Raw genomic sequence first — 144,179 nt, 5'->3', positions numbered from 1 at the left:
TCTCTTCACAAACTCTGTTAGCCTTTGCCCTGCTTTGTTTTGTACTGCAATGTCAAACTTGACTGTTCTTTCAGGTACCATTTGACTTCCTACTTTTGCATTCCAATCCCCTATAATTAAAAGGACATCTTCTTTTGGTGTTAGTTCTAGAAGGTTCTATAGGTCTCCATAGAACTGGTCAACCTCAGCCTCTTCAGTATCCTTGTTTGTGGCATAAGCTTGGATTACCGTGATTTTGAATGGTTCACCTTGGAAATGAACCAAGACCATTCTGTTGCTTTTAAGATTGCACCCAAGTATTGTATTTTGGACTCTTTTGTTGACTATGAAGGCTACTCTATTTCTTCTAAGGAGTTCTTGCCCATAGTAGTAGATATAATGGTTATCTGGATTAAATTCACCCATTCCCACCCATTTTAGTTCATTGTTCCTAAAATGTCCATGTTCATTCAATCTTGCAAGTTGCTGCTTGGCTATGTCCAGTTTACCTTGATTCATGGACCCAACATTCCATGTTCCTATGCAATACTGTTATTTACAGCATCAGAATTTACTTTCACCACCAGACACATCCATGGCTGAGTATTTTTTTCTGCTTTAGCCCAGCCTCTTCATTCCTTTTGGATCAATTAGCAATTGCCCTCTCCTCTTCCCCAGTAGCATATTGGACACCTTCTGACCTGGGGGGCTTATCTTCTGGTGTCACATGGTTTTGCCTTTTCATACTGTTCAAGGGGTTCTCATGAGAAGAATATTGGAGTGTGTTGCTATTTCCTTCTCCAGTGGATCCCTCTTCAGTGGATCACAGTCTTGTTGTGGCAAAGGGGCTTGCATAACTCAATGAAGCTATGAGCCACCCAAGTTGGACAGGTCACATTGAAGAGTTCTGACAAAATGTGGTCCACTGGATGAGGCTCTTTATTATAGATGGTCTTTTATTAATTCTGTGATGCAGAGAGTATCTTTTCAATGATGTGTATAAAATAGTGTAAAAATCACACTGTTGCTCTTGGATATTAATGCCTGAGGAAAGACACAATACTCTAGGGAAGGCTTGCACACCCTCCTGTATCCATTTTCTGCTAGTCATCCTCTTCCCTCCCTCTCTTTCTTCCCTTCCTCCTTTCCTAGCCTCTTTTCCTTCCTCCCTTCCATCCTTTCTTCCTTTCCAAATGATAACCCTAATGAACTGTTACATAAATCCATATGCTCTCCTAAAATCACTTGATTTAGAATTCTTCTAACAAATTAAATGAAAATCCTCTTAATATTTCTAGTTTAATTTGGCTTATGTGCAATTAGAATGAAAGCACCTATTAGCTGTCAATTAATAAAGAGTTATAATTTTTCTCATCTACTTTCTTGCACTTTTCCTACCCCAAAAAGAAAAAATAGAAAATGACAGGGGAAGATTTAATTTCATCTCAGCCTACTCAGTTCTCCATGTGGCTTTCTTTCCCCATAATTACCTTCATTTTATTTTTTCTAATTACCATTATAGACGTTAAGCTGACATCATAGTTAAATTTTCACATCTTTAACAAAATGCACTTTTCTTGAAAACTCTTTGGTATGGCAAAAATCTTCAAATTTAAGTCTATTGGTAGCAAGAAACTTCTATAAACCTTAAGCAACATTTATTTTTTTTAAATATCTTTTTTATCTTACTCATTAATAAACCCTATATTTTTGTTAAGCAAATATAAAATGCTAATATAAAAATATTGTTGAACAGTTTCTAAAACAAGGCAAATTTTATAATGCACAGTTACTTCTATCTTTGACAAATGGAAATTTCACAAGAAAAATTATTGCTGTATATGTTCCCTTTCTCAATCCATTTCCATGGGGATTCACTACTTGTGGGAGCAGAGTTAAAAGTCAGAATACACATGGAATATTCTTGAGAACTAAAAGTCCTTAGTGACCCCAAGCAAGATGGTTCTAGAATTGATAACAGTCAAGCTGATAAAGTTTTGTGTGTGTGTACACATAAAAGACTTTAGAGTTATGTACATATATGCACAGAATATTTACTCGAATGTGTCATGTGGTGTTCAATCCTAAATGTGTTTTACAGCATCTTCTTCCATCAATATCCATTTAAACGTTCCTGATCTGGACTGTAAATCTGCTTTCTCTATATCCACAGACCATCTCACATTCTAATGCACACTCAACATTTAAATAAAAGCCAAAAGCAGAATATACTAAACTGTGAAAGACTTGAATGAGGCGAATAGGGCCGACACCCCTGCTGACTGGGGGTCAACCACGCTTGTCTTCAGCAGTCTTCCCTGCTGCAGGGCTTACCTTCTTCCCTTCCCTCTTCCCACCTTTTTTTCTGAATCTCTGTACCTTTGTGCTGCCTTCTGGCTTCCTGGGTCAGAAAAGTCTCAGAAACATAGACCAGTGTTCACTGAAGGAGACTATAAAGGATCCTGAGATGTGCCTGCCCCACGTTCTCATTTTCCAGTAAAACCAAAAAGGATAAAAAATAAAGAACAACAAACTTGTCCCTTACAATATATTTCAATGTATTTGTTTGTTTACTTAAAAGTTATTCAGTTTACAAGTGAAGAATTTGGGCATAGATGCATGATTTCGGTTTGTGAGGTTGTATCCTGTATAAATTTTCAAAAACACCAAGAATGTCATTTTACTTATTTTTATAGTGTATGTTAGGTTAAATGACTCAAATTCCAAGATAGGAATAGATGATATATCAATTTTCCCTAGCAGCAGATGTATGAGTGATTCATATTTTAATGACAAGGTATACAAGTCTTAAATTTTAATTATTGAATTAAAAGCCAAAAATAGGCAGTGCTTACCCTCAATTGTTATATAAACAGCTATCTACACTAGATTAAACTGACAATGAAGAAGCTAAGCTCACTGCAACTTACACACACATACATGCACACAAGACTAAAATTAAAATGACCCAAACCAACCAAAGATCAATGTGATTCATGAAACAATGTGCTTCCAGAAAACCATTAATTGCAATTATCCATGAGTGTCTATAATCGGAGAAGGCAATGGCACCCCACTCCAGTACTCTTGCCTGGAAAATCCCATGGACGGAGGAGCCTGGTAGGCTGTAGTCCATGGGGTCGCTAAGAGTCAGACACGACTAAGTGACTTCACTTTCACTTTTCACTTTCCACTTTAAAGCATTGGAGAAGGAAATGGCAACCCACTCCAGTGTTCTTGCCTGGAGAATCCCAGGGACGGGGGAGCCTGGTGGGCTGCCGTCTATGGGGTCTCACAGACTTGGACACAACTGAAGTGACTTAGCAGCAGCATGAGTATCTATAATAGGAACTTTGCAAGATAAATGGTAACCTTATCTTGAAGACCAGTCATTATCCTCCTGAGTTGAACATGTCTCCCTTAATTGTCCTTAAGAATAAGTATGTTACTCTTAGTAGTACAAACAAGTGAAATTCTACGGAATTTCTCTTTATTGACCTTTATAAATCAAAAAAATGACTTATAATCATAAAGTTAAGGATAACATTTTGAGAATCAAAGTTCTGAAGTCTTCACATTGATGCCTTATACTTCTCTTTTGACTCCCTTTTTGAATCAAACTTACTGTCCTATGAATGATTTATTTAAGATCCTACTTTTTTGGCATAAAAAATCCTTCTGAGAATACTTAATCATTACTGGTTTGTTACATTACCCTTCCAAGTAGTAAGTACATAAGGGACAAATAACACTTCTGAGGACATTATTTCTTAGAGGCCACTTCAGTGCTATAATCAAAGTGATAAACTGAATGGTAGGATTTTAAGAATAAGGGTAGAATGGTAGAAAGATATTTTTATTGAAGAAACTTTTTACTTGCATTACCATATGTGGACTGCAAGTAACTCTGTATTTGTTTCTTGGTTTGGTAACAACATCAATATAATACATAATAGACATCCAAAAATTTTGTAAAAGGAACCTAACACAGAAACACTTTTATGGAGTAGGGAGCTCAGTGGTAAAGAATCCACCTACAATTCATAAGACACAAGAGACACGGGTTCAATTCCTGGGGCAGGAAGATCCCTTGGAGAAGGCAATGGCACCCCACTCCAGTACTCTTGCCTGGAAAATCCCATGGACAGAGGAGCCTGGTAGACTGCAGTCCATGGGGTCGCTAAGTCGAAGACTGAGCGACTTCACTTTCACTTTTCACTTTCGTGCATTGGAGAAGGAAATGGCAACCCACTCCAGCGTTCTTGCCTGGAGAATCCCAGGGAAGGTGGAGCCTGATGGGCTGTCGTCTTTGGGGTCGCACAGAGTGGGACACGACTGAAGCGACTTAGCAGCAGCAGCAACTAAACAACAATAATAATGGGTAATTATTTTTAATAAATTTTATACATTTATTTCCATCTACATATATCCTATTCAGTGAAATATCTGTTCATTGATTTTACCCGTGTTCTAAATGGATTGTGCTTTTTCTACTGAGTTTGTTGAGCTTTTCATATACTTAACATTCTAGTCCTTGGTCAGGTATGTGGTTTGCAATTTTTTCTTCACATGCTTATTAGTTTGTTTCATTCTCTTAACAGTATTGTTTACAGAGCAAATTTTCTTTATTTTTGATAAATTCCAGTGTATCAAACTTTCCTTTTATGGTTCACGCTTGGAAATCAAGTGTAAAACCTCAGTGTTAAGCTCCCAAAGATTTTCACTTAATTCTTCTAAAAGTGTTCTATCTTAGATTTAAGTCTATGGTTCATTTTGGTTTAATTTTTGGTACAATGTATGAGTTTTAGTTTGAGGTTCATTTCTTTGCCTATGATGTTGAATTATTTCTTCATTGAATTGTTACACAGTTTTTCCAAGAAACAGTATAGCATATTTTTGTGGGCATACTTCTGGTTTCTCTACCATTTCTACAGATATATGTGTCTATCCTTCCCTCAGTGTCACATAGTCTTGATTTCTGAAGCTATATATTGTTCTAATATTAGATACAGTGATTTCTCTCACTTTATTTTTCTTTTCCAAGGTTGCTTTAGTTATTCCAGTCTTTGTGCCATTCCATGTAAATTTTAGAATAAGCCTCTCTGTGTCTGCAAAAAGGTGTGTTGTGATATTTAGGAGAATTGTATCAAAACTGTAAGCCAATTTGGAAATAATTTGACATCTTATTATGCTGAATTTTGTAATCCATGAATATGATATGCCTCTCCATTTATTCAGGTCTTCTTGGGATTTCTTTCATTGCATTTTGACCAACAGATGAAATAGCAGCACTTCTTGTACTTTTTTTTTTTAACTTATACCTAATATTTTATTGTTCTTGGGGCAACTGTAAATGATACTAAGCCTTTAATTTTGTTTTTACGTACTCATTGTAGGACATAAAAATATGTGTTGCTCTCAAATCTTATAACTTGCTGAACTCCCTTTTTACTTCTAGGAGTATATTTGTAGTCTCCTTGGGATTTCTAGGTAGACAACCATAGCACTGGAAAATAGAGACAATCTTATTTCTTCTGCCTTTAATTTGTATGCCTTTTTATTTCATTTTCTTGCCTTTTCATAGTGGTTTGAAATTTCAGTACTATGTTGAGTGAGGGGTGAAAAGTAACATTCTTGCCTTGTTCACAATCTTAGGGGAGAACATTCAGTTTTTCTATAAATGTATTTTTAAACATTTACAGGGTATGAACATAAGAGATTCTGAACTAAGTGTCTAAAAGCAAAGTGTTTTAGTCATTCAGATGTGTCCGACTCTTTGCAACCCCACGGACTGTAGCCTGCCGGCTCCTCTGTGAGATTTTCCAGGCAAGAACACTGGAGTGGGTTGCCAGTCCCTTCTCCAGGGGCTTTTCCCAAACCAGGGATCAAACCCAGGTCTCCTGCATTGCAGGTAGATTTTTTACCATCTGAACCACCCTTAAAACAGGTGAGTGAAATGAAGCCATGGCGAAAGCTGGAACACAAACTTTCAAACCCTGAGCTCTAACCAGAAGTTAGAACAGATATCAAAGAAGACAGTATCAGTGTGAATTATAAAAATTAATTTTATCACTATGGATAGAATCAAAATGTATCAATGATATTCTGAGTTTAAATCTAAGATCAGCAGTTAAATTATGATGCTCAGACATGTTATAGTTAAATGGTAGCTGTTAAATAGGAAACAGTTACACATATATGTTTATAATTCTAGAATGACAAGTAAATTATATGCGGTTTTTCACAGAGGATCAAAATATTTGTTCTGTATCTCTTAATTGAAATTCTATAAGAAATTCTGCCCAATAGTAAGGAGAATGTTTGTAAAAAGGAGTATTGAGCAGGCTTTAGTAGATACACATCCTACCAAATATACTAACAAAAGTAATAAATATTCTCAGAGACGCTATAGTTAGAAACACATTTGATATATTTGACATGTACAACTGCATAGCTCTAAAGCTTGGATCTTGATGGAGACTGGTGAAATGATTTACACTGACTCATTTGAAAACCTATGTAATTTTCAAAAATATGAGTTCTTTTTTAAAATTGTATTTTTAGTGTAACTAAAATTTTCAGATGCGTAAAATAAAAAATTATGCATAGTGGAAATGAGACAGTCACGGTCTCCTGGTTTTCCATTTGAATTAGGCAAATATGGATTGGGTAGGTAGCACGTCTCCTGAAAATAGGGTTACATTTTGTAAGAGTGATTAAGTGGTCCAGTGCTCAAAGAGTGAGATAACGTTTTGAAATCAGCCAGGAGCTCAAAGAACTAAAAAATGTTGATGAGTGCTCTTAGAAGGCTCTCAGGAGCAAGTTAGTTTCAATTTTCTGATTACTGCAATAGAGAAGGAGAGACTGCTACTGCCATCTGTTGGTCAAATAAAATCTGCTCAGCTGATTTCCTTGCTGCTAAGCAAAATCTTCCCCTAAAAGGGGAAGGATTTGTGCTAACCCTGACTGCATTAATTCTGATAAACCTGGTGTTCTATTAGAAAACCAAACAAAAGGACATTGTTCAAATAAACCTCTTTCTGCCCTGTGCATTGCCCTGTCCCTCCCTGGTGTTTCTTGTTTAAGAAAGGGAAAATGTGTCCCAACAAAAGAGATCTGCAAAAACAGCTTAGCTCAGAACTAAAGGAAGAATGATTCACTGATTTCAGGTTGAGGGGAAGGGGTGCTGGGGTTAAGGAAGGAGGGAAAACAGAAAGAGACGAGTGGTGGAAAAGAAGGGACAACAAAGAGGGAAGCTGTGAGCTAGCAGGCATTCCTGGGATGGGGCACAAGAAGTTTGAAACACCTTTTTATCATTCTGAAGACAGCATCATCTTCAGGAAATGACCTTTAGCTAGGATGCTAAAATTCTTTTCCCTTGTTATTCAAGGTGTGAACACCAAACCAACTGCGTCAGCATCACCTGCTTACTCCTTGAAAATGCAGTTCCTCACGTTCAATCCAAGAATCAGAACATAATTCAGAAATTTATTTTTCTTAATCAAATGTGCTTTTTAAAAAGATTCTTAGAGTATATTCTTATATACTCTTATGTATATCAAAGTTTAAAAAAAGGATATTCTATACAGTTGGCAAACAGTAAATGGGAGAGCTGAAAATTCCTAATTTGTATTCAAGTGATCCACTAGAAGGAGAGGCAGGAGAGCAGATATTAATGATGCTACACACATAACAAAGGTAACCACGAAGGTTACACGAAATAGTCTGGTTTATAGTTCTCCCAGGTTAGTTATTCCTGGACCCTCATACACTCTTGCAATTGTCACGGGATGGAAAACAAACCATATGGTCAAACTCCAGATTGTGAACTATGATCATTCATGAACAATCAGAATTAGCCCTCATTCTTAGTGAGTTTGGGAAATTCAAAAAGAGTGGACTCCATCCAGTTTACTCAGGGTGCTTCAGTCAAGTAGGTGGCTACAAGACACTTAAGTCAGAAAGATAAACAGGGATATATTTGGATGACTTGACCCAACCATATACAAATACAATCTCTAAGAATAACGGGATCCTACAGCTAGATCCTCAAGGCAGGGATTCTCTCTGCTGACATCAGTTTAGAAATAAGCATTATTTATTACACTATATAAATGATACTAATAATGTTGCTGATGATATCTTCCAATTAAAGGTTGCACTCACTGCTGTGTAAGCCTACTCCTGCTGAGAAATGGCCCACAGGTTAAGTCAAGTACAAATACTACAGTGTGCCAACCAAGAAGAATGAAAGCACAACTTCAAAATAATTATGGCAAAAAGCCATTTCCTATTGTCACTCAGTGTTTTAAAGGTTTTTATAATACAATAAAAACATACCCTAGTGATTTGTTGTTTCACAATATATATCCTCTTTCACAACTGAAAAACTTATTAGATATACAGTCTATCATCTTAATTGGTAAGAAAGCATGACTGAGTCCTGAGCAGAATGAATTCCCTCAGGTGTACTTAGAAGATCTGTTCAGCTTAGAGGCATTTTCGTGCTGGGAAGATGCAGGGATCTCTCAGTTTCAATCCACTGATCTCTGAAAGTCTAGAAATGCTTTTCTATCTTCATGTACAGTATTTCTCCCCATGCTATTTGAATATATAGTGAAGGAATACAGTTACCAAGTAACTTTTTAAGTGTATGCATCAGTGGGATGATATTTTCAAAACGTAAAAGCAGAGAAATATTAGCCCAATTATAAGTGAAGAAAAAATAGAAGGAGGAAAAAGAGAAAAGCAATTCAAAGTTATCTTTTACATCTGGATAAAAGGTTATATCTCTAACATTTTGCTTGTGGAATTTTGGTTTTGAAACAGCAAGTCAGGATCTTAGATTTTGTGGCGCTAAATTTTGGGGAGTGAAGCATATTGAAAATCCAAACCTCTTTAGGCTATAGAGATAACTTACAATGCTTCATCTTTTCTTCTCAATGGTGCAAATTTTGCTTTACTATGCAATGGAATATTCTCACACATGGCTTATATAACGATGATCTCAATCTCTGCCTTTTCTCTCTTTTTTTTTCTCTCCATGAAAAATGGGTAGAGAATATTAGACCAGTAGAAAAGTCAAGGAGGAAAAAAGTACATAATTTGTCTAGAATACACTGTGTAACGAAAACTGGATTACTAATATTTCTTGAGAAATAAAAATAGAAAAGGTAATAAAGTTTAGTCTAACCTTTTTTCCCTCCTTGTGCTTAGTCCTGTTTCACTTGCTCATAGGGTGCAGCATGGCACTTTAGACCAGAGTTCCCTCTGTTAAACAGCTGTGCTGACACCTCAGCTCAGACCTTGTACAGAAGCGCTGCAAGCAACACTCAATTCAAGATGGTGGCGGCGGGCCATGTGCAGAGACTAGTCTTTCGGCCCAGTGGTTTGGAGCGAGAACAGCACAGTCCCAGGAGAACTCCAGGCCCTCCCCGCTGATGAGATCCCTCTAAAGCAGCCTGGTCCAAGCCGGCAGGAGATATGTCCTGCAGATGCTCTAGAGCAGGAGATCATAATTGTCCATTCTCTAATTAGAGAATAAAGCTTTCCTTTGCTAAAAAAAAAAAAAAAAACTGGGTTACTAAAATGTACTCCTATCCTTGAACTTCATAGTTGATTTCCTACACTTTCTACTTGCATCATATAACTGTCTTTCCTTTTCTGGATTGTATGATAAAATTATTTGCTGGGTTTATTTGTCCATATTCTCCTTGAATCTTTACAACCAGCTCTGTATTCCAGGTGTTATTAATATATCTAGTTTGTTTTCCTTGCTGTGAAAACTTAAATTAGGAATGAGTTATTTTTCCAACAAGTCAATCCTAAAGGAAATCAGTACTGAATATTCATTGGAAGGACTGCTGTTGAAGCTGAAACTCCAATATTTTGGTCACCTGATGCGAAGAACTGACTCATTTGAAAAGACTCTGATGCAGGGAAAGATTGAAGGCAGGAGGAGAAGGGGATGACTAAGGATGAGGTGGTTGGATGGCATCACTAACTCAATGGACATGAGCTTGGGTAAACTCCAGGACTTGGTGATGGACAGGGAATCCTGGAGTGCTGCGGTTCGTGGGGTCGCAAAGAGTCGGACACGACTGAGGGACTGGACTGAACTGCACTGAATATGTAGTAGTACAGACAGAAAAATGAGACTTGGGATGTACAGTCTAGTGGGAAGAAAAGAGAGAAGCAAACATATGACTGAAATACCTAGTAATAAGTTCTCTAGTAGTGAAATGCACAGGATACTATGGGAGCACATAGCAGATGCAGAGTACCTTTGAGCAGCATGGAGGCATGGAGGGAACTGAGGAAAAATATCCTAGCAGAGCAGCTGAGGTATGGCCTGATATGTGCTCATTAGCTATTCTTTGAATTAATGAATGAGTTAGTAGACAAAAGGTAACCTGGATGCTGCACTACTATTTTATTTCAAATGCCTTATTTCCTAAAGTTTTGGACCATAAAGAAATTTGGAGATCAGGAAGAAAGACTGCCTTTTCAATATTCAGTTCAGTTCAGATCAGTCACTCAATTGTATACAACTCTTTGTGACCCCATGGACTGCAGCACACAAGGCCACCCTGTCCATCACCAACTCCCGGAGCTCACTCAAATTCATGTCCATTGAATCAGTGATGCCATCCAACCATCTCATCCTCTGTCATCCCCTTCTCCTCCTGCCCCCAGTCCTTCCCAGCATCAGGGTCTTTTCCAATGAGTCAGTTCTTTGCATCATGTGGCCAAAGTATTGGAGTTTCAGCTTCAGCATCAGTCCTTCCAATGAACACCCAGGACTGATCTCCTTTAGGATGCACCGGTTGGATCTCCTTGCAGTCGAAGGGACTCTCAAGAGTCTTCTCGAAAACCACAGTTAAATGCCGGGGTCCAGCCCCGGTGGATCCAGGGAATTCGAAGCGGGGACGGCGTCGGCGAGGATCAGGAAACAATTGCTTAATTAAATGTTAATTAAGGATATAAAGAGTAATAGAATGAGGATAGCTCAGTGAGGAAATTCAGTGGAGAAAAGAAGCTGAAATAAGGATAGCTCAGTGAGGAAATTCAGTGGAGAAAAGAGGCTGAATAATTCAGCCAGAAGGTAAGAGAAAGAACAACATGGTGAGACCAAGTTTCGGTGAACAAGGCCCGCACTTTTTTCCAAAGTAGTTTTTATACCTTAAGTTATGCATAGAGCATAATGGGGGAAGGGGTAGAGTCATGCAGTAAGCCAGGCTTTCTTCCTGCAAACTTATCATATGCAAAAGTTTAGGTGATTTGCATCATCTTCTGGCCCGGAGGCCTTTTTCTCTAAAGGTGATTATTCTAAAGTCAGGCGCCAGCATCCAAAAAGCATTAGATAAAGTTGCATTCCTACAGAGCAAAGGTGTGGTGGGCTATAACAAGAAAAAGAATTAACTCAAGGGTCCCAGGTTACAAACATTAAAGCTACTACTTACACCAATTATATTAATCAATACACTGCCAGGGACACAGCAGATAAGGGATATGGAAACTTAGCAGCAAACATTGGCCCAACAAGTGAAAATCCCTTCACCAATACAATTTCTAATCAATCTTTTAACTGCTCAAAGGAATCTGTATTTAGACAGTTTAGAACATCTCATGCCTCTCAGTTTGGAGGCTCTGAGCAATCACATGTGGCCAGAAAAACCTATTCAGGCAGGCTAGAGGACTTCCAAGGGAGTTTGTAGGTTGAAACACTGTCACACCCAGGAATTATTAACTGGAGCTGTAAGATAACTCTTTTTTCAGAGAGGTAGTGGGGGACAGCCCCCCCCCCCCCCCCCGTAAAGTCAGAGGTGTAGGTGAAAGCACAAAGCAGAAAGTAGGCAGACTCTGGTTTTGGGGGTAGATTGCTCGAGAATTTCCAGGGAGACTCCTGAGGCTTGATCCCGCCTTTGCGTATGCCAAGCCTCCTTCCTCATGACCTTTGCCAGGGGCGGAGCTCGCTCCCCGCAGTTAAAAACCATCAGTTCTTCAGCGCTCAGCTTTCTTTATAGTCCAACTCTCACATCCATACATGACTACTGGAAAAACCATAGCCTTGACTAGATGGACCTTTGTTGGCAAAGTAATGTCTCTGCTTTTTAATATGCTGTCTAGGTTGGTCATAGCTTTTCTTCCAAGGAGTAAGTGTCTTTTAATTTCATGGCAGCAATCACCATCTGCAGTGATTTTGGAGCCCCAGAGAATAAAATCAGCTACTGTTTCCCCATCTGTTTGCCATGAAGTGATGGGACCAGATGCCACACTTCTTCCTTGGAAGAAAAACCAAGACCAACCTAGACAGCATATTAAAAAGCAGAGACATTATTTTGCCAACAAAAGTCTATCTAGTCAAGGCTATGGTTTTTCCAGTAGTCGTGTATGGATTTGATATTTGGACTATAAAGAAAGCTGAGCAGAAGAATTGATGCTTTTGAACTGTGGTGTTGGAGAAGACTCTTGAGAGTCCCTTGGACTGCAAAGAGATCCAACTGGTTCATCCTAAAGGAGATCAGTCCTGGGTGTTCATTGGAAGGACTGATGTTGAAGCTGAAACTCCAATATTTTGGCCACTTGATGCGAAGCACTGACTCATTTGAAAAGACCCTGATGTTGGGAAAGATTGAAGGAGGGAGGAAAAGGGGGCGATAGAGGATGAGATGGTTGGATGGCATCACCAACTCAATGGACGTGAGTTTGAATAGACTCCGGGAGTTGGTGATGGACGGGGAGGCCTGGTGTGCTTCAGTCCATGTGGTTGCAAAGAGTTGGACACGACTGAGCGACTGAACTGAACTATTTTACCAAGATCTTTCATGTTCATGTTCATGCTCAGTCATCTCTGACTCTTTGCAATCCCAAGGATGTAGCCCGTCAGGCTCCTCTGCACAGGGAATTTCCCAGACAAGAGAATTTCCAGTACTGGAGTGGGTTGCCATTTCCTTCTCCAGGGGATCTTCCCCACCCAGGGATTGAACTCTCTTCTCCTGCTTTGGTAGGCAGCTTCTTTACCAATGAGCTATCAGGGAAGCTCTTTCCAAGGTCATATATGAACAATTAATTATGGCATAAGTCTCTGATTAAAAGGCCATAATAAGACCTACCAATTTTTTAAGCCCACCATGTGTCAAGCACTATATAAATGATCTCAACAAAGCTGAAAATTAATATTGTTTTACAAATGAAAAAAGAAGCAGAGAAAAGAAGTGATATGCTGAAGATTATTACAACATAGAGTTCAGAACTGAACTCATCTCTGTGGTACAAAACCTGTACATTTTTTACTATACCAATTTTGTTACATGAAAGTATACATTTGTTACATGCTACATGAAAATATCAACATTAGCTATGCTTTTTCTAGCCTTATATAAGGTGTGAAAACCTGGTATCTCTTTAAGTTAGAAAAAATCTAAGTATGAGGACTAGTTTAGGCAGATAATAACCATGGAGAGCCTATACAAGGCCCAACTACTTATAAATTTGTGGGGAAAAGGTAATTTTGCCTTACAGAAATCATATATAATTTTAATTTCTCCCTGATAAACAGGAGTTTATGCACTTTCTTATAGTAAAACAAACTCACAAATATGAATTGATAAGAAATCTTACTTATTGACTGGCTTACGTGGTAGCTCAGAGGGAAATCTTATTATTTGATGCCTAAGACTCATTCCTCAATTTATTCCATTTTATCTTTAGTTTTCCTTTTGGAAAACAAAAATCTTCATTGTAATTTAAACAATAGCAAAACTTTGAAATTCATCTCTATATGGAAAAATTTTTTCCTTATTGTTTTTTCCTTATTTACACATTTTTTTGCTGAAAACTGTAAGCCTAGTGATAAGTTTATAGAATAAAAGTAAAGGGGAAGATTCAAGTAATTATCTCAGTACATCAATTTCCTCTACATAGAAGTGAGGGGCAGAGGAGAGAAGTTGGTTTTTTATAATGAGTTAACACAACTGACTTCATGTATCAATTAAAAGCACTGTATAATGGCTTGTCTTTCCTCTCTTTGCCTGTAGCTAAATGAGAAAAGGGAGAAAATAAGTTAATTTTACTAGTAAATACTCATGCTTTGCTAATTTTGAATTGGGCAAAATTCAACTGTTTGAGCACATGGTAGAAATGTTTATTTTAGTCCTGAGACCCTGAGATATTTTTCTAGCACATGGTAGGCAGAGACCTCTATTTATGCATTTAGATCATGTTTTTATTTATGCCTTAGTATTTTTAAAAATACCAGCTCAAACTGTAAGCCAATTCATAATGCCTTCTGCATAACTGTGTGGGAGTTAAACCACAAATATTATCTATATTTGTGTTGGGCCGCCCCACCCGCTGGCTGTCTTCATAGCCCCGGTTTACTAGGACTGACACTTTTGGGTAGCAGTGGCGCCACATCCATTTGGCACAGCTGTCTACATGGGACCTTCCATCTGTTGTCTTTCTTTGGCATGAAATTAGTGAATAAAGTCATGTAAAAATGTGTGGCTAGTCACTGGGGATGCTGCATTACGATAACGGAGACTGCTCATCTGGTAGTGTGACCCATGGTTTCTGAATTATCTCCTCACCATGCAGGTTTTTGGCTGGTCTGATAAACATGTGCCAAATTCCCCATACTCAAGAGCAGCACGCAGAGGAGCAGAGTACATGGGGCGGTGTATCTTAGTGGAGAGGTGTCACCTCCATCTTCCAGCTGGTTGGCAAATTCTCACTGAGCTATTTAAATAGCCCTTTAGTTTGGGTTTTATGGGACCTACTTTCTTGGAGTTAAAGAACTGTACTCCATGGTTGTATGCACACTACTGTTCAGTCCCAGAGATACTGATCACCCAGTTTCGTTGCAGAACACTCTCATAGAAGTCTACAGATTTGTGACCTGGAGAAAGAGATATTTCCAGAGGGGTTACCAGTCAATCATAAATACTTACAATACATACTTACAATATGTCTAGAATCTTTAAAAGGAGACAGAGGGAGTGAGAGAGAGAGAAAGAAATTATTGGTGACAATAAAAAATGAAACTGGCTAAAAGTTTTAAAGAACTTTGAGAATGTAAAGTTACTTAGGTTTTATAATCAGGCAAGTTCGAATGCAGCAGGCAGATTGCTAATAGGTGTGGAAAATTAACTAGGATTCATATAGATGGTAAAGTTAAAGGATCATTGAATCATCCAGAAATATTCAACGGGTATCTGTAATATGGATAGTATGGAAGATTGTACACGAGATGGGGAAACAAAGTGACATAAGACACTCTCTTTACTCAGGATCTTACAATCTACCATCAGAAGTACATACTACTAGAAAAACAAATAGTAATTCACACCAAAAAATTATAATACTAAGTAAGAGATTCTGACAGTAAATGCAATATAAGGTCAGAAACATGGGGTTAGGTAGCCAGCAAAAAAATGACTGCATGAGGTGAAATTTAAAATAGTCTTTAATAAGTAATCTAGTCTCAGTTATGTGGAATGCACACCTCAAACATTGTTTTCTATCCAACATGTATATTAATTAAACACAAATAACATTTGTGTCAGGAATAGTGGGGAAAAGTGAGAATTAAAGTAAAAAAGTTGTGAATCATAGAGTCATAAATTTGGAAGGAATGAGAATACGACCCAGCTTAAATGTAGCATTCACAACCATAACTTTCACAACAAGGATGTCTCTACAAAAGCACTTTACAGTGACAAGGGGTACACTCTTAGGTACATTATGCCTGGATTGTGTAAAACTATTCATGCCAAGCTTGAAAGTTATGAATTACTCTTTAGGAGACAAATAATCACTGAAAATCACTGAAAATATTTGAGCAAGGGAGGTATGTATTAAAATATATTTGCAGATGATATGTATTAAAATCCATCAATCAAAATACCACTTTTCTGATCCAATTAGAAGATCTAAGCAGGTGATATGAATTATGTGACGTGTAGTAAGCAGCAGAAATGGTGAAGTGATGGGTCCACTGTTAAAAGAAGTTGAAGAAAATGCTAGTTTTGTGGGGAACTAACACTGATTTCAGGTTTGGCATGCTCATTTTGAGTTAACAGTGGAGCAGAACAGAAATTTAGCATGAAGGCAAATAGACAAGATTGATACTTTGCAGGGTGTCCTACGGGTCAAGAGAGAACACTGGGCTTGATCACTAAGCATAGGGTGAGGTTTCCATCCTATATCACAATGGAAGTTCAGGCTGTAAGTGTAAACAGAAGTCATAATTATCATGAAATTGAAAATATTCTACATTTTTCTGTTTATAAAACTGACAGGTTCAGATTTTAATCAGTTTTTCTTCCCACATATTCAAAAATATTTCAGGTCTGTTTTCTGTCCCTCAACCAGTGTAGCAAAAATGCAACCCTAAGATGGAACAGAGTCCTTCTGCTGGTCTACTATTTACTGACAAGCTTCATATACTCACAGCATCGCTGTTGCTTTGTTAAGTGGAGAGCAGTAATAGAAGTATTTACATATATATGTTTCTTTCTTGCAAAATGAAGTGACATTAAATTCTACTTTCCCTCCTACCTCCTGCATTCCAAACACCAAAACAAAAAGGCAAAAACCAAAAACCAACAAAAAAACCACATGAATTGTAGGGTTTCCTTCGATATCTAATTTCTGCATCCAGATAAATGCCAAAAAACTTGATATGATAGCTGACTAAAGATAAACATAAAGCAAATAAGTGGAGAGATCAATAAACAATATGGTCAAGTCCATTCCACGAAATACTTTTACTGCACCATATTGAGTTAATACAAATGCCTTTGGTACAAAAGCAAAATTATTTCTGAAACAATAGAAAATCTGTTCTTAAGTATAAAAAAAGCACTGCACATGAGTTCAGTGAAGAAAAGAACCAGATGTTACACATACTTTAAAAAAACACAATCCCTATGCAGTTACCCATGAAATATTCAACACATACATAAGTTTAGGGTTTACTGCCTTGATTTCTTTCTTCCCTCTCACCTTCATGCTAATCTTCCACATGTCAGCATTTCTTTGAAAATAGGGTGTGTTACTCAAGTAAGAATAGAGAGCCAATTGAGGATTTGATTTCAGTTAACATTTTTGTAGAGTGCCCAGGGATGCCGTTATCCATAAAAGGAAGAGGGTGCAGTCACTACATGTCAAGAATGCAGGCGTGTAGGCATCATGGTAGCATTTGCTTTCTGTAGAACCAGAGTAGATAGACCTCTGGAAATAAACTTAATAACTAAGCATTGCCAGTGCAAGAAAAGGGGTTATTTAAATAGTCCAGATTCCTATACTGCAGATGAAAAAGTAGACATAAGATTATCGACTCAATTCCCACCACTGAAAGTGACATGAAAGCGAAAGTGAAGTCGCTCAGTCGTGCCCGACTCTTTGCGACCCCATGGATTGTAGCCCACCAGGTTCCTCTGTCCGTGGGATTCTCCAGCAAGAATACTGGAGTGGGTTGCCATTTCCTTCTCCAGGGGATCTTCCTGACCCAGGGATTGAACTCAGGTCTCCCACATTGCAGGTAGAGGCTTTAACCTCTGAGCCACCAGGGAAGCCCTGGTGACATGTGTTGTCTCAGTTACAAAATCAAACCCTTGAGTTTGAGTCTGACATTCCAATTGAAATCAAGGCTATATATGAAAGTTGTTTTTTTTTTTTTTTAAAGATAGCACTGAATAACAAGTAGGCACTACACCAGCCATATGTTTATCCATCTTTTTGTTGTCTTTTCAGCTGACATAAAAGCCCTAGGAATTTCCTACATTTAGGGTAGGAAAACCTACATTTTTGTTAGCTCTGATTTTAAATTTGTTCTTAGGCTTTTGACATTGATTTTATTTTTTATTGTGTTTCCGCTATTACATCTGGTATATTCTGAAGCCCAGAGCCATTCTGCAGAGTACATAGTCATAGAATTACAAAATATAATGATTTTCATGCAACGCCTAGGTTTGAGGTTTGAAGCTTTAGAAATGAGATATACGAGTAAGATAGACGAGCATGAAGATGGATAATCTAGTTAGATGACATTTGGATGTCCATTTAGGCAGGAAGACACTGACCTTGAGCAAGTCAGTCCTTAAAATGGAAACCCAAGTTGTCAACTGAGTTCTGAGGCAATTTCAGCTCCCACATATGGAGCAGATCAGAACAAAACAAGAGTCAGCACCTCAGGGCATTAAGGAATTAGCAGTGAGGGCATCAATTAAGATAGAAACCAAATCAGAAGCTGAAGCCAGAGACAAGTACAGTTAGGACCTTGAGTATAGATATTCTGGTGACTGAAACATCTTCAGAGCAGGAACTTGAAAACCATGTGAGGTCTAAGTTGTCAGCCCTGTGAATCATGGACTCAGGTCAGGTTTGTCACAAATATAACTAGTGGCACAGGGAAGAGCCTGGGAGGATATCATAATCTTAGTCTGGTACAAAGAAAACAGAAAATACCACCACCACTGATCAAATTCCATCTGTACATCTGGCACCGTGTCAGATGATTTGCATACATTTTTTTTTTTCTAATCCTCACAATCACTCTTTAAGGTAGTATTGTTAATTCCATCCATATTAATAAAGGTCTTAAAGACAGAAAAAGGGCTGAAAAACTCTAAAGTCCAGGTAGGTCTAGGAGTTAAAGCAGGCCTGATAGTATGGATAGGGATTTCAAGGAGAGGAAGAAAGCACAGGGAGATAATGGACAGATGGTCTTTTAGCTGATATCTGGGAACATCATCTGTAGTTACCTGCCATATGTAATAGTCATGAGGATTTGAATATCTATTCAAAATTATAAGGTGAAAGCCTATTATGTACCAGAAAATATCTAGGCATTGGGAATAGTCACGAGTTAGATAGTATACATTCTCACTGAGTCCATATGCTAGCAGTTGATGCTTAAATGGATGTTGTAAATCAATCATGGAAATCCCATGTCCAATATCCAAGCTAGACTTGTGGGACATGAGAAGTCAGCTGAGGACATTTGGAGATTTTCTTTCCAAAAAATGTACAACCCTTGCCTTTTGTCATGCAAACACAAATGAATTATCTCAGTGTGAAGCTGACACTGAGAACTGCAGGCAATGGCACCTCACTCCAGCACTCTTGCCTGGAAAATCCCATGGATGGAGGAGCCTGGTGGGTCACAGTCCATGGGGTCACTAAGAGTCGGACACGACTGAGTAGCTTCACTTTCACTTTTCACTTTCATGCATTGGAGAAGGAAATGGCAACCCACTCCAGTGTTCTTGCCTGGAGGATTCCAGGGACGGGGGAGCCTGGTGGGCTGCCGTCTATGGGGTCGCACAAAGTCAGACACGACTGAAGCAACTTAGCAGCAGCAGCAGAGGAAACACACTGAAAGACATTGCTGAATATCCGATCATACTGTTCTGTGGTCTGCTCTGTGTGTGGACTTGGTGTTAGTCCCTCAGTTGTGTCCAACTCTTTGTGACTCTATGGACTGTAGCCTGTCAGGCTCCTCTGTCCATGGAATTCTCTAGGCAAGAATACTGGAGTGAGCAAGCCATTCCCTTCTCCATATGTATGGACTTTGGTTACATGAAATAATTTCCTAATTCGGTGTGTAAGCTGCTGTAAACTGACATGTTCTGTAATTTGTGGCTAAAACTTGCCAACTTGATACACAGATCAAGAGCTGAATCAAGATAACTGTTCCACAGGCTAATTTTAGCAAATAAATTAAGCCTCTGAATGGACAAAACCAAAAAGTATTATATAGCTTGGGGTGAGGGAGGTAAAGAGAGAGACAAAACCCAAGTTGTAATAGGTAGAGGAGTAATGTTGAGAGGATAGATAGAAAATGACTAGCATAGAAAGAAAATGACTAACGAAAAAGCAAAGCATGAAATGTGGGCATCTTTCTCTAAAAACAAACCGAAAATATAAGGAAAAGAACCATAATCAAGTACTGAAAAGACAAATCACCAGTTGCCTTCCAGAAAGATTTTCTGGCATAAAATATGCTTTTCCCACTATTCCAAGAGGACATTTAGTACTCATCATTCCTATCTGTCTCATTGAATTTTAAAGATACAGGTTGTGCAGTATCCTGCCAGAGTCAAAATAACACTGACCTTGATCATTTTCATCACAGTGAACTCACTGTCTTCTGTGGACAGCCCTTTCAATGGTCTGATATTTCTACACCCGTCCTAGTTTCACTCTCTGGAGGTATTATCACAAAGGTAGAGTCAGTGTAGAGCAGGAGAAAACAAATTTGGTTTAGAAGAATCTTAGATTTAACCTGATATATTTAAAATGGATATTTTAGTGCAAGAAGCTATTACTATTGTTTAGTTCTGTTGATTGGCAATTTTTTAAAAATATTCAACTGAATTCTCAAGCTTAAGGGGAAATGGCTTTCTTTAAATAGTAAAAACAAATATTACAAGGAATATGTGCATTTAAAATGTTTAAATATCCTTTATATGGATTAAACTTGAAAAAAAGAGACCTTCAAAATGTTGGTAAACGCTAGCATCAGCTATGGTAGCAATTAAATATTACTTATATTTTGCAAACTTTAAATACTGTTATTTTACAAAGAGCACAGTTTTGCATAGAAATAATATAAAATTAAAACAATAGCTCATTGTTAAACTTCCATTCTAAGGATACCACACATAATTGAGTTACATTAACTCTCAGGAAATAGGACCCAGTGGTGACATCCTGATTACCATTCTCAATTAACACTGCTACATTTTGTAATGCCTATGTTTAATGTCAAAGCATTAAGAGGCTTCCAGGATAAGAAATCTATTAGTGTTTCAAAAATATGTTCCAAACCAGAGAGACTAGAAACAGAATGAAACCATATGTCATTTGCACTAAGGTGATAATTTCAGCAATATGAATTAATCAAGTTTCTCAAGGGAAGACTATAATTTAAAAAGTAGTAAAGAAATTCAGTGTTGAATACTAGGCTGAATCAGCTTGTTTAAGATGCAAAACAACAAATCTGAGAAGATTTGAGAAGTATTACACATGGGAGAGAGAACATTTCCATATTTCTAACTGCCACACATGTCTATTCAAATCAAACAATGACCTTTCCCGGCATTCTTGTTTATTAATCATGACCCTCACAGGGCCAGGCAAAAAGTGTGCTCTCAATAAATGGTTTTTGAACAGAACAGCTTAAAGAAAAAAAAAGTGGGGGGGGACCTTCAAAATTTAGGCTTATAATGGAAAGAAGACTGAAGCAATGGGTTTTAGTCCTAACTTTGCAGTTATATATTTTTAGAACCATGAGCAAATTACTTAATATACAATTATTTCATCTCTAAATTTACTTACAAGATTACTAGGTCTCTAAAAATTCCTCCCAACTTTTAATTCTGTCGCTAAGGCTGTGGCTTAGCTTTGAAAAATCAGGCCAATATAATATCCCAGAAATTGAGACAAAGGAAAAGAAATATGGAAAATGGCCAAAAATTAGTAACGGTAGATGATTTGAAAGATTGTGTTTGTTTTTAAGATTGGAACCATCTGAATAAAATTAGATGAATATAATCCCTTAGGGTCTGAATATATTTAAATAGAAACAACTAATCTAAAACACAAAGAATACAACCTTGAAGAAAAGATAAAGCAAAATTTCTAAAAGAAGATATAAATATTTAGAAGATGTTCATTCATACACTCAATCAATAAATGTAATACATGTGTTCACCATGCCAGGTTCCCTGGTAAGGACAGAAGGTATAGGGACAAAGGAGAATAGCTTTGTTCTTTAGCAAGTATGGCACCCCACTCCGGTACTCTTGCCTGGAAAATCCCATGGATGGAGGAGGCTGGTGGGCTGCAGTCCATGGGGTCGCTAGGAGTCAGACATGACTGAGCGACTTCACTTTCATGCACTGGAGAAGGAAATGGCAACCCACTCCAGTGTTCTTGCCTGGAGAATCCTAGGGACGGGGTAGCCTGGTGGGCTGCCGTCTATGTCGTCACACAGAGTCGGACACGACTGAAGCGATTTAGCAGCAGCAGCAGCAGCAGTCTGGCAATGAGTTCACAATATGATCTAGAAATGTAATTCTCAGGGTTAAAAAAAAGTCATAAAAAAGTAATTCAGATAATAATACTATAGACCTCAGAATGAAATTCATGTATTTTTAAACATATTAATAAAAAATTATTATTTTCATCTTGGATTTATTGGGAAACAGATTAATTGACTTAAACAGTAATTTTAAATGATGGCAAATTAAATAAGAAAATAGGCTGAAATAGAATGTTCTTTTGCATTTGAGCTAGGCAAATGCATAAGCATTCTAAAACATCTTTAATCAGGATGCTTTATCAATGTATACTAAGGCTCATTATTTTCCTTCTCAAGCAAGGAATTTATGAAGATTGGGATTATTGCGTAAAGAAAGTAAACTTAAAAAAAAAAAAAAAACACAAAGCTAAATTGCTTTGCCAAATATTTCTTTTAATTTTAAGCATATTGGTTAAAAGTTCCAATTCATTCTTAATAGCAAAGAGCATTTTAATTATTTTACATCTTTGCTGTACTTCTAAAAATGTATTATTTGTATTCAGATTTCATGTTTCTTTTATTACTGATGAGGTTCAACATATTTCCATGTTTACTAATTCATTTTCTGCTATGCAAAGTGCTTGTCATGGCTTTTCATCACTTATTAGGGGCTTGTTAGTCTATATTCTTTTAAGTTTTATGTGCTTTTAAAATCAAATACATTATATCTTCATCATATTTCCTATGTTATTCCTCTATTTAGAAGTTACCTCTTTGATGTTGGCTTGTCTATAATTTGATTTTTATATATTTAAAGTTTAATTTATTGGGTTGGCCAAAAGTCTGTTCTGGCTTCTAAAACTATATTTTACATTAAAACATAGTTCTAAAAGCATGTATTACATCTTGTTACTTAACACCATTTATAAGATGTTACATTTTTAATTATAAAGTCAATGATTTTAAAAACAATACAATTTATTTGCTGGAAGACCAGAAACTATAAAACTCCTAGAGGAGACATAGGCAAAACACTCTCCGACATGCATCACAGCAGGATCCTCTATGACCCACCTCCCAGAATATTGGAAATAAAAGCAAAAATAAACAAATGGTACCTAATTAAAATTAAAAGCTTCTGCACAACAAAGGAAACTATAAGCAAGGTGAAAAGACAGCCTTCAGAATGGGAGAAAATAATAGCAAATGAATATACAAGCAACTCCTACAGCTCAATTCGAGAAAAATAAATGACCCAATCAAAAAATGGGCCAAAGAACTAAATAGACATTTCTCCAAAGAAGACATACAGATGGCTAACAAACACATGAAAAGATGCTCAACATCACTCATTATCAGAGAAATGCAAATCAAAACCACTATGAGGTACCATTTCACACCAGTCAGCATGGCTGCCATCCAAAAGTCTACAAGCAATAAATGCTGGAGAGGGTGTGGAGAAAAGGGAACCCTCTTACACTGTTGGTGGGAATGCAAACTAGTACAGCCACTATGGAGAACAGTGTGGAGATTCCTTAAAAAACTGGAAATAGAACTGCCTTATGATCCAGCAATCCCACTGCTGGGCATAAACACTGAGGAAACTAGAATTGAAAGAGACACGTGTACCCCAATGTTCATCGCAGCACTGTTTATAATAGCCAGGACATGGAAGCAACCTAGATGTCCATCAGCAGATGAATGGATAAGAAAGCAGTGGTACATATACACAATGGAGTATTACTCAGCCATTAAAAAATACATTTGAATCAGTTCTAATGAGGTGGATGAAACTGGAGCCTATTATACAGAGTGAAGTAAGCCAGAAAGAAAACCACCAATACAGTATACTAACGCATATATATGGAATTTAGAAAGATGGTAACAATTACCCTGTATACGAGACAGCAAAAGAGACACTGATGTAAAGAACAGTCTTTTGGACTCTGTGAGAGAGGGAGAGAGTGGGATGATTTGGGGGAATGGCATTGAAACATGTATAATATCATATATGAAATGAGTTGCCAGTCCAGGTTCGATGCACGATATTGGATGCTTGGGGCTGGTGCACTGGGACGACCCAGAGGGAGGGTATGGGGAGGGAGGAGAGAGGAGGGTTCAGGAAGGGGAACACGTGTATACCTGTGGTGAATTCATTTTAATATATGGCAAAATCAATACAATATTGTAAAGTTAAAAAATAAAATTAAATTAAAAAAATAAAAATAATACAATTTAATGATATCAAGTTCTGGCCTTGCAATATAAGCAATACATAAGTTATTTACCAATAAAATGTGTAGTTCAAATATTAGAGTCAAAAAATAGCTGAAACAGGATGCACAAACAAAAGAATTGGGGCTATCAATAGAGTTTTTAGTAAGATATAAAAGAATACAGGGGCTTCCTTGGTGGCTCAGTGGTAAAAATCCACCTTCCAATGAGGAGACACATGTTCAATCCCTTATTTGGAAAGATTCCTTAAAGGAGGAAATGGCAAGCCACTCCAGTATTCTAGCTTGGAGAATCCCACAGACAGGACCCTGGCAGGCTACAGTCCATGGGGTTACAAAAGAGTCGGACACAACTTAGAAACTAAATAACAACATCAACAGCAACAAGGATACAAGTTATAATAACAGTAAAGGCCTATTGAGTTCCTTCCTGTGCCGGGCACTGTGCTAAGTAATTTACAAAAAATATTTAATTCTCACAACAACCTTTAGAGAAGAGAATTTGACCCTTCTCTGGAAAAAAGATTGAGAATTTGGGAATTAAGTTTTTTCCAAGGGTTACAAAATCCTTCCTCATCCCTGCTCCATACTTAAAGGGAACTCCCAGGTTAAACCATTCACCTCCACTCTTGATGTACTTGAGAGGAACCTTCCACCAAGAGAGAAATTCAGAAGAGAAATGCAGCTCAGAGAAGGGAAATGTTCATGAAGGAAAGATAGTTTATGATAACCTTCAAGTGCCAGATGCTTCGGTTCTGAGGACAAGAAAGCTTAAAGGTGCTAGAAGGAGATTGCTAAGTTAACAGTCACAGTGCAAAGTTAGGATAGTGGTGTTCTGGGAGCATAAAGAAAGAACACCCAAAGTCCTGTTAGGAGATGACAGAGAGAAGAGAGAAGGGCGTAAGAGACAAGGGAATGAATCTTGAAAACTGAGCTGTTGATAAGTTCGTGAAGTTCATGGGTGGTGACACATATTCCAGGAGGCAGTACAAAGGCATTGACCTTTGAAAGGATATGTGCGGTAATTGAAAAAGCAAATGATTTGGTAGACTGCAGATAGGATAAGTCATGGGGCTGGAAAAGTAATCAGGGATCAGATTAGAAGAGTCATCTTACATGAACAAAATAATTTTTGAAAACTTTTAGGCAAGGGAATGACATGAATAGGCAGGACTTTTAGGAAGGGCTCCTGGGAACTCTGTGGAGGATGAGTATGGGAAAGGATGAGAATGTGGCAGGGATCACAGTCAGAAGCAACACATCAAAAGCTGAGGATTTAGATTTCTGCTCAACAGGAGAAAAGAAGGTGGAGAGAGGACAAAACTGGGAGATACTTAAAGATATTTAGAAGGTTCTGACAGGACTTGGTGGCATGCTGGATGTGGATACCTAGAATGAAGGAGGGATTAAAGATAACAGCTTTGTCATGGGAATTGGGAGTCTTAAAGAGTGTTTTTCTTTCAAAAGGGTTTGAGGCCACTGCATAATCTCAGCATAAAAATGAGAAAACTGCACAGTCTTCAGAATAAATAACATATTCATGGAATTTTCATTCTTATGCCTGTTTGTTCAGGTTATAAAAATAAAACAAGCTTTGAAGAAAATATTTTAAAAATATAATTGCCTTGATATGTGAGAGTATTTCCTTTCAGACTACTTTCTTAAGCATATGGAGAAGGGCAGTGAGTGAGTGTGCATATTTATGACTGTATGTGGTGGAGATCCAGGTTTTATACCATGCATAGCCAAAAAGAACCATCTCTAATGTGTTTTCCATAGGGGTACCTTTGGAATATTTTGTTTCCAGATGTGACCAAGTCTAACAAACATTTGTTGAGTGAATGAATACTTTTTAGTTTAATTTTTAATATGTTACATAGATATTTACAATAACTAACATTTATTTGCTGAGCACAGCACATCAGAACGAGACACAGTTTCCCCTCAGTCTCTCCCATCAGGAAGCTTCCATAAGCCTCTTATCCTTATCCATCAGTGGGCACACAGAATGAAAATCACAATCAAAGAAAACTAACCAATCTGATCACATGGACCACAGCCTTGTCTAACTCAAGGAAACTATGAGCCATGCTGTGTAGGGCCACCCAAGATGGACGGGTCATGGGGGAGAGTTCTGACAAAACATGGTCCACTAGAAAACGGAATGGCAAACCACATCAGTATTCTTGCCTTGAGAACCCCATGAACAGGATGAAAAGGCAAAAAGATAGGACACTGAAAGGTGAACTCCCCAGGTGGGTAGGTGCCCCATATGCTATTAGAGAAAAGCGGAGAAATAACTCCAGAAAGAATGAAGAGATGGAGCCAAAACAAAAACAGCACCCAGTTATGGATGTGACTGGTGATAGAAGTAAAGTCCGATGCTGTAATGAGCAATATTGACCTGGAATGTTAGGTCCATGAATCAAGGCAAATTGGAAGTGATCAAACAGGAGATGGCAACAGTGAACATTGGCATTTTAGGAATCAGTGAACTAAAATGAATCGGAATGGGTGAATTTAATTCTGATAGCCATTATATCTACTACTGTGGCCAAGAATCCCTTAGAAGAAATGGAGTAGCCATCATAGTAAACAAAAGAATCTGAAATGCAGTACTTGGACGCATTCTCAAAAACAACAGAATGATCTCTGTTCGTTTCCAAGGCAAACCATTCAATATCACAGTAATCCAAGTCTATGCCCCAACCAGTAACGCTGAAGAAGCTGAAGTTGAACGGTTCTATGAAGACCTACAAGACCTTCTAGAACTAAAACCCCCAAAATATGTCCTTTTCATTTTAGGAGACTGGAATGCACAAGTAGGAAGTCAGAAATACCTGGAGTAACAGGTAAATTTGGCATTGGATTACAGAATGACGCAGGGAAAAGGCTAATAGAGTTTTGCCAAGAAAATGCACTGGTATAGAAAACCTTACCCAACAATGGAAGAGAAGACTCTGCACATGGCCATCACCAGATGGTCAACTCTGAAATCAGACTGAGTATATTCTTTGCAGCCAGATGGAAAAGCTCTCTACAGTCAGCAAAAACAAGACCGGGAGCTGACTGTGGCTCAGATCATGAACTCCTTATTGCCAAATTCAGACTGAAATTAAAGAAAGTAGTGGAAACGACTAGATCACTCAGATATGACCTAAATCAAATCCCTTATGATTATACAGTGGAACTGACAAATAGATCCAAAGGATTAGATCTGATAGACAGAGTGCCTGAAGAACTATGGATGGAGGTTCGTGACATTGTACAGGAGGCAGGGATCAAGACCATGCCCAAGAAAAAGAAATGAAAAAAGGCAAAATGGTTGTCTGAGGAGGCCTTACTAATAGCTGAGAAAAGAAGAGAAGTGAAAGGTAAAGGAGAAAAGGAAAGATATACCCATTTGAATGCAGAGTTCCAAAGAACAGCAAGGAGAGATAAGAAAGCCTTCCTCAGTGGTCACTGCAAAGAAACAGAGGAAAACAATAGAATGGGAAAGACTAGAGAGCTCTTCAAGAAAATCAGAGATATCAAGGGAACACTTCATGCAAAGATGGGCTCAATAAAGGACAGAAATGGTATGGACCTAACAGAAGCAGAAGATATTAAAAAGAGGTGGCAAGAATACACAGAAGAACTGTACAAAAAAGATCTCCACAATTCAGATAATCACAATGGCATGATCACTCACATAGAGCCAGACATCTTGGAATGCAAAGTCAAGTGGACCTTAGGAAGCATCATTATGACCAGAGCTAGCGGAGGTAATGGAATTCCAATTGAGCTATTTCAAATCCTGAAAGATGATGCTGTGAAAGTGCTGCACTCAATATGCCAGCAAATTTGGAAAACTCAGCAGTGGCCACAGGACTGGAAAAGGTCAGTTTTCATTCCAATCCCAAAGAAAGGCAATGCCAAAGAATGCTCAAACTACCGCACAATTGCACTCATTTCACATGCTAGCAAAGTAATGCTCAAAATTCTCCCAGACAGCTTTCAAAAGTACGTGAACCATGAACTTCTGGATGTTCAGGCTGGATTTAGAAAAAGCAGAGGAACCAGAGATCAAATTACCAACATCTGTTGGATCATTGAAAAAGCAGGAGGGTTCCAGAAAAACATCTACTTCTGCTTCATTGACTACACTAAAGCCATTAGTGTGGATCACAACTGTGTGGATCACAACAAACTGTGGAAAATTCTTAAAGAGATGGGAATTCCAGACCACTTGACCTGCCTCTTGAGAAATCTGTATGCAGGTCAAGGAGCAAAAATTAGAACTGGACATGGAACAACAGACTGGTTCCAAATCGGGAAAGGAGTACTTCAAAGCTGAATATTGTCACCCTGCTTAATTAAGTTATATGCAGAGTATATCATAAGAAATTCTGGGCTGGATGAAGCACAAGCTGGGATCAAGATTGCCATGAAAGATATCCATAACCTCAAATATGCAGATGACACCCCACTTACAACAGAAAGCGAAGAACCTAGAAAGCCTCTTGATGAAAGTGAAAGAGGAGAGTGAAAAAGTTGGCTTAAAACTCAACATTCAGTAAACTAAGATCATGGCATCTAGTCCCATCACTTCATGGCAAATAGATGGGAAAACAATGGAAACAGTGACAGACTTTATTTTGGGGGGCTCCAAAATCACTGCAGATGGTGACTGCAGCCATGAAATTAAAAGACGCTTGCTCTTTGGAAGAAAAGCTATGACCAACCTAGATAGCATATTAAAAAGCAGAGACATTACTTTGGCCACAAACGTCCATCTAGTAAAAGCTATGGTTTTCCCAATAATCATGTATGGAAATGAGAGTTGGAATATAAAGAAAGCTAAGTGCTGAAGAATTGATGCTTTTGAACTGGTGTTGCAGAAGACTTTTGAGATCCCTTGGGGTGCAAGGAGATCTAACCAGTCCATCCTAAAGGAAATCAGTCCTCAATATTCATTGGAAGGACTTATGCTGAAGCTGAAACTCCAATACTTTGGCCACCTGATGCGAAGAGCTGATGCATTTGAAAAGACCCTGATGCTGGGAACGATTGAAGGCGGGAGGAGAAGGGGATGACAGAGGATGAGATGGTTGGATGGCATCACCAACTCAATGGACATGAGTTTGAGTAAGCTCCAGGGAAGCCTGGTGTGCTGCAGTCATGAGGTCGCAAAAGTCGGACACAGCTGAGTGACTGAACTGAACTGAACTGAATTGATCCAAGCTTCGTGCTAAATGCTACATGTAACATCTTGTTTAATACAACAACCCTGTTTGATGGAGACCAGTATAGTGCTCCAATGGTTAATATAGTGTCTGTGTTTTAAACAGATTAAGTTTTTTGTAAAATACCACATAATAGCCAAGAGTTTAACCTATGGCAGTACTTGTTTCCAAGCATTCTGTCCCCTTGTTAGGCAGATAAACCACAGTCACTTTATTAAGGTTTATTATTTTAACACTACTCTTGTTTATAAATCATTTCTTAAATTCTCGAATGTTTGATTCCCTGGATTTAGTATCGTTTATTAAATATTTCTGATTTAAAGTCCAATATTTACTACTTTAATAGCATGAAGTTTATCATTGTAATTAATATCTAGTCTGCTTTTTGATGATCCCTTGAGATTTTATTGCTATCACTGTAAGTACTACACCAAGGAAACTATTATTTTTAAGTAGTCCACACTCAGAAAGATTGTTGATATGCTTGTTACAACAATATAAGCAGCCTTCAATCTATTTAGTTGCCAGATCCTTTTATTGAAGACCCCAGAAAGCTTTTGTTTATATGAGTCAGAGCTATTTGCTGTATTAGAAATTAAAACTAGAAAAAGATGTAAACCACTAAGCACAGTTTTCACTAGTTATCAGAGTGATGACTCATCACTCACTAAGTAACCTGCTGAAAACTCTCCAGTACTCTGTGAGAGAATGAGAGTGAAAGAGCAAGTGATATCATGCTGTTAAGAAGATGCTTTGACCATGTGGTTTCTGTGACAAGTTCTGGAGGAGTCCCAGGGATCTATGGATCACTCTTTGAGAACCATGGCACTATATCATACTTAATATTTTAATTTACCATTTAAAAAACAATCTTTTCATTTTGATGGACAAAGAACAATATATCATCCTTGTTTTAACTTGCATTTCTTTGGATCATTATTATTTGTGTCTCTCTTTTTATGATTATCCTTCCTCTTCTAGATTTTTCCTTGTTTTTCACTTCTTACTTTCATTCTGAACCAGAATTGTCCAATTCAAAGTCTTTTCCCATCTTCCCTTAAAATGTAGACAATAACACAGCTTAGTTTTTCATTTTCGTTCTAGCATGCTGAAGAAAATTTATGTTATTTGTGGTTGACTTCTCTAGCAGACTTTAAGCTCATAAACCCTCAGAATATATCCTCCTCACTATGTACATGCCACAGCTGATCTGTGTGGGCCCTACAGAACCTTCCAGAGAAAAAGACCTCTGTGTTGAAACACTGATTATCTGTTTAACTTCTCTCTGAATGTTTGTCATAAATAATCTCCCTTGAAGTTGCCTAAAGGTAACCTTGTCACTCTTTCTTCCTCATCCTGTTTTTATAGGTACAAGTCAGGAGAAAAGTCATCTTCTTAAACATCTTCTCAGTCGTGTCTGACTCTTTGGACCAGGTGGACTGTGGCCCGGCAGTCTTCTCTGTCCATGGAATTCTCCAGGCAAGAATGCTGGAGTGGGTTGCCATTCCCTTCTCCAGCGGATCTTCCTGACCCAGGGATTGAACCCTATCTTCTGCATTGCAGGCAGAGTCTTTACTATCTGAGCCACCAGGGAAACCCAGAGAAAAGTAATAGGAAAAGAAACAGAAAAGAACGCATACCTTCACCGACTGCTACTGTGCCACCAGATTTATTTCTTACTGCTTCACCCATATGGGTCTTCAAATATTTGTTGCCAGAATACTGATATTCTATATCACCAAAACTTTTGCTATTTAATTTCATTCTCTTGACTTTAAAAAATAATTCATTTCTAGATGATGCCTACACTTACATTTCTAACCATCTATCCACATTTTTCACCTTAACATATAAAATTTGGATTCATTTGAATAGAATATTGCAAGAATAATATTGTTTCAGCTAAAATTGTATTGTCTTGTCTGAATATTAATCATATGTCCTTCTATTGAACATAACACTCCACGTTTAAAAAAGCTAATTTGATTTTTCCACAATATGGTTGAGTTTATCTCAAAAAATCCCTTGCAGCATTTAGGTTTACAGAAATTATGTTCTGTCAAAATAGTTTATAATGGCAGCATTAAATATTGCCCTAAGGAAAAATATAGCTAAAAGTTTACTGAGAAATAATATCTTGGTGCCATGCCACATTAGAATAATTTTTTTTTCTTTCCTGGAGATAATATTTTATGGTCATATTTTGAAAGAGAATCTATATTTGCCCACAAAGTAGAATATTTAAATGGGAAAGTTAAGGATTCATGATGCATTGCTAAATTATGAATTCAACTGCCACCTCCATACATTTCTACTTATAAAAGCCCCCTTTCCACTTTGTACTAAATGAAGTGGTTAATAGTTTGGGCAGAGTACTTAGCTTCTGAAAATAGCCTGCAGATAAAGGATGACATTGGTGATAAATATAATATACAACTGGCAATTTACATACAGTGCTTGTGCCTACAGTAGTACATGATAATTAGCAAGCACCCCTGGCGACTCTCTGTATCCTCCTCTCCATCTGTTGCTTCACTTTGAGTTTTAGGCAACTAGAATATTGAATATTTGGAATGTTTTTTTGTGCTACAAAATTTAGTTTTATATATGTAATATATATGCATATATATTATATAATGCAGTAAGTAATATTATTGACTCCAGTACTCAAGAACTTTTCTATACCTGGCATTTGTTAGGCTATATGTCAGATATTTGACAAACATTTCCAGACTTCATCTATATATCTAGCATCCCTCTAGATCTTTAAGGATGGCAAAATCAGCTCTGAGTATTGTGAAAGCAAGATCATACAAAAGCTTACATAGAATAGCTGAAAATAGCCCGTACCAGGGAAATTATCTCAATGGTTTTAGAAATATTGTCTTTTTCCTGGGATATGAGACCAAATATTTCATGACATCAATGTGATAAATTAAGAAAGCAAAATTATGTTATAGAATAGTCCTTAAAATATGGATGATAAGAATAAATATCCTGAGTTAAAATCCATATTCTGCTATTGACTAACCAGGTAACCTGGTCAAGTTTCTTTACCTCTCTGTCTTAATTTTTCTCTTTGGCTTAATGTTTACATTTGTAGAATGAACATAATATTTCTAGGGTTGCTATGAGAATTAAAAAGGAACTAATATTCATAAGCACTTATAACAGTGTCTGCCATAGAATAAATTATATTAGTGGTGGTTAAATGAATAAAAAGAAATAAACACACTATGCTTATTTTAGACATGAAACTGTGAAAGATGCCCAGATTTGCTTGTGCTAATCAATCATGAAATTCTTATTGTCTCATACTATTCTTTTAAAAATCATTTTATTGAGTGTTAATAATATGATAGAATGAATTCAATTGACTTCTATCTTATCATGAATAAAATATAATGTTTTCGTTCAAAGATAGGATGTCTATTTTTATACTGACCATTGCTTTTTGGGAGTGTTCCAAATGAGACATGTAACTTAGTATAATAACTAACTGTACTGAGTAGTCAATATACCCCAAATTTTTTATAAATCTACAGAAAGACTTGAATTACATGTGAATATTTTTAATTGAACAAGAGACCATAACTAAAACCCTGCAGATATAGATTAGATAATTAGGCACAGTTTGCTCTTTGCTGGTCCCAATAAAAATTAGGTGGATCTAGCTTAGACGGTAGGAGAAGGCAATGGCACCCCACTCCAGTACTCTTGCTTGGAAAATCCCATGGATGGAGGAGCCTGGTAGGCTGCAGTCCATGGGGTGGCTAAGAGTTGGACACGACTGAGCGACTTCATTTTCACTTTTCACTTTCATGCATTGGAGAAGGAAATGGCAACCCACTCCAGTGTTCTTGCCTGGAGAATCCCAGGGACGGGGGAGCCTGGTGGGCTGCCGTCTATGGGGTCGCACAGAGTCGGACACGACTGAAGTGACTTAGCATAGCATAGCTCAGACGGTAAAGCGTCTGCCTACAATGTGGGAGACCCAGGTTCCATCCCTGGGTCTGGAAAAGACCTGGAAAAGAAAATGGCACCCCTCTCCAGTACTCTTGCCTGGAAAATCCCATGGACTGAGGAGCCTTGTAGGCTACAGTCCATGGAGTCGCAAAGAGTCAGACAGGACTGAGCGACTTCACTTCACTTCTTCAAACCATTAATGATAGACTGTGTAATATGAGAGTAAATGGTGGTGCTATTTCTCTTCATTTGCTGATATAGTCCTTTTTAAAATGTATTTAACATTTTTTCTTACATCTTGGTCTGAATATCTTTAATTTTAGAATGAATGATTTTACCACATAGTTATAATTAGCAATACAATAGTAATTTTAAATGGACAAAAAAAATTGTTCAACTCCCTTTATATTTTATATAAGTTCTAAAACACAAGACAAACAATGAAGGAAACTATCCTTTGCTTCCTGTTGTTAAAATATCAATGACATTACTATTCTTTAGCAATGAAATAATCTGATATCTTAAAGTTAGAATATAACTCCCATATTAATCTGGTTGTATCTGTATAATGTCATGTCATCTAATTGCTGAGTCATGTCTGACTCTGTGACCCCATGGTCCACCAGGCTCCTCTGTCCATGGGATTCTCCAGGCAAGAGACTGGGGTGGGTTGCCAGTTCCTTCTCTAGGGAATCTTTCCGACCCAGAAATCAAACCTGGGTCTCCCACATTCCAGGCAGATTCTTTACCATCTGAGCCCTGTCAGTATAATTTATAATAAATATAAATAAAGCACAAATAAAAAGCTATGGTTCTGGACAAAGTCTAGATGTTGTGTTGGCTCATATGGCTGTCATTTAGATACCTGCAGTCAGACTTTAGTAAATTTATCAAAAACTGGGCTATTTGGGCAAGTTAAGCTTCTGGATAATTTATCAAGATTAGCTCCTATACCAATTAGCTTTTGCTTTGTAACAAACCACCCCTAAAATATAATGGTTTAAAGCAGCAATCATTTACCATCATTGTTCACAAGTGAACAGTTTGGTTGGGTGGTTCTGCTGATCTGGGTCAGACTTGGTTCATCTTAATCACTAGGTAGTGGCCATCTGGACTAACCTAGCTGGATGTTAGTCAGATGAAATCCGTGGGCAACAAAGATAACTAGAATAGTCTGTTCATGTAGAAGTTTAGCTGAGCCTTGTTCACATGGCAGTCAAGAGTGAGAAAGGGAAAAACCACCCAAGGCCTCTTGATGCTTGGATTCAAGACCTGTACATCACTCTGTTAAATTCTGTTGACCAAAGCAAGTTACAAAGCCAGCCCAAATTCAAGGAATGGAGGAACAAACTCCAATTCTTAACGGAAGTAACTGCAAAGAATTATGGTCATTCCTACAATCTACCACAGACACTCTGGGTAATTTACAATAAATCTTTAACTGAGCTGAGGCCTGACCTGAGTACAAAGTATACATCATGAGCCTTATAATTAACAAACTGACTGTTTCCTGTTTCCCCCCTCCCTTTTTTTCTTTCTTTTTTTTTTTTTTTTGCCTCTGAGGACTTCTCTTTATAATATTGACAAGAAGATGGGAATCAGGAAAAAACAGCTGGTCCATTTGGCCTCAGAAAGCCCTGAAATATTTTAGCCATGGTTCAAGTAAACTATTTGGTGGTTGATTCACAAGAAAATATTTCCAGGCTAAAGCCTCTGATTTCATGTCAATAAGTCAAATTCCTATCCTTTAAATTACTTTGAATTAGCTGAATGAGAGTAGCTGTTGCAATGGTGAACAAACTTGTATTCATTAAAAAATACTCTATAGAACCCCAGTTGAATTGGCCTCCCAAATTTTCACGTAATCGTGCAATATAAAGTGAATATTTCAGCTATGTGCTTATGATCTTGCAAACTAAAAGTATATCTGTAACAATCTGAAGTTTTGAAATGTACAAACTGCTTATTATGTGTTTTCCTTTTCCAAGAATAGCATTCCTACCTGTGGTTTACAATGGAGGCCACCTGATTCCTGTGTTTTTTTGTGAAAGAGTCTTCTAAACTGAATCCTTATAAAGGTGGCAGAAAGGATTAAGAAGAATGTATATGAAATATATAATGTTAGCATAGATTACAAGCATACATGTGTATAAACCCATACCTGTCTTTGTTACATAACTGGCAATTTCTTTGATGCCATCTTTCAACCCATGTTTTTCCCTCATCCTATAACTCCTATCTCAATTAATGGCACCACTTTCTGTCTTGTTACTGAAGCCAGAAACCCTGAAATCTTCCACTTTCTCATTCTCTGTCCATAATAAATAACCAAGTCATACAGATTCTAATTCCATGATATCTCTGCCATCTGACTCCACCACCTCACCATTCTTCACAGCAATTGCGTAACTTCAAGCCTGACTGAGTCTTAAGTTCCTGCAAATGTGTCGAGACACATTCCCTTCAAATCACTCTCCTTTCCTCGAACCCATTGCCCGTTCTGCTGCTGGAGTGAACTCCCTAAACAAAGTTCTATTTATGTCATTTACCTACCTAAAAGTATACAGTGGCAACTCACGGCCTTAAGGCTAAAAGCTAAACCTATGCATGCATGGGAAAAGATTTTAAATCACAACTCTTTCTGCATTAAGTTCTCATGACAAGGTCTAGAACAAAGCAACGGTTGATACGTGTTGCCACATTCTGAAAACGAGGTGGTGCACTTTCTAGGTGGAGTGACTGAAAAAGTTGAAAAATCTGATTTGCTACCCTCCACCTTTCACCTACTTTCAGGCTGAGGTTGTAGAGAACTTTTATAGTGCTTTAACAGACATCTCCCTTCACATTCACACACACACACACACACACACACACACACACACACATATAATCCGGCACTCCTAAGCACTGGCAGAGGGGAAAGTGGTTCTTCACTCTTGATCTCAGGTGAATGGCAGGGTCTTTAAGGGAAATATTTAGCCCTAGAAATTTGTTAGATACAGAAACCAATACAAGAACTACATCTGAAAATTCCACAGAGGATGGACTGCATGGCACAGTAAAGAAGCTACAATGTGAGCAAACCACTGAAGGCAAAAGAAATGTACTTGTTCCTTGACTTTTGGGCAAGGGGTGCTCTGTGTTCAAGCTGAACCCTTTTTTTTTTAATTTAATTTAATTTAATTTTTTAACTTTACAATATTGTATTCGTTTTGCCATATATCAACATGAATCTGCCACATGTTACATATATGACTGCCTGGTGGGTCAATGGGACTCCAAAAAACAGATGACACTCTGCATGCCCAGGGGCCTGACAGTGGGATCATAAGCAAATGGACTGTTGGCAGCCAGCATTCCCCGCTTTAAAGGTACTGCAATCAGGAGCCCCCAGCAAGGCAGGTACCTGGGGAACCCAGGAAAGTGTCCACCACTGAGTATCAGTACGAGCAAACATCCCCAGGGCACCCTCACTAGATGACACCTGTGCCTTTCAGTACACTCTTTTCTATTTTTTACATCTCCCAGTGCTAATCATTAACCCTGAAGGGGGCCAGAGTAGCCCAGGGGTGAATTGGGAGAACAAGATGATCCTTGCCCTGGAAAAACTCTCCTAACCCCTGGCAAAGGAACTGGAATTGATACTGTGAAAAGTGAGGATGGGAGAGACAGAGAGGCAGATGTGGGGATTAGGTAAAGATAGTACAACTTTTCCTTATGCAAATTTTCTTTCCCAGAAATTGACTATAAATTTTTCTACATGATATATTTATATACACTATGACATACTATTCAGAGATACATAAAAATTCAATGATATACCATTGCAGTATTTAGTTTCTTCTTTATAGAACTAATCTCTTCTTTAAAAAAATTTTTTTTATTTTTAATTGAAGGAGAATTGCATGACAATATTTTTTGGCCATACATCAACATGAATCAGCCATAGGTATATACATATGTCCCCTCCTTCTTGAACCTCCCTCCCACCTCCCACTGCATCCCGCCCCTCCAGTTTGTCACAGAGCCCAAGTTTGAGTTCCCTGAGTCATACAGCAACTTCCCACTGGCTCTCTATTTTGTATATGGTAGTGTACATGTTTCCATGCTACTCTCTCCATTCATCCCACTCTCTCCTCCCCCACCCCCATCCCCTGTGTCCTTAAAGAACTAATCTCTTCTTAGCCACCGATACATTATGTACTTGAACAGATAATATAAAATGCCCTAATGTTTCTCTCAGAAAGGGAAATAAAACATCCAAAGCTCAAAAGTTTTCTCAATGGTAACAAATAAATGCTCATAAAACGTAATGAACTCTCTGGTTAAAGGAATTTAAGAACATGGGGAAATATTCTCTGGTAACCCCTCTGGCAACATTTTAATTATAATGCAGTCTCCCTCCCCAGGCAATGAGTCCAATCTATTATAATATGAGCAACAATCTATTTACTACAACACATTAAGAAATCCAAATATCTGGAACAGGTCATATCTCATTTGCTATTGCTGATTAAAACAAATAATGGAGTAAGATGGCTTTCCATCTCTCTCTCTCTTATTTTAATCACCACTGTGCTTGTGTCTAAGATTATTTTGGAAATAAAACTAATACTTCAGTATTTGAATAAATATAATTTTCTAAATTGTTTTTTTTAGTATTTAGTATTTTTTTAGTGCTAATTTAGCAACTCTTACCTATCTGTACTTTATGTATTTTGTTGAATATTTCAAGGAGATCATTTCCACACAGGTCATTAGAGTGTGTCAAAATATCACTACTTGAGTCATGTGAAAAGTGAAATCCCCTCCATTCGTGATCTTAGATCATTTTGTAATCATTTACATGAATTGTCTCTGGTTCCTCTTTTTTCTGTGTGAATTACAGAAATGGTACTGGAGCATGCCACTAGATTCTCAGCTAAATGATGAACACTGAGGAGAGACAAACCATCCTAGACCTGTCACTCCAGGCTCCGTGTTAAAGGACAGACTGCCTTTCTCCATCTCACTCGCATCACAATTATCAGCTCTTTTTTTGTGAATTTAAAGATTTCTCAGACTCCTGTTGGTACATCATTAGTTCCACTTTTCATATAGAACAAAATCTTGAAAAGACAGATTATCTATGCGTAGAGGAAATGATTTTCCCTGAAGGGCATTTTCTTTCTCTTTATCCAGTGTATTTTTAAATGTCTCAAGCGATGAGGCTGGCTGTTCAACCAAGTTCAAGAACACACTTATATTCAGCCCATTATCTATCATCATGAATTCAAACCTGCTGTTCCTCTCTGCTGATAATCTGTCATCTAACAAGAGCAAGGATGGCTTTAAACCACAGGAGCAGAGAGCAGTCATTGATGTGCCTTCCAAGGAGATTTATTCATTGAATGCCACACACACAAAACAGATTCAATTCGATATTTCCTTGTTCATGTTTTACACAATTCTCCATGCTCTCTACCCCTTTTGGAAACTTACAGAGCTACTACAGAGAATTAAACAAATATTTAAAAAGTAGAAGAAGGATGAATGGATGAATAAAATTGTATACTTAGTCTCTGAAAATTAATCTTCAGGATAATATTTTAATTTAATGTTTATTTTATATTGGAGTATAGTTGATATATCATGCTATGTTAGTTTCAGGTGTACAGGAAAGTGATTCAGCTTTATACATATGTATGTATGTATATAATATATATATATCTCCATTCATTTTCAGATTCTTTTCCCATATAGGTTATTATAGAATAATGAGTACAATTCCCTGTGCTACAGTAAGTCCTTGTTGGTTATCTATTTTATATATAGTAGTGTGTATATGTTACTCCCAAACTCCAAATGTTATTATTTTTAATGGGACATAAATCATTATTTTCTGCACAGAAATAAAAACCAGAAGGGATGTCCTGCTGAAGGACTCTCTCTCCTGAATGTCCTTATTCTTCCTTCATTATGCTATCTATGTTCCCAGGATAGCAACATTAATTTGACATGGCTGAATTATGCTACCTACTGTTTCCTGTATAGCACTTTGAGTGCCTGGAGGCTGGGTTTTCCCGCTTTGGGGATAGGGGGCAGAAAGACATTTCTAACTCTACTCTAGTATGAGAAGCAATTAAGCTACAAGTTGTTTAGCTGTAAGCAGTTAACCTCACAAACCTAATAAATTATTTGATTATATGGAATGCTTAGAATTTGACCCCTTTTTGTAAATAGGCAAAGCTTATTTACCTTGCAATAGGTAAATTGCAAAGCTTGTATTATTTTCCTTGTTTTGGTCATTTAATTATTTGAACATTGCCTCTATTATTCCATGCTTTGGGATATACAAATGGCAAATAGGATAGCTGCAAGTGCCCTCTCGTTGCCAAATCATTCGGTTTGTATTGTCTTTGCTGCTACTATTATCACTGGTTTAGTTGAAGATTGCACCACTTTATTTCTGAATAAAAGAGAAAGCAGCCTTTGTTATTTTGGTCCCCTCTACTCAATTGAAAAACAAACAAACAGGCATAAAACCCTTCATGAACACTAATGAACCCAAAATAGTCTGCAGTTAATTTCAAATTCACTGCTAGTTTCAAAAATTAGCTAACACTGCAAATTGCACTGACCATGATCAGGCCCTTAATAACAAGGCCTATTGTGTGAAATGTGCAAGTCAGCAGAAACACAAATGAAAACCTTTCGGCTTCAAACACATGAAAACAAACAGAACAAGATGAAATCTGAATTTTCAAAAAAGCTTTAAGCCACTACATCTCACACCAGATAAATTAATAAATCACTTCAAAGAACACATTCTTTTTTGTGTACTGATTCTTGTGAGGTCAACCCATAAGAGGTATGAGAGCAAAATTCCTCCTTTTTTCCTAAAACCTCAATAATAATATACCAAGAAGTCTTAGGTCATCTACAGGGCTAATGATAGGTAAGTGACTTTTATTGTTATTATGAGAAGTAATTTGAAACTATGCAAAATTAAAGACATTCAAACTGTTATTTAATCTAAAACAAAGAAAGATAAAATCTTGAATTATTATTGTACAGCTGAACAATTTTCTAATCCTGTTTTCAATCTAATTATTTCTGCAGTTTCTTTACTGTTAAAGAAGAACTCAGACAACTAAATCACAAATTTATGTTCATTTTCACTCTCTCTATATTTTATTTTCTGGTTTCCCTGGTGGCTCAGTGGTAAACAATCCACTTGCTAAAGCAGGAGACAGGGTTTGATTTCTGGGTGGGGAAGATCCCTGGGAGAGGGAAATGGCAACCCACTCCAGTATTTTTGTCTGGGAAATCCCAAGGACAGAGGTGCCTGGCGAGCTACAGTCCATCGGGTAGCAAAGAGTCAGACACGACTCAGTGACTAAACAACACAATATATTATATTCACTGTTTCTGTAATTTAAGGTAATATAGACTTGTAGTAATCATTTCATATTATTTGTATTTGCTGTTCTTATTTACCTCCTTTTAAAGCAATACAACTTTGAGGTATAATTTTTGAAACAGTCCAAATGTTTCAAATAGCCTACTGAATCACAATATACCCTCTAGCATCATACCCCATGTTTAAATTCCAGTCTCATCATTTGTCAAATGGAGAAATCACTAAATCTATAGAATACTTGAATTTTCCAGTCATATAATAGGGATAAACGCCAAAAATTGCAGGGGCAATTTATAGGATTGACTCAAAGAATATAGGAAAGATATTTTTCTTCTTCCATAACTGTTCTGTTGATGACCAGTTTCCATTGAATTCACCCCCTTGGCCTCTCTAGGCCTCCTCCAAAGATCTGTAACTCATGGCCAATCCTTTTGTTCTTCATGCCTCATCATTTGTTGCTTCCTGTCTTCTCACTCATGCTGCTAAGCCGCTTCAGTCATGTCCGACTCTGTGCGACCCCATAGACGGCAGCCTACCAGGTCCCTCCATCCACGGGATTTTCCAGGCAACAGTACTGGAGTGGGTTGCCATCCTTCACTGAAACTCTGTCTCTTGAATGCCCTCTCAATGCAAAACCTACGCAACACTTCCTCCTATTCTTTGAAAAGTCTCATTCCGAATTCTTAATGACTTTCCCAACAAAAGAAAAGCAGATGCACCCCCAAAACTCCAGATTCCCTATATGTGACACCACACAGAGAAAACCTCATGTAAAGATTCCTTTTTTTCTCTTCATTAATTTTTTTCCTATAGCACATTGTTCTGCATATGAATGTTATGTATACAGTCAATTATCCAAGCTAATGGAGGCGAGCTGTGGGAGAGATAATTAAGAAGAGCAGATAATCTACCCTGCTATTAGTGCAGGTGTCAGCAAAGAGTCTGGCCTGAGACAGCATTGTAAGGGGTGTGTGGTGGGGTGAAAGGAGGCTTGTAGTCCCAGGATAGTTACACAGTGGTAGAGAAAAGAAACTAAGGAGGAGTGGGGGAACCAAGCCTGGCGAGGGAGAGACATTAGGACAGGTGATCACTCGTTAATATGAATGTTGTGGATAATCCAGAATTTAACGTTATGTTTAAATGCCTACCTGGAAAATGCTAGTAATTGGTCTAAAGTCCCACGTTCAATTTGTATCATAAGCAGTTAGTTTTCCCTACTCCATAGTTTATATTTTAAAGCGACAGGCCCTACCATCTGTCCCAGAAGCCAATATTACAATTGTGCCCTTGTGACCAGTAAAGGAACTGGCATAACCCAACATCAACACTGGGAAATCATTTAATACACATATTCTATTGAATCTGGGTTGTTGCCATTAACATACAAGTCAGAGCTGTGAAAATCACTCAGTCGTGTCCTATTCTTTGCAACCCCATAGACTATATAGTCCATGGAATTCTCCAGGCCAGAATACTGGAGTGGGTAGCCTTTCCCTCCTCCGGGGGATCTTCCCAACCCAGGGATCAAACTCAGGTCTCCCACATTACAGGCAGATTCTTTACCAGCTGAGCCACAAGGGAAGCCCCAAGTCAGAAAGTATACCCTAAAATTATGACCAAGTCATTTTTAATTAGTTCTTTCAATCAAGTGATCTGTTTCAAAGTGCAAGAATATATGAGCATCTCTTCACTAATTCAATAACTATCACATAAAGGCCTATTATATGGTTTCCTGACCTAATAATGTTCATGTAGTGGTAAGATTATATGTGTTCCAAGAGGCAATGTACTGTCTCCATACTGTGAAGACAAAGTAAGCATTTCAATACTCCAATATGGAATAGAGTCAAAATCATCAACCAATGAAAACTAAAGAAATATTTAAATATACACGGGCGAGTAGCAAGAGTTGTTCAAAGCGCTTTATTTAGTGCCTTTGAAAAAACTGATAATAATGGAAATTCCTTGGCAATCTAAGAGCTTCTGTCATTTTTTACCATCCAGGGCTTCAAAGAAGGCAAAGAGTAGCAGATGCAAACCTTTCGATTTACAACCATCTTCCTCCAGCTTTAATGCTCTGGTGTCCTTTGGGCAGAAACACTCCAGGGTCTCAACTAGTGTGTTTTTCAATTACTGATACTATCCTGCCCTGATAGATAGGATGTGATAAAACAACAAGTAAGAAATCATTTTTCATAATTCTTTAGAGTCCAATCTAGCCTCAAACCTGCATTTCTTGCAGTCCTTCATGCTGTGGAAGCTAAGTTTTAGCGGATTCCACAGCCTCACGGTGGAATCACTTCACATATTTTTCAGTAGATTGGCCTCTGGAGTATGTCTTTCTTACTCAAAGTCTACTAAAATAGAGGATGGCCTATAAGCATTCTCACTGAGGAGACATAAATTTCAAACAAAATATTGAAGGAATCTTGATTTTTAATAGTTCAAATAATATACTTTCATGGAATAAGCATCTCATTTTCTTTCCCAAATTGGTTGAAGGAAACTGAAATATTTAGATGAGGTGTTAAGCAGATAAAATCTCAGTTCATTTGTAAATGAGGAATTAGGAAAACTATGAAATTTCTTTGCTAAAAAAGAAGTTGAATGTCCAAGGAAATTAAACCTGCAACTTGCCATAAAATGATCTCCTCTTTCAAAGAAAAGGATCAATAATATATTAAAGCACTAAAAATTGATATAAAGAGTCCATTTTAATAGGCTTCACTTTTGAAGCTAATAGGTATTAACTTTCATTTTTATAAAATATTTCCATGTTAATGACTCCAAGATATATTGTTGCAAGGATTTTCCTGAGGCACATGAAGCTAAGGTTGAAAGCAGTTAAGGCTGCTTGAATTCCCTTACAAGCCTATTATAAGCCAATATTCAATCAAAATGATTATTGCTAGCCATTAAAAAAATCTACTAAGTATCAAGGGTAATAACTCTTGCATGTTATTACTGGGAATTCCTACACAGCAAAAGGCTTTTGTATTAATGTTTGCTAAGACTGCTTAATTTATTTGACGTCCTTGAGAAAAAGAAAAAAATCTGCTGTTCAACCAGAAAAGAGAAAGAGAGAGAGTAGTCTTGTCCCCATTATCTCTGAACAAGAAGTGTCAGGAAGCTTCAGGCTAGAATTAGCATGAGATAGGCTATTACAGTTGTAAGAGCATTTAGCAGGCGTCCCTACTGACTTCAGGGTGATAATACACACAGCCCCATGTAATCTATCTCTTCTGCAGCTCTTTCTTTGCCTCTCTCCTCCTCTCATTCTTTACTAGTACACATGCTTTATTGTAATGCATAATAAGTGATAAACAGCATTTTTCTACCAAACTGACACCACTGGCAAGAGTTTTACCCTCAGCAAAGTCATATAAGAGTCACTGCTTATATGTAACCATTTTTTAAAAGCCAGATATAACATTCAAGTAAAGGAATATTTCATGACTCATGCTCTAAAGAGTAGACTATATCTGGCATCCTTTTCACTGGAAAAGTGATTTTCACATATTATTAATTTTCATAGAAAGACAATGAAAATATCATCAAATTGGAAGTTCAAGAAAAGAATTATTTAGAATGTGGTATCATAGTTAATGAAATAAAATTCAGTAATGTTAAGAGGAGAAAAATATTTCTTGATGATTCAGAATATCTTTAATTACTACTGTAAGTAATAATATCTACCAGGAATTGAGCATGCTCCAAAGGACATTTAAACCAGAGCAGCCCCATCTTTGAAACTTGTAAAGTAGAATGTATGAGAAATGATATTTGAGTATTTTTAGCTCCCAAATTTATCCAGTTATTTCTAGTTTAATTTACCTTCAGATCAGATCAGTCGCTCAGTCGTGTCCAACTCTTTGTGACCCCATGAATCGCAGCACGCCAGGCCTCCCTGTCCATCACCAACTCCCGGAGTTCACTCAGACTCATGTCCATCGAGCCAGTGATGCCATCCAGCCATCTCATTCTCTGTCATCCCCTTCTCCTCCTGCCCCCAATCCCTCCCAGCTCAGAGCCTTTTCCAATGAGTCAACTCTTCGCATGAGGTGGCCAAAGTATTGGAGTTTCAGCTTTAGCATCATTCCTTCCAAAGAAATCCCAGGGCTGATCTCCTTTAGAATGGACTGGTTAGATCTCCTTGCAGTCCAAGGGACTCTCAAGAGTCTTCTCCAACACCACACTTCAAAAGCATCAATTCTTCGGCGCTCAGCCTTCTGCACAGTCCAACTCTCACATCCATACATGATCACAGGAAAAACCATAGCCTTGACTAGACGAACCTTTGTTGGCAAAGTAATGTCTCTGCTTTTGAATATGCTATCTAGGTTGGTCATAACTTTAAGTTTCCCTAAATTGGTGTTATTCCATCCCTTGAAGTTAAAAATGAAAAGCAAAAGAAAAATGACACATGTAATTCAAATCTTAGGCATCCCCAAAATCCAACAAATACCAAGCTAATATAAAATCAAATTATTTCCATGAAAAGTTCTTTTAAGCCAGGTGTTTTCAACCTCAGCACTAATGACATGTAGAGATGCATAATTCTTTATTGTGGGTTACCATTTCTAGTATTACGGCACTGGATTTAGCAGTATCTCTGGCTTCTAACCATTATATTTCATTAGCAATCTCCACACTACACCATGAGTTATGACAACCAGAAATGTCTCCTGAGGGGTAAAATCATACTCATTGAGAACTATTTCTCTAAGTGGAAGACCTAATCTAAATTTAATAATGTTTACTTGCATCATTAACTTTGGAAAAAGGAACTATCACCGAACTCTCAGTTGCAAAATTTGAAAACGATACACACACTAGCTGTGGCAAGACAGAGCTGGGCTTCATGTACATTTCCTGCACACATTCTGGGAAGCTGAAACATCATTATGCATATACCGGCTTAAGGTCCAAATACCATGAACATCTGTAAATACCGGTGTCTTAGTTTTCTCTGGCTGCTATAACAAAATACCACAGACTGAGTGGCTTAAACAACAGAAATGTATTTCTCATAGTTCTGGAGGTTGGAAATCTGAGAGTAGGGTGCCAACATGATTAGGTTTTTGTTAAATATCTTCTCTCGACTTGCAGATGGATGCCTTTTCACTGTGTGCTCACATGACCTCTTCTTTGTGTGTACCACGCAAGAGAGAGAGGGAGCAAGCTCTCTGGTGTGTCTTGTGTGTGTGTGCTCAGTTGCTTAGTTGTGTCTGACTCTTTGCAACCCCATAGGCTGTAGCCTGCTAGGCTGCTCCATCCATGGGATTTTCCAGGCAAGAATACTGGAGTGGGTTGTCATTTCCTCCTCTGGGGGATCTTCCCAACCAGGGATTGAAACTGTGTCTTGCATCTCCTGAATTGGCAGGTGGATTCTTTAGCACTCAGTTCAGTTCAGTCGCTCAATCATGTCCAACTCTTTGTCACTCCATGGACTGCAGCACACGAGGCTTCCCTGTCCATCACCAACTCCTACAGCTTGCTCAAACTCACATCCATAGAATTGGTGATGCCATCCAGCCATCTCATCCTCTGTCATCCCCTTCTCCTTCTGCCTTCAATCTTTCCCAGCATCTGTCTTTTCTAAGGAGTCAGTTCTTCACATAAGGTAACCAAAGGGCTGGAGCTTCAGCTTCAGCATTAGTCCTTCCAATGAATATTCAGGACTGATTTTCCTTTAGGATTGACTGGTTTGATCTCCTTGCAGTCCAAGGGACTCTCAAGAGTCTTCCCCACCACCACAGTTCAAAAGCATCAATTCTTTGTCGCCCAGTTTTCTTTATGGTCCTACTCTCACATCCATACATGACCTCTGGAAAAACCATAGCTTTGACTAGATGGACCTTTGTTAGCACTTTGTCTTTACCACTAGTGTTACCTAATGTCCCTTATAAGGCCTCTAATCCCATCATCCAAGACCCAATCCTCAAGTTCTCATCTAAATCTAGTTACCTCACAAAGGCCTCAGTTCCTAATGCCATCACATTGGAGGGATCTGTTGCTGGAAGATAAATGATTATCAGCTATGTTTTAGTATATCATACATACAAGGTGTTTAAATTAGATAAGCCTAATTAATACTACTTGACACTTTCATTGAAATAGTTAAATTAGTTAAGTTTGAATTATTCTTGATCTTGAACTTGTCATCCTATATATATATATATATATATGTACATATATATATATGAATAAAATACAAACTGATATATATACAGATATATATAAAATAAAGAGAAAAATAAAGAAGGCACAGATTTATTCACATATGACCAAAACAACAATGTAAAATAGTTTCTTACTATTTACAGAAGTTTGAGTGTGGGTACTGTTGGACAAGGAAGTTTAGTGACTGAGGAATCATGAGTGTAGCTCTGTGAGTCCCTCTGAATGAAAGGTAACTGAGAATGATTCTGGGGAAAAAATTCATAATAAAAGTTGGGTACTCTTTATTATTCATCAAGTTGTATGCTGAGGGTTTGTACAACTTTCCTTATGCAATTACTATAACTCAAATGTGTAAAGACTTGTCTTGAATTACATAGAATCTGAGTCAGACATTTATTGCTTTCATGGATTCAAAGGTAAATAAGACAGCCTCTATACCCAATTGAGTCAAAGTCTAAAGAAAGATTCAGACGTATAAACAGATTGCACAATACAATATGATAAATGATAAATGACATACATGAGCAGAATTGTTTGAGACATGGAGGTAATTAACTCTGCCTGGGGAAATCAGAAAAGATCTTGTGATAAGCAGTGTTTGAACTGGTCAGGACACATGGTAAGAGCCCATCTTGCTTACATTCAAAATAAGTTAGTTTTGAAGAAAATGTGTAAATAGAGGTTACCTGATTTGGATTTCAGTTTTCGGGTAGTTTCTATACTTTTGATTAAGATAAAAAAAAAGAAAAAAACATGAATCAGATGCAACTAAGTAAGAAATCTCTTGCTTTATTATCCAGAACTTAATCTAAATAGTAAAATGTTAAACATAGTCGGCATGGATATTTGCTTATACTCTATCTTTGGGTGCTTTTGTCATTGAAACAAACTTTAAAAAAACATTGAGTGAGAAAACAATAGAAGAGATAAAATAATAAACTATCACATAAATGCTGATGGAGTACATTATACAAATTTATACTATGCAAATATTTAAGCTTGGTCTTAGTAACAAAGAGATAAAAAACCATGACCAAATTTCTTCAAAAATGATTGACAATTTTCAAGGGCTGATCATAAACACAAAAATTTACTGCTAAAGAAGAGGAATGGTTATTGTTCTCATGAATCCAAGCTTTAACCTTGAAGAAAATACAGGCTTCTAGAAGTAGATTAACAGCAATACCCATATTAACCAGCACTTGGGGTTCAAAAGGTACTACAGTTAGCCCTGTGTACTAGTAGTAGGCCTGTTTAAGATAGCAGTGAGAAAAAGGATTGCTTTTCATGAACTCAGAAGTTAGGTACAGGAATCAGTGTGTTTTTGTAAGAGCTGTATTCTTGAGAATTATTTTTCTTTTTCAAAGCTGCTAGTGAAAGATATGCTAGAAGAATTACTTAACTAGGGGTAAAATTCACATTTTTAAAATATTTACCTTACCAGATATGATTTTAATTTGGGCATTTCTCATTCCTCCTTCTTTAGCAGAAGTATTTCATGATGAGACACTAAAACTAGTTAACTGTCAGGGGTGATTCTTAAAGTTTACATTCTGAAATTCTTTTCACAATCACTTATTATTTCATAGTTCTGTTTGTCTACACTACATTTCTGCTCTGACACCAAACAACAGTTCTATAATTAACCCCCACCTGGTTATCAGCTCTGTGCCACTTTTCTGAATTCTCTTCCTTTCTCATCTTTCTAGTATTGTACCCTTAGTGTGTGTGTTAGTTGCTCAGTCATGTCCTTCTCTTTGTGATCCCATGGACTATAGCCTGCCAGGCTCCTCTGTCCATAGAATTCTCCAGGTAAGAATACTGGAGTGGGTTCCTATTTCCTTCTCCAGAGGATCTTCCCAACCGAGGGACTGAACACTGGACTAGTGCACTGCAGGAAGATTCTTTACCATCTGAGCCACCTGGGAAGCCCATATGACCTCACTATCCATGGATCAATGCAAGAATTGCCTTCAATTCTCTTTTATTATCAATGCCTTACACACTGGTCATGATGAATAACATGAAAATATTTACTGGAGTCCATTCAAGTTCTAGTTGCTCATTTGAACTATGCTACCAAAGTGCATGCTGCTGCTGCTAAGTCGCTTCAGTCGCGTCTGACTCTGTGCGATCCCATAGACAGCAGCCCACCAAGCTCCCCCATCCCTGGGATTTTCCAGGCAAGAACACTGGAGTGGGTTGCCATTTCCTTCTCCAATGCATGAAAGTGAAAAGTGAAAGTGAAGTCGCTCAGTCGTGTCCGACTCTGTGTGACCCCATGGACTGCAGCCTACCAGACTCCTCCATCCATGGGATTTTCCAAGCAAGAGTACTGGAGTGGGGTGCCACTGCCTTCTCTGACCAAAGTGCTTACTATTATAATTCTCTTCCAGTTCCTTGAGACATTTTTTTGTGCTTACTATTATATGCCTTTCAAAACCCCAAACATATTCTACACTGTTAAAAAAAAAACTGAGTATCACTCAAAAACTCCATAAGTTTACTACTATGCTCAGTTATCTGTATGTAATGCCATACATTCTTTTTTTCCTTTTCTTCTGTGAATCCAGATTTTTCCTATTCTCAGAGAGTAAACTTTTGACCCATGAACTGCAAATTTTATTCTTCCTACTCTGGGCTCTCATTCCACAAAATATCTTCTTTATCTTTACAGTATCAAAACTCTGTTTTTCTAAACTAATTATTATAAAACAATTTGAGTTTTGTTCAATTTGCTCAATCTAAAAACTCTGCCTCTCATACCAATCCCCTCAAAATAAAAAAATAAATAAATAAAACAAGTTTCCTCAATATGACTATCTCCTTCAGTTACTGACTCATCTTCTTCCTTCCTTTTGTGGTCAAACATCTTGAAAAAATACTTTGTTCTTAATTCTGTAAATATCCTTGTCAATGGACTATAGAGTAGTATAAACCTGGCTTTAGCCTTTATAATAGGCTGTATATCCTCAGGCAAGTTATATAAATTTTCTAAGTCTATAAAATTTTAATACCTATGGCGAAAATTTTGTAGGACAATTATATGTCATCATGGTCCATAACACTTGCGCAGTCCCCAGCACTGTGTAAGTGGTCCATGAATAGCAACTATCATCATTCTTATTCTTTCATATTCTTACTATTCCTACTATTGTTTCAATTCACTATATTTCTTTCAACTCACTATATTCTCACTTATGCCCATGACTTCATCCCCAATTATCTTATACAACTGCTCTTCCTATACTCACCAATGACTCCTAATTGTCAAATCCAGTGAACTATCTAAAAAGTTTTATTCTATTTGAGTACTAATATTTCACACAGTTAGGTGCTCTCGTCACTTGAAATACTTTGCTTTCTTGATGCTTACGCTGTCTGCGTCTCTTAATCCTTTCTTTCGCTATTCCTTCACGGTCTCCTTTATTGATTGACTCTTTGTTCTTTAGGTAAAAGTGTTAAGTCTCTCAGTCATGTCTGACTCTTTGTGACCCTGTGGACTGTAGCCCGCCAGGCTCTTCTGTCCATGGGATTTTCCAGGCAAGAATACTGGAGTGGAGTGCCATTTCCTCCTCCAAGGGATCTTTCTGACCCAGGGATCGAACCTGCTGTCTCTTGTGTCTCCTGCATTGGCAGGCAGATTCTTCACTACTAGCACCACCTGCCTTAAATAATCCCCCTCCTACAAACTTTATTTTAGTAGTCTCTATCTTCTAGTCTCCAGTTCTAATTTTGGTCCTATCATACCTCAATAAAAATACTCAATTCATTGTTTGTTAATGACTTTGAACTCCAGTTTACCTACCACAAAATGACCTTCTCAAATTTAATGTTAGCAGTCCAACGTGAATGCACTTATACTATGGAACTGTACACTTAAAATGACTAAAACAGTCAATTTTTTGTCATGTACAATTTATAAAAAAAAATTTAAAAATCAAATGCTGGAGAAGTCTTCAGTGATTCCAATTACTACAATCTTCTCATTGCAAACTAAATACTTCAAAATCTGTTTCCAGTTTATTCCTCTAAGTTCCTCCAATATTGCTGTTTCTGTCACTCTGATCTTGGCATATATTGTTCCCTCTACTCAAAATGTGTTCCCTTTTTGTCTAATAAGCACTTATTCATGATTTAACCCCTAATATTTCTTCTGTTTTCTCAGAATCTCCCAGGCAGAGCCAGTGACTTTATAGTTACTCCAATAATAATGTTTTTGTACATACACACATATATAATACAGTGCTTAGGCTTTTCTGGTAGCTTGGCTCATAAAGAATTCAACTGCAATGCAGGAGATGCTGATTTGATTCCTGGATTGGAAAGATCCCCTGGAGAAGGGATAGGCTACCCATTCCAGTATTCTTGGGCTTCGATGGTGGCTCAGACGATAAAGAATCTATCTGCAATGCTGGAAACCTTGATTCGATCCCTGGGTGGGGAAGATCCCCTGGAGGAGGGCATTGCAACCCACTCCAGTATTCTTGCCTGGAGAATCCCATGGACAGAGGATCCTGGTTGGCTACAGTCCATGGGGTTGCAAAGAGTTGGACATGACTGAGTGAATAAGCACAGCACAATACAATGCTTATCACCTTATAGCTATTTACTTCTCCTTTTCTCCTCAGCTAGAATGTAATGACATTAATCTCAAGACTATACCTCATAAGACTTTCTATCCCTAGTTTTTAGTAGAATTCCTAGAACAAAACTGCTACTTATTATGGATTGTACAAATAGATGGATGCATGAGAGTAGATAGAAAAAATGGTGACAAATAACATTGTGAAAATCCCTATTATAGTACTTTATTTAATCTAATATGACATCAGTTCTCAGAAGTACCATCTCTTATGTGCAATTGAGAAGGAAAAAATCTGCCAATAAAATGATATACTTTCCTGAAATATATATTTTTTATTTTATACTATTGGAAGAGCCTTTAGACTTATCTAGATGTAAAAAAAATTAAATATAATTTATGAATATATTTAAAGAAAATATAAGACTATATCACTTTGGGGATGATACATAATTTTCTAAGTCTCAAATTCAATTGATATGTAATTTCTGAAATATATTTACTTTCAGAGACTACTTTTTTGAATTTTTTTTTATTCCTTCATCAATGAGCATGCTTTCATATTAATTGTCATCTTTTGTCCTACTAAATGTGTTTCTGATGCATGGTTATTTTTTACATAGTCACTGTTTCCTTCAAGACTTTCATTTAGATTCCCAATTGGCAGTTTTTATATCTGACACTAGATTAATCTTAGCAGGTGTTAACAAATAGCTGTCTTTCAGCAACAAGGGCTCACACCCTCCTTTAAATGGTCCTTAAATGATTGGTTGATTGAAAATCATGAGGTTGCAGTTATCCACTCACAATGGCAGCAATTAACAACTAAGTCATTATAGTTTTGGGTAAGTTTATGTTCAAAATGGTTCAGTGCATGCCCACTAAATAAATCAAGAAGTAAACATTGCAATTCACTAGGGTAGGCTCCTACTTGTTTCTTCCAGAAAACATATATCCAGTCTATAGTTCAGACAATTTTCAACCGACTGTGCGTGTACATGAACCTATGTATGTGCATAGAAATATGGAGTAACATTTCTGAGGAGATAATTTTCAGAAATATTTTGAGGTTAAAATGCAACATGGAGGAAACATTTGAACATTGGCAATTATGCACAATTTCTTGGTGATACAGTGTCTTTCTTCATCCATGTCCATAATCTTCATCTTCTCAGTGCTTTGGTATTGATGGTCTAACTTGGAGGCATGTCAGAGAGTTGCAGGATTCATCAGCTTATCCTATTTGACAAAATTGGAATTTATTCAGTTTTCTTCAACTGAATCACATGTTGCTGGAAGTGAAAGAGGTAATATTAAATTTGCTGAAGTTTCTGGAAAATGGATGTCAAGCATTTTAAAAATAATCTGTGTTACAACGAAGTTGGTCATACCATCTTCTCAATAATTTGAAACCTCATCCATCTAGGCTGAGATACATGGATATTTCTCTTTCCTTTAGTTACAGAGCCTGGTGAGTGATTGCCAATCTTTTTACAGACATCTCATTAATAAATATATGCATGTCTTATGTTCTTGGATCTCACTAATGCTTTTGGTTGTTTTTTTGGTAAGAAATTATAGAATTGTGTTCATTTCTCCTCTGATTAACATTTGCTTCATTAATATCAAATTAATGTCCCACTGCTCCGTTCCCATGTCTTTCTAAGTACAAAATAACTTACTGTTTCAATGCTGAATCACAGAGTAATCATTCTGACGACATTTTCAACAATGCACAGAACTCAATTTAAGTTACTGTATGAAGTGCCATGATGGAGTCCCTATATGTGCTGGAAAGAGCAGTTACATTAAGAGTTATTCAGCACTGATTTTAAGTTGCCATCAATTGTTAAAATATTGGACAAGTATTATCCCATAGGAACAACAGGATATTATTGACTTCTATGGAATTCAGCAAGTGACAGTTTCAGAAATTCTTGATTATTTTGTTGTTGTTCTTGACTTTTATCCAGTCACAATCCAACCCATTTACTTATTTCTTAATAGAGGGCTTTACCTCCTACATCACTTAGAGAATTCAGATATTGTAAGCTATTTATGTGGTAACATGTTTACTCTTCCATAAAGCTCATCCAATCTCTTTCTCTCCTCTCTTTCTTTATTTGCTTAAATCTCAGAGGCAAAGAGATTAATTTTCCTTTCTGAAGCCTAACTTTCCCATGCTCTTTGCCTGGCACACCTATGATATAGATAAATATGGCATTGATGGTGATGTAGGTAGTCTTCACCTCAGTTTGAAAATCAATGGTACCACCAGTTTCAGTCTTTGCCTTCACTAGGAGCTTTCACGATATTACAAAAGCACTCATGGGGGAATAGAAGTTTCTTGTTCCTTTTGTGCCCTTTCTTCCTTTAAGGTTGTCAAGATTAGTAGAGAAATGTTTACCTTTTGCATGTTATACTCAAAGGAATCCAGATGCTCTAAACTATTCCAAACTCAGGACAGGATGAAATCCAAAACCAATATTAGTTGCCCTGACAGCAAGGTACACTGTTGACCTTGGTCCTTTGGGAGTAAGGAAAATCAGAAGGATGAAAAAGATAAAAATTATGAATAATTTTTTTAAAAAGGTAAAAATACTCATGGGCACCCATTCAAGGTTGACAATGTGTAGATTACTGAGAGTCCTGTACAAAACTTGAAGGCATTTCTCACATTTCCCCTAAGTATGCTTGGTCCACAAACTGAAAGAGTTTTCCCAGACCCATACACTCAGCCCACAAGATGTTATGAGGTTATATCTCAATTATCTTGAAAAAAAAAATCTACTTTTTAATTCTAAAAATTTTGAAGTATATTCTTTAGTCGATGACCCCACTTTCTTTCTCACCATCATTTGCTCTGTATCTTAAAGCATTTTGATCTTCTGCTCCTACGCCAATGAAACTGCACTTCCTTTTTCTCTCACTCATACTTTTCATCCACTATTCATGATTTTCACGATTTTGACTACCCACCCTTGAAATTCTCTTTCCTTCTGATTTTCCTAACACTAAACCAGAGATCCTCAACTTATTTATTTGTGTTGTTTATTTAAAGAAGCTGAATGAGATTGCTTTCTTTAAAAAAAAAAAAAAAAAGCTGGAATGTTGAGAACAAAGTCTTCACAGAAAGTCATATAAAGAAAGGAAGTGGAGACACACAACTTCACAACTTTTAACCCCACATTTCAAAACTCTGGTTTTCGATAATGGTGGGTAAAGGAGTTAAAGCAAAAAGGTGTTTATGCAGCAGCAGAAACAGGAAATGTTCTTTTAAGCATGAAGAGAAGACATTTATCTGTCTCCCATATACCAAAGGATATAACTTGCTTTTAATAACATTTAGTAATATGCTTATAGAAGTCAAGGGGGTGATTTCTTGGTTCACAAAGATTTTTCTGTATCTGCGAACAACCCAATAATAGGCTAAGTGTTAGTTGCTCAGTCATGTCTGACTCTTTACAACCCCATGGACTGTAGCCTACGAGGCTCCTCTTTCCATGGAATTCTCCAGGCAAGAATACTGAAGTAGGTAGCCATTCCCTTCTCCAGCCCAGGAATTGAATCTGACCTGGGCTGCTTCTTCCTGATCCAGGAACTGAACCTCTATCTCCTGCATTGCAGGTACATTCTTTCCTGTCTGAGCCACTAGGGAAGCTTGATTATACTAAACATGATTATATTATACTCTAACCTGCCTATTGTGAGTGTATCTGAATATCCAGGGGTAAATATTTTATCTAAATTAGGCATATTGACTTGGTATCCTTGGAATCCCAAATTTTGAAGGAAGAAACACAAAGGCTTGCTGGGCATTTTACCTGTGTCATGTTAATAAATGTCAATACCTGGAATAAAAAGACATTTATTCAGCTCCTAACAGTTATCCTAGTCCCTCTTATTTAACTAAAGTATACTTTTCACTCTTTCAATTAAAGTTGTAATTCAATATTAAATACTGCATAGATTCACAGTGAGAATGTACCATTTGCTGATCCCTCACATAAGACATACCAAATGCTGCAAGGTTGGGAAGTGTGTTTCTCTTTTGTTGCCCCTCACAGACTCTGGAATAAAACCGAAAGTCCAAATCATGCACATTTTGTAAATAAAATTGAGCCTTATGAAAATCTTGGTAGGAGAACATTGTCAGAAAAGATTTTTTGTTATCAGATTAAATGTGATTCTCAGAGTTTTATTAGAAAGTTCAACTCACTTACTTTGTATCTCTTAACCATTTGTTTTCCTTATCATCTGGGCTCTGAGGATGCTTGTATGTTCCGTTACTTTTTATTGTCTGCTCTTTACAACACACCTGTGAGTTAGAGAAATATGATTATTCATACTGTACAGATGGTGGGACTAAGGTATAATGCCATCCACAATCTGAATAGCAGAGTCGGAACCAGAATTTATGATTCCCCAAACCTCACGTGGAGCAGTATTTCCTGTGATATCTCTGCCCTCCCCTTAGCATTCATGAACAAAAAGCTGCAGATAATTGCAATCTTTAATCAAAATGCCAACTACTTTTCCAGAATGAGTTTGGCTCTTTCACTGTAAGTAGAATATATTATTCATTAAAACATAGGTAATGATTATTAGTAGTACTCAGAGATAAGTTTTAGCTGATTATTGGAAAGTATTATCTTCTGTGTTAAGTATAAGCTTAATTCCTTCCTCATTTGATTTCTTATTTAGGACATTTAAAAAAATTTTATTTTATAATGGAGTATAGCTGATTTACAATTTGGTTTTAGTTTTAGTTGTTTAACGAAGTGATTCAGTTATACATACACATATAGGACATATTTACTAAAACAAACAAAACTCTCTGGTGGGAAAAATGTGTTGGAAATAGCATGGAGCTAAGCTCTTAACCCTATGTGGAAACTTGTCAGCTTAGTCACCTAGGGTAAATGACATTTTGTGTCAAAAACATATGAAAATTTAGACTAAACTTATTTTACTGGTAAAGAAAAGGAGGACATAGGGAGAAAAATAATTTGGACTGATACATTTTTGTTATTTATAAAGCAGCTATACATCAACATTAATATAAAGGCCTTTCCCCCCTCTAAAGACTAGGTATAGAAAGGGAACTTATTGGCCTATAGCATATATTTACCCCACTCCTTTTCTTCTCTGGTTAATTTTGGAGAAACTAAGTTAATTGAACATATAGAATAATATTAAAGTTGATTTTCTATTATGTAGAAATTAAATACATCTTTGCCATATTTATCATCCTATAATATCCAAATTAAGATTTTTTAAAGTGTTTTCAAAGTTTAGTTTACCATCCATGTTGTTGAGACTTTTTTCCTGTCAGTTAATGAAGCGCAGGAGTAACCTAATTCATGTTATTCCCATCTGTCATCGCTGCAGCAGTGATGAAGCCCAAAATGAAATTCCACTCTTCATTTAGTTCCTGTACCTTGATATTAGTCAGGTAATCAAGCACAACTCCTGGGGTCTTGCATTTTCAGATGAAGAAACCAAGGTCAAGTGACTTGCCCTGTGTCACACAGCAAGACATCTAAGAACAAGGAAAAGATCCAGCATCCTTGGACTTTCTCAGACGTTACCAAGACCGCCGAACCATACCATCTTCTCAGGTAATTGCTTTCTCTGATATCGAGTGGGTCACATTTTCTTACCTCTATTTTTTTTTCCTTTTTAAACAGAATCTTTTTTTTTTTTTCCTTTCTTTCTTTCTTCTTTCTCTTCATCTCTTAAACAGGCATTTAGAAATGCTATTCTCTGCTTAGAGTTTCTGGTAATTATCTTCAAGGAAACCAGAATACAAATTTAAAGTAGTCATTAACATGCTGATTAGAAATTTCTCTCAAAGACTCAAAAGGCTGGAAGAGACCCCCAGAGATCATCTGATCCAGGCCCTGACTTCAGGCATGTTTCACCTAAACAGTTTCCAGCAGATGGAAAACTATATTTATGACCCCCAAGGAGAAAGTCCTCATCCTCCCTTGGTAGCAGAACTCTGTGCTTAGATCTGCTTTTCTACGTAATGCGCGTTATGTGCAAGATGTAGAAAAAGCAACCGCCCACTTTTGTAACATCAGGTATTACTAAAATGATGGTTAACCATAATTTACACTTGTATTCATATGACTTATTTCACCAACATTTCTGACTCAATTTTGGAAAGTCTTCTTTGTCATTAAGCATTATTTTGACATAAAATTTTTTGTAATTTATTTTTCAATTTTTAAATCATATTCTGGAGGATACTGCATCTTCATGATTTTAATTTAGGTAAAATGCTTGCCCGGTCTATTTTTGTGCCTTTTGCTTCTTAAATGCAGAATGTGTCCCAAAGAAATACTAGTATTTTCTGTCAGTCTCTATTTCACCATTCTAACCTGAATAACCTTACACTGAATTTGAGGGAACTGTGAGACTTAAGAACTGTTTCTAATGTTTTAGAAATTGAATGATGAGCTGAGTGCATGTGTATATTCTGACTTGTTCACAAGAAGTGCCTTCATCACTTTCTAAATTCTTTAGCAGATTGTGGATAAAGGCTTCCCACCCTCATATTCCCAATCCCACCCTCATGTTCCCAAACTCTTTTCTGGATCATTCCTTTCAGGGGCTGAGTTCAGCTTTGCCATTTATGCTTCTGACCTAAAATAACTTTCTGTCTTCATTAAAATCAGAATATACTTATAAAAATATTAGTGTTCTGAATCTCCATATTGATGGCAGAAATCACTTGTTGAAAGAAAAAATTTCCTAGCTCAAATGTATCCTGAAATGTATCCAAGAGAATGGGGAGTTTTCCCAAAGGGCTGACCTCTCATATTTACACAACTGACCTCAATGAGCTACATGAATTATATCCTGGGCACTGAAAGTCATAGGAACATACCATCATTTCTTCATAAAGCAAAATGTCTCAATGCCTGCACATTTCTCAAAGACTGCCTTCCAGATCCTTTCTTTATTCTTCTTTATTATTTGCTTCTTTATTAAGACAGATCTATAGGACAGGACAAGCACTGACTTGAGATCTGAGTCACTGGGGTTCCTTGTAGAACCCCCACTGAACGACAGTGAGCTTTGGCAATTCTTTGTTATGGGTCATGATAGCTATTTGTAAAATGAAGAACTTGTAATAGACAACTTTTAAAATCCCCTTCACCTCTAAAACTCTAGCATAAGTGAATGAAAAAATGAAGAAATAAATGACTGAATAAATTATTGAGCATTCTGGTCTGTGCTCAGTATCTCAGTCATGTCCAACTCTGTGATCTCATGGACTCATCATGGATCTCATCAGGTTCCTCTGTCCATGGCACTTTCTAGGCAAGAATACTGGAGTGGGTTGCCATTTCCTTTCCCAGGAAATGTATTTATTTCTTACAATAAAATTGAGTGGCATTAATCCAATGTGCATTTTTGAAAAGTATTTAAATTATATGCTAAATGACGGTTGAATATTGTTGACTTGATATAAAGTTTATTGAAACCTTAGTTGTCAAACATGTGGAGAATGAAAGAAAAAGGAAGTCAGTCATCTAAACATTTAAATATGTTGATTGTCAACACTATGAATGCAGCTTGAGTCCAAAATTAAATATCAATTAAAAAAAACTGTCGTTAAATACAAACATACTATATCCATATGAAAGAATTTAGAACAAAGCATTAAGCCAAGTCTGTTTCAATGAAAAATTCCATGTCCCATCCTGATGGATCCTGATGTTTTGTACAAACAAGATCCTGATCTTTTGGACAAACCTTTGTCCAAAGGTCTTTTACTCCCTTTCATAGAAATCTGCTAGAGCTGATGTGAGAAAGCATCAGGAATACTCCCACCAAAATGAAAAAAAGATAGGTTAATATTTTGAGCACAGCTGACTATGATGTATAGTAGTAGAAAACAGCAGTCTATTCACGTCATGGGGTCAACAGTGCTCTTCAGAACCACATGGGTGGTGTTGCAAACGACTGGGGAAACAATCTACAACTCAAATATCCCAAAGAATGCCAAGCAGCACAATGATTCATGCTTTTTGTAAAAACATAGCCTCACTTCTGGCAGGCAGAATGCTCTTCCTCAAAGATGTTTGCCTCCTAAAGCCTGAAACCTATGAATATGCTTTGTTACATGGCAGAAGGAAATTAGTGTCTAGATGGAATTCAAGTTGCTAATCAGCTGACTTTAAAACAAGGGAATTTTCCTTGAGTGTCTGACTGCGTCCAATGTAATCACAAGTTACCTTCCATGTAGAAGAAGGTTAGAAGACAGGGTCAGAGACAGATTTGAATATGCTAACCTGCAAGACTTGAAGATGAAGAAAGGAGCAAGGGCCCAAAGAATTCAGGCAGCCTCTAGAAGGAATACATTCCTGATGAAACCTTCATTTTAGTCCATTAAGACCCATTTTAGATTCCCAGGATCAATAACTAAAATATTACATTTGAGTTAAGTCACTAAGGTTGTGATAATTTGTTACAGCAGCAGTAGGAAACTCATACATCATCCTTCTGGTAATAAAGTCAAGGGTAGCCATTCAGGGGAAAAGTTGAGAGTAAACAACTTCTGTACAGCCTTCTTTATAAGTCAGTATCCTATTCCAGCTGATCTCAGGCTTGTACTTAGACTCTCCACATCTCCAAATGCAGTAGCTGTTATCATAAAAATGATTTTAAACTATGAAGACTGTTCTGATATGTCAAATCAACTTGCTATTCTTGACTACAAATTTAGCCCTCCTAATACAATAACTTTTCTTGTAGGGTTACTTGTCATCACTAAAATATGTTATTCTTAATTTGGCAATTAACTTATCTAATATTTCTTTATACTTCTTTATGCTGTACATGGAGCAGATAATCACTAAATATGATTATTGTTTGTGCTATTGTAAAGACCATGTAAAAGTTAGATTCAGCTAGAAAGAATTCCACAACTGAGTCTAAATACATATTAACAAGATTTCAATAAACTGAATGCCCAGACCTCTTTTATGAGGGATTGTCTTAAATTTTTATAATATAGAAATACTAAATTTTTAATTATATGTTTTGAAAAGGCTAGTTTGTAGCCTAAATTGTAATTTTCACATATAAAGTAGAGAGAGAAGATATGAAATTCTCATATTAAACTGTGAAAATATGATACAGCATTCCTCCAGCATATGAACATTGTACATAGATATCACTTATCACTGCAATTGTGTCTATCAACAAGGTCCAGTTTATGAACTTTAGACATTCTTACATTTTTTGCATCAAAAATAACTAAAATTATTTTCAAAATTATTTTAATTTTTCATCTACTCTTGGGCATCTTTGAGATTCTGAGCCAATTTTTTGAATATAACATATTTAGGAAGAAATGAGGCTTAAAATGAGGTTTAAAAATGAGGTTACATCACTAAATACAATACATTAATTATAGTCCAACAGTCTGAAAGATCTCCAAACTTAAAATTTATAGTCATACATTCAATTAAAGATGCAATTTTGTTAGTGGCCTTGAGAGACCATATACTGTGACATTTAATTCTTGAGTGCATGTGTGAATGCTCATGTCATGTCCAGTTGTTTTGCGACCCCATGGACTGTAGCCTGCCAGGCTCCTCTGTCTATGGAATTTCCCCAGCAAGAATACTGAGGTGGATTGCCATTTCCTCCCCCAGGGTATCTTCCTGACCCAGGGGTCGAACCCACACCCCCTGCATTGACAGGTGGATTCTTTACCACTGAGCCACCAGGAAAGCCAGGGTTACATTTATCTTTTTAAATTGTTTAATTTTTGACATACCACTAGTAACTGTAATAAACTTTTTACTTCTCTAGAACAATCTTCATGTCTAACTCATTTTTAGATCCCTCAGAGTTACTTCCTTTGTGACTCAGCTAGTGAGGAATCCACCTGCCATGGGGGAAACCTGGGTTCAGTCCCTAGGTTGGGAAGATCTCCTGGAGAAGGGAAAGGCTACCCACTCCAGCATTCTGGCTTAGAGAATTCCATGGACTGTATAGTCCATGGGGTCACAAAGAGTCAGACATGACTGAGTGATTTTCACTTCCAGAGTTACTAACTAGCACTATATATTTCATAACACATGTGTTCTTTCACTATTTGTTACTGAATAAGCAATGACAAGAAAGCCACATAAATGTAGCTTGAAATGAGTACTACTCTAAAAGGTCAACTTATTTGTATAGAAAGTTCAATGCCATTATTTTAGTAAATTATTCATACTTACTAATTTACCAAGATCTAATATCCAGAGCCTTTCTTAATTTCTATTCATGTGAAATACAAAGTGAGATAGCTATTAAGGTTTATTTTATTGAAGAAGCAAAGCCATTACCCCTATGTTGAAGTTCATTTCTATTTGTATGGTAGTAGTTCTGTATTGTAGTGTTCTTATTGGATTGAAGAGCAAATGTACACATATGCTGTGTTGTGCCAGGGGGCACAAATTCAGTCTTGATTTACTCATGTGCAACTCCTATTAACACTGAGAAATTCAGGGCAAAGTTTAGTTTATTTTTCAAAAAGGATAACACTGTTACATATTCCAAATAACACAAGAACACTTTGTGACTATAAAACCAATGATGTGCAGCCATACACATTTAGGGTATTCATTTAGCTTTTCATTGACTAAATGTCTGACTTGTCCAACTCATTTTTTATAGCAGATATTTTATAAAGCAAGATTTGACAAAGAGAAAAATGAGGTGAATTTCGGGAACTATAAAAGCATGGAGGCAGAAATTATAGGGAATATTTGAAATTTTAATGCAAAAACATGGTGACCATGCTAAAATGTGGGAAAATGTTGCATCTGGTTTGCACACATTATTTGTTGCATAAATGTTGCATACATTATTGGGCTTGAAATGGATATACATGTGTTTGAGATAATGCCGTTTGAGTGTCTGTCCTTTATTTAGCCTGATGGAATAAGTGATGTCTCTCTGTTTTGAATTTGGAGAAGGTGAAAGAGGGGGATCCATGTATAGATACTGAGCCCTGACAAGAGATGGAAGCCAGGAAATGAAGGTAAAACAGGAGGTCCTTCTCCAATGTACCTTTCCTTTAAATCAAACCTTGGCTTCCTCTGTGAGCAAATGTGGGAAATAGCAACCTTAGACAGCCCACACTCTCTGCTGTCCTGTCCCCTGAGTGCACACACTTACCCATTCACAGTCACATGGTAACTGACAAACACGAGCCAACATAATTGACTATGAAGCACGAACTCAGCGAAGGAGCCTGTCCCCACTTATTCTGACTCAACACCTTCTAGCTGTACAGCTTTGAAAAGCCTTTTGATTTCTCTCTTAACTGTTATGTGTTTTAAGAAACAAGAGATTTTTGGATTTTTCCAACTCTTTCTGCCCTAAGTTTCTAAAGTACTTATAAGTGAATCAATACAAACATGAATATCTCCAGTGATGCATGAAAACGTTTATATTTGGGCTACAATTATCCATAATCAAGAATAGGGTGGGAAGACTGAATAGGAATTTATATTTTTTAAAAACACTAAAACTTTTACTTGACTAAAATCTTGATGTAATTCAAAAACAGTAATATAATTAAAAGGAGTTCTATCAGAAATTCCATGTAGATAACAAATGGCATAATTTTAGGATCGCATGTAAATAATTATGTTCCATGTGAGTGATGCACAATGAAGAGAAATGAATAGGAAAGCAACCTGGATGGTACAAGTTTGGACATATGATGAAATAACAGAAGTTCAATCTGTGGAACAGTTACGTGTGTGTGTGTGCGCACATGCACGTGCACATTCACACTTGTATGTGTGGTCCAGACATAAGTATTGAGTTTATGTTGATCTCCTTCTGAGAAATAGAATAGCATGCTCTGCTCTGATTCACATTTTGACAGGACCACTCTGTCTCTATACTGATACAAAAGAAGTGTGAGCTGAAGATGAAAGCAGGGAAATATTAATTACATAGATGGTTATAAGCTGGAGGAAAATGAAGATTACCTGAATCAGGATGATTCAAAAACTATAAAATACAATTATTCTCTTGGCTTTACCATATCTTTAAAGGTGAAGCCAATAAGATTTGATGGCATTACTTGGAAGGAATGGAACACCCTATCCCAAGATTTGGCCTGAGCTATATTCTATTCATAAAAGAATTTCAAAATTTAAAAGAAACTTAGAAACCTTACAGTCAAGCCTTTGATTCTTCAAAAGAATTCTTTCTACCACAGCTTGCTCCTGCTTGAGCACTTCTGTGACAAAACACTCACTATCTCATCCAGCACGCATCCTGTTTTTGAAGAGTTCTGCTCTTTTCTTTATTCTGAGCCAAAGCTTGTTCTGTGATGGACACGTATGCTATCATCACATATAAAAAGAAATACTTACTTGGTCTTCACCCTCATTTCTGACATAAAGCTCCTAAAACCCTTGAAAATTCGTAAGTGATAAAAGCAATAAATATGTGTTGACATCCATAACAAACCCCTTTCAAACACACCGAGTTTATGATAATAAAGTGACTTTTGTAAAGCTTCTAAGAATGGGGGCTGGTCATGAGAGGAATGAGCTATGTGTTAGAGGGTTGGAATTTTGAGTCTCCTTCCTCCAACCTCTGGAGGGGGGAGAAGGCTGAAAATTTAGTTCAGTCATCACTGATCAATGATTTAATCAGTCCTGCCTTATAAGGCATTAAAAATCCAAAAGGTTGGGGTTTTGGGAACTTCCAGGTTGGTGAGCCAGAACACATCCACATGCCACCTTGTTTGAGCTCAAAACTCCATGGGGACACAAGATCCTGCATTCAGAATTTGGCCCTAGGTATCCCTTCATCTGACTGTTGATTCATATTCTTTAATATCCTTTGTAATAAACTGATAGCCTAATGCAGGTATCTCCAATCTCTGGGGAGGCTGGCTGGGACCTCCTATCAAATCAGCAGCAGCATTAGATTGGAAATGAATAATAAATATAATATTCTTAAATCATCTCAAACCCCCTCCTTGCCTGCCAGGTTTGTGGAAAATCTGTCTTCCACAAAATTTGTCCTTGGTGCCAAAAGGTTGGAGACCACTGGTCTAGTGAGTAAACTGGTTTCCTGAGTTCTGTTGAGACAATCGAACAAACTAACTAAACCCAAAGGGGGTGCTTCTCAGGTAGCCCTAGTGGCAAAGAACCTGCCTGTCAATATAGGAGATGTAAGAGATGTGGGTTCGATTCCTGGGGTGGGACGATCCTCTGGAGGGAGAGATGGCAACCCACTCCAGTATTCTTGCCTGGAGAATCCCATGGATAGAAGAGCCTAGTGGGCTACAGTCCATAGAGTTGCAAAGAGTTGGACACTACTGAAGCGACTTAGCATGCATTCAAAGGTGGGGGTGGGTGGGTTATAGGAACATCTAGTTTATAGCTGGTTGTTTAGAGGCACAGTTAACAATCTGGACTTGCAACTGGCACCTAAGGGGGGTGGGTGGTGGAATCTTTTGGGATCTGATGCTATCTCTGAGTAAATAGTGTTGGAATTGTTGGAACTGAGTTGAATTGTAGGACACCCAGATGATGTTGGAGAACTGCTTCGTGTGGAAAAAAAATCCCACATATGGGAATTGGAGTTGGAGTGTAATAAGTGAACGATAAGAGATGAAATACCTGGTAGGAAGGTGGAAGAGAAAATGGTGGAGGAACACAACTTGTTTCTTCATAGTATGTCCCCAACACATAACATGGTACGTGTCATTAGGAATATAACAAATATTTTTCAATGAATAATTTGGAAGACTAGTATTGGGTCATAATCACCATAGGATAATAAATCATTATTTCTTAAGATTTAAAAGTAACATTAGAAAGTTTTCTCTGTCCACTATGCATGTTTCTTGTTGATTCAGTGAGTTTGTATGTGATAATGTTGGTTTTAAAGAAATGAAAAATACCTAGTGTTCTACTTTATGACTCCTTGAAAGTGAAAATCTCTCAGTCGTGTCCCACTCTTTGCGACCCTATGGACTATGAAGTCCATGGAATTCTCCAGGCCAGAATACTGGGAGTGGGTAGCCTTTCCCTTCTCCAGGGGATCTTCCCAAACCAGGGATCAAACCCAGGTCTCCTGCATCGCAGTCGGTTCTTTACCAGCTGAGCCACAAGGGAAGCCTAAGAATACTGGAGTGGGTAGCCTATCCCTTCTCCAGTGGATGTTCCCGATCCAGGAATCGAACTGGGGTCTCCTGCATTGCAGGAGGATTCTTTACCAACTGAGCTATCAGGGAAGCCTCTATGACTCCTCGGTGTCCTAAATCTAAGTTATATTTAAGCATACATGCCCTTCAATAAGGTGGTGGTGGTGGTTTAGTCTCTAAGTTGTGTCTGACTCTTGCAGCCCCATGGACTGTAGCCTGCCAGGCTCCTCTGTCCATGGGATTCTCCAGGCAAGAATACTGGAGTGGGTTGCCATTTCCTTCTCTGAGTGATCTATAAAATATAACCAGATACAGTTTGGCCACCAACTAATCAGAATAGATTCCAGTTTGCTTATCCAGCTATCAGCTTGCTTCAAACTAGGGGAGAATGACGCTATTCCAGTGCTGGGTTTAAATACTACACATCTCTATTTTGTCTTTATTGTAATGAAGAAACCCCATCTTGAGCTCCTGCTGTGCACTTTTGGAAGGTCTTCCATATGGTTGCTGCTAAGTATTTTGGCATTTTCCCAACTGTTACAATTGGGTCAGTGGGGGGGATTGTGTAGGAGTAATAAAACAAGGGTGACTGCAGCAGGGAAGAACAGGATCACTACACACATAACAGCTTATTGCCTCTCAGGCATTCAAGCACTACTCAATGCCATTCATTACAACAGGCATCCAGGGTAAACTGCCTCTTTGCCATAGAGCTTACTCCAGGAAAGGCCAGGCCTTGGATGCACAGACTGTGTCCTGCTTACCTTTTTTCCCATTTCTTTACGATTATGCTTTTCCTGAGAAAAGAAAGTTTTCCTGAGCAGATTCTCAGCTAAATTTTAGTAGCAACGGCAGGAAGAACAGTTAGCCCTGAGGGCTTTGATGTATCTGCTGCTGCTGCTGCTGCTAAGTCGCTTCAGTCATGTCCGACTCTGTGCAACCCCATAGATGGCAGCCCACCTGCCTCCCCCATCCCTGGGATTCTACAGGGGAATAAATGAGGAGGGCTTCCCTTGTGACTCAGCTAGTAAAGAATCTGCCTTCAATGCAGGAGGCCTGGGTTCAATCCCTGGGTTGGGAAGATCCCCTGGAGAAGGGAAAGGCTACCCACTCCAGTATTCTGGCCTAGAGAATTCCTTGGACTGTATAGACCATGGGGTTGCAAAGAGTCGGGGAAATCTGACTACCTCAAATACTTAAAAATCCTTGAGACATAATTCATAAAACCAGAGGTGATTGATAATACTGATACTGTTATTGAGGTGTCTTCCTATCAGAAATCACATCTTTGGAAAAAAGTACTATTATTTTCATCCTGTGGAAGGCAGTGTTACTTAAAGCACTAATAGATTGGGAGAAAAAGTGTTCAATGCAAAATTAAAATTATAAATAGCAAAGTAATATATTAAACAGAGATGTGTACAAATACAAACACACAGAGACTGAAAGCGGGGGAAGGAGGGAAGGAGGGAGAGGGACACATACACACACAAAAATGAACAATGAATTTAAGATCTCGATCCAAACATAATATTTCCCATATTTATGCTTATACACAGAAGGATTCTTTAAATAATTCTTTATGCTTTTCCTTGTACATAATATAAAGCTTTTGTTCCACAGTGAACACCAATATACAGGTATGAAACATTCTAATAGGTTCACAGTGTAGCCATAAATTTTTCTTGATCAACTGCAAGAAACTGAGATATTAAAAAACAGAGTTGGAGACATTTAAACCGGTGTACAACAAATGTGTGTGGATTTCTGTTTCCAGTCAAGAGCACTAAACAAAAAACACTGCATTAAGAAAGCTGCTCCCCACCCTTCTCCCGGCCACTTCCAAGCCTAGAAACCGGATCCCTGGAGACCCACACCGGGTGATAGGAGCCCCGGGCCCAGGGCCGCAGTAAGCGCCTTGGGTCCGGCAGGGGGCTGCGCGGGTGGGCGTCGGGGAGATTGCTGAGCCAGTCACCGCGGAAAACTCCCAAGACAAACACCACCAGGGCACGGACCTCAGCATTATCATCATCCCCTGCACTTATGAAAGGCTTGATACAGACAGCAAGGGGATGGTCATTAATCAACTGGTTCCAGGACGACCCACGCTTGTCCTAGGATTCTGGGGACCCCTACTTCCAGCTTCTTGGTGGGCACGGAGGGCGCTAAGGATCATCTCTGTCTGCATTCAGCGTGGAACCCGGACCTAGAAGCCACCTGACCCTGCCCGCGATCCCCCAAGTACTGCTAACATCGCTAGCGGCTCATCACTCCTGGCGCCAGGACCCCAGCAAGCTGGAGAGTCGGCAGCCGCTGAAGTGAGGGCAGCGGCCGCGGCTTCAGGCGCCGCAGTGCGCAGGCGCATGCGCAAACGGCGCAGGCGCCGCCTAGAAGTGACTTCTCCAAAAAGTGTCTTAGTTCGCGGTCACCTGAGCTCCGGGCAACTCGGCTGCGGCAGGCTTCGAGGATACCCGCTCTCCGCGAGTCCTGACTGCAGACCCCGCCCTCTTCAATTGTCCATCCGCTCCGCCATCCCGAACCTTTCAAGGGTCTGTCATATCCCTCCTTGTTCTTTCTCACTCGCGGGCCGGATTGGGCCGAGCCGGGCTGCCCGGGTGCGGTCCCTGACCATGGCGTCCCTCTTCAAGAAGAAAACCGTGGATGGTGAGTTCCGTGCCTGGCTGAAAAGGCCTAGCTCTGCGTTTCCCAGGCTTATTTGGGGGACTTCCGGCCTTGACTCTTGTTGCTGTCCCTGGGGGCGGGGCTGGATCAAGTGGCCCCACAGGTGACCGCCTTCGTGCGTCACTTTTCCACTTCCCTGTCTCTTCGGACTCGCCCTACATGAATCTCACCTGGGCAGTCTGGCTTCCTCTCTCTGATAACACAATCCTTAACAGCCCCGCCCCGTCCCCAGGTTTCTCCTTCAGCTGTATCCTGAGCATTTCCTGGAGGCAGGATGCGGTTGACCCTTGCCTGTCATTAGATTTGGTGATTTGATGAATTTCTTGTTGGTTTCCTCTGAGTGTTTACTGCTCCTTCAGTTTGGAGCTGTACTACTTGGGAGCATCCAAACCGGAAACCTGTGTTGACGTGGGGGGAGGGTGTAATAGGCTCCAGTTACCAAATGAACTTGGTCTGGACCAGTCTTGCCCTGGGAACACACCATCAACAGAGATGTGAAATAAATGCTTCTTGACTGACACCAGTAGAAAAATAAAAGAAATCCAAGGGAGGTACCTGGATTTCGTTTTCATAGTTGACTTCTGTCTCGTATAAATATCTTGCTGTCTAAAGTAAGAAATGTGGTTTGCATTATCTGCATAGACACTTAGGTTTTAATATGCTTGCATTGCCTCAGACATTTAACTCAATGTCATTTTAAGGGGAAAAAGTGAATACAGGAATATACAAATTGGTGTTTGTAAGCAATGATTGTCATAAATGCTTATATGGCTGTTTAGTTAGCCTTGATATTTTCATTGACTTTACCAGGAATCAAATTCATTCAAATTATTTAGAAATCGTGTTTCTCATTACATGTTGAGTCTAGGTTGTTGCTGGTTCAATCAAAGAATCACTTCTTTGTAAGGGTCTAACTGCCACAAAAGGAGCAGTGGTAGCTAGACAGTGATTGGTACAAACAGGGTGCTCAATCCAGACGTGGGGTAACTCCTTCGTTCCTTTGTATTGACTGTTCCAGTGCTGCCACAGTTATTTTTTGGAGGATGACAGAGATAGGATCTTTACCCTCCGCACTACCTTTTACTTCAGCACATGTCTTTTTACCCCTAATTTGTCACACAGCATAATACTGTGTGATACATAATAATAATTTTTGGTTATTCTGAGTGGGTGAAATTGACTTTTTATTAACTGAGAAATACCACTTACAATACTTGCAATAACTATCAAGTTTGGATAGGAAGTAATGCAATTATGTGAAATGAGTTTTGTGTGTATTTTACCTGAGAATGTTAATCTTTAACATGACACTTTATTTTTTCAGTGTTCAGTACCAACATTATGGTTTTCAGTTATTGTATAGTACTCGGGGGGGCGGGGGCGGGGGGAGGTTTTTTTTTTTTTGGTTATTTAAGTCTCATAGAGTGAGAATTGTACAGAGGTAAAGGGTTGCATCTTCTTACTATGATATTACAAATTAAAATTTTAAAATTAACATTAAAAGCGAAACGTCCTAGCTCTAATTGCTTGATGTCTGTCAAATTACAAAGACATAAAAATCAGTTCTATATTCTCAGTGCTGTGCTTCCTGGTGCTTTTGGCAATCCAGTGACAATTGTACTTGAAGTATAGAGCAGAAAAAAAAAAAGACAATGAGGATGTGCAGTGAGCATGTTTAACTGTATACTTATTTGCAGCTGAGTTAATTCATCCAAGAAATGATGTTTTTGCTAAATAGACTTACTTGCAAGAAAAAAATCTTAAGGACTTTTGGAAGGAACTATCTACTGACTTAAAGATCTGAGTGTGAAATTTCTGAATATAAATTTGGCCACTATGTACATTTCACTATAACCAGCAAACTGCATACTTGATGTTTTCTTAAATTATCATGTCAATTGAGATCACTTAATGACATCTTAATTGTAGATCTGTACTTTCATTATTTTGATCTGGAGATTTGCTGATGCTTTTATTCTTTATTTTCTCAGAAAAAAAAAAAAAGATGTTTTGTTTAAAAGGTGACAGCATTCATCTTAGCAGTAATGAGGCTATATATTTTGAAAGTGAACGTATTCTTATGCATATCTGCCAGATTCTCAGAATCGTTGATTATTGATCATAAGATCTTTTACTATATGCTGTCTTTTTACCTGTTTCGGCAGTAATGAAATTCTGATATATAAGAAAAATATGTAACTACTTATAGAGCTGGAGAATAATTGAATCTTTCTTGTCTCTTTGGATTGGCTAGAAGAGTTGCATACAATATCATTAAAGAATACTGCATATGTAAATTAAAAGGGGAGAAAACATTACAGCACTTATTACTATTCAGAGTTATGTTTAATTCATTTTTGACACAAAGATGAACAAGTCTCTGCAGTGTATACTTTGTTACAGAAATTAATGAGAATTGTAGCTCAGTGCTAAGGAAGAGAAAGATTCTTTTGAATTTGAAATTACAGTTGACTACTTGGTTTTCCTTTTACTGATTTATAAGATATATATATATATATGTATACACACACACACACACACACACACACACACACACACATTATATAGGCCTTCCCCAGTAGCTCAGCGGTAAAGAATCCGCCTGCAATGCAGAAGATGTGAGAGATGTGGGTTCGATCCCTGGGTCAGGAAGATCATCTGGAAGAGGTCATGGCAACCCGCTCTGGTATTCTTGCCTGGAGAGACTCCATCAACAGAGGAGCCTGGCGGACTATGGCCCATAGGGTCATGAAGAGTCAGACACAACTGAAACTACTTGTATATATATATGTACATGTACATGCATATATGTTTTTGTTTTGTTTTCCTTTTGTATTTTTTCCCTAAGTGGACTAATGGTGACCTATTTTTTTAATCTAATTATGAACCTGTAAGTCAAGATGCCATGAGGACTTGTGAATGCACAGCTAAATATGCCTGTTAAAAAGTGAAGGTCTTTAAGCGCGATATACTTTTTGTCTGTTATCCTCAACAAAGACAAATTTGAGGTGCTAGTCTAAGCCAGCACACTGTGTTAGCATATTGTATCTGTATCTTATTTAATTCTTAACAAAACCTATAAGCACTATTGTCATCTCCATTTTATAGATGAGGAAACTGAGACGCAAAGGACTAAGTAACTTGCCCAGGATCATTCAGCTACTAGGTGACAGAGACATGACTTTCTCTCTTTGAGCATTATCATTGTTGTTTGTTTCTTATTGAAAAGCCTGTGGCACAATTTAATTTTGCTGTTCTTGCTAAGTACAAGGAATTCTCAGCATTTGGTAGATACCATGTAAGGCATACCTTTTGTCTATAAGCCAAAATTTTCTTAGTGGAAATATTTTCCCTTAACCCAACGTTTTCTTAGGAAGTATTTTCCAATTCATTTTACTCTTCATCTAAATCTCTCAAAGGAGTGGTGATGTCTCCTATCCCCACTTCTCTACTTCTCTGACGTCCCCCCACCCACCATTGTACAGCAGTTTGATTTACATCTCATGTAATAAATGAGATCTTGCTAAGATCATCAGTGACTTCTAGATCACTGAATCCCATTTTTAGTGATCATCTCTTAGGCTATGTTTTGCATTTGATTTTGATAATAATTTTTTCCTTGAAATTCTCTTTTGGTTTGCATGACATAACACTGTCTTCATTTTCCACAAATTCTTCTGACTACTCCTTTTCCTTTTATGTTTTTCTTTTCTTTCTTCCTTCTTTTCTTATTTTAACCTTGCCTTTAAATGTTAGTGTTTTGCTTGGTTCCATCTTGGATTACCATTATTCTAACCGTACATTTTCTCCCTACATGATCTTATCTAAACTCTTATTTTAGTTATAACCTAAGTGCTGATGTATCCCAATTGTGTATCTTTAGATATATTTTTCTGAGTTTCAGATCAGTATATCTAATAGTTTCCTAAGTATCTCCACCTTGATGTCCCAGAGTACCTCAAATTAAAAGAGGTCCCCAAAAGAATTCATCACCATCTCCTTCAAGTCAGTTCTTTTCCTGGGTTTTCATCTTCCGATGTGTAGCAGTCCTTGATTTTGCCCTCTACCTTTAATTAATTACCAAGTCCTCCTTTTGTCTCTTAAATGTTTGTCACATATGATCTTTCTTTTTCTCATTCAGGTCCCATTTATCTTAAACTTTCTTACGTCATTTTTCTGCATTTCCTTCTTGTAGCTTCATAGCCTGTAAATCATTCATCTGTAAAGTTGCCTATGTGATTGATATATATATATGAACTCCAAATCTTACTATGCTGCTGCTAAGTCACTTCAGTCGTGTCTGACTCTGTGCGACCCCATAGACAGCAGCCCACCAGGCTCCCCCGTCCCTGGGATTCTCCAGGCAAGAACACTGGAGTGGGTTGCCATTTCCTTCTCCAGTGCATGAAAGTGAAAAGTGAGAGTGAAGTTGCTCAGTCGTGCCTGACCCTCAGTGACCCCACGGACTGCAGCCTACCAGGCTCCTCCGTCCATGGGATTTTCCAGGCAAGAGTACTGGAGTGGGGTGCCATTGCCTTCTCCCTTACCATGCTACTCCTCACTATGCTGCTCCTCACTGTAAATCCATTTATTGAGTCTCTAGCATGAAAGGATCGAGTGAGTGCCATGCTTGATCTGTTCCTTGTCTTCCTTACTAGCCATGTCATTTCACTAAGAACCCTTCTCATATTCATCTGTATATATCATACTCTTTCTCACTCTGATGTTTTTTTAGTTATGATACCTTTATGTGTAGAGTTCTCTTTTTTTCTTCCTGTAGCTAATTTGAACAGGTTTTTTTCTTTCTCTAGAAATTCTTCTTCAGTGCCACCTCAGTTCAGTTCAGTTCAGTCACTCAATCGTGTCCGACTCTTTGTGACCCCATGAACCACAGCACGCCAGGCCTCCCTGTCCATCACCAACTCCGGAGTTCACTCAAACCCATGTCCATCGAGTCGGTGATGCAATCCAACCATCTCATCCTCTGTTGTCCCCTTGTCCTCCTGCCCTCAATCTTTTCTAGCATCAAGGTCTTTTCAAATGAGTCAGCTCTTCATATCAGGTGGCCAAAGTATTGGAGTTTCAGCTTCAACATCAGTCCTTCCAATGAACATCCAGGACTGATCTCCTTTAGGATGGACTGGTTGGATCTCCTTGCAGTCCAAGGGACTCTCAAGAGTCTTCTCCAACACCACAGTTCAAAAGCATCAATTCTTCGGTGTTCAGCTTTCTTTATAGTCCAACTCTCACATCCATACATGACCACTGGAAAAACCATAGCCTTGACTAGATGGACCTTTGTTGGCAAAGTAATGTCTCTGTTTTTGAATATGCTGTCTAGGTTGGTCATAACTTTCCTTCCACGGAGTAAGCGTCTTTTAATTTCATGGCAGCAGTCACCATCTGCAGTGATTTTGGAGCCCAGAAAAATAAAGTCAGCCACTGTTTCCACTGTTTCCCCATCTATTTACCATGAAGTGATGTGACCAGATTCCATGATCTTCATTTTCTGAATGTTGAGCTTTAAGCCAGCTTTTTCACTCTCCTCTTTCACTTTCATCAAGAGGCCCTTTAGTTCTTCTTGCTTTCTTCCATAAGGGTGGTGTCATCTGCATATCTGAGGTTATTGATATTTCTACCGGCAATCTTGATTCCAGCTTGTGCTTCCTCCAGCCCAGAGTTTCTCATGATGTACTCTGCATAGAAGTTAAATAAGTAGGGTGACAGTATACAGCCTTGACGTACTCCTTTTCCTATTTGGAACCAGTCTGTTGTTCCATGTCCAACTCTAACTGTTGCTTCCTGACCTGCATACAGGTTTCTCAAGAGGCAGGTCATGTGGTCTCTTATTCCCATCTCTTTCAGAATTTTCCACAGTTTGTTGTGATCCACACAGTCAAAGGGTTTGGCATAGTCAGTAAAGCAGAAATAGATGTTTTTCTGGAACTCTCTTGCAAACTGTGTTAAATACCTCACTCCTTGTGCCCCCCTCCCACTTTTTTTTTTTTTTTTTTAACATCTTCTTGTTTGTATTTTCCTGAATGAAAGTAGATCTTCACGAACTTCCAAAGTTGGATTATGCTTTTCTTAAGTTTTTCCACATTCCACATTTGGATGGTTGCAGAGTCTTCAGCATTAATGAGAATGACTCTACAGCAGTTTAGAGTTTAGAGACTAAATGCCAAAATAGTGGCATTTACTAACCAAGAGCGGTGTTCTCAGTATCCATATCCAGAGCATCCTGTAGTCTACATCTATATTATCACACCAACCCTGAACCTTAGTGCAAGTTTAGAGATAATTTGAGAACTGTTACTGACAGTAGAGGAACAAAGCTTCTTAGGCTTTGCCTTATTGGGTGCTGTTTATGTATGCTGATTTTCCAGAGTTCAAAATTTGTGAAATTTTGACTAAGTTGGATAAATCTGTCAAGAGTCAGTTGTGATGCCACATTTTTGATAGCACAAGAGGGGATAAAATTTATCACCTACATAAATTAGATCCCTTTCAGAAATATCCGTGCCTTCTTCCAGATAAACTACAGCATTCTCATGGTGCTACCTACAGTACCCAGATCTTTCTTTGCATGGTATGTGTTCCCAGAATGATTATTATCCTGAATATTTAAAAACTCAAATTTTGCTTTCTGATTGGTTCCTAAATTCTTGGCACACCAAAGAAAAATAATTGAATAAGGAATTCACGAACACAGTACTCTTCTGAGCATTTTTCTGAGCAAAAGTATTACAACATTTTATTTATAGGAAATAGAGACTGTTTCTTTTCTGTTTTTTTGAACAATTTCAGATCTGAAGAAAAGTTGAAATGACACTATTCAGTGAATACCCATTTTCTCATTGCCTCAATGTACCAATTATTAACATTATGCCACATTTGTTTTCTCTCCCTTTCTATGTGTGTATGTCTTTATGAGTACATTTGTATGCATATGTGGGTTTCTGTTGTTGAATTATTTAGGGTAAGTTATAGACATCATGAAACTGTGACAATCCAGCAGATATTTCCCAGAATAGGATATTCACCTGTACAAACACAATGCCATTATGACTCTCAAAAAAGTTAATAGTGTACAGAAGTGAAAGTGACAGTGTAAGTCTCTCAGTCGTGTCTGACTGTTTGCGACCCCGTGGACTATAGCCCACCTGGCTCCTCTGTCCATGGGATTCTTCAGGCAAGAATACTGGAGTGGGTTGTCACGTCCTGCTCCAAGGGATCTTCCGGACCCAGGGATTGAAACTGTGTCTCTTATGTCTCCTGCATTGGCAGGCGTGTTTTTTCCCACTAGCACCACCTGGGAACTCCCAATAGCATTATTTAATATGGAGTGAAATTCCAAATTTCCTTAATTGTCCACCCTCCCCCCCAATTCATTACTGCAGTTTTTGTTGCTGTTGTTTGTGAGGGAAGTGATTACCTGGGTGATGAAAAGACTTTCCTACTTATGTGGCATTTGAGAGAAAAACACAGTGTTGAGAAAGAAATAGTTATGTGATGACCAGGTACCTGAGCCTTCTAGGCATAGAGAACAGTAAAGTAAGAAGCCCTTTCAGAAGCCCAGGAACAGATATTTCTGTATGAAATGTCTTTCCTTTACATTTCTCCATTCCAAACATGATACCAAAGGCTGGTATTTCCTTTCATGCTACCATTTTCTACCTTCAAGTCCATCCTGTGAGACTGTTCTTTCAAAGGATCTTTCACTCATTCCTTTACTTATCTAAGCTGAAAAACACCCTTGGCAGTTTTCTGAAGCTGTTATTGATGAGCATGCTAAAGGCTGTGTCTTTGAGACCCACATGAGACCCAAAGATCTGCTGACAGGTGACATCTCAAAACCTTCCTTAAATTCCTGAAAACACTGATATTTTAACAATCACGAACAAATTCATTTCAATGAGTTCCTCAGGGCTTGAGTTACTTTTGAGACTTTCCTGGTGGGGGAAAAGCATTCCTTGTTGCTTCTTTTTATGCTACCACAGGGCTAGACTCCTATTCTCTTCATAGTGTTCCACCTTTTCCTATCAAGTGAGTCCCGCTGAGATTTTCAACTTCAGCCTGGTTTTTAAGCAAATCCCTGGCTGTCTGGACCAAGTACAGAGTGGCATGATTCTCTACTCTCCTTTCTGTTTCCCATAGTTGTTTATTTTTGTTTTTATTTTTTCTTCATCATGTATTAAAACTGGTTACTTAGGTGATACGTTTTCTTTCAGATTTCTGATATACTATGTCCAAAGCCTGAGAAACAAGTTTGCTTTGCCTATCAAATTTTGATTTCTTCTCACCCACTCTCTCACTGTTATTGTCCTTCTGCCTCTGTAAATTTGATTTTCAAAGCCAGTATTCTCTAGGTACTGACCTCTAATATTAATATTTCTTTCTTAGCCCTTAACCTTTGAGTTTGTAGCATTTTTGCAGTTTTTTTTTTTTTTTTCCCTCATCAACCTAAGGAGATGGTATATCCTCACATGGCCAGTACCCCATCCCCCTTTGTTGTTCATTGTGGAGCTCCACATGCCAGCTTTAGCTGAACTCATGCTCCCAGCTCTTCTGTTCATAGCCATGATCAGAGTTTATCTAATACTCCTTCACCCACTCTACCAGTGCCACAGTGCCACTATTTCCTCTGATACTAGCTTGCAGACCTTGCACATAAAATACAAAGAGGACACTTGCTCTCTCCTCTTGGATCTTAATCCCCAAAAGCCAGTTCATGGAGATGGTAAAGCAGGATGTGGAAGCATTTTGTGCTCCTTTTTCAATCCATGTGATCGTCAGATTCAGGATAGGCAATACAGTTGCATAAATCAAAATGATTTTTCTCTGAAGAAACACATTTAAAAGCAGACAATATGGTAATGTTAAAAAGTCCATCATGACCTTACAGTAAAGTGGCAAACCCAGTACATGGTAGAGCCGGTGCTGTCTAGGAGACCAGCTTAAACACAGCTGAGTGGTATAGTCTGTGAGTTGTGCTTTAGTGCTCCTGAGGCACAGTAATCCTGACTGCAAGCTTGAGCTCCCTCCCTTCTCTCAAAACATAGGCACTTGAAAGGATGAAAAAAAAAAAAGAAAAAAGTGGGCTTTCCTGATAGTTCAGTTGGTAAAAAAAAATCCGCCTACAATGCAGGAGACCCTGGCTCAATTCCTGGATGGGGAAGATTCGCTGGAGAAGGAGGGATAGGCTACCCCCTCCAGTATTCTTGGGCTTCGCTTGTGGCTCAGCAAGTAAAGAATCCGCCTGCAATGCGGGAGATCTGGGTTTGATCCCTAGGTTCGGAAGATCCCCTGGAGAAGGGAAAGACAACCCACTCCAGTATTCTGGCCTAGAGAATTCCATGGACTGGAATAGTCCATGTATAGTCAGTCCATGGGGTCGCAAAGAGTAGGACACGACTGAGCGACTTTTACTTTTCATATTTGCAGCTTGTAATGAGCGACTTTCACTTTTCATATTTGCAGCTTGTAATTTAATCCTCAGATGTGCAAACAGTATGGAAATGAGCAGAGTCTAGAAATAATAACTATGATTCAAGTTGAGGCTTAGCCTCAAACCCAGTAGAAAATTCTAGTGAGCTAGATCACATGGGAGACCCTTTTATATTTCACTTTTTATTTTGGCGCTCTCTGTTTTTCTTTTCTTTGGTAATCAGATAGACCTTATTGACTGGGAACCAAAGAATGACCTTAGGTCTGTTTGTATCTTCTTAAGTCCAAAATTTAAGTCAGTGATCTTATCACTCTTATACATATGTGTTACTTTGTTCAATAAGAAGAGCCTGAAAGGCTTTAATGCCCGGGGTGGAGCTGGCCTGAGTGGCCTTTTCTCAGTGTTGTGCTGGATGTGGGTGAGGAGAAGATGGTGGGTGGGGCAGCCCCTGGAACCTTCTGACATGTCCAAGTACTAACAGAGAGAGCATACCGTAGGCACATCCCTGCATATTCACAGTTTGGAAGTTCAGTACTCCATTTTTCCTTTGTAGAAAATGTCATAAAATCTGTCATAGCTCAGATTTTGCCATTGTTAAATTGTCAACCATCTTTCTTGATAACTAGTAGATTTTATTGTTAAATTATTAGTCATCTTTCTTGATAACCAATAAATTTTATTACATATTTTTAAAGAACCTGTTAAATTATGGCTATAAGATAAATCCTTTCACATTTTGGTATATATATGTTTGTATTCCCTTAGATTACAGTTAACTACTATATTGGTATAGTTGTTGATATGAAGTAAAATGAGAATACAAATAGGTAAATAAATAAAATATACTTCTTGCTCTTAAAGAGCTTGTAACCTTAGGAAGAAATCAGACCTACTAAGAAATAAATTTAATGGGAAATAAACTTTGACTTCAGAACATTAAGAGTGTCTCCGAACCTTTTTCATGTTATTCCTTCTGAATTATTTGAAGATTAAATTATTAACTATGAGTTTAGTACAGGAATTGTTTTTAAAGAAAATTTGTTTTATAGGATACACCCATTATCTCATACGAAAAAAATATTTTACTGTCTTTTCCCTCTTACCTTAATATATTTTAAAGTGTTACAGTTTTGTTTTATACAATCTAGTGTATAACATTAGATGCTCTTGGATTATAGCTTAGAACTCTTTAAATATTAATAGGTCATTAACAACAGGCTGTGAAATATGCAGTAGTTAATTTTCTTTATTTTTCCTTCTCTAATATACAGTGACAGTTATGGTACACATAGTTACATAAAATTAAGAAAAGTGAAGTCAAACAGTTTCGATTAAATTGTTTTATTAATATATCATGTCATTAAAGTATCATGTCATAATACTTGTATTTCAACAAAGATGGCTCTATCTATTCTTTACTCTGATTCTCTGACACCAAGTGGGTGTCTCCAGCACTTTAGTTCAATCCTAACCAACAACTGTTTGGAGTTAGTACAGACCCCACAGGTTAAGGGCTCTGTGCACAAAACTGTCCTCACTTAAGAGGCCAGTCACAAGTCTTAGATTGCCACCAGTACTTCTGACTGACCGGCTGTAAACACTAGTGTCACCCCAACTCCCTCTTCAGATCTGAAAACACACTAGAACAACTCTCAGAACTCAGGAAAGTTCTTAGTATTACCAGTTTATTTGTAAGAATGCAACTCAGGAACAGCTAAGTGGAAGCAAGGTACTGTGCAGGGGGATGGGGTGAGGGGTGGTGCTCAGAGTATCTAGGCCCTCTCTGGACATGTTACCTTCCCAGAATATCAGTATGTTCACCAACCTGGAAACTCTTTCAGTCTCTTTATTTATTTTTTTTTTTTAATTTAATTTTATTTTTAAACTTACAATATTGTATTAGTTTTGCCAAATATCGAAATGAATCCACCACAGGTATACCCACGTTCCCCATCCTGAACCCAGTCTCTTTAAGAATATTTATAACCCTGTCTCTGGCTCTACTCCCCTCCCCTGAGAGATGGGGCTGAAAGGCCTCACCTTCTAATCAAGAATTTGGACTTTCTGGTAAGCAGCCTCATCCTGAACTCTCCAGAGGTACACTTCCTTAGATCAAAAGACATATCTATCACTCAGGAAATTCCAAGAGTTTTGGGAGCTCTGTGCCAGGAACTCAAGACAAAGACCAAATATAAATTTTTCATTACATGACCTTAGTAATGAAAAAATGTATATTGATAACATTTTAGATCCAACAGTCAGTGCTTTCAGCAGTTGCTTTACACTGTGTCAATTACCTAGTCACAATTCAACTTATCAATATGGTGGCTTCTCTCTCAGCTCAGTACTTTTGTAATGTTAGAAGACCATCATCATTATCTTAATATTTCATCTTATCCTAGTTGAATTCAGGGAGTTTTTAGTGTGCAAAAGGATTGTATTCCAAAAGTTCACTTGTAATACTATAGTGTTAAATTTAGGGCATATTTTCTTTTGAAATAGTAGAATAAGTGGTCAGTGTTTTCATACCAATCCATTGTCTTGGGCAAGATAGGGGAACTATGTCCAAAAAATGGAAATTGAAAGGGTTTAAGTAGTGAAGATGAAAAAGCTGATGATTGTTTTGAAAGATGGGGAAATGAAAGCTTTCTTTGCTTTTTTGTTTAGTGTCAGTCTGTAGATTTCAGAGGAAAAACATCATGTGTGTAGACCTAATTAAATTTATGTCCACCTAAAATTCATATGTAGAAGCCCCAACCCCTAATGTGACTGTATTTGGAGACAGGGTCTTTACAGAGATAACAGGTTAAATGAGGTCATGAGGGTGGAGCCCTAATCCAATAGGACCAGTGTTATCATAAGAAGAAGGAAAGATACCAGAGAAAAGGCCATGTGAGGACACAAGAAGAAGATGGCTATCTCATGTCAAGGGAGAGGGCTCAGAAAAAACCAACCCTGCCAGCACCTTAAAATTCTGTTGTTTCTGCCACCCAGTCTATGGTGTTTGTTGTAATAGCCCTAGCAAACTAACAAGTCATGTTTTTTAAGAATAGGATCCCAGCCAGTGCTCCATGAAACACTGCTACCCAAGAAATGCTAATAGAGGTTTCTTTAAAAGGATTCCTGGTTTAATGACTTCGGAGAATAACCGACCACATATTCTTCCCTTAAAGGTTAACAATGTACTTTTGTATATTAAATGTTCTTAGAAGCCTTGAAGCAAATAAATTGGTTTAAAATTTTTTCAACTTGAACATTTCCCAAATATATTTGCCTACAGACTATCCCCTTCTTTTTTAAGTGAAACATGTTTCCCATCTAGAAGAAAGTGAGTGAGGGGAGAGAGCTCCCTCTCTTCTCATCTCCTATATAGATATTGTATGGTTTCCTATTCCTGTGTGTAAGGAACATATAGAATGTATCTTTAGTAAATCCTGAGTGTGAGATGTCCACCAATATAACTTAATTGAGAAACAGAGTAAGTAAAGGAGGAGAAATAGATGTTTTGTAAGTAGGATATAGGAGCTCTGACATCTTATTTTTAACTTTTATTCAGTCATTGTAGTTGATTTTATATAATGACGTGAAATGTTGTTCATTCTGTTTAACAGTGCTATTTGTTGATATCTGTCTCTATTTGTAAGGATTATGTCTCTGATAGCTTTATTTTTTGTTTTCCTACAAGCTTCACAGTCAGAGGCTATTGAATCAGAGTGCCTGTGGGGTGAAGCCTAGCACTTTTTTCTCCCTTGCGCAGATTACCTCACCAAATACCAATTCCGGCCTCTGAAACAAGTGAAATAATAGTACCTACCTTTGGGGGTTGTTGTGAAGCACTTAATATACCTATTACTCAGTATAATTAGTTATTTTTATTCTGAGTAAAGTTTCATTATAATAAGAAATGTGTAGAATATAAGTTGTGATGCTCCATCACTACAAAAGATAATGGTTGCTGGCTTTGCTGTTATTTTAATGGAGTTGAAATTCACTTAACATTAATCACTTTAAAGTGAACAGGTCAGGAGCATTTAGTACATTCACAATGGTGTATAACCACCATCTCTAGTTCCAAAACATTTTCATCACCGTAAAATAAAGCCCTGTATCCATTAAGCAATGACTCACCAGTCCCCTGTCTCTCCAGTTCATGGACATTTGGGTTGATTCCACCTTTTGACTATTTTAAATAGTGCTGAATTTGTGTAGAGTAATGGTTTAGGTACTTTTTTTTTCAGTTCTTTTGGGTAAATAGGAGGGAAATTGTGAGATGAGTTGGTAATTTTATGTTCAACTTTTGAGGAACCACTGAACTTTTATCCACAATGGCTGAAATAATTTACATTCCTACTCACAAGAAGAACTAAAGAGCCTCTTGATGAAAGTGAAAGAGGAGAGTGAAAAAGTTGGCTTAAAACTCAACATTCAAAAAATTAAGAACGTGGCATCCAGTCCCATCACTTCATGGCAAATAGATGGGGAAACAATGAAAACAGTGACAGACTTTATTTTGGGGGGCTCCAAAATCACTGCAGATGGTGACTGCTGCCATGAAATTAAAAGACGCTTGCTCCTTGGAAGAAAAGTTAATGACCAACCTAGACAGCATATTAAAAAGCAGACACATTACTTTACCAACAGAGGTCCGTCTAGTCAAAGCTATGGTTTTTCCAGTAGTCATGTATGGATGTGAGAGTTGGACTATAAAGAAAGCTGAGCACTGAAGAATCGATGCTTTTGAGCTGTGGTGTTGAAGAAGACTCTTGGTTATAGCCATTTTGGCAGATGAGAAATGGTTTCTGATTTCCCTAATGAGTACTTTGTATCTTTTCCAAATATTTGTTGGCCATTTATGTATTTTCTTTGGCAAAATGTCTGTGCAAGGTGTTCACTCATTTGTTGAGTTGTCCTTTGTTTTTGAATTGTAAGAGGTTTATACATACATACATACATACATATATATATATGTGTATATATATATATATTCTGGCTTCTGACTCATATGTAATTGGCGAATATATTCTCCCATTTTCTACATTGTCTTTTCACTTGATAATTCCCTTTAGTCACAGTTTCTAGTTTTCATGGAGTCTGCTTTATCTATTTTTTTCTCTTGTTGCTTGTGCTTTTAGTGTCATATCTAAGAATCGATTGCCAAAACCCAAATCATGTAGATTTACTCCTATGTATTCTTCTAAGTCTTTTATGATTTTAGCTCTTATATTTGAGTCATTCTTCTCTTTTGAGTTAATTTTTATATATGGTGTGAGGCAGGAGTCCAATTTCTTTCTTTCTTTCTTTTTTCTCATGTAGCTGACTAGTTTTCCCAGTGCCATCTGATGAGGAGACTCTTCTATCTGTTGTAGTGGTGGTAGTTTTAAATTCTACCTCTTTACTGAAAAGGTACTCTAGTAAAATGATTAAGACCACTGATTCAGGAGACAAAACTTGCATCCAAATCTGGCATTACTACTTACTACCTTGTGACCTTGGGCACGTTATTTAAACTTATTAACACATATTTTCGGATACGTATAAAATAATAGAAAAACCAATTCCATGGCATTATTGCGAACGTTATACTGAATTGTTGTTTTTCAGTTGCTAAGTCATGTCTGACTTTTTGCAACCCCATGGACTGGAGCACCCCAGGATCCTCTGTACTCCACTATCTCCCAGACTTTGCTCAAATTCATGTCCATTGAATCTGTGATGCTATCTAACCATCTCACCCTCTGTCGCCCTCTTCTCCTTTTGCCTTCCATCTTTTCCAGCATCAGGGTCTTTTCCAGTGAGTTGGCTCTTCATTTCAGGAGGCCAAAGTATTGGAGCTTCAGCTTCGGCAACAGTCCTTCCAATGAATATTCAGAGTTGATTTCCTTTAGGATTGACTGGTTTGATCTTCTTGAAATGCAAGGGAATCTGAAGACTCTTCTCCAGCACCACAATTCAAAAGCATCAATTCTTTGGTGCTCAGCCTTCATTATGGTCCAACTCTCACATCCATAAATGACTACTGGAAAAACCATAGCTTTGACTATATAGACCTTTGTCAGCAAAGTGATGTCTCTGCTTTTTAATGCACTGACTATGTTTGTCATAGTTTTCCTTTCAAGGAGCAAGTGTCTTTAATTTCATGGTTGCAGTCACTGCTTCCACTTTTTCCCCTTCTATTTGCCATGAAGTGATGAGACCAGATGTCATGACCTTAGTTTTTTGAATGTTGAGTTTTAAGCCAGCTTTTTCACTCTTCTTTCACCCTTATCAAGAGGCTCTTTAGTTCCTTTTCACTTTCTGCCATTCAGTATCATCCTCATATATGGGGTTGTTATTTCCTCTTGCAGTCTTGCTTCTAGCTTGTGATTCATGCAGCCCAGCATTTCTATTGATGATACTCTGTATAGAAGTTAAATAAGCAGGGTGACAATACATAGCCTTGTCATACTTCTTTCTCAGTTTTGAACCAGTCAGTTCCATGTAAGTTTCTAACTGTTGCTTCTTGACCTTCATACAGGTTTCTCAGGAGACAGGTAAGATGGTGTGGTACTCCATTTTCCACAGTTTGCTGTGATTCACACAGTCAAAGGCTTTAGTTTAGTCATTTAAGCAGAAGTACATGTTTTTCTGGAATCCCTTTGTTTTCTCTGATCCAATAGAATGTTGAGAATTTGATCTCTGGTTCCTCTGCCTTTCCTAAGTCCAGCTTTTACATCTGAAATTCTTGGTTCACATACTATTGAAGCCTAGCTTGAAGGATTTTGAGCACAATCTTGCTAGGATGTAAAGTGAGTGCGATTGTGTGGTAGTTGAACATTCTTTGGCTTTGGGATGAAGACCTGTTTTCCAGTTGTGGCCACTGCTGAGTTTTCCAGTTTTGCTGACATGCTGATTGTAGCACTTTAATAGCATCACCTTTTAGGATTTTAAATAGCTGACCACATTTCGTCAGAACTCTTCACTATGACTTGTCCCTCTTGGGTAGCCCAGCATGGCATTGTTCATAGCTTTATTGAGTTACACAAGCCCCTTTGCCATGACAAGGCTGTGTTCCATGAAGGGATCACATACATGTAAAGTACTTCGCAAGTTTCCTCACAGTGAGCAAACAGTTTGGCAAACATTACCATCCATATCTGTGATCTTTTGAAGTAATCACTATTTAGTAACAATTAATCTAAATTATAGTCAGTCAGTTAGACTAATACTTTAATTCTTCAAAAGGTAAGACTGATGGATCCTCATGAATTGAGATAAATGAGAAAGACATTAACAATGAATGGACACTTACAATATATCAGGTCATTGTGAATGTTATTTGCACCTTCATGATAATTTTTATTTTATAAGAAATTGAGGTTTAGAGTATTAACTGACTTTACAAGAAACCATCATATAATGATCCAGTAGCAGAGGTGTGATTCAAATCCCTGTCTGCTTCATTGGAAGTCTGGATGCTTCTCTTACTCTATAATGATGATGACATAGTGTAAAAAAAAGATTTAATAAACACATTGCCTGTCTTCCTTTTTGGAATTTCGTGTAATATTGAAGTAGGGAAGAGATGAAAAAGGTTGTGTGTGTGTGTGTGTGTGTTTGCTCACTCACTCGCATATATGTGACATATAATATATATGTCATAAAAGCAATGTATAATAATCAGTTCTCTAAGGGAGTATTTTAGTGTGATTTATATATTCTTTTGACTAAACCTCAGACTATATAGTGTATTTGTACTTCAGTGTTTTTTTATATAATCAATATTTATAATTCATTCTAACATTTGATTAATTTTTAGTATATTGAAACAAAAAAATTTAACATCTTGTAAAATTTTTTTAATTGAGGTTTCTACTTCCAGTATTTTAAGTGGTATTAAAGAAGATCTTACAATTCATACATTTAGGTTTCTTTTGTGATTCTCTTAGATGTAATAAAGGAACAGAATCGAGAGTTACGAGGTACACAGAGGGCTATAATCAGAGATCGGGCAGCTTTAGAGAAACAAGAAAAACAGCTGGTAAGTAGAACATTAAATTTCAGTTTAACTTTTCTAACAAATTTAGAAGTCAGTGTTGGAGTAATTAGCTAACTAGGAAAAAGACACATGGCAGGTGGTAAGTGATTTACTTTACTAAGAAATGGCATTTAATACCTTCCTGCAATTTCTGGTTACCTTTGTTTACTGTGTCATTCTCTTGATTTTTATCAGGAGTCTTTATTCTGCTGAATATAAAATCAAATTATTCTTCTGTTTGTGAAAGACATAAATGCCTAGGAAGAAATATTGCTCAAAACAGCCATCTTCTTCTCAATCAACAGCAAAGATAAAATAGTCCTAGAAAACAAGAGCCCTTCACAATATTGTAAAGCAATTATCCTCCAGTTGAAAATAAATAAATAAATTAAAAAAGAACAAAACAAGAGAGGGTTGCAAGAACTGTTATTGACAATGTCTGTGATAATGAATATACTTTTAAAATAGATTGGCTATCTTTAAGTATTTTTCTGTTACGTTTTTAAATGTATATTGCTTAAAACATTTTTAAAAACCAACATGCTTGAGGTATAGTTGACATGCAATTGATTGTCCATGTTTAAAGCAAATAATTTGACACATTTTGACATATGTATTAACTCATGAAACGATTACTACAGTCAAGGTAATGAACATATCCATCATCCCCAAAAGTTTTCTTATTCCCTTTATAATCGCTTCTACCCATCCCCTTTCTCCCTATTTCCTCCTCAGTTAGGCAAACACTGGTCTGTCATTGTAGATTTTACATTTGCAAGAATTTTATATAGATGAAATCGTAAAGTGATTTCATGTTTATATGGCTTCTTTCATTCATAATTATTTTGAGCTTAATCAGTGTCATTACATGTATCATCATTTTTACTGATAACTGTTATTCCATGTGTGGACATTGCAAAATTTGACTATCCGTTTACCAGCTAATGAACATTAGGGTCATTTCCCAGGTCATTTCAGGGTTATACTGATCCTGTGCTACTTTCATCATATTTCTGATACTTTTTGTTGCTGGTATATAGAAATACATTCATTTTTTTTTTGTACATTGATCTTTTATTCTGTAACCTTCCTAAACTCAGTCTAGTAGCCTTTTTGTAGATTCTATTAGATTTCTACATAGACAATCATGTCATCTGTGTAAATAAAATTTTTCTTCCTTTTGTCATTGTTTATTAGCTATAGGCTTTTTGTAGAGGCCCTTTCTCAGGTTGAAGTTCCTTTATCTAGTTGTTGAGAGTTTTTATCAGGAACTTATTTTGTCAAGTGCTGTCTTTTTTTGCATCTATTGAGATTATAATTATGTAGTTTTTCTTCTTTAGTCTGTTAGTATAGTGAATTACATAACTGATGATTTTCCAAAGTTGAATCAAACTTTTGCTATTGGGATAACTTCATTAGTAATGATGAAGTTTTAAAAAAATATTTTATTTCAATTTGTTGAAATTTTCATAAGAATATTAGTATCTCTGATCATAAAAACTGTTAATTTGTAGTTATCTTTTTGTGTGGTGTCCTTATGTAGTTTAACATCAGAGTACTGCTGACCTTAAAGCATGAGTTGGCTAGTGTCCCTTTCTGTTTCATTTACTGGAAGGGTCTGTGTATTTCTTTTTTAAATGTTTGATCGGTTTCATCAGTAAAGTGAAGTTTTCTTTGTGGATAGATGTTTGAACTAAACAAAAATCTCTTTATGGCTAGATTTTTAAATTCTAAAATTTTCAATTTTTAGAAAATAGGTATAGAATGGATCAAACTTTCTACGTTTTGAATGAGGTTTTGGTAGTGCACATCTGTCAAATAATTTGTTCATCTCTACTAAATTTTAAAATGTAATAACATTGTGTTTATAATATTTTCTTAGTATTCTTTAACATCTTTTGGTTGTTAAGTGATGCCCTCCTCTGCATTTTCAGTATTTGTCATTTGTGTATTCTCTGTTTTTTTCTTTCTTCTAATTGGCAGTGGTTTATCAATTTGATCAATTTCTCATAAAAGAAAAAGCTTTTGATCTCATTAATTTTCTGTATTTTTTTCCTTCCTAGTTTATAGATTTCTTCTCTTGTTTATATATTTCTTTTTCTTATATACTTTGTGTTTTATTTTCTCTGCTTTTTTCTACTTTCTCTATTTTGAAGCCTACTAGATACTCAGTTTTTCTAAATGTAAGCTCTAACACTTTAAATTTCTAAGAACTGTTTTTACTGCAACTCACACATTTTGATATGTGCATTTTTATTTTATTAAGTTCAAAATATTATCTCATTTCCCCTGTGATTTTTTTTTCTATGTTGTTATTGTTGTTGTCACAACCCCGTGTACTGCAGCACGCCAGGCTTGCCTGTCCTCCACTATCTCCCAGAGTTGGCTCAAATTTATGTCCATTTAGTTAGTGATGCCATCCAACCAACTCATCCTCTGTCTCCCCCTTCTCCTCATTCCCCCCATCTTGACCAACATCAGGGTCTTTTCTAATGAGTTGACTCTTTGCATCACGTGGCCAAAGTATTGGAGCTTCAGCCTCAGCATCAGTCCTTCCAATGAATGTTCAGAGTTGATTTCCTTTAGAATTAAGTGGTTTGATCTCCTTGTTGTCCAAGGGACTCTCCAGAGTCTTCTCCAGTACTACAATTGGAAAGCATCAATTCTTGCATGACTTATTTCGAACCATGTTGCCTAATTTCTGCTTGTTATTTTCCTTTCTTATTTTTCTTACTGCTTTCTAAGTTTAATTTCACTCCAGTTAGAAATCATACCTGTAGGATTCCAATCCTTTTATTTTTGTTGAACCTTGTTTTCTGATCCAGAATGTGGTATATTTTTGGTAATTCCTTTTTTTTTTTTTTAATGTGCACTTGCAAAGAGTATTCTGCTGTTGGTGATGGAGTTTTTAGTGAATGTTGGTTAGGTCAGGTTGGTGATAGTGCTTTTGTAAATCTGTACACTCATCCTAAAATACACTTTTGTAAATTTGTAAATTTACACTTTTGTAAATCTGTCCACTCGTCCTAAAATACAGCAATATACTTAAGAAAGGAGTTGCTGATGTCCCTTATGCTACTTGTGTCTTTGTCTGTTTCTCCTTTCAGTTGTATCAGTTGCACTTCATAAATCTGGAAGCGCTGTTTTAGGTGCATACACATTTAGAATTGGTTTGACATCTTTATGTATTAATTCTTTTGTTATGAAATGCCCCTTTTATTCTGTTAATATTCCCTTTTCTTTTTTTTAATCTAGTTAATGTAACCACTCCAAATTTCCAGATTTTACTAAGTATTTATATAGAATATATTTGTTCTATCCTTTTACTTAGCTTTATATAGCTTTGTTTTGCTAATCAAAGTTGTTTTCTTGAGATAGCATATATTTTTATGTTCTGAGAAGGAAATGGCAACCCACTCCAGTATTCTTGCATGGAGAATCCCATGGACAGAGGAGCCTGGCAGGTTACAGTCCACAGGGTCACAAAGAATCGGACACGACTTAGCAACTAAACAACATCTAATTTGCCAATTTGTCTCTTACTTAAGATAGAAAATGGACCTTTTCCTTGAAGATAGTTGTCTGTATTACTAGCTTCAAATCTACCACTGTTTTTTTTTCCTTTGCTATCTTCTACCAATTCCTCCTTTAATTTTTTTTTTTTTCCTACCTACTTTTGGATTGAGTTTTTAAATTTTCTTTTCGGCTTTATGTGATTACTGTTTTGTAGACTTGCTTTCTTTGTGTAGAACACAGTACTAGTTCCGTCTTATCCATATAAACATGTAAAACAGTTTGCCCTCTCAAATGTCTATTTGTATGACTTTGTTAAAGCCTCTTTCTTCATAATCAGGGTGAAAGGATATAATGTATATGTTCAGTCTGTTCTCAAATCACTGAGGACTCCCCCTTTAATGATCTTACTCCTTTTTATTTCCTCTGATAGGAATTAGAAATTAAGAAAATGGCCAAGATTGGTAATAAAGAAGCTTGCAGAGTTTTAGCCAAACAGCTTGTACATCTACGGAAACAAAAAACAAGAACCTTTGCTGTAAGTTCAAAAGTCACTTCCATGTCCACACAAACAAAAGTGATGAATTCTCAGATGAAGATGGCAGGAGCCATGTCTACTACAGCAAAAGTAAGTGGAAACCTTTATATCCATAGCTTTGTGATTTCATCTGAGATGTTTAAATATCAGCATTCAAATTAGATTTAAAGCTCCCTCTTTTATATGTGTGTGTGTGTGTGTGTGTGTGTATGATAACATATATATGGTATAGAATCTTTGTAATTTTTAATCAAATGAGTTACAATTAAACATAATTCAGATAAATATTTCTAGGCTTTTTATCAATTTGTTTTAATATGAAATTTTTGTTTTAGGCACTTCCACTCTTCCAGGATTACATGTAACTTCCAAATTTTTTAAATTGACTTAAAACATTATTTAGTTTTTTTTCCTTAAATTTTAAAAAAGATTTTGGGGCTTCTTATTTCATATGCTATATATTTTGATGTAATAATTTGAATTATAGTTTCCTCTTGATTCATTTTCATGAATGTGTCAGAAAGATGCATGAGTATTTTCAGAAAAATTTATCAGTTCATTTTATCAGGAATGTAAGTTTAACTTACAGTTCCTATATTAAAAAAACTTATTGATTTTACTGTAGAACTTAAAAGACTGAGCCTTTCAGACATTTAATAAATAGTGAGCTCTTTGCTGTGTATTAAGAACTGTGAGAGACCAGAAGAAGTTCAAGACAAAGGCTCTGCTCTCACATATATTACATAGTTCATTTTGGGGGTGGGAGAAGGTTGAGTGTGCTAAAAAGGAAGCTTTACACTCTACAACATTCTGTTCTCCATGTTTCAGTGAACTGCACAGATCCTTGAATAGATTGATGTGAAAGACTTTCTGGAAGACCAGAATTATCAGTAGGCTTTAAATAAAGGGAAGAAAGAGTATGAATATGAAGAGCAAAAAGAAAAGATTAAGCACAGAGGAGGAAAATAGTCCATAACCATTAATTCTCATTATTTGCAGTAATTGCATTCTATAAAGTTTGAGGAACACTGAATTAGGGAATATCGAACCATTGTTCCTAGGGGAAATGGAGGGTTAGGTTCCTGTGAGCCTTTGATCACAGTTGTTGTTAACTTGTCTGGACCATAATTCAGTCCTATGCTTAGAGGAGTATTTTAAATAGTGATATCACCAACCAAAAGGAAAAAAATAGTCCACAAAGATGACACTAATTTACATTATTAGTGCTGAGTCAAGACGGCAGGGTGTCATCTTGGGAGACCTAAGCTGGAATTGTGCTTGTTGGGCCACTCAAACTTTGTGCTACTCTGTGCATGTCCACAAACGAGCATAAAAGTTCTTCAAGTATTGACTTGAGGTTACAAATACATTTTAGTGAGTAGACAAATTCACAAATAAGGAATTCAGAAATAATGAGGATTAACTAAAATTGCCTTTTAGACCACAGAACACATGAAATAGAACGTGTCCATTTTATGTACAGTAAGTACAGTGACTCATTGTGTTCCTTAAAAAAAGATTGTTTCAAAGCTGTTTATTCTGAATAAAGCTTATTCTGTCAGTTTACTTACTTTTGATGGACCTTAGTCATTTACAGTGGAAATGCATGGTTAAGAGCAAAAAAACTTTGTTTTCCTTTTTTGGTTTTACAAATCGATAGAACTAAATATCTATCTAATTTTAAGTTAAGGTCCTATCTGAAGATCACACACCAGAGCTGGATAACCTTTCAATAATGTTGAGGAAGAAGACAACTCATTTTGCAATTTTCTGCAAGTGATAGGGGAAGAAAGCATACCTAATGTGGTCCTGCCATATAGCAATGTACGAATTAGAATTTTCACTTAAATTTCTTAAAAATTTGTTGATTCAAGAAATATTTGTTTAGGTCCTCTAAGTAGGAACTATAATAAGTGATGGGGATGAAATGGGAAACACAACCAGGCAAGTGCTGATTAAAGTCTATTTACAAAGCAGCCCATTTGAGAGGTAGTTTTAGTTCAGTGATTGGGCTTCCCTGGTGGCTCAGATGGTAAAGAATCTGTCTGTAATGCAAGAGACCCGGGTTCAGTCCTGGGTCAAGGAGATTCCCTGGAGAAGGGAATGGCTACCCACTCCAGTATTCTTGCCTGGAAAATTCAATGGAGAGAGGAGCCTGGCGGGCCACAGTCCATGGGATTGTAAAGAGTTGGACATGACTGAATGACTAACACTTTTACTTTTTTCCCTTTAATTCATGCTTAGAAACATGGGCTTTGGAGTCAGATTACTTGGGTTCATATCTTACTTGATAGCTGTGTGATCTCGACAAGCTCTTCATTCTTCATTTGTAATAGGAAATGGTAATACACTTTCACTTTTCACTTTCATGCATTGGAAAAAGAAATGGCAACCCACTCCAGTGTTCTTGCCTGGAGAATCCCAGGGATGGAGGAGCCTGGTAGGCTGCCGTCTACGGGGTCGCATAGAGTTGTACACAACTGAAGCGACTTAGCAGCAGCACATAAAGACTTGTTAGGTATAAATGTATTTAACTTTAAATATAATTATATTTTATACATATAGTGCTTAGAACAGTGCCTGGCATACAGAAATAATATATATCAGCATTAGCTGCTCTTTTATCACTGTCGGCATTGTAGTTGTTATTAGTATATTTTTGTAACAGTACTGTAATTTGCAAATAAAGTCATATAATTTACACCAATACATAAACTTTTATCTGTACTGAGTAGGATTTAACAGGAATATCTGTTTTAACCTAGGGTGTCAGAAACTGCTGCCCTAAGGTGAGAAACTGAAATCTGAAGTATTTATAGTGAAAGCAAGTAGAGAAGAGCATTCCAGCAGAGGGACAGTATATGCAGAGGTCCTGTGGTGGGAGGGAACACAGTACATTTAAGGAAATAGAAGATCAGTGTACCCAGAGGGCAGTGGTGCAGAATGAGACTGGCTTGTTAGGCAGGGTTAGGATGTTTGGTCTCACAAGTCAATTTATGGAATTGAGTTTTCAGTGCTAAGAACAATGCACAGCCTCTCGAGAATTAGGTATATGTGAGCTGGTGGTGGATGGGAGGGTACAGTGTTGTATTTGAAAAAATTACTTTGGCTGCAGCATGCATAAAAGACTGTGTTTGCTTCCTATCTTTGAACTGACATATTTTATATAACACACATACAATAAACACATACACCCAGATACATATATGATAATAATATATAAAATATTTTGGCCATACTTGATATCATTAATTTGTTTTAATTAAATTAGTTGTGAATATAAAATATTCACATATTTTTTGCAAAGCTCAATGTTTTTATCATTTCTTGAAATCATGGTTTTAAATGAATAAATAGGTTAAATAAGTGTCCTTTAATTCAGACATGAAAATTTTTGGAAAAAAATTAATATTTTTTTTAAAATTTAGCCATTACCTGCTTGCCACATAACAGGCAAATGTAGTTTTCCTATATGAGTAGCAATGGATTTTTTGTTAGCAGTATTTTTTTAATTACATAATGTTTTGCCTACTGTTCAGATGATTTTTTTCACAGTGGCCTTTATTATATGGATGTTAAGCAGATGGTTTCCAAATGAGTAGTTTAATTTTTTTTTTTTATAATATTAACACTTTCATGTTTGATAATGGCAGAATGTTTATCTTTTAAAAAAATCTACCTTTATTGATGTGTTCCCTTTGGACTTATTCCATAGTAAAATTTTCATAATTATGTATGTAACATGAATCTTTTCATATGTTTAAAGACAATGCAGGCAGTAAACAAGAAGATGGATCCACAAAAGACATTACAAACAATGCAGAATTTCCAGAAGGAAAACATGAAAATGGAAATGACTGAAGAAATGAGTAAGTTTAATCACTTGTAATGAAATTTTCAGTTGTTTCATCTTTCAATTAGCAAGTTTATTTACTAACAACCTCATATTCTCACCCATGAAGACACAAATGAGAAATAATGTAGCTCTCTTCTAAATAGATGACTGTATTGGAATTTCATCAAGTTTTTGTGTAAGGCTCAAAATTCTATTAACATTTAGCTGAAAGAAAAATGTAAAATATGTGATGCCTTATTTCTGTGCTATTTGGCCTTGGCAATTTTACTTTATAGATTAGAGAATCAAAACCAACTTGTGAATAAAACAGTGCTTCTTAGTATAAGTTAGATAATCTAAGAGTTGTGTTGATTATTTCATACTGTAGAAGATCTGTAAATATACAGAAGATATATTTTTTCATATTATAGAAGATCTTATATATTTCATACTCTAGAAGATCTATTTATATTAGAGGTAGAGATAATGGAGCTCTTTCATTCTTTTTTCTTTTTCCCCTTCCAGAGTCTAAATTTAATATTTAATTTTCTTCTTGTTGAGTATAAACTACATACTGTGGTAGAAATATAAGGAATAAGGCTATAGACAAATTTATCATTATGCCACCTATAGTGTTAGTATTATTTATTTCTTTCCTATATTTTTCTATATCTTATAAAGTGAGATAACATAGATGATTTTGAATCTTATCTTGCCTTTAAAAAACATAGTAGTATAACATAAAGATGTCCTCATAACCTTGAATTTTCTGTTTTTTTTTTTTAATGGCTTTAATATTATATAACATCAATATATCCTAATTTATTGAACAATTCTTATATTGGTTGGTAAGATTGTTTTAACGGAGAAGGCAGTGGCACCCCACTCCAGTACTCTTGCCTGGAAAATCCCATGGATGGAGGAGCCTGGTAGGCTGCACTCCATGGGGTCGCGAAGAGTCGGACACAACTGAGCGACTTCACTTTCACTTTTCACTTTCATGCATTGGAGAGGGAAATGGCAACCCACTCCAGTGTTCTTGCCTGCAGAATCCCAGAGACAGGGGAACCTGGTGGGCTGCCGTCTATGGGGTCGCACAGAGTCAGACACGACTGAAGCGACTTAGCAGCAGGAGCAGCAAGATTGTTTTAAAATGTTCAGTTTATTTGACAGTCCTTTGATAAATATGTTTCTGTAATATCTTTGGCTGAATTTCTTCAGTGTTCTTAGACTATTAACTTTTATAAGACTTTTGGTTCATCAGTTCAGTTCAGTCACTCAGTCATGTCCGACTCTTTGTGACCCCATGGACTGCAGCACGCCAGGCCTCCCTGTCCATCACCAACTCCCAGAGTTTACTCAAACTTACGTCCATCGAGTCAGTGATGCCATCCAAACATCTTGTCCTCTGTCGTCCCCTTCTCCTCCCACCTTCAATCATTTCCAGCATGCAGGGTCTTTTCAAATGAGTCAGTTCTTCGCATCAGGTGGCCAAAGTATTGGAGTTTCAGCTTCAGCATCAGTCCTTCCAATGAATATTCAGGACTGATTTCCTTTAGGATGGACTGGTTAGATTTCCTTGCTGTCCAGGGGACTCTCAGTTTGGTTCAAACTACCAGATTATTTCAGAAGGACTATGCAATCTTTATTTCATCGATAACAAATGAGTGACCCTTCACAGCACCCTGGTCAACATTGAATTCTTACTTGTATAATACATTGAATTGTTACTTGTATAATACGTCAAAACTGGCATCATTGTTTCACAAAGATATTGTCTAACTATTTTACAACTATATAGGGATATGTCAGTTTAGCTGTTGTTTATCTCCTAGCATTTTAATTTGACAGCATTTATTGTATAAAGCACTATCTAAATTACTAGGATTACTAAATTCATGAAAGTCCTAGTATTTTGTTTCAGAGTATCTATTTTTCTTCTGATGAACTATGGAATGAGGTTTGTGACATTGTAAAGGAGACAGGGATCAAGACCATTCCCATAGAAAAGAAATGCAAAAAAGCAAAATGGCTGTCTGGGGAGGCCTTACAAATAGCTGTGAAAAGAAGAGAAGCGAAAAGCAAAAGAGAAAAGGAAAGATATAAACATCTGAATGCAGAGTTCCAAAGAATAGCAAGAAGAGATAAGAAAGCCTTCTTCAGCGATCAGTGCAAAGAAATAGAGGAAAACAACAGAATGGGAAAGACGAGGGATCTCTTCAAGAAAATCAGAGATACCAAAGGAACGTTTCATGCAAAGATGAGCTCGATAAAGGACAGAAATGGTATGGACCTAACAGAAGCAGAAGATATTAAGAAGAGATAGGAATAATACACAGAAGAACTGTACAAAAAAGATCTTCATGACCCAGATAATCACGATGGTGTGATCACTGACCTAGAGCCAGACATCCTGGAATGTGAAGTCAAGTGGGCCTTAGAAAGCATCACCAAGAACAAAGCTAGTGGAGGTGATGGAATTCCAGTTGAGCTATTCCAAATCCTGAAAGATGATGCTGTGAAAGTGCTGCACTCAATATGCCAGCAAATTTGGAAAACTCAGCAGTGGCCACAGGACTGGAAAAGGTCAGTTTTCATTCCAATCCCAAAGAAAGGCAATGCCAAAGAATGCTCAAACTACCGCACAATTGCACTCATCTCACACGCTAGTAAAGTAATGCTCAAAATTCTCCAAGCCAGGCTTCAGCAATATGTGAACCATGAACTTCCTGATGTTCAAGCTGGTTTTAGAAAAGGCGGAGGAACCAGAGACCAAATTGCCAACATCCGCTGGATCATGGAAAAAGCAAGAGAGTTCCAGAAAAACATCTATTTCTGCTTTATTGACTATGCCAAAGCCTTTGACTGTGTGGATCACAATAAACTGGAAAATTCTGAAAGAGATGGGAATACCAGACCACCTGATCTGCCTCTTGAGAAACTTGTATGCAGGTCAGGAAGCAACAGTTAGAACTGGACATGGAACAACAGACTGGTTCCAAATAGGAAAAGGAGTTCGTCAAGGCTGTATATTGTCACCCTGTTTATTTAACCTATATGCAGACTACATCATGAAAAACGCTGGACTGGAAGAAACACAAACTGGAATCAAGATTGCCGGGAGAATTATCAATCACCTCAGATATGCAGATGACACTACCCTTATGGCAGAAAGTGAAGAGGAACTAAAGAGCCTCTTGATGAAAGTGAAAGTGGAGAGTGAAAAAGTTGGCTGAAAGCTCAACATTCAGAAAACGAAGATCATAGCATCTGGTGCCACCACTTCATGGGAAATAGATGGGGAAACAGTGGAAAGAGAGTCAGACTTTATTTTCTGGGCTCCAGAATCACTACAGATGGTTACTGCAGCCATGAAATTAAAAGATGCTTACTCCTTGGAAGGAAAGTTATGACCAACCTAGATAGCATATTCAAAAGCAGAGACATTACTTTGCCAACAAAGGTTCATCTAGTCAAGGCTATGGTTTTTCCTGTGGTCATGTAAGGATGTGAGAGTTGGACTGTGAAGAAGGCTGAGCACCGAAGAATTGATGCTTTTGAACTGCGGTGTTGGAGAAGACTCTTGAGAGTCCCTTGGACTGCAAGGAGATCCAACCAGTCCATTCTGAAGGAGATCAGCCCTGGGATTTCTTTGGAAGGAATGATGCTAAAGCTGAAACTCCAGTACTTTGGCCACCTCATGTGAAGAGTTGACTCATTGGAAAAGAGTCTGATGCTGGAAGGGATTGGGGGCAGGAGGAGAAGGGGACGACAGAGGATGAGATGGCTGGATGGCATCACTGACTTGATGGACGTGAGTCTGAGGAAACTCCGGGAGTTGGTTATGGACAGGGAGACCTGGCGTGCTGCGATTCATGGGGTCGCAAAGAGTCGGACACGACTGAGCGACTGATCTGATCTGATTTTTTTTCTGTGGTTTAACGACACTGTGCTTCCTTGGTGGGTCAGTTGGTAAAGAATCTGCTTGCAATGCAGGAGACCCGGGTTCAATCCCTGGGTCAGTAAGATTCCCTGGAGAAGGGAATGGATACCCTATCCGATATTCTTGGGGCTTCCATGATGGCTCAAATGGTAAAGAATCTAATCTGCCTGCAATACAGGCGACCTGGGTTTGATCCCTGGGTTGGGAAGACTCTGGAGAAGAGGGAGATGGCCACCCACTCCAGTATTCTTACCTGGAGAATTCTCTGGATAGAGGAACCTCATGGGCTGTCTTTCATGGGGATACAAAATGACTGAGCACACATGCATATGTCTTTGAGAGTTTCAAAAACTCTTTAGTTTTTATTTTAACCTTTACTTTTAAAAATATAATTTTTCAAAAACATCATTAGTGAATTTTTAGTGACTGAGAGAATTGCCATTTATATAATTATCATAGTATCTAAATGTTTATGTGGATTCCAATGATGGCACAGGTGTGAGCAGATCTTAGTGGAGGAATTAAATATTCCGTTAAGCCATAGTGAAGAGAATCAGTAAGCCTGTATTTAAAATTCATATCTATCACTTGTTCTCATTTGTAATTTAGTAATTTGCAAGTCTGAAAGAATAGTAGTTATTGGTGGTTACTCGTTTTTTCAGTAAAGTGTATTAACATTAGTATTTTCATCCAAAGATAAATACAAGCTTTAGATGGACATATCTTTTTCAAATTAGAATTTATATTTTACAGTGTTGTTCCAATGCTTGTTCACATTCAGGTTTTGGAAACAAGATCTTTGGGAAGTTTGTATTACATCTTTAATTTTGTTAACACTTTTCCTGAAAACATTTTTCTCTGCTAATCCTGACTACACCATTCTGGTGCTGCTTCTCTGTCCTCTTCTTTCATTTTTTTCTGTGAGTAGTTTTTCATTCAGGCCCTTATTAACTCTAACCTGGACTCCCTGCAGCCCTTGTTACTTCACTTGAGTATCACTGCTAAATAATTTTTCTGGAGGCTTACTTCTGAGCATGCTGATCAGATTCCCATAGTGGCACTTTTCTGACTACAAAAATAAAGTCCCACATCATAAATCAAACACAATTTTCAGGTCAAGCCCTTTTCTTTTATCAACGCAAATATTGAGGCCCAGAGTGGTAAAGTGACTTCCCGTAAAGTTGGCCAGTTACTAAGTGTAAGAACTGAGATTCTAAATAAAAATTTAGCATTCACTTTACTTCTTCAGAGATGGTGTTCCTTTTTTTTTGGTCTTAAGCTCTTTAGCTTTTTCCAGTTGATTTTATACTATTAAACTAACACAAAAAATCAAAATTATCAAACAATGCTCAGTAGAGATCTTAACCAATATCAAGCTTTATTAGCAATGTCAAGGATACAAGCTATTAAGATACTCCTGCAGAACAGGGAGAGGGGCGGGGCCATCTGAAATGACTCTCCAAATCTTTTTCTTCCCATAACAGACATAAGCATCATAGATGATATGTCTAATCTGTTTACTTATTTCATGTTGAACAGAACATTCACAAAGTGTAGGAAATATATTAAATTTATACCTCAGATGGTCACCTATCTTATGTGTTATTTCAACCTATAAACCCATAGGTTGTAGCTACAACAATCCTAAAATGAAAACAGCCTGCTAAGTTCATAAACAGGGACTCTCTTGCTGGCAAGTATTAGTCTGTTTATCAGACAACCAATTAGCAGGGTACTTACAGTGAGATCAGGCTAGGTTACTTGTCTTTCTTCCTCTGGGACCTTCCCCAGTGATCATGTTAATAACAATCATAGGCCAGTTTTTTTAATTCTTTCCTTCCCAACCACTTCCCATTTATACATCTTACATAGTCAAACAGAAGAGCTTACTCTTCCTTACATGTATCCCTGCTGCTTCCCACTGTGTCTTTGCTCATGCTACTGTATATCTATGTGTCCTTCAGTGACCATCTCAAGTATTTCTTCCTTCCAGATGGGTGTCATCTCTTCCATTTGAAACTTTTATAATCATTTACCTTTCCATTTATCAGAGTCTGTTGTTTTTTTTTTTTTTTCCTGTTCTTAAGTGTAAACTAAGGTATTTACTTTTCTCCATCTATTCATAGATTTTATTTGCACTGTGTAAATTACATTGCTGGGCCTTTTTCTGAAAATATAAACCTAACCTGAAATCTGTTTGAAAGTGACTGCTTTGTTTCCTCTTCTCCCCTCAAGTCAATGACACACTTGATGACATCTTTGATGGCTCTGATGATGAAGAAGAAAGCCAAGATATTGTGAATCAAGTTCTTGATGAAATTGGAATTGAAATCTCTGGAAAGGTATGAACGCATGTCCTATTCTCTCAGATGGAAGTACTTTCTCTTCATGTCATTGTTTTAAGTTTTCCTTTATGTTAGGTGTATGTTTTTTAATATCTATTTGAAAAGTAAATTACACCTCTTGCAGCATATCCTTTATGTCCTAACCCGAAAGTTTGTTAATACATTTTTTTTTTCCTCTTTTTCTCTCTTTAATATAGATGGCCAAAGCTCCATCAGCTGCCCGAAGCTTACCATCTGCCTCTACTTCAAAGTCTACAATCTCCGATGAAGAGATTGAACGGCAACTCAAAGCTTTAGGAGTAGATTAATTTAAAAAGCCATTATATTTTGCCTATTATAATTATTTAGTATAAACCAGGCACAGTGAAGATTCCTTTTACAAAGCACATTTATTTTGCAAAAATGAAGACTATGAGTAAACAGTTTTTCCTAACCCATGGCTATTTTGAATCTTTTGCCAAAGAATGACAATGATGCAAAAATGGGAACAGTTTGGATTTTAATTAGAACTCTTTGAGAGTGATGATGTGTAAAATGTTGACTTCTTTTCTGCATGGCATAGAGAAATTATATTCATTCCTTAGTGTATTTATGTTCTGAATCTTTTTACACAGAATACAAATCTTGTTAAAGCCACGAGGCACCAACTTAAAGAGACTTGTAAGAATATTAAAAGTATACCATTAATTTTGTGTCTGTTACTTGTCCTTTGTAAGTGATATGTATTATGACCATAGGTGGTTCAGCTGTCAAATTATTTTTAAATCACCTAAAAGAAGAGTGCTATTTGAACATCTGTCTTAAACAAAAACTGTTATGAGCTTTTCTTTTCTTTTCCTTTGGGAGAACATTCTACTTGGTAAGTTTATTACCTTTGAAAATGTGCTTGGCACCTGCCTTAAACAGTACAAACATATTGTGCACATCTTTAAATTATTTTAACTGACAGAAAAGAACTACCTTTTAAACTCAAATTGAAGCCTCTTGCAAAAATTAGCCAGGTACTTTTTTTTAAGCTTATAAAGTGAATTAAATACAATTAGCAAAAACAGACACTGAATTAATAACATTTTATATTAATAAAACAATATATTTTGGTCTTTCTTCCCAGAACTGAGGAAATTTCCTCCATATGAATTATAATTTAATCTCTTTAGTTTTGAATTGTATTAATGTGTATGTCAAACCCTCACTGGGGTTTGATGAAGCCATCATTCTCAATTAAGTAACATTACTAAGACTGTACTCAACCTAAATTTTAAAAATTAACATTTTTTTCTTGGTAAATAAACTACAACTTTGTCAGAAATTGCTGCCTGAATGTGTATTAATGTATTAACTGCATTTTTTAAGGTAAAGTTGCTATGGTATTTAATGTATGTATAGAAAGTGAGAAGAAATGAAGACATGGCAGATCAGTTAGATAGAATTTAGAATTAGGTTAGCTTTGAAAAATGATGTTGTCATATATGGATTTTAGCACATCCCACCCTTTAAAAACTCTTCTGGAGGAGATCAAATAACTGTAACCTGGTTAATTTGGGACAATGGATGTTTTGGACTAATATGAACAACATAAATACATTTTAGGACTAGTGAACATATGGCATAAGGATTGATGAGAAAAATGAAAACCTAAACTTCATAATCCATAAACCATTTTATAATGTTCAAAGATAAGATTTCATTATTGATGACATTAAATATAGGTACCCTTGGAACATTGATGGGTCAAAACATTTTACTTGATTATGGAATGTTAACACAGGACTTGTTTTGATTCTTGGATGTACATAATAATGCCAACTAACTTTATTTACTTTCTTGTTTACATGTGGGGGTTTTTGTTTTTTAAATTATTTTGTTAAAAAAAACCTCAATAAAGATTTATTGCTGTTACGTTTTTTTTCCCCTTATCTCTTTTACTCTATTTTTGATTTCTGCTAAAGTTATATGCATATCTGGTAATTTTTCAAAAGAATGATTTTTATTACTTTCTTGGAAGGAAAAATTAGATAACGATGCTGTTTATATGTCTGTTTAAGAACTAGCAGTTGGTATAGAACTGATGCTTGTGAATGGAATGTCTAATAATTGGTGGTTTCACATGAAATTTATCTGATAATTTCTTTCCTGGAACTTGCAGGGGATAACCATTTTTAAATCTTTAAACAGATAAGTCTTAGAGATTTTTTAAAACAATTTCAGTCAAACATGAATGCCACAAAAGACTTTGGGACCCAAAGGAAAGAATAGAGTCATTTTGATTTGGCCATATTTATAAAATGCTCTAGTTTTCATGAGCATTGTCTGTAAATTTGTAAGTTATGCTGCTTCTTGTTCAGTCAGTAAGTTGTGTTTGACTCTGCGACCCCATGGACTGCAGCACGCCAGGCTTCCCTGTCTTTCACTATCTCTTAGAGTTGGCTTAAACTCATGTCCATTGAGTCAGTAATGCTCTCTAACCATCTCATCCTGTGCTTCCCTCTTCTCTTTTTGCCCTCTATCTTTCCCAGCATCAGGATCCTTTCCAGTGAGTCAGGTGTTCACATCAGGTGGCCAAAATATTGGAGCACCTTCAGCATCAGTCCTTCCAATGAATATTCAGGGTTGGTTTCCTTTAGGATTGACTGATTTGATCTCCTTGCAGTCCAAGGGACTCTCAAGAGTGTTCTCCAGCACCACAGTTGGAAAGCATCAATTCTTCGGTGCTCAGCCTTCTTTACGGTCCACCTCACATCTGTACTTGACTACTGGAGAAACCATAGCTTTGACTATATGGACCTTTGTCAGCGAAAAACAAAACTTCCTTTTAGACCCTTAAAATTAGTAAACAAGGATTCTCACACACTGAGTTTAATGAAACAACTGATTTATATGTTTACTTGATTTTCCTCATTTCCTACTTTTGGCAAAAGGATTTCTTTAGCAACTGACATGTTTGCTAATAGAACGTGAGCGGAGGAGGATAGCAATTTCTCTTACTGAAGAATGCAGCCCAATGTCATATTCTATTACTGAATGTTAATGTCGTGGATGGAGATCACTGAGTTTGAGAGAAGTAGAATTTGGTACAAAAATGTCCATCAATACTCATCTTAGAAAACATAAAATGACCATCCGTCAGCTGATTGTGTTGCACAGACTATGTTTGGAGGGGGAGTGCCTGGTTGTGGCAGAGGTAGTGGAAATGAGTTCAAGAAATTAACACAACCTTGTAAATCAACTATACTTCAATAAAATAAATTTTAAAGCAATTGTGCTTATGTAGACCAGAGTGGGAAATCTGGTGACCTGTGAGCTTCAGGTTACCTGCACAGTGAGGTGTATAATTTGTAATGAATGCCTTTAGAAGAAGCCCGCCCTCACCCCATGGACATTCCTTATCAGCCCAGTAGCCACACTCCTAGCCTGGTCCTGGTTGGCCCAATTTAAATCTGTACCCCTGTTTCAGACATTCCCATGTTTAAACTGTATATGTGCAAATCTGAAAAAGAGACCTGTGATGACTTTCTCTTTTGATGCCACTACCCTACATGAATAGGGTTTTGCAGTTACAGAAGAATAGATTAACTTTTCAATTTCTATAGGACCTGAGTCCATAAATGTGTTTAAGACAATTCCTATTACTTAGTTCTTTTAAGAGTCACTGGATTGAGTTCCCCTTCAAGGAACCCTGAGGATCCTGAAGTCTGATTTCAGGTACCCAGCTATAGGAACAGCATACACACCCCCTCCCCACAAGCCATCCTCCCAAGAACCTGAAAATATGCATGGGTACATACACACATCTCTGTCCCAAACACTGAAAATATTTCTTTTAACTATTTTTACCATTAGATATGGAAAGTGAAAGTGTTAGCCATGCAGTTGTGTCCGACTGCAACCCCGTGGACCATAGCTTGCCAGGCTCCTCTGGCTATGGGATTTTCCAGGCAAGAATACTGGGGCGGGTTGCCATTTCATTCTTCAGGGGATCTTCCCGACACGGATTGAAACTGGGTCTTCGCTTTGCAGGCAGATTCTTTATTTTTACCATTAGATATGGAAAGGTAAGTTAAATGAATTTCTCTGCCACCTCTACAGGGTAAAACAGTGTACCAATAGGTATAAGTGACAAACAGATCCTTCCATTTTAATGGAACTCTACGGAATTCTTGAAGATTTCCCACGGAAGAGCTCATAAAAACAAGAAATGGAAAGGCTGTGTGGCTAATGTCAGCTTTGGATGTATTCCCAAATGTTAAACACAGACACTGCACAGTAAGTCACATTTGTCACGTGTTTAATTGCAGTTTAGAATTCTAAATAACATTCACCATTTTCTATTTTTAAGGAAGCCAATATCTATTAAAATCCTATCTAAATAGAAAATAAGTCTCAAAACTCATTTATACAAATGAGTTAATAGCAAATACCAGTACATTTACAACTAGTAAATAGCTAGTAATAGTATTATTATTACTCGTAATAAATAGTAAATAAGGGATTGCTAGTTCAATATTAAATACCACCTCAAAATGTTTTTTAGGGAGAAAAACTGGTTTCCAATGCTAACTATCTAAAGTTGGAAAGAATGACCTTATAGAAGAATGTCTGATGATAATCTAAATTTAACATCTGTAATGATGACTGAGGCACATATCCGTGCTTGTTTTTGCTATATAGAGTCAGATTAAACATTCCCAGTCATATTTAAGTGCAAAGAGTCACTATTCTAGATTTATAATGCATTACATTTGCTTTTATTTGCAAGTTTCAACAGCACGCATACATGTATTTTTAGGAGGGTCTGTATGTATAAATTTGATCTGCCTTTTACAAACTAATGAATCACTTCCCTAACTAATGTATGTTTTAAGCAAATGAATTATCAAGAGAAAAGTTATAAACCCACACAGCTGAGTAATTTGGAATTTACTCTCAAGAAAAGTCTTTATATATACATACATATATATATATGTGTGTGTGTGTGTGTGTATGTATCTGTATAGTATTTAACACCTCCTGGGTCCTAGATGTGTACTTAAGCATGGATTATCAGGCCACTGAAAACTGATCTTTTTTTGTTTGCTTTTAATGATATATCAATGTTTCCAGCTATCCAATTGATATTGATTATGTGTGCACACACATATATATATATAATCTACATAGATTATGATCTGCATAATCCTTAGTCTTTATTAATATTACAAAAAGCAGAAGACAGGACAGTATAGTTTATTTAGTAAGTATTCTAAATAAATTTAGTCTAACTGTTCCTATTTTTTGTTACATAAAATAAGTTAGGTAAACATTGCCAGCAGATTGACATTCAAAACGCAAAACAAAGTCACTATTTGATAGTGGTAACACATTACAGTTTGCTTCTACCTACAAGTTTTAAAGAAGTGCATTCTTTTTTAAATTGAAGTGTAGTTGATTTACAATATTATGTTAATTTCAGGTATACAACAGTGATTCAATATTTCTATAGATTATCCTCCATTTAAAGGTACTATATAATATTGGCTATATTCCATATGCTGTACAGTGGTGCAGTCTTATTAATTAAATACATGTTCCTTAAGGTGCGACTCCCTGAATTGAAAAGCTCAATACAGCAAATTTTTTCATTAACAAAAAATCGTATTCTAACTAATTAAACCAAAAATAATTCTCTTTTCTGATGGGACCCCAGATGATTTTCTAGGTTGTGAGATTTCAAAAATGAGCTATGGTATTAAATTTGACTCTCTTCAAGTTTGTGGCCACTGTTAAGAATAAACTCCCTTGTTCATTTAACAAAGATTTCTTTCCGCTGTCAGCAAAGGCTTTCCCAGGCACTGGAGAAATAGCAAGGAAGCCAGACATCTTCCTTGTACTCTTATAGCTTATAGAAACAGTAGTGTGGGGCTCAAGAATCCATAAAGCATATTTTCCATAGCTAAACATCAAAAAGCTAATGTCTGGGAAGAATAAAAAGATCATAAATTAATATTTCTACAAATTTCTTTTGAAACACTTCTTTGGGCTCTGTGCCCTAATTGTTACTTCAAAGGTGTCATTTCTGATTAAGATTTATTCCTAAATGCAATAATAAAATTCTAAGGCACCTCTGGTTCTTAAGTGCAAAACTTTTAGTTCAAACAAACTATTAAAGCTGATGGCAAGCAGGGCATTAGGTAAGGAATTTTCTAATTGGATCTTCTCTGGTGATATTCTTTATGGGACATACTGACTAAAATATTAAAAAGCAGATATACAGCCTTTGGGAAAAGAATCTTTACACTAAAAGAGCACATGTGCATACTCCTGTGTGTGTGTGTGTGTGTGTGTGTGTGTGTGTGTGTGTGTGTTAGGGAGAGATAGAGGGAAAGATATAGTGAGAGGGACAGAATCATTGTTTTAATCCTATTAGTCTTTGGCTTAAAATGTACAATGTGCCTTCTGAGAATAATTCATCAACATAATTTAAATTGTATTTATTTTTAAAGTAGAAAAGAAACACTTCTGCAAAAATTACTGATGTGATTTTTTGAAGCTAACCAAATAACTAATTTCTATTTTGGCTGGAGAAGAGAAAGGAATGAAAAGTAGAAACACTCGCTATTACACAATAGGAGAGCCTATCTGCATTCGAGATGCTCCTTAGAAATAGTAAATAAACTCTGATTCAGGCTTGTCTTCACCCGTTTTTCTCTCTGCCTTCGGTTACAAAACCAAACCCTCACCACTTCTTTCTCCAGGTTTAGTTCTTCAGCCATCCGGAGGATCTCCTGAGAGGAAGGCTTATTCTGTTCTCCAAAGTGTCTCTCCAGGGCGTCTTTAGCAGCAATACTGGGAGGTGGGGAGTTGGCAGGAAAGAAGGGAGATGATGGTTTAGGCCTATCAAAATCAAGTTAGGTTACATTTCCTAAATATTAGTACTAACATTAACGTAAAAAGGAAACCTAAAGACGCTGAAAACACCTGCAAAGCTCTTCAACAATAATAAATGTGAAGTTTTTTTGAACATTTAGATGCTTGTCTCATGTAGGCTCCTTTTACCAGAGTCACAGGAAGAAATTAAGGAGGGAACCCGACATTGTTTATCCACTTTCTGCCACAAGAGGGCACTGACTTACTGAGAAGAAAATAATTCTGTATGCATTTCTAAATGTCCCCCAGAACTCAGGTTATCGAAATGTTTAGTGTACAACTAACCAACAAAAACAAAACCTGTATATTAGCAATTCCTCCATGAGCCTCACGGAAACTACAAAAAGATAAATGAACAATCTGGCTTGAAATGCTAGAAGTCATTTTGAACTTTAAGCAACTAAAATACTAGTGACCAGTTTTGTTAATTTGAAATAATATAGATAACATACTGACTTCCCTTGTGGCTCAGATGGTAAAGCATCTGCCTACAATGTGGGAGACCCAGGTTCAATCCCTGGGTCGGGAAGATCTCCTGGAGAAGGAAATGACAACCCACTCCAGTATTCTTGCCTGGAAAATCCCATGGATGGAGGAACCTGTAGGCTACAGTCCATGGGGTCTTTCCCGGAGCAAGATTTATGTCTAAACCGACAGTAGAAACAGTCATTCTTTTTAGCTGTGATTGTACAGCTTCTGTTTTATCCAAAACTTGCATAGCAAAACTGTTCTTGAATCAAACAATACATATTTTTCCATCAAATTTTAAATTTCCAGCTGTTTCTCAGCAGTAATTTATTGAATGTTGTACTTTTTCACCTATTTTCTCAATTGGCTCTATTCATTTTTATGTTATATTGAAACTATATTATACTCAAATGTTCATTCCATTTGTAAAATATCATTTTCTTCTCCACTAACTTTTAATATCTCAAAAGTATACCTGATTGTTGTTCTCCGTTTCCTTTTTCTTTCATTTGCACCAACTTTCTCATTGTATAAAGCTGTGATGTGAAAACAATGAATAATTACAAAAACAAAGCAGGTTTTTTTTTAACTATCAGATTTGGATTTAAAGTTTCTTTATAAAACAATACAAAATAGAATTACCATACATTTTTGTTTTAAATATTTGCAGTATACATCATTTTAGATTACAAGCCCTAGATTAAAATGTTAACACAGAAAAAAATATTAACTTTATAAATATTAACAGTTGTCTTTAAATCATACCCTATCTTTGTTGAAACAGTTGCTCTAAATGCTATCAAATCTTGCTCTTTAGCCAGCCTTGACATTAATATAAGTAGATAATTTTTATCACATTAAATTGTTCATCTAGCAATTGCTTGCTATTCACTAGAAAGAACGGTGTGTGCAAATGCTCTGGCTACACTTATATTAGGTTGTAAAAATGATTCATGAATAATTACTACAGTATATAGCGCAGCAGGAAAAAATCTGGATACATTAAAAAGAATCATTTCACCACTTCACACCTATGCCACATTGTGTAGAAACTTTCCCTATATATTTTATTCTCTCATTATTTACCTTCTCAATAAATTTATTTCTACACTTTCACTGGCCTTGCTTTTCTTCATAGTGTGATGAAACAAGATACTTATTTTTCATGTCAAAGAGAAAAATCAAACCAAACTTCAAACCTCTCACTTTAGCACAAATTCAACTGAGGGAAACCATTGTTTTTAGGTTAAAACATTACTGTTTCCAGAAACACAGCTTTTGTACCTCCTACTTGTTCAGCTTCCTCCAGCCATTTGGATAATATTGCTTTTAGTTTGCATGCATTTTTGAAGCTGAGCTGCAGGTTTTCAAATCGGCAGATAGTTGTTTGACTGAATTCAGAGCCATGCACAGCTGCCAGAGCTTCCCCAACATTTGTCTGGGTGTATCCTGTGAAAGAATAACAAAGGCCATGAGCTTCAGTTTTGCAAGAAACACTGATTTTGGTCCACTATTGTATAAATTTGTGTAGTATTTTTGTCAACTATTAAATATTGCTTTTAACGATATATTTGTTAGCAATTTAGAATAACAGTAAGGTTATGCAGTGTAGAATTGTCTAGTATTTTAAAAAATTCCTTCTAGTTAATAAGTTAATATTTTAGAAGCCAAAAGAATTCAGATAGGAACATCTGCCATTCATATTTAGCCAAACTGGATAAATGTGTTAAACACACTTTGCAAAAATATATAAGAAAAGTTTCTAGACAATGTAGCATAGGTATAAAGTAGTGAAATGCTTTTTAATGTATCCAGATTTATTTTTTTGACACTGGGCTATATACTGTAGTAATTATACATGAATCATTTTTATAACCTAATATAAGTGTAGTCAGACTATTCTTTGCAACCCCATGGACTATACAGTACATGGAATTCTCCAGGCCAGAATACTGGAGTGGGTAGCTGTTCCCATCTCCAGGGGATCTTCCCAACCCAGGGACTGAATCCAGATCTCCCTCATAGCAGGCAGATTCTTTACCAGCTGAGCCACTGGGAAGCCGAAGAATACTGGAATGGGTAGCCTATCCCTTCTCCAACCGATCTTCCTGACCCAGGAATTGAACTGGGGTGTCCTGCATTGCAGGTGGATTCTTTACCAGCTGTTCTACCGGGGAATCCTTAATACACACTTTAGAAGACATTTAAAAATTCTCTCTAATCATTATTATTAGGCATCTGTTGAAATATGCTCAAAATCTATAGATATTAAAATATAATATGTAAACTATATGGTGATATATCACAAATATTTTTATCTCAGCTGTAAGAGTGAAAAATTCAACATGTTGAAGTTAACAAATAAAACTAAGAACTGTGTTTACTTTCCCTAAAAGCATGCTTATTATGAGATTTTGGTCACACAACATTTTATGTATATCACCAAGCATTTATTATATCATTTGGTAATGCTTCTATCTCCAGGCAAAAAGTTTTCATAGATTGTCTCAAACATTCTCAGAATATAAGTTGACAAATGTCATCAATGTAGAATTTGAAACATTCACAGTCATATAAAAAGTAAATTGAAAATGAATGTCATAAAGATGCCTACTGCTGTGTTTATGACAAATAGTAACTACATATTAATTCAGGGCCCAAGGCTATATACCTGTATGCATAAAATGATTACATATGATGCCCATCAATTGATATCATTAAAAGTTACCAATGGCTCAGTCCACAAATGCAGAAGTTTGTACTATCAGTTCAATCCATTAAAAATATATTTCATGCATTTAAATCAAGGTTAATTATTATGATTATTTACATTAAAAACACTTCACCCTAGAAAGTGAGCAAAGGCTATGAACAGATCGCTCACAGAAAAGGAATTACAAATGACTGTCCAACACATGAAAAACTTCTTTCACTCTTCACTCATAAGGGAAATTTAAAATGAAACTGCTACTTTCACCTAACTGATTTGCAAAGGTCCAAAAGATTAATAGCATCTTTTCCCTTCAATAACTATTTTTTATTCTACATGCCAGTCACTGTTCCAAGTGCTGAGGATATGCCATTAAGGAGAAAGCAAAAGGAAATAAACAAAAAACAAAAAACTTCTGCCTTAACAGAATTCATATTCTGAAGAGTGGCAAAGGAGATACTCATGGTGGCAATAAGATTTGTTAGAACTTACATAGAGACCAATTTGACATCTACTGAAATTACAAATACACATACTCTTCAATCAAACAATTTTGCTTTTAACACTTTCCCTGCACATATATTTTTATCGGTGCAAAATGCTATTTATGAAGTTAATCATTGCATCATTGTCTTCAGTAACATAAGATTGAAGACCATCTAAATTCCATCAGTAGGAGACTGGTAATATATTCATAAAATGGAATTGAGAGATGCATTAAAAAGAAGAGCTCTCTAAAAAACTAATACTGAAAGCTCTCCAAAATAGTCAAATGAAAAACGTCTATATGAAGAAATACATGAATTTGCTTATATGAATATGCATAGAATAGAAGGATTCACAGAAACTAATAACACTGATAAACAGGAAGGATAAGCAGAGGGATACAATTCGCACAGCTTTTTAGCTTTTGAATCACACAAAGGTATTAATTCAAATAAAACAAAGGTATTTCTAAACTTATGTTTGAAAAGGAGACCATTAATTTAGAAATCTATATATTTTTGCTGCTAAGAATTTACAAGGAAATGAAGGTTGCTATAGGTTTTCATAATTCAACTTACATCCACAGTAGAGATGTAGAATGAGAACTGTCTTAGACTTCTGAGCAGCATGTAAGAGATTAAACAGTAATAGAGTAAGACTTTGCAGACGGAGTTGTGTGTCCCACAGCTGTTAACAAGCACCTACCTAGCTTAATTCTTCTCACTTTAAACTCATTGGCAAACTTTTCAAGTTCTCGGATTTCTGGAGAATCCATGTCTATTGGCTCTTCAACCAATTTGCTTTTCCGCCTGAGCTCCTGCTTGAAATCAGCGGCAGTGGGGTCCTCTGAAAGGAGAGGCTGATGCATGGGAGGAAAACCATGACTCAACGTGTGGTCAGGAAACTTATAAAGACAAGGGGTTAAGCTCCCTGTAACAACAAGAAAAGGACCATTTGTAATTATCCCTCATTTTGATACATGGAAAATTTTGGCCCATCAGATTGTTCTGTGACAGCCAGTCTCAGTTCTAAAAGGTTACCTGACATTTGCTTTTCTGAAGTAGAAGTCAGTGTAGCTTAGTATAAATGGGATCATTTTTTTCCACCTTCCTGGGAGCAGCGGAAACAAAGATAATGCAAAGCCAAAGGAAAGAACCAGGGACTTGCAAATAATTTAAATAGAAATAAGCAAATTTCAAAAAAGTGTGAGTTTTCCATGATTGTTTTTCTCTTAAAAGACTTCCATAGCAGTCCAGTGGTTAAGACTTCATCCTTCCAGTATAGAGGGCATGGGTTTGATTCCTGGTTATGGAATTCAGCATGGCTCCCCAAAAACAAACAAACAAAAATCTTTTCATTTGTTATTGTGAATCTGAGGTTCAACTCTACCAGAATGTATATTTTCTTAATTATAATCAAGGTGTATGTTAAGTGCTATGCTGGGAAATTTTCATAGCATTGAAAAATTGATTTTACAGCATTAAGAAATCCAATGTTTTATCAGTAAATGCTTAATTTAGTAAAGGCAAGTAAAACGAAAATTATGAGAACAAAAAATACATTAATAAGGTTTAAATAGATTTAATGGTAATGATGGATGTCGACAAAAAGTAACTTTTAAAGATCTATTAGAAGGTCAGCAACAAGATTCTTGCAAAATATACTATGATGGAATCATTTCTTGATTACTATTTAAGAAGAAAAAGTTAAGTGTCAAGGAAGGGTGCAATTCTAGATATGATACATGCTGCTGCTGCTGCTGCTAAGTCGCTTCAGTCGTGTCCGACTCTGTGCGACCCCATGGACAGCAGCCCAACAGGCTCCTCTGTCCCTGGGATTCTCCAGGCAAGAATACTGGAGTTGCCATTTCCTTCTCCGAGATATGATACATGATCCCTCATAAATGATGAAGCACTGAATCCATTGAGTTAGTTAAATGAGAAATCTCAAAAAACTACATGATTTAATTGTTTAATTGCTTCTAGATTTCATTCTTCATTTGGAAAGAAGAGAGAATCTCAGTCAGGGAGTATTGGTGACAGGATGGTATAAGCCAAATTCCCACACATTTTATTTCTGTTTTCTTCAGCAGTATATTACATTTTTATTCATAAGGATTTCACTTTATATTAAATGACATGGGTATAACCAAGACATTTTGATATAAATAAAATATTCAATAATTAATCATTTTTCTTATGAGTATAAATTAAATATAAATGACTATAGAAAATAGGCAGTAATCATTCTTAGAAACTTACTAAAAAATACATCAGTTTTATGCTATTTATAATTTCTCTATAAATACAGTCAGAAATCAGACATGAGTAATAGTGTATTTTGCCAGAATATATAAATCTTAAATTAATATATCAATATGTAATGAGCAAAGAATATTGCAAGTCAGTAAGTTGTTGGCTCATATTATTTATATGAGAAAATATAATTTTGAAGTGTACCCCTATCCAGTAGACTATTATTTTTCTGAAACAAAATACATACAAGTGAGAAATTAAGCAAAATATCATAAAATAAGTATAGCTGTTTCATGGATATGAAAAATGTACAAAAGAAACTATTTCTGTCTAAAGCAATTCATATTACTTTCAAAAATCAAAACTATCCAGTTTTTTGTTGTTATTGTTAATCATCCACTTTTTGCTTTAGTGGGTGGTATAGACCAGATACAATTTTAAAAAGCAATTTTATCAATTTTTAATTTATTACAAAATTCAATTTTTTTAATGTTTGTTACATTTTAACAAAGCTCATTTTTGGCCTAATGTTAGTTTTAGATTTCTACTAGTTAAGTAAAATACTAATATATAAAAAAATTTATCACCTTTATGTTAACATTTACTTAATATTTATCTAAGGACTTTTGTTTTATTTTCAGAGAAAAAAGTGTGTATTTTTTTATCCACAATTTAAAATTCATATAAAAACAAATAATGTTCCTTGGGTGCTAAGATGAATTCACTATACAATTGAAACTAGAAGTGAAGCCCTGTGAACACCGCAATAAGCCACGTCAATAATCAGTTCATTTTTCAGGTAATCTGTACTCAGGGAAATCAGATGACTCAAAGATTCTGCATCTTAAATATATTTGGCCACATTAAACAAATGCTTTCAAACAAAAGTTTTATAAATATTTACAAAAATATTGGAAGTGTGCCATCTCTATTTATGGAAAAATTTAAAGCTAGTATATACATTATAAATACTCTGGAGAAATGGACATTTAGAAAATAAATTTGAACATGAGTCCATAAAGAGTACACAAGAAATACCATGTTCAAAAGTTTGGCATCTAGAGGAGGAAGGAAAACACGATGTGTGCTGCGTTATTTTGCATTAACTGAAAGTATCCACAATTATCCACAGGGACACAGTTTTCCCGAAACTAATGTTAAACAGAAATTTGGGACAGTCACAAGCATAGTCAGACAAACTGATTTCTATTATATGATCCTGTATTTGGGAGAAAATGGGGATTGATTGGTATGGTATATGTGACAAGGTATTTTAAAAGGTTTTTCTAAAGCCTGGAATATTAAGAAGTCGGGGTTTGAGCACGGAGAGAAAAGATGCAGGAAGTTGTGTGCCACAGAAGTTTCATGAATATTTTCCAAAACACTGATAAACCAAACTTGTCTATAAGCCTAGAACAAGTGCACACCTAAATAGCTTGGAAAGGTTTGTACATTCTTTACAGTCCAAGATGGATTTTCACCCTGCAGATTAATCCACCATAGCCTCTCTGAACTGCTCTGCATGGACTTCTGGACAGCAGAGGAGGGAGAGGAACAGAGATTAAGTCTTTAAAAGCAGAAGATGGGAAGCTGAGGTCCAGCATGCCTTACGGGCACCTGACTCAAGGTCCCATGATACAGGGCACACTGCTTTTCTGCAGCACGTGGCTCAGACAGCTGCTAACTGACAACATCTCTGAGGTTGTGAGCTAGAAGCTTTAAAAGAACAAACAGGGGAAGAAGGACATAGTAAAATACCCCCACCTTGCTGTAGAGATGCACAGCACAGTTCATTTAAATATTTCCATTTATTTTCTTTTTTTACGTTCATGCATGACAATGTGAAACAAATCATAACTTTGAATTGTGATTTTTTTTCTCTTTTGTGCATTGCTACATCCTATCCACATATAAACAGGTCTTCTGCCTAGTTCTGTAAATTAGGTTGATTTGGAGCACAGCCATGGCCATTTGTTTACAGATTGCCTGTAGCTGCTTTTGAGTTATGAAGTTGAGACAGATGCTACATAATTTAAGGAATAATACACAGTATCCATGCTACTGCAGGCGCCTTTCATGATCCAGAGGCAAAAGATGGTCAGAATTACTCCTTCCCTTAGTGTCAACACATCCAGAATAAGTGAGGCAAAAAATAAAACTAAATAAAACAAAAAAGGAAATAGAAAAAAGACAATTTAAGAATGAAGAGATGGCCTCCAAAGTAGACTGTTTTCCTATGTAAATGTGAAACATATTTCTGGTACCTCTTGTCCTAGCCCAGGTGGAAAAGACACTTTTTAGCTATATTCATCTTTTATTCTTATTATCCACATCTCATTAAAAAAGAGCATTCATCTCCTTGAATAATTTTCCAACATCAGCTATTTTGCTTTCCTCTTAAGATCAATTTTTAATCAAGGACTCTTACTGCACACCTTGGGTGGCCATTAAAACACATAACCTTGCTGGGTTTAGCAATCATTACCATGTAGCTGATTAGCCCAGTTCACACAGGACGGTGGGCAAGGTACACAGCTCATTAAGTTTGTTTTCCAACTTTCACCCAGCTTTACAAATGAGAACAGACACCACCTTGTATACCCAGAAATCAGAATTTTGAAAGGTTTTTGTTATTAGTTTTCTTTCGTGTTTATCTAGAAGAGATTTTTGAATAGTATTTGTAATTCCCTGTTTCCTATTATCCATCCTGCAGGCTGTTGAATTATTTAAGTACTTAGGAGAGAAGAAACAGAAGAAGAAATTTAACTATGAATGTATCTGAAGAGAAGATCAAGGAGAAAACCAGGCTAAGTTGGTGGAAAGCTGCCACAACTCAACTCAGATAGAGCTATGTATGGTACCCATCACAACTTGGATGTGAAGAGACTAACACTTTGAGAAGCTAACTTGAACGAGGTTTGTAATTAGTTCCTGGTGTGGCTAATTCATTTCACCCCACCAATCATTCTCTTTGATATTCCCACACCTGGACTATGAGGCACAGAGGATTCATCTGATGATTAGAATCCTTCCTACCAACCTTAGCTTAAAATACGAGCTGTAGCTCTTGCTTTCCAGTGAGTTATTAATTTAATGAAATGCTCAGACTACATATAAGCATCAGAGTATAGGGATAAAATAACCATATTCAAATAAAGCAATTTCACACCCTTTGAAAAATTGCTCTTTGTGCAGCTTCACTTTTATATGGAGTATGTGACAATGAACCTTCGTTGTTGGTGATTAGACGCTTCTGTGGATTGTGTGGAAGTGGCTGATTTGATGAACGCCTGAGACTTCTCAGAAAATTCAAATGACATTACTAGGTTTCTCTTGTGTATTTTAAACCTTTTCTGAATTCCTGAATATTCTGAATCCCTGTGTTTTACGACTCAATTTGTGTAGCTTCTCTGGGGATGACAGCAGAAAGGTTCAGATTCTCTGAGATTAAATCTGCCATGATGCAAAGGCTAATACTGAATATATGTCAAAATAGTGACATTGTAACAAATTACAAAGCACATCACATTTTAATGATCTCCCTCTCAAAAATATTCAAATATAATCTTTATGCTTGACATGGTGAATTTTTCTTTCAGCGACAAAATATATGTAATTTTGGTTTAAGACTACAGCAATACCTCCAAAGCTTAGGACATCCATTTTTTTCATTATTATCACCAACCTGGGCTTTGAATCATTTTAAAAGGTTTTTCCAAAGACCTCTCCTTTTTAACTTCTAATGGAGATGAAAGTTTGCTGAGGGCCTGCTGAGGAAACTTGGACCAGCACAACCTGAGTTGCCTGTGGACTCTCAGTGTGAACCTGGGCTTGTTACCTGCAACCCTGGAAACAGGAAGGAAGTCAAGTTTCTCAGGCCAGCTGTGAACTCAGCAGCTTCTACCTAGATCTGGTGGGAGGGAGGTAGTAGTAAAAATCATCTCACAGTGTTTGGTCTGAGCACTAACCTCCACTCATTGCTGCCCCTTGCTGGGTGCAGAGATGACTTAAGTTGCATGTGGGTTCCTGGGAACTACCGTGAAAGAACAGCAAGGACTCTCTCCTCCAAGAAAGAGTAGCACATTGCTACTTTGAATATATTTTGAATATATTTGAATATATATTTGAATATATATTTGAATAAAGCACATTGCTTTATTTGAATATGGTTATTTTATCCCTAAGCTCATCATTTCTTGTCTCTGTAATCCAAGTGTGGTGGAGGCCACAGAAAGCATTTGACCGGCACCGCTAGTGGCTAAATGCACATTGTTCTACTATTTCTATAATGAAAGTAGTTCATCTTCAACGAGAGATCCTCTCATTAACCATGGATACTGATTAACAGCTAAGTACACGAATCATAAACGGTCCGTTTTCACAGAGGAAGAAAAATATGACTTTCCTTATTTTTTAATTACTGAAGAGAGACATTAAGATTTAAAGGTAACCATTAAGAACATCAGTTTTCACTTCATCATAAAGGTGAGGATATAAGTTTATTCAGAATGCTCTCTAACAGAATGTAGGAAAAGCTAATTTGTTCTAGAATATATTATTTTAAAGTTTTAATGTTTTATTTAGTATAAATTTGAGAAATTTTTAGAAATTAAAGGTTGGTGAACTAAATTCTTTGTTCAATTTAATTTCAAATTTATAGGCATAAATATATGTTTGATTTTTTAATTACCTACTTGGATAACAACTATTACATGAGCATGCACACACACACGTTTATATTTTTCACATAGAACATTTGTAGTTTATTGTCACTGAAATTATTTCTTGCTGCAGAAATAAATATAAAAGATTGAGATTTCTAAATAATTTCTGTGCACAAAAAAATTACTGTATAGCCATGGTCTAAAATTAAGTCATAAATTTTGTGATGAGTGGATCTCTTAGGTCAGATTTTCTTTCCCTTAAGAAAGTTGCTAACAATACTTTCATTTAAGTGTCAGCAAACAAGATAGTTTATCTTGATATAGTGATGCTTTCTTTATCCAGAGGGAAATAAGTATGTAACTTATACTATTTCAATCTTATCCAAGACTCAGAGCATCTCAGACAGGGCTGCCAAGGATTCAACTAGGCTAAAGCTGCTGCAAATCTCTCTTAGCCTTCAATGTCTTATTTATCTTTACAGACCAAATGGCCAAAAGAAATACTGTGATGAGGAATATGCTCTATAAGTTAGTCTATCTGCTTTGGTAGCCACAAAAGATTATTAAGCACTTTCCTGTTTTATTTTAAATTCAGGAACTGAAGGAACAGCCAAAATCTCAAGGGAAATGATGACTATTAAGTTCCGTACCTCATAATCATTAACCCTGTTGGTATGGAGGCGGGCAATGAAGTCATTTAAAGCTTTTGCTGACTTGCTCACTGTTGGCAACTGAGGAATTTTAAATCTGACCTTATTTTAGTTAATTTACTTTTAAATTTAAATAGTTACATAAGGCTGGCAGCTACCTTATTATTACTGGAGGCAAGCCCACCAATGGCATAACCAAGTGACAATTAGCAGTTTGGCAACAGAGAATTAGAATAAAAATCATACAAAGCAAACACAGGCGTTAAGAAGCATAGCAGTTCATTTCAGGCATGTGGAGAACAGCAGTGATCAGGTATAACTATTATGATCTCTGAAGGCGTTACAGATCAGGGACCATTATAGTAAGTGGTGGATTTAGCAGCAATTTCTAAGGTTAGGAGATCTGAATTTCATGATACACTCTGGTCAAGATTCCCTTCGACCCAGAAAATGCATCCAAGCGTCCCCAAACTCAATCTTACATGTAAAGACAATTTTTCTTACCTGCCATCACGCCATAGGTCGATGACTGGTTTCCATAATGACAGGAAGGAACAGAATAATGAAGTCCTGTTGCTGTGTTTCCCAGCATTGTCACCACAAAACATGTGCACAAACATTTAGGAGTTTGGATCAAAGACAAAATAGACGGGACTGGTAAGAAAATGTATGAGGATTCAAGACACATTCGTTTCATTTCAAATGTACACATTTATGCTATTCTTAAAGTTATATGCCAATAATTTGTTCTCATTTGGGGGCAGTTCTCTGATGAGTATGCTAAAACTAGGGGTTGACATTTTTCCCAAGTAACGAGTTCATGAATCATCACAGTGGACTAGAGCCTTCATTAATTATATCCAGTGTTCTGGGTTGGCGTGACTGACCAGTTTTAACCTTGGTGGGCTACAGTCCATGAGGTTGCCAAGTGTCGGACATGACTGAGTGACTGAGCACACGCACACGACTGGAAGCTGCAGTTTTCTTGCAGGTTTCACCCAATGTAGACTTTGCAAAGAACTGACCAGAGAATAGTCTCTTAAAATTCTCGTATAACATGGTACTATAAAATTGTCTTTTGCTGGAGCAATGAATACAGAAATCAACTCTTCATGGGTCTTTACTTTTACTTCTGCTCATTCACCTAACAAATTTCTTCCATCAAAGAGGAAGTGGCAGAGCCACTAGCCTTTTATTGGGTATGATCATAAAACTCCATTAAATTCAGAGGCTTACAAAAACTCTGTGACAATGTGCAATGTATTTAGGCTGGTATTGAAACCATGAGCTTGTAGATTTTCTGCATGCACACAATTAATTGAACAATTCTAATGATGAAGCTGGTCAAAAAATAAATTCATTGATCACTGAGTAACTAGAGGTTTATAAAGGTTGAGTCCAGCATATAACTTAACTTCATTTATAAATAGCTACAAGTATCATTGAATTAAGGTGTATTTTGAAATTAAATTTGAATTACTTAACTTCTATCAAGCTTTCAACATGAATCACAATGAACTACTAACAATAAAATCACTAATCAATGTTTTCTTTTATATCTTATTTTCTACTTTTTCCCATTATGTCCTCAATAGAGTGGTGGATTTTCAAAAATATAATTGTATCTTCTTGAATCATATGATATTAGAAGAGATTTATAGTCCTTTTTGAAAATATATAGTCTATCAATTAAAGACATAAAGTAAAACATTTTCTCTAACTATAACTCATTTTTAATATTTTAAAGTATCTGTATAAATTTTCATTTTACAACTGACACATAGAACTGAAATAATTTTGTGTTATAATTTCTATGCATTCCAAAATTAAAGAAACATGAAACGCATTGAATATCCAACTTCTCCTCTCATTATGCTGCTGCTGCTGCTAAGTCGCTTCAGTCATGTCCAACTCTGTGTGACCCCATAGACAGCAGCCCACCAGGCTCCCCCGTCCCCGGGATTCTCCAGGCAAAAACACTGGAGTGGGTTGCCATTTCCCTCTCATTAAAATCATTTCTAATTCTTTACCTAGACAATTAGATATATACGGTTACAATTTGATGGAGAAATTATAAAATCAATGCTATTGCTATTTAAAACAATAACAATAGCCATTTAGGACATTGTTACTAATTATGAATTTTTTTACCTCCAAGGTTTAAATCCTTTTGTTTTGCTGATTTGGGGAAGTCATATAAATGACAAGCTAATTTACTAGATACATTATTTATTTACTTTTATTTTTTTTAAATAAATAGGGTTTTGAGCTTAAACCTGCTTAATTTTAACCTCAATTCCAATTTTTATTCTAGCCAAATACTATCCACATACAGTATATTATGCAAAAATGCATTATCCTTCTCATTCTCAATCTATTTAAATGTCCATTATTTAAAATACACAATTAGCTATGTGATAATTGTATGGGAAGAGTCCAGGAGATAGTGAAGGACAGGGAAGTCTGGCATGCTGCAGTCCATGGGGTTGCAAAGAGTTGCAGAGTTCAGACTTAGCGACTGAACAATACAACAATATGTGATAATTGTTTAAATTTATTTATACCACACCTCTTCATAAAAATACTTTATTACTTTTTTTTAAAACCATGTTTGAGGATATTTGCATCAGTATATGTTTAATTAAATTCTGAGACTCTTCAGTAGATAAAAAACATCTCTACATTAATAATTTTCCCCAAATCTAGATAATATGATCTTTAGATATTTGAAAATTCTGTTAAAGATTAATACCAAACTTACATATAACTTTCAAAGCTGCTTAATTTTAACAAAATATAAGGCTAAAATATTTTAAATTGGCATATAAATGTGTCAACTCAAATTGATTTTTAAATTTATAAAATTTAGCTCATATTTAGATTGTTTTACAAGTGAAAAGTGCTATTAAACAGACATTTACCCAAGACATTGTTTATTAATCAAAACCCTTTGTTACTGAGTAAAAATTAGACACATTAACAAAACATATTTATTTGCTTGGTTGTGTTTGAGACAATATATTTGAATTAATTTTAATTTTCATCTAAGAAAGTTATATAAGAAAATATAAAAACTTGATTAAAGGTTGAAATCTCTTCAGAACTAAATCTTGAAAAGATTCAAATCAGTTCATGGATTCTAAATATTATATTGCCTCTAGCCTAGATGGGAGGGGAGTTTGGGTAAAAAAGGATATAGTGTATGTATGGCTGAATTCCTCTGCTGTCCATCTGAAAATATCACAACATTGTTAACTGGCTATACTCCAATATAAAATAAAAAGTTTTAAAAATAAACAAATAAATATTATATTGCCTCTAGACTTGGTTTCTGAGTTTTTAATTATTCTAAAGAAGTTAAGTGTATTTAAAGTGAAAGTGTTAGTCGTTCAGTTGTGTCCGACTCTTTGCAACCCCATGGACTGTAACCTGCCAGGCTCCTCTGTCCTTGGACTTCCCCAGGCAAAAATAGTGGAGTGGGTTGCCATTCCCTTCTCCATGGGATCTTCCTGACCCAGGGATCAGACCTGGTCTCCTGCATTGTAGGGAGATTCTTTACCATCTGAATAAAGTGTATTTAAACATCTAATTATTTTATTCTTTGAAACCCACTGTTGTTGGTATCAGGAATCATTCAGTTGTGTTTACTCAGAGGTGTACGGCATTTTTTAGACATGGTAGTAAATGTAATCTAAAAACCAAATAAATCTCTAAGAGGAAAAAAAATCACCTTTTAAATTATTTTACACTATTTCTTTAGTTTTACTCTTTATCCATACATGTTTGCATAGAGTGGTTTTCAGACTCACTGTTTACTTGTATAGAAGACAGGTTTTATAATAAAATCAACAATACTTGAAATTACTACACTTACTAATATTTCTTGAATATTTTCTTAGGCATTTTGTCTTCTTTAATATCCTGAATATTTAACTTAATACACATTAAAATTTTTTTAAAAATGAGATTCTAAACTAACAAGATTCAAAGCACCCATCCTGACATCTTAAGGCGCAGCCGCATGTAGACTGTTATTGAAGTTAGTACCTGTGGACATCACGTTGGTGGCGTGGTTGGAGACCGGTAGGCACTCCGCAGCACTGGGATGCATTATCAGAGGCAGAGTTGCAGAAGACTCAGAATTCAGAGGTATAAAGGTATCAGTCGAAGTAAAAGGTTGGCAACTCATTCCCACAAAAGAATAGAAACGGAGAAGAGGTGCCACTCCTCAAGTCAGTTTTATTATATTACAATCTCAAAGGGCCGTTTCAAATCTCACTACCTGCATATATACATCAGGGAGGCTCTGAAGCACCAAGAGAGCGCATGCTGGTATTTATACTGCAGGGAAATCCCTTTATACATGTTAATCATCTTTTCCCAGGGGTATTGCTTTATCAATCTGAACAGTCTTCCTTCTTACCCAAACACAATCCATGCCCAAGAGGGGAAGCTGGTTCTTGGGTAGGGAATGAAGGCAAAGGAGAAATCTGAAACTCAATTTGACAACTTCAGTGATTCAGATCTTTTAGAAAGGAATCAAGAACTTAATAAAAAACTGTCCCTCAAAGAAATAATGCTGCAATGAATTGAAAGATACTGGGTGCCTCTTTGCTACGAACACAATGACAAATTTATATGTATGAGATTTTTTTTTCCTTTTTTCTGATAACTTCATTAAATCTGAAAAATAATATAAAAGTACAGGACACAATTTTAAGAAGCAGACTCTTTAAAAAGAAGCATAGAAGACTAAATGTGAGAATGACTATATTACTGACTACTGATTCATAGGCAGTGCAATCCTGAAAAACTGTAAGAACAATTGAACTTTTCCTATATCATAAATAGGAAATGATAAAATATTACGTTGGAGTCATTTGTAGACAAGATGAACATAAGTGACAGTATCTCTTCCTTGATTTCAATTTGCTCAACCGGATGTACCCACTTAGTGAGCTCTTACTAGATGGCAACACTGTTCTAGTCACTTTCCACAGTTATGTCAGCAAATTTCACAGCATCTTTGTGAGATCTGTACCATTCTCACTAAGCTTAATTCTGCCAGATACTCTGATCTTGGCCATTCTGCTCCAGAACCTTCACTGGGCATAAACTTTCCACACAAAATATATTGACATTATAAGACTATGAAAAAAAATACTATAAATAATTATTTTGATGATAATTATCTGTATGACAATTTCACAACGATCATGGTTTCTACATATAAATAAATGAATGCAATACTATCTTTAGAATGTATACTAGGGACGATATAGGGATGAGATGTAACCTGACAAACATAGATATTATTGACATTAGCAGGAACTTATGCTCCATTTGACTTTTTTTGAAATTTTATATCATGGAATGTTTAACTTGGAATTGGTTGCTTTGTGCCAAATTTATATTAATGTTGATGAGAATATGCTTTCAAAAATTGAAATTTGAATGCTTTGTCATTAACCAATTATTTTGTAGAAAAAAAGTTCATTAGATATTGTGTGAAACATATTTATTCTAAAAATGACATATTTTTCATTCTGAATTCTCTTTTAAGTTCCATTAGTCTTCACTAATGAGAGAAGAAGGTTACAAGTAATCAAGTATTTATTTTACTTGATTTATTTAAGTAAATAAATATCAAGTATTTATTTTCTTGAAGGTTACAAGTATTTATTTTACTCTTGCAGAATTCTTGTAATTTTTAGACTTCACATTTACAAAAATGTATTTGAAATACATTTTAATTTTTAAAAATTTAAGAAAAATTTTATAAAGAGAATTTGCTAAGAAAATTTAGTTAAAAATTAAAGTAAATGGTATTTAGAAAGAATAGCACTTCAAAATTTCTCCTAACAATTTTTCTATAGTTTAGGTCATTGGAATATGTCAGTAAATTATATCAACCCAATAATAAAGAGGGTTACTGTAAAGCTTGCCTGGAACAGCAACAAAGAACTTCACCAGTATTTGCCATGCTACCTAATATTCTAAAATTGCAATTTTACACATCATTTATTTAATAATGATTTATTAATTTTTGACTATTTGTGCTGTGAAGTGGAACCACACTGTTAGAGTTAAAATTGTGTATAGCCAGGATATAGATGTTCCTGTTGTAATCTTTATTTAGCACTGTAAATTATTAATTTATCAGATTTTAAAATCAGCTTTTGTAAATAGTTTTCCTTTTGCTGATTCTTGAACTGTATAAATCTATTACAATTTAGCCCAGTTGTCTACATCTTTATTATTTCTTTGTTGTTTGTATTGCTTTTTGCTTTTCACTTCTATATGTGTGTGTCAAGTCGCTTCAGTCATGTCCAACTCTTTGCGATCCTATGGACTGTAGCCCACCAGGCTCCTCTGTCCATGGGATTCTCCAGGCAAGAATACTGGAGTGGGCTGCCATGCCCTCCTCCAAGGGATATTCCCAACCCAGGGATCAAACCTACATCTCTTATGTCTCCTGCATTGGCAGGCAGGTCTTTACCACTAGTGATATACACACACACACACACACACACACACACACACACACACACAACAATGCAATTAACTCTTTGTCCAAAATACTTTTTTTACACATGCATTTTTATAATTTATCTGTAGGCTTGTTTTGAATATCCCTCCTTTAGGATGGGTTCTTAGAAATGGAATTATGAGTTTGCCTTATGATATTTTTAAAGTTCTTGAAAACAGTCTCAAATTGCTATAAAGACAAAAGATTTTTTAAAGGATACTTTTAGGTTCACAGCAAAGTGGAGCAGAAAGTACTAAAGGTTCTTGTATGCACTCTGCAGCCACATATGTACTGCTGCTGCTGCTGCTGCTAAGTCGCTTCAGTCGTGTCTGACTCTGTGGGACCCCATAGACGGCAGCCCACCAGGCTCCCCCATCCATAGGATTCTCCAGGCAAGAACACTGGAGTGGGTTGCCATTTCCTTCTCCAATGCATGAAAGTGAAAAGTGAAAGTGAAGTCGCTCAGTCGTGTCCAACTCTTCGCGACCCCATGGACTGCAGCCTACCAGGCTCCTCCATCCATGGGATTTTCCAGGCAAGAGTACTGGAGTGGGGTGCCATTGCACATATGTACAGTCCTCCTCAATATCAATATCTTGCACCAGAGTGATGTATTTGTTACAACTGATGAACTGATTTATTGTAACTGATTTGTTACAACTGATAATGATACACCATTATCACCCAAAGTCCACAGTTTATACAAACATTCACCCCTGTGTCTTCTACTAGCTTGAACAAATGTTTAATGACGTGTATCAACTATTGCAGAATAATACAGAATAATTTCACTGCTCTAAAAATCCTCCCCTTGCTCGGCCTATCATTCTTCCCTTCCTCCTAACCCCTGGACCCACTGATCTGCATAGTTCTGTCTTTTCAGAATGACAGGTGTTTGGATTCATACAGTATGTAGATTTTTCACATTGGCTTCTTTCACTTGGTAATATGCATTTATGTTTCCCCTAGATCTTTTTAGGGTTTATAGATCCTTTCTTTTTAGCTCTGAATAATATTCCATTGTTTGGATGTACCGCAGTTTATCCGTTAACCTACTGAAGGACATCTCGTTACTTCCAAGTTTTGATGATTATGAATGTGTATGCTCAGTTGCTTCAGTTGTGTCCGACTCTTTGCTATCCTGTGGGCTATAGCCCACCAGGCCCCTTTGTCCATGGAATTCTCCAGGCAAGAATACTGGACAGTGGGTTGCCATGACCCTCCTCTAGGGGATCTTCCTGACCCAGAGATCGAACCTGCATCTCCAGTATTTCTTTCATTGCAGGCGGGTTCTTTACCCGCTGAACCACGTGGGAAGCCTGACGATTATAAATATAGCTACTATAAACACCGGGCTTCCCTTGTGGCTCAGCGGGTAAAGAATCTGTCCGCAATGCGAGAGACTTGGGTTCGATCCCTGTGTTGGGAAGATCCTCTGGAAAAGGGAAAGGCTACCCACTCCAGTATTTTCGCCTGGAGAATTCCATGGACTGTACAGTACATGAGGTCGCAGAGTCGGACACGACTGAGAGACTTTCACTTTTGGAAACGACTGAGAGACTTTCACTTTCACTATAAACACCTGTGTGCAAGATTTTGTGCAGACATAAGTTTTCAGCTCTTTAGTGTACATACCAAGGAGCAAGATTGCTGGATTGTATGGTAAGAATATGTGTAATTTTGTTAGAAACTGACAAACTGTTTTCCAAAATGGCTGTACCATTTTTTTATTTCCACCAGCAATGATGAGAGTTCTTGTTGCTTTACATCCTCACCAGCATTCAGTGTTGCCAGTATTTTGGATTTTGACCGTTCTTATAGATATGCAGTGGTATTTCATTGTTTTCTTAATTTACTATTCCTTTCGTTGAATTTTAAGGATTCTTTATATATTTTGGATAACAATCCATTATCAGGTATGTCTTTTCTCAGCCTGTGGCTTGTCTTTCAAGCTGCTTTTCAAACAATTTGTTCTATTATGATTTGGTTTCTTTCAAATATCAGGATCAAGTTGAACAAAAAATAGTTGTTTGTTATTAAGTAACACAGAAGTTTCTTAGAACTCACAAAGGCTGGGCCATAAGGGGAGACTGAAGAAGAAATGAAAGTCATCTGCCATTTCTCTCTGATGCGCCTCTTTCCTTTACTGTGTGTCTCTCACGTTCTCACTCTTTAAACCGCAGCCCAGGTGTGGTTTCTCACTCTTTAAACCACAGCCCGTGTGTGGCCACCACACAGATCTCCAGATCATACCTTAAACTTTTAACCAAAGAGATTACTCTTCTATTCCTCAGTCTACATTACTCAGAAACAGTCTGACTGGCCATGGCTTTTGTTGTGTTCCAAAAGAACAACATGGTTCCCTCTGTTCACACTTGTGAGTGGATTGGTTTGCCCTGAAAACTTTCAGGCATTTTAGACAATGGGGGATGGAAGGATTGTTAACTGGGAAGACATCCTCAAAATGTGACTGATGCTGCTCAGCAACTTCAAAATAGCGTTAGTAAAATAAAACTTACACTTTTGCTGCATTCTCAGTGGTATTAATAAACTAAAGTTTAATCACTTAGCTCTATTTGTCTCTTAAGACAGTAGCATTTTATTAATTTAATTTGTATTTTATTTGCTAATATGCCATTTTTGCATATTTACATTAGCTACATGTATTTATTGTTTTGTTAACAATGTTATGTTTGCCTTTTTACTTAATATTTATTTTATTATAAATTTGTGATTTTAATATATATTAAGAATATTAATTTTCATTGTTTCCATCATTTTACGGTTAAATTTTTAAAAATTTACTGTCCTTTACATTTGTTTTGGGCATTGGCATAAACAATGTTTTGCATGTGAACTAAATATGTTGACCATTTCCTTTGTGCATTATTGATTTTAAGTTTTAAAATTCATTTTTTGTCTTGAGGTTTTGTTTTTGTTCTTGTCACTTTTTTTAATTATTTTGAAGGCTTAAAAAATTCTTCTAACATTTTAAGCTGGCACATGCATTATGTTTTTAGAGTTGATTGATTTAAAATCTTTTTCTTCCACTTTTACTGAGATACAATTGATATATAGCACTGTATAAGTTTAAGGTGTACAACATTATGATTTGACTTAAATATCAATACATAATGAAATGTTTACCACAATAGGTTTACTGAACATCCATCATCCCATGCTGCTGCTGCTGCTGCTAAGTCGCTTCAGTCGTGTCCAACTCAGTGCGACCCCATAGACGGCAGCCCACCAGGCCCCGCCGTCCCTGGGATTCTCCAGGCAAGAACACGGGAGTGGGTTGCCATTTCCTCCTCCAATGCATGAAAGTGAAAAGTGAAAAGTGAAAGTAAAGTCGCTCAGTCGTGTTCGACTCTTAGCGACCCCATGGACTACAGCCCACCAGGCTCCTCTGTCCATGGGATTTTCCAGGCAAGAGTACTGGAGTGGGGTGCCATTGCCTTCTCCACCATCATCCCATAAAGATATAATATTAAAGAAATAGAAAAAATTTCCCTTGTGATGAGAACTCTTTAGATTTACATTTTTAACAACTTTCATATATAATAAATAATAGTGTGAATTATCTTTATCATGTTGTACATTATGCTCCTACTATTTATTTATTTTATAACTGGAAGTTTGTACATTTTAACTGTGTTGGGCTGTGCTCAGTCACTCAGTGATGTCTCTTTGCAACCTCTTGGAGTGTAGCTCACCAGGCTTCTTTGCCCATGGGGATTCTCCAGGCAAGAGTAATAGAGGGGGCTGCCATTCCCTCTTCTAGGGGATCTTCCCAACCCAGGGATAGAAGCCAGGTCTCCAGCATTGCAAACAGATTCTTTACTGTCTGAGGCACCAGGGAAGCCCTACCTTTAACCAGTTTCTCTTTCCCCTAACCCCCACCTCTAGTATCCTCAAATCTGATCTCTTTTACTATGTTTTGTTTGCTTTTGAAGTATAATTGACCTACAACACTATGTTAGTTCCTGGTATACAACATAGTGATTTGATATTTATATGCATTTCAAAATGATCACGTTGATAAATCTGGTTGTCATCTGTTACCATACAAAATATTACATAATATTGACTATATTTCCCATACTATATATTAAATACCCATGACTTACTTTGTAACTGAACTTTGTACCTCCTAATCTCCCTCACCTATTTCTCTCCTCCCTCCACTCACCTCCCTTCTGGTAACCACTTGTTTGTTTTCTGTATTATGACTCTGTTTCTGCTTAGTTCTGTTCATATGTTTTGTTTTTTAACTTTCACATAAAAATGAAATCATACAGTATGTGTCTCTCTCTGCATGTCTTATTTCACTTAGAATAATACAGTCTTGGTCCATTCATGTCACAGATGACAAGATTTCATTCTTTCTTATGGCTGAGTAGTATTTGACTATATACAGATACCATACATTATTCATTCATCTAATTATGTACACGCAAGTTGCTTCCATATCTTGGCCATTGTAAATAATGTTGCCATAGAGTTCATTTATAATTGCTTAGATACAAATGAAAACTACAACACAGTTTGAAAACTATCAGGTAGATAAGAAAAATTCACTTCAAATTAAGGTAATAAAATAGAGTAGATACTTAGGTCGGGCATATTTTTTTAGTTTGGGTCATTCTGTGGCTTCTCTTCAATTAAGTAAACAGTTATTTTTAAAAATACATTAAGTTTTGACAAAATAATCACATTTTGACAAAAATATATAAACCTAGAAAAAATGCTATTAGGAAATAATATTTAAATCTATTTACTTCCAGGTAATAGAATTTAAATAAATTTTTTCTGGTTTCACATCTTTGTTTTCTTACTTCTCTACATTTTTGCATGAGTTGAGAAATGTAGTAGTCATTCAGCATGAATTGGGTTGGCCAAAATTTCTTTCGATTAGTAAATATGTTGTTCAGTAAAGTTCTTCATTTTTCTCCACACCCTCTCGCCAGTCATCGTTTGTAGATTTTTTGATGATGGCCATTCTGACCAGTGTGAGGTGATATCTCATGTAATTTTGATTTGCATCTCTCTAATAATGAGCCATGTTGAGCATCTTTTCATGTGTTTATTAGCCATCTGTATGTCTTCTTTGGAGAAATGTCAGTTTAGGTCTTCTCACTTTTTGTTTGGTTGTTTGTTTTTCTGGTATTGAGTTGAATGAGGTGCTTGTGTATTTTGGAAAGTAGTTCTTTGTCAGTTGTTTCATTTGCTATTATTTTCTTCCATTCTGAGGACTGTCTTATCACCTTGTTTATAGTTTTCTTTGCTGTGCAAAAGTTCTTAAGTTTAATTAGGTCCCACTTGTTTATTTTTGTTTTTGTTTCCATTACTCTAGGAGGTGGGTCATATAGGATTTTGCTGTGATTTATGGCATACAGTATTCTGCCTATGTTTTCCTGTAAGAGTTTCTGATCTTAAATTTAGGCTTTTAATTCATTTTATCTTTGTGTATGGTGTTAAGAATTGTTCTAATTTCATTATTTTACACATAGCTGTCCAGTTTTCACAACACCATAATATTGAAAATATTATCTTTTCTCCATTGTATATCTTTCCTCCTTTGTCAAAGATAAGGTGCCCATAGGGCATGGGTTTATCTATGTGCTTTCTATCTTGTTCCATTGGTCTAGACCTCCTTTTTTGTGCTAGTACCATACTGTATTGATGACTGTAGCTTTGCAGTATAGTCCGAAGTCAGGAAGGTTGTTTCCACCTGCTCCAATCTTCTTTCTCAAGATTGCTTTGGCTATTCATGGTCTTTTGTATTTCCAAATGAATTGTGAAATTTTTTGTTCTAGTTCTGTGAAAAATACCATTGGAAAGCTATGACAAATTTAGACAGCATATTAAAAACCACAGACATCATTTTTTATTCCTTTTTCCCAAAAGCAGAGACATCAATTTGCTAACAAAGGCCTGTACGGTCAGAGCTATGGTTTTTCCAGCAGTCACGTATGGATGTAAGAGTTAGATCATAAAAAAGGCTGAATGCCAAAGAATTGATGCTTTCAAACTCTGGTGATGGGGAAGACACCTGAGAGTCCCTTGGACTGCAAGGAGATCAAACCAGTCAGTCATAAAGGATATCAACCCTGAATATTCATTGGAAGGACTGATGCTGAATCTGAAGCTCCAATACTTGGCCACCTGATGTGAAGAGCTGACTCACTGGAAAAGACTCTGATTCTGGGAAAGATTGAGGACAGGAGGATAAAGGGGCAACAGAGGATGAGATTGTTGGATGTCATCACCAACTCAATGGACATGAGTTTGAGAAAACTCCAGTAAATAGTGAAGGACAGGGAAACCTCATGTACTGCAGTTCATGGAATCACAAAGAATTGGACATGACCTAATGACCTTTGTATTTGGTAGTATAGTCATTTTCACAATATTCATTCTTCTAACCCAGGAACATGGAATGTCTCCATCTATTTATGTCATCTTTGATGTCCTGCAATGTTGGTGGGAATGTAAATTGAAACAGACACTATGGAAGACAGTATGGAGTTTCCTTTAAAAAGCTAGGGGAAAAAATATCATATGATCCAACAATCCCACTATTGGGCATATACACCAAGAAAATAATAAGTTAAAGTGACACATGTACCCCCGTGTTCATTCCAGCACTATTTACAATAGCCAGGACATGGAAGCAACCTAGATGTCCATTGACAGATGAATAGATAAAGAAGCTATAAAGAAGCCATACATGATGGAATATTACTCAACCACAACAAGGAACACATTTGAGTCAGTTCTAATGAGGTAGATGAACCTAGAATCTATTATACAGAGTGAAGTAAGTTAGAAAGGGAAAAACAATATTGTATATTAATGTATGTATATAGAATCTAGAAATATGATACTGATGAACTTATTTGTGGGGCATAAACATAGAAAACAGACTTTTGGGCACAGGTAGGGAAGGAGAGGGTGGGATGAATGGAAAGAATAGCATGAAAACATATAGATTAACTCATGTAAAATAGATAGCCAGTGGGAATTTGCTGTATGACTCAAGGAATTCAAACCAGAGCTCTGTGACAACCTAGAGGGGTGGAATAGGGTGTGAGGAAGGTTCAAGAGGGAAGAGATGTATTTATATCTATGACTGATTCATGCTGATGTATGGCAGAAACCAACACAATATTTTAAAGCAATTATCCTTCAATTTGGAGAAGGAAATGGCAACCCACTCCAGTATTCTTGCCTGGAGAATTCCATGGACAGAGGAGCCTGGCAGGCTGCAGCCCATGGGGTCACAAAGAGTTGGACACAACTGAGCGACTTTCACTATCCTTCAATCAAAAATAAATCAATTTAAAAATAATAAAGTTCTTCATGAAAATGAAAAATGCCTTTTATTTTTATTTAAAAACCAAAGGAACTTTTTGGCCAACTCAGTAGATATATATTAGAGGCAAACTCTTTGGCCTTGAACTCAAGATTGACACCTTAATATCTGTTTAATGATAGGAAGTAACATCACCTTACAGTGTCTCAGTTTACCTTTTCTGCAAAATGGAAATAATACTAATATTCATTTTACTTAAGACAATGCCAGGCAGGTAATAAGTTCTCAATAAATGTTAATAATTATTAACCAATGAATTTTAAAGTAATAAATATTTATGTGTATTAAGCCTATGTGCTGTATGGATATTACTTCATTTGATTCTCACATTAATGCAGTTAGCTAGGCAACATTTTACAGACTGGGAAATGAGGAATAGAGAGGGTGAAGACTTACCAAAAGTCATACTATAAGTAGTAGAGCTGATATAGAAATCCAAGCCCTTCATTTGAAGCTACATAATACTGCCTTTCGGAGAAGGCAATGGCACCTCACTCCAGTACTCTTGCCTGGAAAATCCCATGGACGGAGGAGCCTGGTAGGCTGCAGTCCATGGGGTCGCTAAGAGTCAGACACGACTGAGCGACTTCACTTTCACTTTTCACTTTCATGCATTGGAGAAAGAAATGGCAACCCACTCCAGTGTTCTTGCCTGGAGGATCCCAGGGACGGGGGAGCCTGGCGGACTGCCGTCTATGGGGTCGCACAGAGTCGGAGACGACTGAAGCGACTTAGCAGCAGAAGCAATACTGCCTTTTATTGTATAAGGAAAAGGTATAATGATTTTGAGACTTATCGAACTCTAGTTCCATATCTCTAGTTATGTATCTCTATATTCAGATTTTTACTTGTCACATGACTTCAGGGAGAAAACATTGAAAAAGAGCTAATTCTCTATAAGATGCAGTGTTCTCATCTTTTTAATATGTGGATCTCTCCTATATTGGGTTTATTATTATAGTATATTACCAGCATATGCATGTGTGCATGCTGAGTCATGTCTGACTCTGTGTGACCCTGTGGACTGTAGCCTACCAGCCTCCTCTGTCCATGAGATTCTCTAGGCAAGAGTACTGGAGTGGGTTCCCATATCCTCCTCCAGGGGATCTTCCTGACCCAGGGATCAAACCCATGTCTCTTATGTCTCCTGCATTGGCAGGTGGGTTTTCTACAACTAGCGCCACCTGGGAAGTCCCATATTACCAGTATACTACATGACTAATATAAATATTATTTCTTGTTGGGTAAGGACTGGCACTGCTAAATAAGTTAACCCTATTCAATAATGTGTTCAATTGGTGTTAATATTCATTCTTTACCAACTTGTAATTTAAGTCACTTTGAACTAATTAGAATCTGTAGATATATGTTATATACATATATATGTATGTATATATACACATACGTGTATATATATATATAATATATACAGAGGGAGATTTATTGACAGCAGAGATAAAAAGGAGTTAAGACAGGGGATTCCCATCAGGATATGAAAATGAATCTAAATTAATTTATTCAGTTGGTCTAAGTGACAATAAAATATAGTATTCCCACAACTCAAAAAGATGATAAATTTTACTCAAAGCAGTTTTTAAAGAAAAGATTATACAGCCATATGGCTTGAAAAGAAACTCTGTTACATTGGAAGCAGACATTATTCAAAACATGCATCCATCATGCATGTCATATTTAGCTCTTTATTGATAGTGAAAGCAGCAACAAATGTGTGCATTATGCAGTTTATTCTCACTTAAATCCTTTCATATCTAGAAATCAAGGTTCTTTATTGCCCAAGGAAGAGATAATGTCAATGACTTGCAGCCTTGCTGAAGATGAATGCTTTCTTAATGCTGTCTAAAGGGTAAACTGGGTACTTAAGGAAAATAAACGTCAAGGTGAGACACTGACTTAGGAATGATGCTCGCCCACAAGGGTAGTATCCCTGTTGTACTACAGCTTATGGGTAGATTTATTATTTGCCTCACTCACTTAAACCAGAGGAAGTCTAGTCTCAACAACGGACTGCTGTGCTTGAATTAATTTAGTTGAAAAAAATCTCTTTGCTCTGAGTTTAATTATACTGCATTAACACACAATGCTTGTACATTTTAGAGTGAGTAAATCTTTCATGAGACATGATTGCTATTTGAACCTAAAGTAGAAGTTATATTATTATTCCTTATACTCACGGTGTTAAAAAAAAAAAAAAAAAGATTAGCTCCTTAGTAGCCTTATTGGGTGACACAAGGATATCATGTGGTGTAACAAGAAATGTATATAGAGCACAACAAATTAATTGATACTGTGCCGAGTAAGTCTGACTCCTTTTTTTCATTTAGGCATCTCTGAAGATGAAAGAAGCAAATGCTTCCCTTAGTTACTGCAGTGAGATTATTGAATTATCATCATCTGGCTGTGGCTTAGTTCATGACACAAGATAATCTATTGTAGGGATTGTAAAGGGAGGACAAGGTAAACAGGAGTGCAAAGTAGGAGAGGGCAAGGTGTTTCATTTCCTCTGATAGAGATCAAAGGCTCCCTTTGATTATTTGGGATAACCTCAGTGTTCTGTGCTGTTTTTGAGGGGGGCTGACATATGTCAACTGAAAAATCCAGTCATTTATGTGTAATTCACAACATTTGCTAAAAAAATGCTTCCGTAATGTCAATGTGGTAATTATTTAACAGTGCATATAAATAGTAAAATCATTATACTGTACACCTTAAACTTAAAAAGTGCTGTATGTCAATTATATTTCAATAAAACTGGAAGAAAAATGTTCGTAAAAGTGAATGTAAGCAAGATATTACAGATCATAGTGAAAAATTAGAAGGCTTTCAAAAAATAAATTCATACTATGTGCTGCTTTAAGACTGCCTGGCCTGAAATGTCAACTATACCATCTCCTCTTATGCTTATCCTTGTTTTTTTATTTTTTTTTACTACCATGTTTATGCTGCTTTTATATTTTCTATTTATCAGATAGTGGAGGACAGTGAAGCCTGGCATGCTGCAGTTCATGGGGTCGCAAAGAGTCATATATGACTTAGCAACTGAAAAATAAAAACAACTTATCAGGCAGTAATGTCATGAGCAGATAAAGTGTTTTCAAAACTTTCATAAATCTGTACTATTCTAAATCAGATGTGGCTAAATCTTTCAATTAATGATTAAAATGGGGGAAAACTGAATGGCTTGGTGAATGTGGGAGAACTAAGTAAATTTACTGAAAAACCTCCATGTCTGATGGCCTCTCTTGGCCCAAAGGCACATAGTACTGCTTTGAGCCCAATTATTAGGATAAAACATTCTTGTACGGTACATAATAAGACTTTTTTCTAATTTGAATTCAGATTCAATTATTGTTTATTATACTTTGTGACCCATTTGTGCTGTGCTTTGAAGTATGTTTTCCCATCATAAGTTATTTAAATGACTGTAGTTTTATAATATCCAAGTGACTTTATGTTGCTCTCTGCTCTATATTTTCCCAATATTGTCAGATATATAGATTATTAAATATAAATTTTCTATTTAAATTTTTTTGGTTGAAAATATTTCCTTTATATATTTTTTAGTGTTACTATCACAGAAATATCCAAATATTCTGATTTGTACTTGATCTTAATCCCTTCATATATTTTCATCAAGTACAAGAACCCTTTCAATGTAGTAATTGAACAAGTCTGTGGAGGTAATTTCAATTCTTTATTAGGCTTCTTATTAAGAAAGTAAAACACACTTGTTTCTTCAGGGGAAAATGGAGACAACAGATTAAAACAATTTATAGAATTCTTTCCTATGCCCTGAAAAATAGCAATTGACCGTATATGTGTGTGTCATATGTATGTATGGATATACACATATCTTTTTATGACTTATTAGCTGCCTAGGTTTTAGATCTCTGAATAAAAATGAAAATAATTACATGACTCTTGACAGGAACCTAGAAGTTTAATTACGAAAAATGAAGGTTTCATAAAGGGTAAATAAAATTAGAATTTCTTTCACTGAGACACCTGCCGTGCCCCAGACTGATTCTGCAAATGAAAACCACTCTGTTGTACATTAAAGAAAGGAGCTATCTCTGAGGATAAAGCTGTTCTTCCCACGGTTCTCAGAGAACATGTAAAGTATAAACAAAGTGTTTTGACAGAATTTTTTAAAGCCAGATCAGCTAAATTTTGCATTTTAAATCATGATAAATAATGAATCACAGTAAAATAATAACTGACCTGGATTGTTTATGACTATAAATTTGACCACATAAAATAAATAAAACCAATAAAAGTGATAAAACCAATGACACTGATATTGTTAGGATCTTTGAAAATTAAAAAGTGAGTTTTAATGGAATCATAAATTAAATATGGTCAGAATCACCTAATTATTTCACTCTATGAAATAAGATCACTTAAAAATACATTGTACATTAAACTGAATATGATCATTATATTTATAATGAAAGATTGAATCAATGATTGAAAAGTCATGAATGATGAGTGATAAAAATATTGATAATACATACAAGACAAAAAATACATGACAATTATTTTGCAAAATAGATTTACCTTTAATACAAATGTATTGACTAGTTGATATACAGTGGAATAAACATGCTTCTTACTTGTCTTACTTTAACTCTATATATTTTCCAAGGGGTCAAATAGGTTGGAGAGGGTGAGGGGAAAGGTGAAGGGGATGGTAAGGAAGAGAGAGTTAGGGGAAGGGAGATGGATGGACCAGAGAGGGTTAATGATATACTATGTGTTTAAAAGATCTGCTTGTATAATGGGAGAATCTAGGTAGAAACAGACACATGAGGCATATATAGCAGGGAATTCTGGTCATTCTTCACATTTGGTAAATATTAATATAAAAGATAAGTACATCACATCATATGATTCACTTAATTATGATATAGTAAGCATAATGTAAAATATTACAAAGAATTTTGTCTTTTAAAATTATTCTTAGTATATCCTCTACTAGTAGCTAATATCCATAATCTAGATAGAAATTTTAGGGAAATAAGAAGGATGAAAATAGGAATAGAACACGATCCTAGAATTAGCCAGTTGCGCAAATTTGCAAAGTTAACTAAGTACAGAATTCCAGTTTAAAAATGGTTAGTAATGAGAACAAAAGATCTTCGGAGTTCACAGAAGCTTTGTAATATTTTAATTGCTATTTTATATTGAAGAACAAAGTACAAATCATAAAGGTATTGAGAAATGATGACCTAATGGAGATTAACATGTAAGCAACAGAGAAAATCCATTTCATTTTTATTCATACCTGAACTTTGGACACATATATCTGTTTAATGAATATTGGTGCATTAGGCAGAAAAACATCATCTGTTCAAACACAGTTGGTAGTTTAAGGTTTCATTTTTTTAATCAAACATTTCTCAAACCAAGTGATTTCATCAGCATATTCAACTCAATACCCATCACCTGTAAAAGGTCACTTGTAACACTTTGAAAAATAAAAAAGAAGGTAAGATTTTTACCCTAAAAACATTATAACATAATTATTTTCTGATAAAACATCTTTAATATTTTATATTTATAATAATTTGTCTAATTCTATTAACAATTTCAAAATCATTTATATATAATATAATCAAGTATCAAGATGAAAATTTTGTTTCTGATGTTAGATACTTTTACAAATCAGTAGGGAAATAAAACATTATTTAATAAATGACTCTGTGACATGGCTCACTTTTGAAAAATATGTTGGAAAAAAAAGCTTCACTCTGAATCATATACCAAGTTAGTAAACATGGACTAAAGTGCCTATTATTTTTAAAAATGTAGTCTTACAAGTAGAATATATAAGTGATTATTTTATCTCATGATAGAAAATTTAAAGAAAAAATAAAAGGATTTTTAAAAGATATTCAGATTTATCTTTCCATGCATATATAAAAGTCTGTATATCCAAATCATCATAAATACACTAATTTGAATACTTTCAGTTCTGAAAAAAATGGTACTCAACCCAGAAATGGAGAAGGCAATGGCACTCCACTCCAGTACTCTTTTGCCTGGAAAATCCCATAAACAGAGGAGCCTGGCAGGCTTCAGTGCATGGGGTCGCTAAGAGACAGACATGACTGAGTGACTTCACTTTCACTCTTCACTTTCATGCGTTGGAGAAGGAAATGGCAACCCACTCCAGTGTTCTTGCCTGGAGAATCCCAGGGACGGGGGAGCCTGGTGGGCTGCCATCTATGGGGTCACAGAGTCGGACATGATTGTAGCAACTTAGCAGCGGCAGCAGCAACCCAGAAAAATTTCTGCAACAAATGGAAATGCTATATAAGGGTTTTTTAAACATATGTAACTAAAGATTGAGAGAGAGAAAGAAGGAAGGAAGAGAAATAAGAAAGAAAGAGAAAACAAATCTCAAGATAATAGAAACAAACAAGGATAAATATGTTGTTGATACTATACCAGACTTGTGTTGCTATTATGGTAAAGTGAATGTTTGGCTTCATAATAGTTGGGACCCTGGGTTTAGGGGCCACACTAAACTATTGGGTTGGCCAAAAAGTTCATTTGGTTTTTTCCATAACATCTTACAGGAAAAATTTAAGGACTGTTTTGGCCAATCCAATACATATATTTACACAATGAACAGAAGGTATAGCCATCCAAAGAAATATTGAAGTTTAATTAAAGAAAATAAGGATGTTGGGCAAGAAAAATCAGGCGTTATCCAATATAAAACTGGATCACTTAGAGTGAAAGAGAGATTAGAAATAGAAAGCAGAAATTCAGACTTTTTAAGAGAAGTTCGAATCCAATTAAAAAATCCTGGGGAGGAAAAAAAAAAAGTTTGGAGTAGAAGAAAGTAAAGACACTGAGTGGTAATTGGTGTAGGTAAGGACATTCATAAAAAGCAAACCACATAGAGAATCAGGATGGGGGCCTAGAAATCTTTGTGCCATCCCTGTTCCATGTTTCCTTTCCTCTCTACTCTCACCACAAGGACCCACCTCCACCTTGTGCATTTGAAGGTGGCATGATCTGGGAGACACTTGCCTGCTACTTCCAGGAAGAACAGTACCTATGACATTGGGAATGGAGCATCTACAAGGCAAAGTAAGTTCAATCAAAAACAGCAATCACCTGCCAGAACAAAACTTCAATGAGTTACTTCTTCTAAAAGACTTCTCTCCCCATCCACACCACCTAGTAGAAGTTGGAAAAAATACATTTGTGGGGAAGGGATCTGAGATTTGACCTTATCCATGTAACACAGTACAAGAGATCAAACACAGCAGGTCCAAAGAGTTTAAATAGTGTCATCAAGTTCTCACAATGAGGAAATGGCAGACCTGGATTACCACCCAGGTGTCTGAACTCTAAAGCTGGTGTACTTTCTTCCTCAGGATGAGACTTAAAGCATCAAGGAATTTGTTAGAAACTGCTTCCCATTAGCTCTACTTTAATGTGAAGAATCACGATAAGGCACAATTTCTTCCCAAATAGGGCTCTATAAAACAATTTCAGAGACATTACTTTGCTAATAAAGGTCTGTCTAGTCAAGGCTATGGTTTTTCCAGTAGTCATGTATGGATGTGAGAGTTGGACTGTGAAGAAAGCTGAGCGCCGAAGAATTGATGCTTTTGAACTGTGGTGTTGGAGAAGACTCTTGAGAGTCCCTTGGACTGCAAGGAGATCCAACCAGTCCATCCTAAAAGAGATCAGACCTGGGTGTTCATTGGAAGGACTGATGCTGAAGCTGAACTCCAATACTTTGGCCATCTGATGTGAAGAGTTGACTCATTGGAGAAGACCCTGATGCTGGGAGGGATTGGGGGCAGGAGGAGAAGGGGACGACAGAGGATGACATGGCTAGATGGCATCAGTGACTCGATGGATGTGAGTCTGAGTGAACTCCAGGAGATGGTGATGGACAGGGAGGCCTGGCGTGCTGAGATTCATGGGGTCGCAAAGAGTCGGACACGACTGAGTGACTGAACTAAACTGAACTGAACTGAAAACAATTTCAAACAAAACAATACATTTCCATTCAGAAATTCAGCTGTACAAGAAAGACTGTAATTGATCATTTCTATAAGTAGGGTCCTTTTAAACTCAAAGATCCCATCTCATAAGGCTGGAAGGAATGTAATTTAACACATTCTTAAAAATCCTCACCCCCTCTGTTTTTCAGAGGTCCTTAGTCCCTGAAGATGTGATCATCCAATCACACTGGTTACTGTATAGATATGTTTTGTTCCAACCTATATGGTTACTTCAAGCCTTCACTGTTACACTTATGCCATTACTGAGAAACAGAAATCTTTGGCGCAGAGCTCTGGATATGGACTGAACCTCTTCAAGCACTTCTGTGTATCCTTCCTGATGTCCTTGGCTCCTACCAGAGACTTGTCTGCAAGTCCCCTCTTCAATACCAACACCACTCTATTCTCTTGGCCTGAAGACTTTGAAGGCTCACCTCTCCCTTCCCTCAAGTGCTTAGAGTTTTGGAAACATAATCCACAAAACCTTGCCATAAAAGTCATGGAAGTACCTGAAGAAATGTTAGAAAAGATGGAAAATGGAAGAAGAACAATACAAATTCTTCAAAAAGTATTTCAGCCTAAATTCTAAGACTTACTCAATGGAGACTGTGAAAAGAAAATCTTGTTCAAGTTGAAGTCATTATGAAAGTTATATATGGCTGAAATCCAGCATTAAAAATGAGCAGTAATTGAACTGGAGGAAAGGCAATTAGGATAGCAGAACTCTAAGACCAAATGGAAGTGAGAAATATATTTAAGGGCCTAGATCTGATAGATAGAATGCCTGATGAACTATGGAATGAGGTTCGTGACATTGTACAGGAGACAGGGATCAAGATCATCCCCATGGAAAAGAAATACAAAAAAGCAAAATGGCTGTCTGGGGAGGCCTTACAAATAGCTGTGAAAAGAAGAGAAGCGAAAAGCAAAGGAGAAAAGGAAAGATATAAGCATCTGAATGCAGAGTTCCAAAGAATAGCAAGAAGAGATAAGAAAGCCTTCCTCAGCAATCAATGCAAAGAAATAGAGGAAAACAACAGAATGGGAAAGACTAGAGATCTCTTCAAGAAAATTAGAGATACCAAGAGAACATTTCATGCAAAGATGGGCTTGATAAAGAACAGAAATGGTATGGACCTAACAGAAGCAGAAGACATTAAGAAGAGATGATAAGAATACACAGAACTGTACAAAAAAGATCTTCACGACCCAGATAATCATGATGGTGTGATCACTGACCTGGAGCCAGACATCCTGGAATGTGAAGTCAAGTGGGCCTTAGAAAACATCACTACGAACAAAGCTGGTGGAGGTGATGGAATTCCAGTTGAACTCTTTCAAATCCTGAAAGATGATGCTGTGAAAGTGCTGCACTCAATATGTCAGCAAATTTGGAAAACTCAGCAGTGGCCACAGGACTGGAAAACGTCAGTTTTCATTCCAATCCCAAAGAAAGGCAATGCCAAAGAATGCTCAAACTACCACACAATTGCACTCATCTCACATGCTAGTAAAGTAATGCTCAAAATTCTCCAAGCCAGGTTTCAGCAGTACTTGAGCCGTGAACTTCCAGATGTTCAAGCTGGTTTTAGAAAAGGCAGAGGAACCAGAGATCAAATTGCCAACATCTGCTGGATCATGGAAAAAGTGAGAGAGTTCCAGAAAAACACATATTTCTGCATTATTGACTATGCCAAAGCCTTTGACTGTGTGGATCACAATAAACTGTGGAAAATTCTGAAAGAGATGGGAATACCAGACTACCTGACCTGCCTCTTGATAAATCTGTATGCAGGTCAGGAGGCATCAGTTAGAACTGGACATGGAACAACAGACTGGTTCCAAATAGGAAAAGGAGTACGTCAAGGCTGTATATTGTCACCCTGCTTATTTAACTTATATGCAGAGTACATCATGAGGAACGCTGGACTGGAGGAAACACAAGCTGGAATCAAGATTGCCGGGAGAAATATCAATAACCTCAGATATGCAGATGACACCACCCTTATGGCAGAAAGTGAAGAGGAACTAAAAAGCCTCTTGATGAAAGTGAAAGTGGAGAGTGGAAAAGTTGGCTTAAAGCTCAACATTCAGAAAACGAAGATCATGGCATCCGGTCCCATCACTTCATGGGAAATAGATGGGGAAACTGCAGGGAGCAGGAGCTCGGCCCATGGCCAAGGTCATGAGGAAGGAGGCTCGGCATACGCAAAGGCAGGGATCGAGCCTCAGGAGTCCCCCTGGAAATTCTCGCTCATCTACCCCCAAAACCAGAGTCTGCCTACTTTCTGCTTTGTGCTCTTGCCTACACCTCTGACTTTACGGGGGGCTGTCCCCCACTACCTCTCTCTGAAAAAAGAGTTAACTTATATCTCCAGTTAATAAAGTTCCTGGGTGTGATAGTGTTTCAACCTACAAACTCCTTTGGAAGTCCTCTAGCCTGCCTGAATAGGTTTTTCCAGCCACATGTGATTGCTCAGAGCCTCCCAACTGTGAGAGGCATGAAATGTTCTAAACTGTCTAAATACAGATTCCTTTGAGCAGTTAAAAGATTGATTAGAAATTGTATTGGTGAAGGGTTTTTCACTTGTTGGGCCAATGTTTGCTGCTAAGTCTCCATATCCCTTACCTGCTGTGTCCCTGGCAGTGTTTGTAACCTCGGACCCTTGAGTTAATTCTTTGTCTTGTTATAGCCCACCACACCTTTGCTCTGTAGGAATGCAACTTTATCTAATGCTTTTGGAGGGTGGCGCCTGACTAACCACCTTTAGAGAAAAATAAGTTTTCTGAAGAAAGGGTCTTAAAATGTTAACAGGCCTCCGGGCCAGAAGATGATGCAAATCACCTAAACTTTTGCATATGATAAATTTGCAGGAAGAAAGCCTGGCTTACTGCATGACTCTACCCCTTCCCCCACTATCCTCTATGCATAACTTAAGGTATAAAAACTACTTTGGAAAATAAAGTGCGGGCCTTGTTCACCTAAGCTTGATCTCCCCATGTCGTTCTTTCTCTCACCTTCTGGCTGAATTATTCAGCCTCTTTTCTCCACTGAATTTCTTCACTGAGCTATCCTTATTTCACCACTCTTTATATCCTTAATTAACGTTTAATTAAGCAATTGTTTCCTGATCCTCGCCGACACTGTCCCCGCTTCGAATTCCCTGGATCCACCGGGGCTGGACCCCGGCAGGAAACAGTGGAAACACTGTCAGACTTTATTTTTCTGGGCTCCAAAATCACTGCAGATGGTGACTGCAGCCATGAAATTAAAAGACGCTTGTTCCTTGGAAGGAAAGTTATGACCAACCTAGATAGCATATTCAAAAGCAGAGACATTACTTTGTCAACAAAGGTCCGTCTAGTCAAGGCTATGGTTTTTTCTGTGGTCATGTATGGATGTGACACAAAGAGTCAGACACGACTGAGCGACTGAACTGAACTGAATTGAACTGAAGACCAAATGAGAAAAGCTGCAGAAGATGTTGGAGGAAATGCAGGGAGCAATGGGGACTGCCCTCTCACATGTCTTCATGGCCACTTGGGCAATATCCTAATTACACTAGCATGTTCAAACACTGATTCTTTTTAAAAAACCCGAATGTAACTTTATCCAAGTAAATAAGCAAAGAAATAGTCTGGGATGTGGAGAGGAGGTGGAGCTTGCTGAATATTTTTTTTAAAAAGACTTAAAAGAATATTACTTTCATACAACTCTTTAAAAATCTCTTCATATGTATTTTTTTCTTTAGAATGAAAGTTTTTCTATGTTTTCTAAATTACACCTTTGAGATAAGTAAGAATCATGTCTGTTTCTACCTACTCCTGGCCTCATTCATTGCATTGGAAGGAGCTAGATGCTGGCTGGTGGTTTTAAATGTGCATTTGTGATGCTGTATTATCCTATTTACTGAATGCATAGCTTGGAGAGAAAGAACATCTACACTCTGTTCAATTAATATTTAGCATTAAAAT

The 144,179-nt window shown here is 36.7% G+C and overlaps 2 protein-coding genes and 1 long non-coding RNA gene across 9 annotated transcripts; 1 reads left to right on the top strand and 2 right to left on the bottom strand.

Moving 5' to 3' along the window:
* Nucleotides 1-47,790: 47,790 nt before the first annotated feature.
* Nucleotides 47,791-67,184, bottom strand: LOC147380184 (uncharacterized). Of its 3 annotated transcripts, XR_015134895.1 has the most exons (4): nt 55,828-67,184; nt 54,012-54,131; nt 53,287-53,394; nt 47,791-52,896 (listed from the first exon to the last, which is right to left on the bottom strand). It is a non-coding gene; the product is annotated as an uncharacterized LOC147380184 (long non-coding RNA). The 3 variants fall into 3 exon arrangements; XR_015134888.1 differs by having other exon boundaries at nt 53,287-54,131; XR_015134896.1 differs by lacking the exon at nt 53,287-53,394.
* CHMP2B (charged multivesicular body protein 2B) lies at nt 67,184-102,012 on the top strand. 2 transcript variants are annotated; one of them, XM_086321696.1, is made up of 6 exons: nt 67,184-68,459; nt 85,851-85,942; nt 89,886-90,080; nt 93,757-93,859; nt 100,004-100,110; nt 100,311-102,012. In XM_086321696.1, the coding sequence occupies exons 1-6, from the start codon at nt 68,159-68,161 to the stop codon at nt 100,419-100,421; spliced, it is 909 nt and encodes a 302-aa protein (XP_086177822.1). In that variant the 5' UTR covers nt 67,184-68,158; the 3' UTR covers nt 100,422-102,012. The 2 variants fall into 2 exon arrangements, with proteins under 2 accessions (XP_086177822.1, XP_086177832.1); XM_086321706.1 differs by lacking the exon at nt 85,851-85,942 and having other exon boundaries at nt 68,196-68,459.
* Nucleotides 102,013-104,927: 2,915 nt separating this feature from the next.
* POU1F1 (POU class 1 homeobox 1) lies at nt 104,928-122,583 on the bottom strand. Of its 4 annotated transcripts, none has more exons than XM_086321654.1 (6): nt 122,297-122,572; nt 118,754-118,903; nt 111,386-111,610; nt 108,769-108,933; nt 107,960-108,020; nt 104,928-106,935 (listed from the first exon to the last, which is right to left on the bottom strand). In XM_086321654.1, the coding sequence occupies exons 1-6, from the start codon at nt 122,436-122,438 to the stop codon at nt 106,725-106,727; spliced, it is 954 nt and encodes a 317-aa protein (XP_086177780.1). In that variant the 5' UTR covers nt 122,439-122,572; the 3' UTR covers nt 104,928-106,724. The 4 variants fall into 4 exon arrangements, with proteins under 4 accessions (XP_086177780.1, XP_086177789.1, XP_086177798.1 ...); XM_086321663.1 differs by having other exon boundaries at nt 118,754-118,825; nt 122,297-122,571; XM_086321672.1 differs by lacking the exon at nt 111,386-111,610 and having other exon boundaries at nt 122,297-122,583.
* Between the last annotated feature and the right edge of the window lie 21,596 nt (nt 122,584-144,179).

The sequence above is a fragment of the Bos grunniens genome, chromosome 1 (genome assembly GCF_055505025.1).
Source record: "Bos grunniens cultivar Pamir isolate PY7600 chromosome 1, Bosgru_T2T1.0, whole genome shotgun sequence".
Classification (NCBI taxonomy): Eukaryota; Metazoa; Chordata; class Mammalia; order Artiodactyla; family Bovidae; genus Bos; species Bos grunniens.
Note: the sequence above shows the minus strand (reverse complement) of the source record. Positions and strands in the feature narration are given on the sequence as shown.

Bases quoted from the DNA above. Each gene is read 5' to 3' on its own strand.
- CHMP2B (XM_086321696.1), top strand. From the start codon at position 68,159: ATGCGCAAACGGCGCAGGCGCCGCCTAGAAGTGACTTCTCCAAAAAGT. The intron at 68,460-85,850 runs GTGAGTTCCGTG...TGATTCTCTTAG, and splicing joins CAAGAAGAAAACCGTGGATG to ATGTAATAAAGGAACAGAAT. The intron at 100,111-100,310 runs GTATGAACGCAT...TCTTTAATATAG, and splicing joins GAATTGAAATCTCTGGAAAG to ATGGCCAAAGCTCCATCAGC.
- POU1F1 (XM_086321654.1), bottom strand. From the start codon at position 122,438: ATGAGTTGCCAACCTTTTACTTCGACTGATACCTTTATACCTCTGAAT. The intron at 111,611-118,753 runs GTAAGAAAAATT...TTGTTGTTACAG, and splicing joins GACCTATGGCGTGATGGCAG to GGAGCTTAACCCCTTGTCTT. The intron at 108,021-108,768 runs GTACAAAAGCTG...TTCACATCACAG, and splicing joins GGAAGCTGAACAAGTAGGAG to CTTTATACAATGAGAAAGTT.